At 41.9% G+C, this 131102-nt stretch overlaps 1 protein-coding gene across 4 annotated transcripts; it reads left to right on the forward strand.

Moving 5' to 3' along the window:
* Window positions 1-2808: 2808 nt before the first annotated feature.
* On the forward strand, window positions 2809-102897 carry LOC110977610 (DDB1- and CUL4-associated factor 6-like). 4 transcript variants are annotated; one of them, XM_087146884.1, is made up of 17 exons: window positions 2811-3147; window positions 12548-12609; window positions 13186-13356; window positions 14116-14220; window positions 14429-14542; window positions 16327-16462; window positions 16917-17173; window positions 17381-17468; window positions 17775-17953; window positions 39837-40949; window positions 41559-41746; window positions 75161-75268; window positions 79239-79422; window positions 92543-92699; window positions 93537-93622; window positions 93846-93951; window positions 94945-102897. In XM_087146884.1, the coding sequence occupies exons 1-17, from the start codon at window positions 3060-3062 to the stop codon at window positions 95001-95003; spliced, it is 3201 nt and encodes a 1066-aa protein (XP_087003010.1). In that variant the 5' UTR covers window positions 2811-3059; the 3' UTR covers window positions 95004-102897. The 4 variants fall into 4 exon arrangements, 2 of the variants coding, with proteins under 2 accessions (XP_087003010.1, XP_087003011.1); XR_015427884.1 differs by lacking the exons at window positions 93537-93622; window positions 93846-93951; window positions 94945-102897 and adding exons at window positions 87826-88068; window positions 88422-90062 and having other exon boundaries at window positions 2809-3147; window positions 92543-92681; XM_087146885.1 differs by lacking the exon at window positions 39837-40949 and having other exon boundaries at window positions 2812-3147.
* The last annotated feature ends 28205 nt before the right edge of the window (window positions 102898-131102 follow it).

The following is a 131102-nucleotide window of genomic DNA, read 5'->3' on the forward strand; positions in this document are numbered from 1 at the left end:
ACGCTCACGTAGTCCCTCTGGGCCTCCGGCGACAAGTCGGTGAATGCCTCCTGGGCCAGTCCACGCAGATGGGAGGCCAAGTACTCCGCCTTCTCGGCCCTGCTCCATTTATTGACGGTGGCCACACTCTCGAAGTGTGTGAGGTAATCCGCCCAGGACGAGCTTCCGTCATACCGGTCCGGAAGTAGCACTGGTCTTCGGTCCTTCTGATCGGCTCCCCGGCCCCCCGCACGGGGATCGGCCTCGTAAGTCTGTGTGCGGATCCGGTGGGGATCCGCCTCATGTGCCTGTGTGTGGATCCGAGGGGATCCACCTCACACAGACACGTGTGAGGCAGATCCCTAAGTGGGGATCCGCCTCATGAGTTTGTACACGGATCCCAGGGGGATCCGCTTCATACAGATGTGTGTGGATCCCCGGGTGGAGATCCGCCTCATGTGTCTGTGCGTGGATCCGAGGAGGATCCGCCTCAAACAGACACGTGCAGATCCCCAAGTGGGGATCCGCCTCATGAGTTTGTACGCGAATCCTAGGGTGATCCGCTTCATGAAGATGCGAGTGGATCCCCGGGCGGGGATCCGCCTCATACAGATGCATGTGGATCCCTGCGCGGGGAGAGCCACCGCGGCGCCGCAAGACGGCGCCCCTAAACTATGGCTAGTATTACCAGCTTCAGCTACCTCGCACCGAGGCTCAAACCCCGCGGCAGCCGCCCGGCCGTGCTCCGAGAGGAGCATTCTCTCGGCTACGACGGTACCGCGAGGGGCGCCTCGACGCTACCACAAGACATGAATGAACTTCCGCCCGGCCCCCGCCAGGACCCCCCCAGCTGCGGACCCACCCTGAGGGCGCTCCGACTGGAACGCCTCTCCCAGTGCGTCCCCGCCGCCAGAGGGCGCCCCACGGACGTCGACGATGGGTGTACTAGTGAGGGTCCGGGAGGATGTCTCCTGGCGATGCCCCGCCCCCTCCCCAGCGACCGATGCGAAATGGTCGTGCTCCAAACGGAACAGCACCCCCTTCGCCCCATCGACCTTAGAAGGGGGGGAAGTCGCCCGGGGACTGCGCAGACTTGGCTGTATTCTCCAGGGGACCTAGCCCAGGACCCCCCCCCCCACGCCGTGCACTTGACGCACTCGATACCCTCGAATTTCCGCCTCCCACTCCTGGATAACTGTTCCAGATGCCCGCGAGGAACGACTCCAGCTCGCCCGCCAATCCAGGTGAGTTCCACGTCGCCTTTGCGGTCTGGGCCCCCGACCACGGGGCCCCGCGCTGGCCTGTGCTGCCGCTGTCTAGCGAGTCCGGCACCCGACCAAAATCATCCACCAATTCCATGACACAGAAAAGGCGAAGAGTTTACCTGTTTTTCTACAGCTATCCAGCGTCTCGCCGCTGCCACCAGTTGTAGCGTGTCCCGCTGCACAGGGTTCGACGCTGTGAAGAACGACACTCAAGTGCAACTCACTCTTCTGGTCACAAAAATCTCTGCTTTATTCTGTCGCATACACTACAATGTGCTCTTCCGACAAGGTCTTAACATGGCGCCTGAAGGCAGGGACTGCGCAGGCGCGAGGCGGGAAAACTGCGGGCCGTTCGCAACCAGCGCGGGAACCAGCCAGCCAATTCCATGCGGGTCCGAGCTGGCGCCCCCACCGGCCGGACCCGCCGGCGCTACAATATATTAAAATTCCGGTTGGGAGACTGTAAAAATGAACAGTTAGCGCCATTTGTTATTTATGCCGATTTTGATCGGAACCCATGCCCCCAGAAGAAGGCAATGCAATCTGAACGCATCGGCATATTGTTTCCGGTTATGCCTATTTTATAATTCGCAGTGATGCCATTTGCATAAAGCGGCAAACTTACAAAGGTCCCAATGCAGCGAAATCGTTTGTTAGATCTTTACTGCTAGACGAACAGGCAGTAAACAAAATATTTGAAAAACCAAAAATAATGCAATGGAACTTGGAATTATCCAAACAGCATCAAGAAAATAACAGCTGTTGGATCTGCGAAAGTTTATTTGGCCTTCCCAGTTTGACGAATGTAATTATCCCAAACCAACTGAACCAAAGACAAAAATGGATAAGTTCAAATTGTCAAATGCCGAAAACAGCAGCTATAGAGAATACATTTGCATGGTATGTCAAAAGCCAATTAACCAGTTCAGAAAAGTTCGAGATCATTGCCATGTTACGGCTTAATACCGCGGTCTAGCTCATAATAGATGTAATTTACAATTGCTGATTACACCGATTACATTCGGCCCACAGCCTGAGGCTGTCTCAGCCCATTTGATTTCAGGAGTTAACTCACCCGATTAGGAACATAAACGGGCAAAATCGGATTCTGGCCTCAATATCGTTTGAAAACAAACATTAGCCCAGAAAGCGACATTCCCGTTTTTGTTCGTAATCGGGTGCGTTGACTCCTGAAATCAATATTATAGAGCGGTATTGATTTTTGCGTTTTCGTGTTTCACACTTTCTAAATAGATTCCGGCACTGTTTTCATATTCGGTTCGCGACGGCATTACATATATTTTGGGGCCATCGTTGTCTGTACTAGCGCCCTCATCCATTTTGTATGAAGGCTTATTGTTTTTTCGTACACATTCCGGTCTGTGATTCCTGTTGGTGAAAAAAATCTTAGTTGTTCACGTTGTTTCATAGCTAAGATACATTTCAGTGAAAGATTTATTTAAACATGGCTTTTTTTCTTGTAATTTGTTTGTGGACGTTTATGGGCTCTTTCTGCCATGCCGTGATCGGCCTCCGTAGAATTTCTAGCTGGTTACGTGAACGATTGCTTGCAGCCGTAAAAATAGCGTCCAGCCGAAAATCAAGCTACATGTAGCTAGCTAGTCGAAAATCCGGCCCGAATTTCGTGCCAATTTCAGCCTGGTCAATTTCAGCCTGGTGTCAGACAGTACAGTGGAGACATGGACACTGTTTAATCACTAATGAAAATAATTTCGATGAAATAACAGTAGGCCTACTATCAAGACTAAAAGGCAACTCACATAGTTAAGGTAGCAACAGTAAAATGAAATTACCATGAATCGGAGGCAGAAATTCTACAGTATTGACAGGCAACGAGAATTAGGCTTCAGGAATGAACGAGCCACAAGAGACGCCATCGTTGGTAAGAAATCATGGCATTCATTACCATTATTAGCATTGCTAGTACCCTTTTCTTATAATAAGGAAAACGAAGCTCGCTTTTTCATACTAACTAAGATTCAGACCTTGAGGATCCATTCCTTAATCCTAGTAGCTCTAGTTTAGGTAAATTATGACAATATTTAAGCAAGAAAACCAGAATTTTTTACCCAACATGCCCGAGTTTGGCGAAAGACGACTGCATCACGCCACTTTGTTACCCAACCCAGCCATTGTGGATATACTGAATTTCATAAAAGAAACTTTATGGTTCTAGGTCAAGGAACCAGACTACATGCGAAGGTTTGTCTTCGTTCACACCTCTTCTTCGCATCATTTACGCTGCCATTTTACCCCATGATATCCCTCACATGGAAAATCAAGTGAAATCTGAAGGACCAAACAACACATTGTTTTTTGTTTGAGAGGCCTCAGGGACTTCAGTTGCCTGCCATGGGGCTCCAAACTTGGTTGATTTTACACTATTTTCAATGGAGCTTGAATTGGTTCAGTGCACCCCTATAAGCTGATTAACCCTTAACACGCTATTAAGTTTTCTAACAAGTATCCTCTGCTGCTGCATTTCCTGTGCCGGGGAACTGTTTTTAGACCCACAATAAGTCAAATGGCATTTACTTAGCGAAGGGAATGTTTTAGAGGGATATGCAAAATAAAAAAAAATGTTCCTGATGAAATTCCTCATCTACTGATACAAAAATATTTGTTCTCGGTACAGTAACATGCAAGTTATGGGTTTTCGAAAATCAATGAAAATATCACACACAAATCTGTCAAGGTCACTTTGCCCTCAGTGCACCCTCACACACAACGCACGTGTATGCTGTACAGTACTGTACAGCATATACTGTACAGTACATATACATGCATAGTGTGTTTGTGTATGTGTGTGAAAGTTTTTATTCAACTTTCTCTGGTTATTTGATAATGCTCAATAGAAAAAGGTTTTTGAGAATGATTATTCTTACTTGAAATAAAGTACTTTTGATTTCTTCAATTCTATGACACGAATGCAACCAGTATACCAGTGAAGCTACATGTACTTGCATGTAGACTTTGCACATAACGACATGTTCATATCAATTTTTGAGAGGCAAAAGCAGCAGATTTCACTAAAAAATGCAGAGAATAGAACAATCTTTACAGACAATACATTATTTGTTTCTCTGCATTTGGCACATCCTTTGACCCCCCCCAAAAAAGCTTGGAAATAAATCTGTTTTTACTGATTGAGTTGCAAGTGTTCAGTTTTTCCTTGAGTGATTGTGTCCAGTCATTGTTCTAGTGTTCATTTATCTGTGGAATCCTGGAACGCAGTCTGCCTTATAGTCCATAAGGGTGTGATATCTTCTGAAGCATGGTGCAGGACACATTGGCTTATTACATTCAATACAAATGTATTCAGTCTGATGCCGTCGGACTGCCCGATTGGAGCAGACTACACAGTCTGGTTTGGATGGACGTCCTGTTGGTGTGACACCATGATTGATGGCAAGGAAGTGTCTTTCTGTCAGTCGATTCGGTGCATCCTTGGATCTCCTTCCTGCTCTGCCACCTTGTCTGACATGTCCCTCAAGTAGTCCATTGATGATGGAAAACCGGAACTTCTCAGGCCGTTGTCGATTGCCAGGATGGAGGGCTTTCCATATGATCCAGTTATTGACATAGCTCACCTCTAGAAGGTAGACAAATACCTTCTTCCACCACTTCAATGTCTTGTGGATATTCAAGTAATACCACATACCCTGGTCTGCCCGATCTACTCCTCCCATGTACTTGGTGTAGCATTCGATAACTACAGGCTTATCCACTTGGCGCGGATTGTTCTGGCCTCGTGCACGAACATTTGTTTTAAATGTAGTCGCATTGTGCACAGTTGAGACGACATTTACCTGTCGTTTGTCAAACCATGACAAGTACAGGGCCTTTCCATCGCAAACAGCAAGAAGGGGGTCACTGGCTTTAAGCTTAGCTTTTTTTATTTCATCTGATGTTCCGACACGGTTGGTTCGGAGGATTCCACATGCCCCTGTCCCATGGTTGCTGAGGTCATGAAACAGAGTAGGAGACGTAAACAAATTGTCCATGTAAACATGGTGGCCCCTATTATACACAGGCTGACACAGAGTTGTGACAACATCGTGATACAAGCCCACCTCAGTTTGGTTATTCCGTTTGCCTTGATAAAGTTCTGATTTCCACACGTATCCTGTTTTGCCTCAGCCAAGTTCCAACAGTTCAATCCCCATTTGTGGGGCTTGTTTGGCTTGTACACCTTCATAGCAGTGCGCCTTTTGAAAGGGATTATTGTTTCATCTACGGATAGTTCTCGATCCGGGTAATAGGCTGTCTGCCATCGATCCACAAGCAAATCCATTATTTCCTTGATTTTTCCCCGCCTGTCATGATTTTCATCTGCAGGGTCTAGTGAGTTGGGCATTATCAGTGCAGTGAGGGAAGGTCAGTATCAGATAAAATCTATCACATGACATGATAGATCTGATGCCGGGGGCTTCCAATGTCCACTCAGTGGTCCAGTACAGTTCGTAGTTGGAACGGCGATCAATACCCATCAACAGCATGATGGCAAGAAAAGCCTTCATTTCACTGGCCCGAACTTCTTTCCATTTCCTGAATCTTGAATGTTGGCTGAGATTGTCCATGCCTCCTTGCTTTCTATGGTCGTGGCAGCATATCGGTTTGTTTCACGAACCAACAGATCAATGACATCCCCATCAAAAAAATGAGAAAAAATCCCATATTCAGTGGGTTCCGCATCGCCATCAAATCACAGCTGACCATTCTGATGGTTGAAATTTACCAGCCAGTCGTCTTGGTACGCCCTCCAAAAGGCCACTTCCCACGCGACATCATCACCGGCCCTGGCCGCGTGTTGCCGATTGTTGTTGATTTTCATGGGGGCCGTTCACAAAATCAGACCCACTGCTGCCGTCTCCTCCGGTCCCGTCCATGCCATTATTACTCGTACCCTCACTGACTTCATCGTCGTCAGAACCACTAAGAAAAGGCTCTTCAAAGTCCGAATCACCGGAGTCAGAGTCTCCAAAAATCTCCTGAAACGCTTTGTTAACATTCATTGTACACGACAGTGGTCGTCTGTGCAGGACTTTGATCGGTAAATTACAAAAACTTTTCTAAGAAAAGTCAGCTTTTTTACGATGAAATATTGTTGTCCACGTATACAGCTATCTAAGAGTACCTGGATGAGGGGTCAGGGGTCGATATATTTGCAGAATTCAATGACTGAACATGCATAATACATGCGGGCGACTGTAGTCGCCCGCAGCATGCAGGGAATTTGTGCGCTGGGCGACTGGAGTCGCAGATAGCGCGCAAAGGGTTAAGGGCATTGCGAGTCCAGATTTTATTATACACGTCCGTGCACATTACCTTCCTGAAGCACCGCCATTGTTCGGCTGTGCATTTTGTGTACAAACAATGCGCGATGTCCGATCCATAACCTGTGCATTTTGTAACCAGGAGGGAGCTCTGATCTCTATAATAAAATGTTATTATAGAGATCAGTGGGAGGGATTCCAGTAGACTGGTCCCCAGTCTGGGGCAAGCATTGATCTCCATTACATAATGGAGATCAATGGGGGCAAGCCTGCTATGCCTTGAGCAGCCTCCGTAGAATTTCTAGCTTATTTCGTGCCAATTTCAGCCTGGTCACGTGTAGCCCAGTCCAGTAGTGCACGTCGTCTAGTGCCAGCGTAATACTTTACATGTACATAATGTACATGTATGTACACTGTCATCATCTTTACTTCAGCTGTGGCCCTCCTGAGTAATATTTGAACTCCGGTAAGTAGGCCTAGCCTATTTATTTAAGTTTCAAAGAGAAACAACTGTTGGAATGTTGTGCACTGCCGGGGGGAGGGGGGTTGCTGTTATAGGGCCTAACCATGCTAACTAAACGTAAAAATAAGACTTTTATGCTTCTTTTGCTGCGCTCATACACGTACTGACGTAGTCCCTTACATGCATTAGGCCTACATGTACATCATGTACCTGTACATGAAAAGCAGTTTCGTTCTAATGGACAGCGCAAATACATGTACCAGTTAAAAGTGTCTTTAACAGTTACAGGAAATTATAAAATGGCAACCATCTTGAAAAAAATAAGATGTCCCTCGGGTTCTCCCCAGGATTTTCAATACTGTGGGGTATTTCCATTGTGGTTTACCAACATTTTGCGAAGCCAGGGCATGGAACTATCGTCTTCGTGGTAGATGCTATTAACCCTAACCTTCCCCAACCACACAGAATTAAACAGCAGTAAAGTGTTTAATTCTATGGGGATAGGTCTGGTAGGCCCATAACAGCTGGCTTTTGCATTGGGTTTGGCATACATGTACCTCAGAAAAACAAAGTCCAACAGCCTCTGTGCACAAAGTTCCATATGGGTGTTAAACTTTGTGTGAATGGGGAAGGTTAGAGCCAGCAACCCTTGGGGATTAGGGTTTATACTGTACTGTTACACAGGGCTATGGCTGCCGCCGTGAAAAAAAAAGTGTGTTGGGTCGATGTTGTAAGTTCTGCAAATGGTGTGGTATAAAATTTTAACCTTCGTAAATGCAGCCCCACTAGCATATTGAGCACACAGCACAAAGAAACACACATGCACGTGGGTGCATGTACGACGCCCATGACGGAAGTTCAGATTTCATGCGACACCGACCACGAGGAACGTTCAGCATGGTGTTGATGTACATGTACGGTGTGCAGTGTGGCTGCCGATGTGTGGTGCACAATGTATGTACTACAGGTATGTAGGCTACGTGTAGCTATAGTATGTACATGTACATGGGAAAATGCAGGACTATTAACTGCATTTTTGTCTAGATTTTCTTGACGGGAAATCTGCATTATGTAAGATAATTCTGAGCCATACTATCATAATTACATTGTACATCAGCATGTTTTGTGTGTATCGGGCAGAAATAACATTCCCTTTAATAAATGTGCTCCAAGGCTGCTCTGGTGGAATTGGCGGGCAGAGCTGTTAACTATTCTCCAAATAACCTGCAAGGAAAGCATTGTAGCAGGTGTTGTGGAGCGCTCAGACCGTAGGTACACATGTATGCAGATACCTCAGATCATCCACTGCAGCCAACTTCACCTTCAGCCGTCTAGACTGCGTCTTGCCACTGAATGTAGATGACCGAGGCAGAGAGAGTGATGATGGCTCTGCGCAAACCATCTTCACTATAATCTCCAAAATGCCCTGGTGTCTTTTACACTCACATGCTGACATCAGTACATAAGTCCTGCGGTGATGGGCGAGTGATGAAGGCAGCAGGTGAGGAATACGCTGGCAGTTGTTAGTCAAGGACCTACACACAGGTGGCCCAGGACACAGAAAAGGTGCACTAAACATTGTCTGCTTCAGGAACTGAGTACCAGAGCGTAGGACAGCCTTGCTTGGTCGGGAACTAAGCACAACATAGACATAACTGCCCTAAGTGAGACACGCTTTGCTAGTGAGGGTCAGCTTACTGAGATCGGCGCAGGCTACAGCTTTTTCTGGATTGGGAGAGCTGATAATGAGGAATGCCACGAAGCTGGAGTTGGCTTGGCCATCAAACGAGATATCACTGACAAACTGGTTAACCTGCTAAAGGGCATCAGTGACCACCTTATGACCCTGAGGATTCCTCTGGTTTGGCTATGTCATGCTACCCTCATTAGTGCGTACACACCTACAATGAGAAATTTAGATGAAGCAAAACAAAAGTTCTATGAGGATCCGTCAGAGACCATCAGTGCAGTGCCAAAGGGTGACAAACTTATATTACTTGGTGACTTCAATGCATCTGTTGGGCACCATGCTTGGAAAGGAGTGCTTGGTAGACAAGGCATAGGCAAGTTTAACAGCAATGGAACCTTACTCCTGAACCTACATGTACATGTATGTGCAGCCAACAGCCTCGTCATTAGCAACACCATGTTCAGGTGGCCAGATAAGTTAAAAACAACATAGATGCATCCTCGATCCAAACATTGGCACTTGATCGACTGTGTAATTGTTTGCCAGAAAGATCTGAAAGATGTAAAAATCACTAGAGTATTGAGAGGTGTAGAATGATAAACTGATGATAGTCTAGTGCGAGCAAAGCTATAGCTTGTGATTGCCAACAAGTGCCGGTCACAGTTAGCCAAGCTTCCTAGGAAGCTAAACACTGTGAAGCTAAATGACACAGCCATAAAGAGTCGGTTGACTGCTTCACTTGCGGATAAGCTTGGCTGCCTCAAACACACCGTTCCAGTCGATATAGAAAGAACCTGGTCTGACTTCAGAGACTGTGTGTATGAGACATCTGTTGAAGTTCTTGGCAAGCAGCAACGTCAGCACCAAGATTGGTTTGGCCAAAATGATACTGCGATAGAAAGGCTCCTTGCTGAAAAACATGCAGCTCATCAGAACTGTCTTAATGACCCAACCTCTGTATCTAAGCGTGATACCTGTAAGAAGCTGCAGAGGTCTGTGCAGTCAGAACTGAGGAACATGCAAGATACATGGTGGAAAGACAAGGCCAAAGATGTACAAGGTTACTCTGACTCACATAACATGAAGAACATTTATGCCTCTCTGAGGTCAGTGTATGGCCCTGTCTCCAATGGGCCCACCCCAATGTTGAGTGCTGATGGAGGGACACTCCTAACTGACACAGATCAAATACTGAAGCGATGGGTTGAACACTGACGGAGTCCTCAATCATATATCTCATATCACCCAATATATACGGATAATTCTACATCATGTATCTAGACTAGGCTGCCCACAAAGTTCCTGGAGATGCTCCAACAGTTCCACTCTGGTATGATGGCCAGGGTAGCTTACAACGACTCGATGTTGGACCCTTTTCCTGTCTTTAATGGTGTCAAGCAGGTTGGAAACTTGTACCAATCCTGTTTAGTATCCTGTTCACTGCAGTGTTGTACGAGGCTTCAACTTGTCTGAATACAGGTGTCCATTTACAATTTCGGGGACAAATGGGAAGTTATTTAATCTCAGAAGATTCAAAGCCCAAACTAAACTGTTCAACGTACTGGTCCGTGAGTTGCTGTATGCAGATGACTGTGCCCTTGTAGCCCATACTGAAGAGGACCTTCAGGTAATGGGCTTACCATCAGCCTTAAAAAGACCGAGGTGATGTTTCAACCACCTCCTGGCCATAACTACATGTATATCCCATCATCCATCACCCTTAGCAGCACAAAGCTCAATGCAGTAGAACAGTTCACTTCAGCAAATATCGATGCTGAAGTGAATTTGGTGGCCTTCGACAGAAAATGTGGAACAAAAGGGGTATAAAACTGGAAACAAAGCTCAATGTCAAGAGCTACCATTTTGACCTCCTTACTATATGGCATGTTCTTCATAAAATGGACCAAAATGCAACCTCGGCTATCATTTTTCAAAACTTCTAAAAGAGTGACTTTGATCATGTAAAATACAAATTACCACCTTCAGATTTTTTAAAATGATTATATGGGGATACTTACATGTAGGCATAATATGTACTTACATGTATGGTGGACATTTGGTTGGCAACCAGTGCAAATCAAATCAAGTTGAATTCATTTAAAGTTTTACGTCAAAGTGTTTACACCAGAGGACTTGATTTCAAAACTTCTCTCAACAAGAAGGAGAATTTGGTATATTTTTTGGCGGATGTATTTTAAAGCACGTAAGAAATAACTTTAAAAAAATATAAGCCACAAAAAAGAGCACAAAATTGATGGAAAATGATGAGAAAAGTTTGGCTCTCTTCATTCTCTTACTGTTGATAATCACTCTCACTTTACCAACATATTTGGCAGGTCTTGTATATTTTGACTGCCAAAAATTATCCTTAAGTTTGGCTGCATCAAAAATTTGTAATGAGTACAATATGTTCGCTGTGAACGTTATATTTGACAGAATTTTGATCACGTTCGATAATTTTGACAGAAACTGCATAATGTTCGAGAATGCCGAAAAGGCTGTCACATGTACATGTAGTGCTCGAAAATTCCATGCGCGATTTTCATTTTGCCAATTTTTTTGGAGATAACCCCGCTGAAAATAAAATTAAAATTAACATCCCTGAGCATTAGATTTTCATCCTGAACCGTATTTTATGTCTTGAACGTTTTTTTTTTGCGAACGTTATTCAGAATGATGGATTTTCTTTTGAGAAAAATTGTTCCGAAGAGAAAAATCGTGGAGTGTCTCCATTCCGTGGAGGGGTTCATGAATATCGAATAAAAAAGAGGGCGCACTATCTGGGTTGATGTCAAAGGTCAAAAAGGCCACGATGCAGCAAAATGTTTCTCTAACGTCACCTCAAGAGATTGATGGAAGCCTCAAAATTGCCACGATCGGTATTTTGGACTGCGTTTTGGGAACATACTTGAAGAAAATGTAATTGGTCCTGCCGTAAAAGGATGATGGTTTGGCGGTGCTTTTTTGCACTCTTTTTTAAAGCTTGTGTTGTACAATGTACAATGTACATCGATATATGGATTTACTCGCTTTTTTGCAGTCGATTTTTTTTACACTAATGACAGAATCGAATCGAATACATGTGTACCATACATGTACATGTATATAGCCCTGGCGTTCCATGTACTGTATGTACCGGTACTATCGGGTACGTGTGAACCACATGGACATGTACACTGCCATGTAAATGTACGTACATGTCAGTACATGTGTGTTTGTATGTGCATAACTGGCTGTAGGTCTTTGTGTAGTGTCATGCACAGTATGGTGAACATTGGATTTGGATTTGTGCACCTGAAATGTGTATGTACACATGTACATGTAGATAGCGCTGCATAGACTGGGTCGAAAATAACTCTATAACATAGCAGTGCAGAGCTACATGTAACTATATGTAGCAGTACAGTGTCTATCATGGCTCCAAAAAAAAAGCTAGAAACCAAGTTTGACCAAATCCACTTTTTTATCCTACCCATTCAGTAAAAGAACTCCATAAACACAGCATTCCTCAAACAATATACAGTATTCCTCAAAGAAAGTTAAGAAGGTACACATGTAAATGTACATGTACACTGTAATCCATGGTAGAGCTCCAACCCAGGGCCCTTTGGAATATGAGTTTTACGTTTAACAGAGGTGAAATGCCAGGCATGGGTTCTTGCAAATGTTAAAGTCAATTGTTACATGTACATACTGTATCACCACTTTCATGACCAGATAGATGTATCTGAAAAAACTGAAAGAGAAGTACTTGTACACTGTACCTCTAATTAGGTAGAAACACACAAAGAACATTTTTACATCGGTAAATATTAAGATATACACCGTACCTTTACATGTGCATTTGTTACAGGAAGCACAGATTTTATGCAGAGATTGAAACTGGAAGCCAAGCTGGATATTCACAGAGGATGTGTAAGTACATGTATTGAACCAGTTCACAAGCACTGAAAAGGCCCCATCAGCCTTGTGCACTAGTTTCGGAGAGTTCTCAATGAAAGTTGAATCACAAATAAAATCAAAGTATCCTGTGAGTTTTCCTTGAGCCATTGCTTAAAAAATCATCTGCAACATCCGCTGCATTTACATGTACACTGTTTTCCTTCGCTGAATCAGAATTGTAATACTTGTATGTGGGCCAAGAACCATTCTGTAGTGCTGGAGCCATAATGGTGCTTGTACATGTACATGTACTTTACCAAAGTTGGCAACGGTAAGATGGCAAACGTTGTTCAACACTAGCGAAATATTTACACAGATTTGTTCAGCATACTGGATTATTCAATGTAGCAGTGTTCATCATAGTGGCATTCTTCTGTTTTATAAAGGATGGCACTTTTTCTGCTCTGGTATTTGTTACAAACTTTTTTGTTTATCATTGTTTTGAAAATCTTACACTCTTGAATGAAATATATGTACATTACAACAAAATAGCAGCGTTGTGTAAAATTCTACATGTACACGTACGTAAACTCTGTTTTCTACCTGTAGGTGAATACTATCAGCTGGAATGATAGTGGTTACAGAATCCTGTCCGGTTCTGATGACAAACAACTTTGTATTTCTGATCCATACACACGCAAGAAACTTACCAACATAGCATCTGGACATCGAGCTAATATCTTCAGTGCTAAATTTATGCCAATGTGCAATGATAGTCAGGTAAAATATACATTATTAAAATTATTTTCTAAAAATCATTGTTAAAATAATTTCTCAAAGATCACAAAAAGACATACTAGTAACTTTGAGAGTTTTGTTAAAGTGCTTGCATTATCACTTGTCTTAAAGCTTTCATTACCCATAGTTACGTTACACATGTACATGTAAGTGTCTGAGTAAAATCAATGACAACAAAGTGACTTACATGGTAATTGGATCCCTTTGGTTTATACACATGTAGTTGTAACTGAACACACCTACACATGTAAGTCTTAGTGTATCAGAATATTTACATACATGTATATTTACATGTAAACAAGTTCCCTTTTTAACCCCTTGACGCCAGGACTTCTTTCTTAAAGCCGACTCCGAGAATTCCAGCTTCGCTCGGCCACAAAGGCCACCTGCCACCCGCAAATTCTCAGTTTGTGACCCTGCGTGCTCTGCACGCTTTGATTTACACAGTGAAAAGGCTCATTGTTCGGTGGCATACGGTTCTATTCACGCTTCCACACTCCCGTTGCCTCTTTTGAAAGTGGGGACTATTGTGATAACGATGCAAATACGGCCTTTTCATTTCTTGGCAACACACAAAGGCCAATCACCATATATACAATAGCCAGGGTGTGCTTTCTTTCACCGTGTTCGTTCGAGCGTGAGACGAGAATAATTTTTACGGCGTCTCTTACGGCTTCCTGGCGCGAAGAGGTTAAGAAAGAGTGGCCACCTCATTAAACACTTTATTTTGCTTTCGCACAGATTGTTTCATGCTCTGGGGATGGTCAAATAGCATTCAATGATGTGGAGAATTCTGCACACCATGGTGAACATATGTTCAACTGCCACTATGGGACTGCTTATGAGGTACTGTACACGTATATATACTTCAGACTTTTATTATAGCTTCAATGTGGATGTAGTTCATCTAACTTTAGTTTCTATTTTAAAGTTTCTATTTCAAATAATACAGAAATATGTCACTTTCCTGCTTTTCAATCCTTCTCTACAATGTAGTTCATGTTAACTGTTTTGTTCCCCCATCACTGATGTACAATTTGCTTTTTAAATGCAGGTGGTAACTGTGCCAAATGACCCATACACTTTCCTGTCTTGTGGTGAAGATGGCACTGTCCGATGGTTTGATCTTCGCATCAAGAATAAATGCACGAAGGAAGAATGTCGAGAGGCAAGTCCAAATTTCAAATACGTATCATTTCTCGGTGCTTCTTCATGTACCGGTAAAGTACACTTGATTATGTCTGATTTTTTTCAGAGTCAGAGCATAATCAGAATGCCATATAAGACAAAAGTGATGTTAGAAGCCTTAGTACACACAGACACAGACAGGACTATATTCCAAAACGTGAATTTTGGATAATTGTTCACTGTTTTAGTGTTAGTAAAATACAATACATGTATGGTGGTATTTAGAATGTTCTTAATATTCTTGTAATCATTTTTGTAACAGTGAAATACCGGTATTATTACAAACTTGATCGGCCAGTTACATGCATGTATGCCGTCTTGTGCTTCTAGTTCAACTTTGTAAATCATAAATTTATGAAGGATTAATTTTGTAATTCAACTAGTCTGTGAGCAATTTGATAATAGTATGCATATTTGATCTGCACAGCCTCTACTTGATGCAAAAGTGGTGGTAAACATTGTATATTTTGGTTCCTGGCCTCGAGCGTCACTTGATGACGGATTTGGCGCGTTATAAATTATCATTATTATTATTTAAGGACACCTTTTTACAATGGACTTACCAGCAAGAAGCATCTGTGTTCATGTAAATGAATAGGTCATGAATACTGGTACTTCCACTTATTTATATATTTGTGCCATGTTTTAAGACTGGTAGGAACTTAGGATGAAATAACTGAATGATCAAGCTCATACACATCGTGGATCCCATAGTCATAATTGTTGATTTACACGAAAATTGTAAACATTCTAAATATCGCCTCATTGTTTACTCTGTGAGTGGCGATTGACACTTTCTTGTAGCTTCAAGCTGTCTTTAATTTGATTTTAGTTTCATACATGGACTATGTCCAAATGTTTGACCATCTGAATTTATGAGCACTGTTGCTCACTTGAAAATATGAGCCTTTCTTTTTACTCTCTTTGTACTCGTACAGATTCATGCACATTTGCCATTGGATGCATGAGCATGTGGGACCAAATAGACTAATGGGCCATCGTGTTCTGACCAATCACTGCTGTGATTCATGTCAACATACATTGCACATTTACTGTATGTGCACAAAAGTTTGACATGGGTGTACGTGCGTATAATAAGCACAGCTGGAATATGTAGTGTTGCATTGGCAAAGAGAATTTGTTAAGTGCCCACGTGCACAGTGAGCAGAGCTTACTAGATCAGTATATTTTTAGAATGTATGGTCTTCACATGTACCCCAGGCACATGTACATTAGGGCAAAAAGTTTACCTACATCTGGTCAAACAAAACAGTTTTCTTCAAATTTAACAATTTCACTCAACAATTTCTCTTTTCATCAGGACAGACGATGTATGCATCAAATAAAAACACCCAAAGACATATGTATGATTCTTATTTATATTTACAAAAAAATCAAAATTGTACTTACTCCAACCCAAATATTTACACAGTGCATACATGTACATACATGTAGTGTCACTTTCAGTAATTTTTTGTCACATCTCATAGTTGCAGTGGACCACTTTCTGGAGTGTTTTTGAACGATATAAAGGGGGTAAATGTAAATTTTCACAAAAATTTTTTCAGAATTAATATTTTGAACCATAATAAATGTCTTTGAGTATTTTCAAGTGAAGTACTCGCTATGAGCATTGAGTTGTCTGACCTCATAAGGAAAAAGTTGACAAAACTACATGTATTTCAAACAACAGTACATATTGCTACTACACTTTGTACCTTGTACACTCAAACATTACTGTAGATGTTTCTTCACTTTCGGTAGGATGTGCTTATCAACTGCCGTCGTGCTGTGACATCACTAGCAATCAATCCCATCATGCCTTATCATCTAGGTGTTGGTTGCTCAGACAGCTCAGTACGTGTGTTTGATCGTAGGATGCTTGGAACTCGATCAACAGGTGATTTGCCAATTTTTTAATAATGGTTCAGAAATATTTGTACAATTGCATAGCACCCTCACCCACGTATTGAAGTGTTGGACCTGCCATTGTACGAATAGTTACAGTTTTTCTAATTCGGGAAGTGATTTATATTTGTGATTTACCTTGTGAAGGGCACTAACATTACATTGCTAACAGATCACAAAGCTGATGTCATACTTTGCCCTTCATAAGGAATATGAAGAAGGATAGTTTTGGTCATCATTGTGTTTTATTTTTTAAAAAACATGAGTGGTAGTCTTACAGTGTTTTAGAAGTATGGTATTTTCTTTATAATTTGTTGAATACCAAATGGCTTAATTCATTAGGTTTTATTGACTCCCAAAAATGGGAAAATTTGAATTTTGCTACAGTTGTGTTAAAACATAAAGCGTCTTTCTCAAAGAGCACGTGTGTTTCTTTTTTCAAATAGGTAACTACAGCGGTCGAGGTGTACAAGGTATGTTCTGCCGTTTCTGTCCTTCACATCTTCAAAATAAATACAGTCGGCCAACATCCCTCCAGTATTCCACTGCTGGTAATGAGATACTAGTTAGTTACTCTTCAGATTACATCTATTTGTTTGGTGCGGATAAATCCAAGAAGGAGACAGTATGGGAACAGCAAGAAGGGTTGTCTGAGATAAGTCTGGGGGCCTCAGGAGGATCGGCCATACCTGATGTTGATGAGGTAAGAACTAGGCAAACAGCTCAAGTGTTTTTTTGACTGCACAGAACAAACACATGTTGCTGTGTAACCTGGTTAAAAGAGCCAATGAAAGACATTTGAGTTGGAACATGTACAGCAGCCAACATACAAATGTTACTGATAAGATTCATGTCATTGAATTCTGTCACATGTACTTAATGTGTGATTGTTGGACTTGATTGTTTACAGAATCCTGTGGTCAATCCAATCAAGCGGCTACGTCTCCGTGGTGACTGGTCTGATACTGGACCCAAAGCAAGGCCAAGAGCTGAACAGGGTGAATCAGTTTCTTCTGTTTCTTAAATTAGAAAAGGATTATTAAAACACTGTATCTTATTTCTGTTCGGAAAAAAACACAAAGTTGATTTAACATTTTCCTTTTGAGACAAAACTGACAACATTAAGTTGGAATCATGTATGAAGAAAATGAATAGATTGGAATAAATAGAATAAATTGTAAATTGAATTCACTTTTACTCTTGGCTTTGGTTATTATTGTTCAACCCTTATGTCAACTCGGTTCATGGCTGTGTGTTCATTGCGTGATCAATAAATGTGGGATAATTTCTCTCTTAACTTGTAGCTGGGTCTCAACCCCGTCTTACTATCATCCAACGTATGTCTGAGATGCTAACTCGTTGGTTAGATGACACAACGTCCTCTCACGCTAGACGTGCAGCTGCAGCATCATCAGGTGAAGCTGGCCATTCCCAAGAACAACCATTGAGTGATACAGCAGGGCCATCCACATCACAGCAAACAGTAAGCAATTACCATTATGCCACACTTGAATGTAGCAAGTGTAGAATGTAGCACTTCGTGCTGGTGGCAGGTATCAATGTTGATGGTGCTGGGGCGGGATAATTATCAATTTTTTTTGTTTTCAAAATTCCATAAAAAATCCTATCTTCAATAACTGGACACTTACACCCACACGAAGGACTGTCTGGTTGCTACCCTAGTCTAACTGACAAAATCTATTGACGCCCGAGTATTTCAGCCAGGCCTGCAGCCTTGTAAAAAGTGCGGTGTTATGTAACTTTCTTTTGTTGACAAACCTGGCACAGTCCGCTACTGCCCTCTTTTCAATAGGGGCCAGATTAGCGTGCAGCAGTGCTGTGTGGCGCATCGCTGCGGTGGTGGAGGGCTTTTGTCCCCAGTGGTTATCTGCTTGCACAAAATGCCCCAAACTGTGGTATACTGTTTCAAAACAAGGCTGGATTATTTCCACTATTGAGAATGAAGAAAGTCTGTAATGCCCAGCAGCCTGGACTTTTGTTCCAAGTACGGTCTTTTGTTACAAGGCCCAGTTCCCTTTGTCTGATTTTGGAGACCTCGGCCAAGCATATAAAGCATATGTGTCCGGCAAGTGATTAATTGAATAAAGAATTGTAGCATCAATCCAAGTACTCAAATGGCTCAAATTCTGGATTTTATTGGTGAATGAGTTTCTGGAATTTTTTGTTAATCCTTTTCAAAATGACTGCATGCCAGAAGAAATAACTTTACAGGGAGTTGAATGTCATTACAATCTTGAAACCAAGTATGATTTCTTACAAAAGTTTAGTGGGTTGAGTTTGAAGAGCCACAGTACATATTGCCCACTCTGCCTTTAAAAAGTAATTTCATTAATTTGTCCTTAGTGATTAAGGCATAACTTCAAGAAATTTACATGTGGTTAGGTATTCAGTCCCTATTTTGTTTAACACTTGGGGAAGCAACGTTACTAATTCCATTTGCTCAGAAGTTCCATATCCACTCTAACAATATAATACATATACTGCACGTGCACCAGCTGTTTAACATATCCTTCAAACTATGCAGCCAGTCACACTACATGCTTAAGGCTTTACCGGAACACTATATGATGACTTCAAACTGTACAACCAGTTAGGTTTGTGTGATATGCTTTGTCATACCAATAAGGGAGTAAATATGTGTTTGGCAGTCTTAAACGTTAAAGTGGGGCACTTAAAATGGCTCTGTAAAGCACTTTTCCTGCTACCGGTATCCTGATTTATATGTTTTCAAAATAACACTTAAATTTTTCTCAAATATCGCAGTGGAAAAAAAAATTATTTGAAAGGGCTCCCAAACGCCCCGCGCCAAGTGAAGAAAATTAAAAAGAGTAATGACGTCATAATCATATGCAATGACCTCGTGACATCACCTTTGGGAGTCGCATTGGCCGTAGCGATCGACGCATCGCTATGCTAAATGCACATGTACATGTACATGCGATCTTGTGAATGGCATGGACACTTTGCAGTGGCCTTGCATCCATCTGTAATTAGTTGTTTCCCTGAAATAATAGCGAAAAAGTATTCTCCAACAGAAAGATTTAGCTAACAATACCACAGACCTGTGTGGTGGGTCGCTGCACGGCCAAAAATCCTGGCACGTTTCTGAAAAAGAAATCGACTTGGTGGAGATGGTTGAGATTCGTTGGAAACACATGATCAGACTTTGTATTGATGGAGTGGTCAAAAATATGTTCTCACCATTTTGACGAAGCTTCCATTGATCCTTCATGTCTGCTAAAAAAGCAACTTGGCCTAGTGGAAGGTGCTCTTCCGACACGAAAGGTACTGTCAGCTGCAGCTACAACGAGCAGCCGTCACTATTGCGAACATGGCGACGCATGGTCATAATCGTGACATGCCACGTCGGGCAGAGCATTTCAGAAACAAGAGAGGGCCCAGGTAGGTATTTCCTTTGTTGTTATGGGCCTAAACCCAGGTATGGGGACAGTTGTAAGTCCAAATAAAAAGCACAACTTGTGGAGATAATTTCACGGTATCCCATACATCCAAGGTGAACTACTGACCACATTCCTCCAGAATTTGTGGAGCACTTGAACTGCAACCAGCCTGAATTTCTTTAGTGATTCGGAACTAGGAAAACCACCATACTGTAGGCCGAGATATGTACATGTGAATCAAATTTAGCAGTCTGGCAGGGAAAATATTTAGGGATCGACATACCACACATTTCTTTTTTTTGGGGGGGGACCAGTCTCATTCCGCGGTTTGTGTGTATTATCTCAGGTGACTTGGGCCTTAAGTCCAAAATAATGGGAATAGGATAAGTTATGGGGAGCTGGAAATGGACTGATGGGATAGCATTTTAGGAGAATCTGAAACAAAAAATAAATAAATAAAACCTAGGGGAGGGGTGTCCGGGTGTGTCATTGCACTTCTGATTTTAGTCGTTTGTGTAGTCAACCGTATTTCTTGGGGGGGAAAAGTTCCATATAAGTACAACACTTGATGCTTCTGTGCACAGATCTAGACGTACTGTACACGTATTTGAAAAAAAAGCTGAGGGCTTAGGTCCCAATTGCTTTCTAAATAAATCTTTGGGAATTTTATTTGCTAATTTTTTTGGTTGGGACCGCTTAAAAAGTTCATATACAGACAACAGTTGATGCCACTAGATTTTACACTGCACAGACGTGTGAAAAACCAAGAGGCTTTTGCCCTAAGTGCTTTGCATATTCATTCTGTGATTCTTGCTAATAGGTGCTTGAAGAAATAAAGCAGGACCCCCCATCAGAAGTGTTGGAGGAGGGAGCACCAGAGGCAGAAACATCCACAGTAAGTCTGGTTTCATTTTGAAGATAATGTCATTACAAAACCTGTTACTTGAAATACATGTTATAGAAAGCCTTTCCAGCCCCCCTAACCATTTGTAAATTTAACTAATTTACAAAATAATCTTAGGTTAGAGCCTGATTGTTCCAGACAGGCTGAAAAAAAAACAAGAAGACCAAGAAGAGGAGCAAAAACAAGAGCACAGAGAAGAACAAGAAGAGGAGCAAGGACAAGAGCAGTAAGAAGAACAGGGAGAAGAGCAAGGAGAAGAGCCAGAGTGAGAATAAATGATCAATGCACAGTGACAGTGAACAACCTTCCAAGAAAAGAAAAAACACTCACTTAGAATAATCATTGAGAACTTAATCCCTTACAACTGCACAGAAAGCAAATAAATGTACCAGTGAAAGAATGTTTTTTTGGCCTGCCAGTTGGGGTTTTTATGCTTTTCACAAACCAGCTAGACATGACTTCCAGTTGACATTGTTTTGAAAAATAGTAACGAATTTATGATCACAGTGGTAATTGTTTTAGGCGATTAACAAGCCATTGAGAAATGCTCCCTTTTTGCAACCATGGTATAAAACCGTGTCTCTAAACTGACCTATGTAGGGGTATTTTGCCTTTTTCGAGAAATGCAAGTTCCCAATAAGGCCACTGACTTGGATTGATGTTTCACGTGGCATTCTCGGATGAGTGGTAAAAGTTGAATTAAAATAAAACATTTTTTCACATTTCTGAAATTTTGGTGAGGCAAATCGTCATGTTTGAATGCAGACAGAAGTAATTAAATGTGTTGGCCTATGAATGATTGTTACAGGTATGTACTTCAGTCAGTCCAGTTCCCTTGACATCTTTATTTTATCTCAAAATTTGAAATCCTTTCAGGATAATGTTTAAATCGAGATTTCATCAAGAGACAGAAGAAAAATATTTCACATGCATGAATGAAATTACATCGCACTGAACATTAACCCTAACCCTCCTCAATCCTTCACTTGTTGGAGGACTTAACTTAGTAATGTCAGTAACAATGATTTGTATGAACTAAAAATAAACCAGTAATGTGGGAATTTCACATCAATAACAACTTTGAATCTAAGTAGATTATTTCAGTGGTTTGCTCAAAGTTTACCCATCTACAGTACATGCAAATGGTTCGAAACTTGGATAACTTAGAGTCCAATGTGAAACGGGGGTAATACCCTAGTAAAGTGTATAAAAGAAATGATCACCTGAACTACATACCAAATTTATCAATCCCTTTTGCACTTCACATTAACATGTACTTTGAAGTGAGCATACTGAATCCAGTCATATCTGTTGAGGGCACAGACAAAAAGTTGGAAAAACTGCAGATGAGTTAGGTTAAATATAAGATGAGTTGGGTTAAATGTATACAGCCTGAGCAAATTAAACATCAAGTGGAGGATATTGGAAACCTTGATAATTTCTCGGTATCTGGATATACCTCGCGAATTTTTCTCATCACACAAGATGGCAGTGATACACAATTCTCTCATCCAAGGTGACCCCAACACCATCTCACGACCTGTCTGTATGCAGCATGGTGAAATTTCCTACATGGCGAGGACAATATGAAAATCGGTTTAATATATAAATTAATTTATCATGATGTACATGTGTACTATATTAAAGTGGAAAATATCAAAGCCTATGCATCAGGTTTACAAGCAAGATTCAACGTGTCCCTGTTAAACATGTACGTGTGCTGTACAATATGTCTACATGACTGTGCCATTGGAATGTCACAGGGAGTGGTACAACTTATAATTTCTGTAAATAGTTAATATTTAATTTCTGGCCCGAACTCCAAGATTTTTTTATCAATCAGATCCCTGCACTCTGCAGAGGGATGTTACCTCGTTCTGTCCCCTTCCATTGCGCATGCACCATATTGATGTCTATACTGGAGATAAGCTGTTTGGAGTGTGGCTGGGTTTAAACAGACTGCCTCAATCCAGGGATGTGTTGTGAAGCAGTCCCCAGATAAAGTGAGATCTGTCTCTTTGAGTTCATCTTCAAACTGCTGGAATTCTTTGCAACATTTATAGTTGTTCACATCTGGCATTGCGATGCAGTAATTGCACCTAAAGATTAAGACACAAAACAATGTCGTTAAAATTTCATAATTCATGTAATTAAAAATACACGTACATTCTGAAAATATCATTACCGATCCAAGAACAAAATATGACAATGTGTTCAAAAGTAAACAACTTTTCTTCAACTTGTCCATGTTATCAGTTGTCCCATGAATCTTGTGTATATGGGTCAAAGGGTCATATTAGTTCATTCATGACAGTAGACAGTGTTGCCACACCATTTACTTAAAAAAAAGAGCAGCCAACAGAATGTCAACAGTACATCCAAAATCAATCCTCATCACAAACAAGCATCAAAAAGAGGCAAAGACATGACAGAATACGACCAAGTAAATTACCAGTTTGTATTATGAAGACGGTGAAAATCGGCGTCAGTATAGTCTTCATCACCACGACCGACTGTGTCCGTATCGTGTTGATCGGCCAGCGGCTCGAATCTGTAGGGTTCTGCAACTCGAACAATATCAATATCATTGCTATTATTGCTTTCGGAACTGTCTGTGGATGATATACCACTGTCTGAAGTAAAACCTTCAGAATCCACGCTGAAATCTTCCCAGGAACCATCTGAAGAAACGTCCGAATTGGCCATGCTTTCTGCGTGGTCTTTCTGCTCATGCATTGCATGCACGCTCTGCACTAATAATGCATCACGCACGCACTGATCTCTACTATAGAGATCAGCGCATGCACATCTATGACATAAGGTACAAGACCGGTGGGTGAGATCGACTCCTAAAGATGATGTCACGCCAAACCGGTTTTGTGAAGAGTGTGACCTTTTGTTTCTGCAAATTGGTGAAAAAGGGGCTTGAAAAAAATCCTTTTTTCCTACTTACCGTGCATTCAGGAATTAGAAAGAAGGTCCTCATACTTTGAAATGTACATGGAGAAGTCAACAGACACAAAACACTAAACAAAAACAGAATCATGGATATTCCAGTTTAAAGACTGACCAAGCACATAATCATTCCCATTCATAAATGGGAATGTGCACTAGTTAATTAAATGTGAAGGCTGACGCAGGGGTTACATTAGACCTCCGTACTGATGACGGAGGGGTTACATTAGACCTCCGTACTGATGACGGAGGGGTTACATTAGACCTCCGTACTGATGACGGAGGGGTTACATTAGACCTCCGTACTGATGACGGAGGGGTTACATTAGACCTCCGTACTGATGACGGAGGGGTTACATTAGACCTCCGTACTGATCATGCAAAACTTTGTTTGCATGTACACATATGCTTGCCTATGGCACTCGGTGGACTTGGGCCCCACTGGCATCATAGAAAAGTTCACGTTAACAAAGTGTGACGTGGTCAGTGCATAGGCCTTTTTCCACAACTCATTTTGATTGCAATCAAACTGACAAAGTTGTGCAAGGTTGCTAACTACATGTAGATAAGGAAAAGCATATTCATTTGAAAATGACCTAGGATCCATGTCTGAGAACCCCTTTCCTTCCTTCCTTTGTTGGCAAGCCTATGAATGTGACTGTTTGCAAGTTGCATTTCTAGTTGTCACTCCTATCTACAGTTCATGCTTCAACATTTTTTCTTGATAAGAAAAAATAAGCGGGAATAGAAGGAACACCCCCACAAAGGAGCCTTCTGGGCAGAAAACATCTCTCTCACCTCACTTGTCTGAAACACAGTAAAGGCCATTCATCAATTCTACACTGCTCTCTGAAGTTGTGATAACAGAATTCCATTGGAGAGGATAGTGCAATCGCAGACCAGATTGTGGTGGTACTAGACTAACGTTTTCGAGTCCAGTCAAAAATTTTGACATTGGGCCATTTTTTCAGGTTTTTTACTTTGCCTTTTCTGAGCCAGATGGTCAAGAGTGGCGAAAATGACAAAGATAATCCGGGTGCCGATGGTGACCCGAAAAAGAAAGGGAAAGATGATGAAAATTCCCAAGTGAATGTTAGCTTATAGGTGAAAAAGAAACCAGTGCTCCTGCACATAAAGTTATTGCAATAAAAATCCAGACAAAGTCAACTGAAGGGTAGTAGTTAATAAACTAAACAAAAACATCAACCTGCTAACGTCTGATGTGCTGAAATTAACTGATGAAGTTGATAAGCTGAAGGCTGCCAAAGCTGCACTGCATGAGCACAGATTTCGGTGGGATTGGTCCTACTGTGACAAGGACTATTTTTCTTGGGCGCAATATGATACACGAGCTGCATACATGGTTGGTACCGTGAGGATGAATATGATTATGATGATTATGGTGAAGTTGCACATGCGTGGTGACCTCGAGGATTCTCAAAGTAACAGAGGCAACAATGACACAGCTGATAGTGGCCATGTTCTCGATTCTGATCATAGCAATGTTGCCGATTGTGCCGCAGTTTCATCGCCCGGAACTAGCGATGATCCAGAGATCGTATTCAAATTTGACATATATCTGAATGGCTGAGCAAGAAGATATCGGGCTGCCAATTGCTGAGGCATCGGCAAAAGGAGTGAACAAAATGTTCCCTATGGAATACGATTTGTTTAAGAAGACTACAGCTGCTATTCTACGCCAACAAATCTGTACAGTGTTGACCACAGTACAAGCTTTGTAATGTTTGATAAAAAACAAATAACATTATGTTGAACACAGTCTGTCGATCTGCACAATCACTTGATCTTTGTTCAATGCGTAGATCTTATTGCAAAGCATTTTAATGATTGTGTCATCAGCTGATCTCTTTTTCTTTGTACTTTGTAGTTGTAGAAGATTGATTCAGAACAAGGAATTGAGATGGAGATGTCAAATGAGATAACTGATAGCACGATGCAATTCAGTGATCATTGTAATTGACTGATTGTGCCGAACGTGTACTGTATTGAGGTGAAATATGGTCTGAGTATGTTTTATTTGTTTTTTTGTTCAACCCCTTCACAGTGGGACTGGTTTTACCACATCTTGCCTGCTGGGCAGGTTTAATTTCCCAATTTTGCTAACGGCAACCGCAGACATGTAGCAAGGTCACCACTCACCAGGTCTTATCTGCCAAGTTTGCTTGGTCACTTACTGCACAAAGCCTGGCTCTGTGTGGCCATGATTCATGTTGGGGTATTTGGATCCCATCTAACATAATAACCGGGCACCCAGCTCTTGCCTTACCCATGCAACAACACTAACTACCCAATGACGCTTGGCCACAGCGGAGCATGCAGCGCTCACTAAGTTCACAAGGTCTAAACTTCTAAGTTTTTTTTTTTTGGCAAGTTATGTTCGAATCCCTCTTCTGAATGTAATGATATATATAAAACAGCCCCTTTTTAACTAAACTAGGAACCATCCCATGAAGATTTCCCAAATAATCTTCCCCATAATTACAAAATAAATAGACACAAGAAAAACACAAGACAATTTCTCAGTTTTCTTCTTCTCTTGACGATTTGTCATAAGCTGTTTCAGCAACCGCCGGAACAGCTCTTTCTTTTCTGATTATTTTGAGCTGCTTCGGTGTACTGCCGAAGCAGTTATTGCTCTCTTCAAAGTTTTTTTAGCTGTTTCGGGCACCATCCAAACCAGCTATTGTTTTAGTTAATTTTTTTTCTTTTTTTTAATTTCTTCTTCCTCGTCAAATCCCATTCCATAACATGGGTTTTCGTTCTGAGCAGGACTTCTACCCTTTTGCAATTTTCGATTGACTTCAAACTTGGCAGATCTTCTAACCATCATCCAAAGATGGTCCTAGAAGCATGATGTCATCATGACGTCATCACGTGATTTTTAATTGAATTTTTGAATATTTAATTTTTCTCATAGACTTTGAATGCAGATTTAGGCTCTTATGTTGGTCACTTAGTGATGTTCAATGTCCATCACAGTTACAGTAAATCAAGACCTTGTAGTGAATAATTGATCAAATGAATGACGTCGTGATGATGTTATCACATGATTTTAAATTGAATTTTGAATATTTAATTTTCCCCATTGACTTTGTACACAGATTTAGGCCCTTATTTTCCCATCTGTTTTGTACATGATTTTTGAGCCTCGATTTTGTCACCTAGCAATGTTCTATGTCCAAAGTTGTACACCAAGTTACGAGCCTAGAGCATAAATTGTATCTAACGAGGAAAATTGTCATGACGTCATCACATGATTTTAAATTGAATTTTGTATATTTTATTTTTAACATACATGTAGACTTTGTACAAAGATTTAGGCCCTTATTGTAGTCACTTAGCGACATTCAGTGTCCATCGAAGTTACACCAAGTTAAGAGCCTCATACCTCATTAAAATCGAAACTTGTGCAAAATGACAAAAAAGGTGTTATAGACGAAATTAACATTGTCTTATTGTTGCAACATCAAAAGGCCAAGTCGCATAACATTACAAATTCACACTTATAAAACACCCTACTGTATCTTCTCAACTTCCATTATCATAAAAATAATTTATTACTACTAATAAAACGCAGCATTCCTCACAAAAACCATAAAACACTGTAGCTCACAAGCCTCAAAAAACCTATATAAAAAGATGATGAAAGGACATAGTTTTACAAGCAAGAAGAAAACCCCATAAATAATATTCTCAATAAACCCCACCCCATTGACAACATTCTTCAACATGTCGGTAATTACAAACAGAAATATGATAAACATATGATTCACACCATGTCATTATGACGTCATCAGATGTCCAATCACTTGGCATCCAAACTGCACACTTAAGAGCCCTGTACATCTATACCACAATCTGTCCAAATGTCAAATCCTGCAGATCTTTAACCCCTTCTCGGCGGGCATTTATTTCCGAAAGCCGACTCCAAGAATTCCAGCCTCGCTTGGCCACGAAGGCCACCTGCCAAGCCGCAAATTCTCAGTTTGTGGCCCAGCGTGCTCTGCTCGCTTTGAATTACATGGTGAAAAAGGCTGATTGTTCGGTGGTGTACTCAAGCTTCCACATTCTAGTTGCCTTTTTTCAAAATGGGGACTATTGTGAAGCTGGTGATTATGATGCAACTTCAGTCTTTTCATTTCTGGGCTACACACTTAAACTTTAACTTAGGGCAAAAAACATGGAACTCCTTAGTAACTTTGTACATGTATATGTACGTATTTAATATCATGCATTCATGTACATGTAACTTACGATTAGGATACTTGTACATGAAATGTACATGTATATGTTGTGTACATTGTATATACAATGTGCATACGTGCATGCATTAATGCAGCAAACATAAGAAAACCTGCGTGCCATTTAGGCCTACCATATTTACGCACATACGAGTACATGTAGGCGTACATGTACATGTCTGTACGTTACCGGTACATGTACATACATGCATACATGTACGTAATGTGTACATGTGTACATGTACAAATAATACCAAGCGAAGTTTGTGGATTTTTTGTTGTGGTCCGGTGTCACCCCTGCCAGGCGGATTCCGACTGAGTGCATCGGCGCATTTATTGCTCCGACAGGATCGGTACCTAATCTCCCGGTCAAAAGGTGCCAGCTGGGCTGCCCAACGCTGCTCAGTTGCACCAAGTTTGGCTGTCTGTAAGTGGGCAACGAGACTGTTATCGGTCAAGACCAGAGTATGCCTACCCCAGAGGTACTCCCTGAATTTTTCCGACACAGCCCACTTAAGGGCAAGCAACTCTATTTCTAGAAAGGTCAGAATAGTTTCTTTCTGACCCTCTCAGCCCTCTGCTGGCATACGGCATAGGTTGAAGAAAACCGGAATCATCGCGTTGGGACAAGCACGCCCCGAGTCCCTTGAGAGATGCGTCAACTTCAAGCACAAAGTCTCCATCAAACCAAGGATAAGCCAGAACCGACGCATTGCAAAGTGCACTTTTCAAGGTCTGAAAAGCTTTACCAGTTTCCTCCACCCAAACAGGGGCTCCCTTAGAGTTCCCTACTTTTGTTTGGTCTTATGGGTTAGTGTATGAAGGGGCGCTGCAATGTTCGCAAAGCCTTTTACATAGCGCCTGTAATAGGATGCCAGTCCCAGAAACGAGCGGAGCTGATCAAGGTTGGTTGGAGTCGGCCAGTCCCATACTCTCTCAATCTTACTTGGATCTACAGCAATACCTTGGTCACTTACAATGTGACCAAGATGTGTCACAGATGTATGGAACAGGTGACACTTAGTGCCCTTCAGCTTGAGGCCATGGGCCTCAAGCCTGCTGAACACCTTGTCCAACCTCTTCAAATGTTCCTCAAAAGTATCAGAGAAGACAAGCAAGTTGTCCAACTACAATACACACTCTAAAAGGTTCATGTCCCCAAAAATCAGTTTCAGGATCCGTTGGAAAGTACTTGGACTGTTGCAGAGCCCCAGGGGAAGATGAAGGAACTTGTACAAGCCCCAGGGCACCCTAAAGGCTGTCTTTGCTACGGAATCAGGTGGCATGGCTACTTGGAAGTAGCCATGCGCTACATCAAGGGAAGAGAATAGCTTTGCCCCTCCCGGTGACTCTAGGGTCTCATCAGTCCTAGGTAACAGAAAGGTGTCTCTATGTTTTTTAGCATTAAGACACCTGTAGTCGACACAGAGTTGTAACCGCCCATCTTTTTTCCTAATTAGTACTACAGGGCTAGCATACGGGCTTGCAGATTTCCTAATTTTGTTGCAGTCAAGGAGATCCTGCAATAATGTCTTAACCTCTGACATCTGACTAGGTATTATCCGATGATAAGGTAAGTTAATTGGCCTATCATCTGTGAGGTGAATCTCATGCGGGATCAAATCAGAGTAACTGAGATCAAACTGGCCTCTGATGCTTCCGTATCAATTTGGCTGCCACCAGTGCATCCATAACTCTAAGATCCTTTAAACTAATATCAGGAGGCAACAAGAATTCTGTCCCGTCAGGGAACAGAAACAATTCTCCTTGCTGATCACAAGAACCTTGCACGTCACCATGCCCATAACCCCGAAACAGTACTGCGGAAACAGTATTGCTTTTCTTATTTTCTTTCTTTTTTTTTTTAGTTCTTTTTCAGCTCAATTTCTTCTGGCAGTCGACTTTGCCAGTTTGCTAAATCTGATCGACTTCAAACTTGACAGACCTTTGAACAATCGCCCAAGGACAGTCCTAGAAGAAATTCACAATGATAACTTAATTAGTTTATTTATTATTGATTTTTAAATAATTAATTTTCCCGTAGACTTTGTACATGGATTGTACGCAGTTTTTGGACTGTCCTATATCAGACTATGAGGACGCTATTGCAGAATTACGGTTACACCTACCTGGAGTTTCAATTTTCAACACACTGCCCTATATTGAACCATAGATAGCATTGTTGGACAACAACGTTAGCACTGTACCTCAGCTTCGATTTTTTGCCATAGGGTTTGTACACGATTTTCTGCTATGCAATATTATCGATCTTAATGACAGTAGTCCTGAACTTCGGCTGAGATTTACTATATGAACGAAAGAAAAATCATATGTACTTCGTTCAAGTACATGTACATGTATACCCAAGAGTCTGAATATCAAATAATAATAGAGAATTTTCTTTCAGTTTAAATGCAAATCACATGACATCACTAAAGAGCAGCTTTTTGCATAGGAGTTTTAGGTCCAATGACTTTGGACACATTTTCAAGCTATTTTGAAACATTCCCGATGTCTGATCACTTTGAAAGTGACAGCCAACAGTGACCCTCATGCAAGAATTATTGTAAATAAATGACATCATGATGACTTCATCATGTGATTTAGTGTTGAATTTTCAATATTTATTTCAGCCCATTGATTTTGTACATGTTTTCAAGGCACAATTTTGGAACCTTTGCAATGTTTGATCGCTATCAAAATGACAGCCAACAAAGACCCTGATACAAGAATTATTGTAAGTAAATGACGTCATGAGGACGTCATCATGTGATTTGCTCTTGAGTTTTCAATATTTATGTCAGCCCATTGACTTTGTTCACATTTTCAAGCCAGCATTTGGGTTAGTTTTAGAGGTTTTATCAACTTCAAAGTTACAGACAACAAAGACCCTAATAAAAGAATTTTGCTAAATATATGACGTTATGATGACGTCATCACTTATTTTAAAATTGATTTTTGGATATTTCATCTTCCCCCATAGGTTTTGTACACATTTTTCAACAGCCTGTCCTCCTCACTTTGGTAAATCTGAATGATTTCCTTCAATGTACACTTGAAGTCCCTAATGGAGAGAGGCCCCAAAAAAGAATCATCAAAATTACTTTAGCAGGGGTCACGTGACATGAGTTTAAAGCTACATTTTTCCCGTAGGTTTTGTACACATTTTTCTGCTTTACAATATTATCAATCTTGAAGAGAGTAGTCCTGAACTTCGGCTGAGGATTACTATGAGAACGAAATAAAAATCATATTATAGTATTTTTGCATTGGGAGCCTAGGTAGTCCATCAACTCGTGGGGCTGTCAAAATAAAATTGTCATGGTGACGTCATCAGGAGTGACATGACATGAGATTAAAGTAGCAGTTTGATTTATAGGTTTTGTTCACATTTTTTCACTTCACACTTTTGATGATTTTACCAGTGCTTCCCCTGGGGATTGCTGTGAGAATTTCAAACACATTTTCCCTTACAGATAGTTTCAACGAGTTGATCTGTTTTTCTAAAAAGATAAAGATAAAAAAAAACATTCCGAAACAGCTCTGTGGTTGTTCGTAACCACGTCCCTCTAGTTTTTTTTTTCACTTCTCTTGTCATGCATTTATTTACAATAATTCCCACTGTGAATATTTTTAGAAAAAAAGAATGACTTTCTCAGTAAAAAACTTAGCCAAAAAAAGGAAAGAAAAAGAAGAGTAGTTGTGTTACATGATGTCTACCTCTAGATTGATACACTGGCAATTTTGGTGCACGCAACTCTAAAATTTCACTCACCAACATGTGTATTAAATGTCAAAAACTGTCAGTGCCACCAATTTCCTTATACACAAGATAAGAGTTTACAAGAGTAACATCAAGCAAAAAAAAAACACTTTCTTATACCATTTGATAGATTTTCTTACTGAACAGTGTGACGATGCCAGCTGGTCTGCAATGTCCACACCCTTCATCCCCTCATTGTAGTCAAGTACACACCTGGGTTTTCCAAAGCGATGCCGTCGCAGTTCCACTTTGCGGTGTCGGCCATATCGGCTGTATGCATCGTGGACAGCATACCAACATCTTTTTTGTCTCACCAGACCAAGGCGAGCAAGCCTTGGTTGCAGGAGCGGTGAACAACATCACCTCTCTCGAGTTTCAAGGAGCACAAGTCCTTGGGCATGTCTTGTCGATTTTTTCTCACCGTCCTGCCGACATTCGTCTTCTGGTCTTGTAGTTTCAGGTTCAGTTTGGGGCTGTTAAACCAGTTCTCCAGGAAAATGGTGTACCCTTTACCAAGAAGATACAATGTATGTGTTCAAGTCAAGTACAACTTCCGTACTTGCCAGTCTAAAGTCTGGTCTTGACTGGTGTAAATCAGGTGTATCCAGCGGCAACCCCCGTGCTCTGGCAGACTCGATACACCTTGATGCCAAATCTGACACGCTTCTTGGGTTTTTACTGCTTGAACTTCAGTCTCCCTTTGAATTTCCAAAGGGACTCGTTGGTAGTAATGTTGCTAGACGGAATGCAGATTGACTTGAACTTCTTGGTCAGTTCGTCTACCACCGGGCTGAGCTTGAAGAGTTGATCGGTTGTATCTGCATGGCTGTTATCAACGAAATGCAGATGGGTCAGCAGGTCAACAAATCTGTGGCAGGGCTTGGTTTTAGGGAAAAACTCAAGAAATTGAGTCTCTCGTCCACTAGGACTTTATGTCAGTCTCATGACTTTATCAGTCCCATGACGATGATCATGGAAAGGAACACTGACATCTCGACTGGTGTTGTGTCAAACCAGCTTCTCATGTGACTTGGACTTGCTGTTTGACTCTTTGGGTGTTCAGTGGCATAGCAGTTAGTCTCATTGGCAATGTGCAATGTCAGCTCTGGGGTGAAGAACTGCTCGAAGATTTCAACAGGAATGCTGTTCTCATCCAGTTCTTGCACTTGAACACCCGCTGTGCCTTGAAAGCCGTGTCCAATGAATGGACGAAGAAGTCTTGACCTTCTTCTTGGCAGGCCCCACTAACGGTGGTTGCCCATTAAAATCGCTGTCACTGGTTTCAATTTCTGAACTATGTTCAGATTCCAACGTGAAATCTGAACCACTACACCGTCAAAGTTTCCTCTTCACTTGAAAACATGGTGTAACGCAACTGAAAGGCCAGGAAGTGGCCTGGAAAATATATACCAAGCGCTACAGAAAACACTCCTTTTGGGACGAAACAAATGCCCAATTATGCTGAACAATGGACTGTCTATATCCCGAGTGTGGGTGCTGGTTTTCTTGTATGTGCACCCTGCAGGTGTTTACCGTTGGTACTACAAGGCTTATTCCAGCTACGCTGTGTCTACCCTACCAGTGAATTATAGGCCTTAGCTGGTTGAATTCAGGGGGTCACTGTCAGGATCTGTCATACTGCCCTGTCTTCTCCTGCTACCAGGACGAGGAAAAGGCCTTGCCATCGTCCAGGGGGTTCCAGCCAGGATCTGGCCAGGCCCCTGGTTTGTTTGGCCCCACAGAGCTGACAGGGAAGCTCCGTGGTCGACTGCGGAAGACCCGAGCAGGGACACTGCCAGGGTCTGGTAAGGACCCTGTCTCCTTGGTCAATTGCTAGGCTGGCGAGCCAGCTGGGACTCCTAGAGATCTAGAGTACCCCATCAGACGTCTCTGGGGCCCATCCTGCAATCATTGTGAGGTACGCCACGCCTTTTGCCCGACATGGCCCAGAGGAATCCACGCAGCATATCAGTCAGCGTTCTCCAGTGTCACTGAAGAGTACCACTAGAACACTACTAACCTAGAACACTACTTCTCCGGCGGCTCCCCGGGCGTACCCCCTTTCGCCGATATACCGAAGTCATGGGCCGGGCTCCCCACAAGTGCCGTGGCCCGTTCCACCTTAGGTGTCATAGCTAACCCTTCTTTCGGGTCCCGAGGAGCTTAACAGGGTTTTTACGCCTCTGGGTTTTCAAGCCGACCATACACGGCTCCAGCTTTCAACTGGATATCACCGGGTCATTGGACCTCATTTCTCCTGGTCCCTTTACTCAGAATTCTGCAGCCCCCATTGACCTCGACTGGGACTGCTCAGGTGGCCCTGGCTGCCACCTCTGCTGCTGGCCCGTCCGTCACTGGGTGCTTCAAGTACACCATGGCTCAGGCTTTTAATTATCATCACTAGTTCATTGGATCTCATTTCTCCTGGTCCTTCTGTCTGCAATTCTGTAGCTCCTGTTGACCTCAACCGGGAATGCACCCAAGGCATTTCACCTCCCGCAACCCCATCTGCTATCTTTGCCGTTGGGTCGCCCGCCACCTGAAAAGGCAGGTGCTTCATGTCTTCATCAACTTCCTCGACCACCACAAACATACCTCTACGGCTTGAATGTCGGCCTTCTATTTCATCATTGAAGTTCTGACTTCATCACTCACTGTTTTGCCGTTAGATTGCCATCAGCCTCCACTGCCCCAGACTCGTTTCTGGCGGACCAGGCCTTTCCGCTCTTTCCAGCTGTGAGCCATGTTTACATCAGGCAAGGTACCATACCAGAATCGCACCAGCCGGGCATACTCCCTCGGAGGCAGTCCCCTCCCCATGAGGCTGTCCTTAACCGGGCAACCAGCATTGTCTTCCGAAAAGAACGAAGTTGATCCCGTCAGCGACCTCACTCCGTCCAATTGCTGCCTCTGTCTTCTTCAGCGGGACAAGACTCAAGTGCTCGGCTTGTCGTTAGCTGTTTGGCTAGAGGAAGACATCCGCCACGACTTGTTTAAACGACATACCATGACTGGAATCTTCCGGGCCAATTTTTTCCAAAACTCCTGGTTGATTTTCATGCTTGGAGATATTCTAGTCTGTAGCCAGAACCTGGCACGCGTCCGAGTCCGCTCGGGCCTGACAGTCCTCCGCTCAACTACCCGTTAATCTATGGGTTCCTTCGACTCTTGACTATAACACGGCCTTACTTCAGTCGAAGCAAAGTCACCATCTCTTTGGTTGAAGATGACACCGATTTTATCGGTGTCCTCACCGCCCATGAAATATTCCAGATTTTGGATCCTTCATCTTCACTGACCACGCCCGTGCCAGTCAACCGGCTGCCCCACGTCTTGAGATACTCTTGCTACGAGGCTCCCATTCATGAAGTAGGCTCTTAGCCTTAGCGGACCGCTCCCACTTGTAAGGCTGGAGCGACCCTGGACAACATCTCCTTGTCTTCTTCCCTTTATCTAGGGCCTTCAAGCAGAACGTCTCAAAGACAACTATTCTGTTGTACAGAGTGGAACACTGTTATAACAGGGTCCTTGAAACCTTACAAATTCCTTATGTTATCAGTTATGGAAAATAAATGAATTTAAAAGAAAGGAAAGAAAAGAAATTCGTTGCCATAAATATGACCTTGTATTATAAATTATAAATATTATAAATGCTTTTCCTGTCTGTCTTTGATTATACATGTATTGTGAGAGTCCATCGGGTGCCCTCCTCAATAAACATGAGCCACTACCCCATTTTTCCTGGCTGCTGTTACATGCAAATACGACTAAGCTAGCCTCCGGCATGTGGGCATCCAGATGTAATCCACACAGTAGCACTTTCTGGGCCAAGTTCCCAGATTGTTGTCCCGGGTGATCGGATGCAGACCCAATCTCGCGTCTCCTTCTCAGCCTTCTGGAGCTACTCTGGCTACCATCGGTAGGCCCGCCCAAATAACGTTTTCCAGGCAGTCTTCCTATCTTTTTCAGTTCTGTCGCGATAAATTTATCATCGTGACGCAGACATACCACTGGGTATGTACATAATTTAGTGTTATAACTGCGCAGCCTAGCGTAGAACCGAGTTGAATAGACGCTCAACATATGTGCACATGTACAGATACGTATTTGTACATGTAAGTGTACATGTATCCACATGTCGTCATGTATGTGAATTACGTTTACATGTATTGGCAGATGTAGGTACCGTAATTTCGGAATAAATGTCTTGTATCCGGTTATTTCGGCGTTTTCGTAACATCGATCAAAAACATCACCAACTTAAGCTCTCCAAAAACCGCCACCTCATGCGTGCTGCATCACGGCACACAAACTGCATCTACACCCACCCATTCATGGATAGTCCAATCGCTGACTTTTTCCAATAACCACGTGACCACAGAAAGTGACATGTTATCAAGAAACCCAAGTGAAAACAGACCCGATGTGTCCCACCGAACACAATTGGCAGCGAAAAGATGAGATTTGATACATGAAGATACATTTACAATTTAAGCAGTTGATTTTATTTATCGGTCAGGTGTCGGTAGAAAGAAACCTTTCAGTAACAAAATACAACATGTAGTATCAGTGTTGATTATTTTGTTGGCCAAACTACACCACGAGAATAAATAAAATAAAAAGTGGGCAAATAACCCATGTCGCCACAGCAGAGTAAGTTAATGTTGTTTTAATACACACATTTCATGTGCTTTGTGACTTTATGACTTGGGGACTCCCGTTTCATTACTAAAAATCCAGACATCATTTTAAAATTATTCTCTGATGTTGACGAGTGTTTATTTATGGTAATCCAACAAAACAACTGCGCCAGGCAGGCACAGCCTGCCATGGTGAGCACGTGCTCGCCATTGGGCTGCATTGACCAGACGGCTCGGCCGAGGAGATCGCTGCTAAACTACAACAGGGCAGTTGGCCCCAAGCGGCTCCAAGCGCAGCACAGCCTGCGTAATGGACACTTCACTGCATAATAGTTGTGCGCGTGGGGCCAGTGTGGAGTATTTCACTGCACCATGATTCTCATTTTTGCAAGTTTCCGCATAATTTTTGGATTCTTTCGCACTCCTCTGTAAAATTTTCACACTGTTTTCACACACTGTTTTTTTCTCAATGTTTTCGCAAATGTTTCATGCTGTGTTCGCAAAAAAGTCGCACCGTTTTTGCATGATTTTTGCACTGTTTTTGCACATCGTTAGCCCCTTTTGCATCCGATTCGCTGCGACTTCGCAGGGGGAAAGTTGTGGTCAAAATGCGAAAATGAATGTGAATTCCTTTTGCATTTTTTCCCATTCCTTTTCACAGTGTTAACTTTCAAATGCAATGTACTGTAGTGACTGTTTGGGTAGGTATTCTCTAGTTAACCCGACCCACACTTAATGTAGGGAAGGAATTTCCTTGAAAATCGGTCACCATTAAATAACCACAGCATCAGCACCACGAACCATTTGGAAATTGTCTTTTAATATGACATGCCACAGAAATGTTTGGTTGGAATTTTTTATCTATCAAAGTTGGCAGGTATCGAATAATATGATTGTCACAATAAATGACCTTTTCAATTCTTAATTCAACCATAAGGTACATGCTAATCTTTTTATAAGGTTGAATTTTCAATTTATTGTTTTCAGTTTATTGGTTTTCTAGCAAAATAAATATCCATTGTTTGAATATCTGTACCAGATGCCAAAATGGAAGTAGAGGTTGTGTACGTATGCCACTGGAAGACACTGTATCACATAAGATCTAAAGCACTGGGGTCAAGGTGTTTGCATATTGTTCTGAAAAAAAAAACACTGGTTCTACACAGTTGTAGGACCATGGATGTGTAAATGAGGGCATTGGTGCAATTTTATTTCTGTTTTAATCGTGCACTGTCTATTCACATTTGGCTCGTTTAAATGCGTGGTGTCTAGTATTTTCGGAACACTTGTGAGCCGTAATTCAGATTCAATCCTAGGGTTCTACACCTTACATATTGGAGCAAAATGAGGTTAGTTTTACTCTGCTGATGGAAATCGGTAAAGTATTTGGGAAAACAAAACAAAGTGTCATTGATTCTTTATGAAAAACTAGGGTTGACAAAAAAAATCACCAATATCAACACAATATTGCTGATGTCAAGATATTCATTTTTTTTTTTTTTCAAAAAGTGTGTAGAGGATTCCAGTTGTTTGTAGACAGTGTCAGAGTGGTGATAAAATCTGGAGGTGTTGTAATCCATCAAACCTTCGAGACACTAAGCTCATGAGCTTTACACTTGAGGGAACTGGAGCTAGATTTCTAGCGTATACTTACTGCACATAAAAAACTCTGTTCGACAGACACAACCCTTTCTCTCATAGTCTAAATTGATAAATGGAGGTTCACTGGACATATGCAAGAAAACTGATGCACTCTGGAAATTGACATTGTTCAACACTAATATGCTAATAATAATACATGTCAAAATCTACCTCCCTTCCTTCCCCCAATTTCCCTATTCCCCCAACCATTCCTCCTACCACCACCAATCAGAACCACAGAAACCACACAGAATTCAAGTTGTAATACCTACTGGTACATGCACAAGTTGAAAAAGGACACGTAACGGCCGTAATAAAAAATTGCATCATCAAAGCGCTTTAAACAGGCACTTGACTTAAAGTTGTTCACAGACAGATCCACATTATCTAGTCTTTGCATAAGCCCCCCCCCTTCCATACTGAACTTACATGTACAGTGTACCTAGAAGATTTGGCTTGAAGGCCACACACAGTGTACACAAACTACCTGGTAGGAGGGAGGTGTAGGTTTGGTAGCAGGACTGTGATTTCCAAAGTTGGCGGGGGAGGGGGGAATGAGTGAGCTCAACATCAAAGACCTCCGTACAGTTTGAAAATGTGATCCCTGACTGAGTAATGCATGTACTTGGAAATTCATGTTAACCACTTCATGCCGGGGCATTCTTCAATGTTGATGATGCTGGGCCGCCATGACTATCAATTTTTCCGTTTTCAAAATCCTTCAAAAATTCATCATTTCATTTAACGGTCATTTATAGCCGCACCAAGTAATCTTTTAGGCGCTACTCTAAGTTGACAGGTGACCTTCATTGACGCCCGAGTATTTCAGCCACGCCAGCAGCCTTGTAAACAGAGCCCAGATTGTGTGGTGTTGTATAACTGTCTTTTGTTCACGAACCTGGCTCAGTGCACTGCTGACCTCTTTTCAATAGGGGCCAGATTAGCATGCAGCGGTACTGTGTGGCTCACCGCTGCGGTGGTGGAGCGCCTTTGTCCCCGGTGGTAATCCGCTCGCTCTCAATGCCCCAAACCCCGGTGTACGGTTTCAAAATAACCCTGGATTATCACCACTTTTGAGAATGAATAATGCCGGTAAAGCCCAGCAGCACGGTTTTTTTTCGGAGTACGGTCTTTTGTTACAGGGCCCTGTTTCCTTTGTCTGAGTTCGGAGACCCGGCCACGCATATAAACCGTACGGCTCCAATTTCGGAGTCCCCGGCAGGTAGTGGTTAATTGACCAAAGCAGTGTGAGGAAATTTGAAAAACCACTGAACACCACTTACTGTACATGTACATTTACTTTCTAGTATCTTCATTGCCCTGGGGGGCAACTAATCAGTATCACAAGAAGAGAAGTGTTAGTGTCCCAGAATAGGAGCTGCACCAATATGGGGATTAAAATGTGCTGCTTTGTGGGCACCAAGGGATAGGCCTTCTAGTTTTGTCAATGTGGCTGCATCCTGTGCATTGGTAAAATAATTTTTGGCATGTGATTAACAATCCACCAACCAGAAGATGGAGATACATGTGCATCCAAGCATTGTGTTTCAGTGATATACAGTGTGTAGGAACTTATGGCATTGAAAATGAGCACTTGACAAAATTAGGGTTTTTTGGGGGGGGTTCTTTTAAGTAGTAAAGGAAAAAGAGTCTGTTCATCCCTTGAAGCTTATTTAGCTTTTTTTTTTATTAATTTCACATTGGTGACAGTTGTTTTGTATACTATAGAAATTGAAAGCGTTTGATTTTAGAAATATTAATTTGACCTTTGCTTTGCAGACTTCCCACTTCAGCTCATTGCAGAGAACTTCAACTGAACATGCAGCAAGTGCTGCAATTCAGCGACGACTGAAAGATGCAATGACATCTCAAATCAAAGCAAAGAAACAAACCTCTACCGCTGATGAGGCATCAACAAGTAACACAAACCATACACTAGATGACATCCCCTCAATAAAGCCTCTATCCACTCTTGACACATTGTCCCTTGACACAAATCAGAGAAGCGATCGGGATAGGTCATCACAGGAACAAAGCAAAGACATTAATGTGAGTGAAAGTGAGAAATTGCAATGTGAAGATTGTGAAACACTTCCAACAGAATTCACAGCAGGCATCAGTGCAATATCGAGTAGTGTGCAATCATGCCTACAGATATCACCTAAAAACTCTAAAGCAGATGAAAAAAATGTAGCATCTGATTCAGAGGATCACTGTGAAGTTACCGAAGGCAAGGTTTGTGTTGAGATGCAGTCTGCTGACAATAACAAAACTGACTCTAAGAAAAGAAAAAGAAGTCCATATAGTTCAACATCTGGTAGTCTGACAGATGATCCAACCCTGGAGAAAGATCACCTTGACATGTCAGGCAAGCTACGCAGTAAAAGGAACAGCAAGAACCATCGAAAGGTGACAAGAGAAGAATCTTCAGCCAGCGACTCAAGCTCTAGTGATTCAGAGTTTAACAAGATTCCTAAGAAATATGTTGGTTGCAGGGATGATGGGTTTAGTCCAACACCATCAAGATCTGCTGATTCAAACAGATGTAGAACTGATAGCGAAGATGTTAGTCATAGTAGAGACCTAAAACTAAGAAGCTGTTCTGAAAACCTTTTTAAAGCAGATGCTAAAATGAATGAGAGTGAGAAACAACAGTTACAGGAAGCAGAAGTACAAATGGAATGTAAAGCCAGCCCACGGTCACCCAAGACTTCAAAAGATACTGGTCATGCATCGCTTCAAAAATTCCGTACCACTGACCAGAGTCATGCTATGGAAACCTGCAAGGAGGCTAAAGGAACAGTCAGTCAGAGGAATGAAGAATGTCATGCTGCAGAGAATCAATCGACAATATTTGCTTTTCATGACAGAATGGAAGATACTAATCCTCAGGTTAGCCACGTCTTATATAAGGTCACGAATCGCATGCTTACCAATCAGTTACTCTTTAAAAGGAATTGATAGATTTTCGAAATAAAGACTTACATGTACATGTAACAGTATTGTGATCATTCCTTGGCCACAGAGGAATACTTCAAAGGTTTCTGTATTAAATGAAAAACTCAGAATTTGCTGACAAGATGTTTAATTCATGTTGAGACTCCATCCCTTAAAGATAACATGTACGTATACTGTATGGTTGTTTTGCAAGTTTACCGTCATTTCTTGGTATCAAATTTATCATTCCTCAGGTTTTTACTTTGTTCAGTATTTTGACAAAATGAGGGTGTGTCATTTCCAAATATGAGCAATAAGTTATGGTACCTTTCTTTGTGAAGTAACTCTGTTCCACACAAAATGACCGTTGAGGTACCGGCTGAAATCGTTGTATGGCATAAATATGCACATGGACAAATCAGCTGAAAACCACTGATACATACTTTTGTTGCATTGATTTTTTGGTGGGAGGGTAAAACAGTATTTTTCTGTGCTTTGCAACATTTTGTGTTTAGCAGCTGCATGATTTTGACTCTTGTCGTACATCCATTTTTCTGTTAATAGGAACGAAAAACTGGACAGTACAGTGTATTTCATCAAAGGCAACGTCGTGTTAGTGTAAGTGGGCCTGCTGGTACCCCACCACCTATAAGTCATATTGAAGGGACATCGAGCCAGGATACTAAACTACTGTCTGTTGGAGACCTCACAGTAAGACCAGTAGGTGCAACAGGATCCAGTGTGACAACAGGGTATGTCATTCTGTATTTCCAAGTCTTGCTCTCCTTTATTTTTTGAGTTTGGACTATTCTTTCCATTCATATGTCATAAATGTTAAGAAATTCAATTTACATTAAATTCTTTTTATTGATTATATTTTTGGCGAGCTGCGAAGCAAGTGCGAGCCTATGGAATACCGATTTCCATCTTCTGTCCTTCGGGCCGGGCGTCCATCCGTCCATCGGGGCGTCCGACCATCCGCCCTCAAATGTTTTTCCTTGCAGGTCTATAGGTGTTAAAATGCGCCATTGAGTGCTTGTTTGCTTCTTGGAATTCCATCAGTATTTAAATAGTCTCATATGGCATTAATGCTTAGAAACTTATGAATTTAATGAAAAAAATTATAAAAGTTGAATGTTAAAGTTTTGAGTTGTAATGTGTACTTGCCCTGTAGTACATACATGTACATGTACATACAGTACATATGTGCTGAGCACTCCCGTAATGTACATGTATGTATAGACCGTGTTCTGACACATACAAATGTACATACATGTACAATATGTGGGGAAAATGTAAGGGATGGGGGAGGGACTCCAAGTGACAGATTAGTACATGTATGTTTGTTGGGGGGAGGGATATCTGGAGGAGGAGGATGGGGACAAAGTACATGTTTATAGAATGCAGATGAAATGCTGGATAAGGTTGGTGTAACAGTTGGGCTGGATTAGTGGGATAATAGGACAGCCAGAGTAAGAAGTGAAGGGAATGATGGGCAGGGGTGGAGTAGGAGATAGCTAGGATGATGGGGAGGGGGCAGAGTAGCAGATGGGTATGGTGATGAGATAGAGGCGGAGTAGGAAATGGATAGGATGATGGGGAGGGGCAGAGTAGGAGATGGATAGGATGATGGGGAGGAGTGGAGAAAGAGATGGATGGGATGATGGGGAGAGGGCAGATTAGGAAATGGATAGGATGAAGGGGTTCGATACAAAGTGCAGAACTGTACATAAACCCAGTACTTCAGAAGAATTTTAATTATGCACCATCTGTCAAACTCACAAATGCACTGCTTATGTAATCATCCAGGTCTAGTGTGACTGTACTAGCTGGACCCATTTTCTATGAGCATTCCTCTCTCCTGTAAAGAACTGTGAAGCCTTTGTACCTGTATCTGCCTTGGTGGTGGACTTTGTTGATTTACTATTAAATGACAGGCGCCCTTCAACACACAGTCTGCCCGCAGCACTGACTAGGTTTTTTTCTCCTAGAGTACAATGAATTGTATTGCTAAGGTCCATAAAATAGCTTGTACATGCACATCTATATTGCAGTCGTATGTCAACCAATCTTGTAAAAAAATTCGATGAAGCTTTGTTAGTATTTACTTGTTTGATTTAACTTGGATGCCTTTTTCCTGCTATTACAAGAAAGAAATTCAAATTCATAACAAGCAGCGAGCCATGGCGGCTTTACCATTCTAGTTCTTTTTTTGGGCTTTCTCCCAATTTTGCAAAAAAGTCATTCTTTTTGTTCTTGTATTTTTTCTTCCTTCTTTGTCGTCTTCCTCTTCTGACCAAAAGCCCATTTTTTGTGCACATTTCTTCCACCATCGACTTTGGTCCTTTTGCAACTTGGGATCTTCATCATACTGTATACATTAATGAAGGACCTTTCTTCAAAGATGTGCATAGAACTATGACCTCATGATGACATCATGAAGTGATTTTTTATTGAAATTTTCATATTTATTTCAGCCCATTTACTTTGTATACATTTTCAAGGCCCAATTTTGGTAACTTAGCGATCTTCAGTTATCCTCAAAGTTAAACAAAGGAAAGACCTGAAAACAAAGATACCTGTAATACTAAAATAATTACATTGTGATGACATTACTAAGTGATTTATTATTAAATTTTGACATTATGTTGATGTTCTAGAGTCCATCTAAAATCAACTGTGGCCTCAAGTGCCAGAGTAAAATTCAGTTTTCAATTCATCTCATGTTGGTCAAATCACGTGACCCTTCCAGTCGAAACCAGAAGTGGGCTTATTGCTTAAAAGTGGTGTTACATGTAGGTAGGCATCAAGCTGTTTTCAACGGTGTTAGTCTGTTGGGGTATAGTTTATATTCAAATCATCTACTCATTGTTGAGTGTCCTCTAGCGTCAGTTTAAATATTGTAAAAAATGAAGTTTGAATAGATGTCTGTGGCAAAGTTTGCCTGAATCGTCTGAAAATTGTTGTAGCTAATGATCTTCACCCAATTAACACGTGTGAAATTTGGGGCCAATGTCGTCATCAGATTGGAAGTTATGATAAAAATTTCTTTTATTCCTCAAAACCCAGTAAAAAATCAACCGTAACAGATTTAAGCGTAAATTGTTAATTAGATGATAGCTAAAACATTGAAGTCAACTGCATGAAGTGCATAAGTGGTGTCCTTCACACAGATGAAGCGCCGACGACGAAAACCCACAATATTTGTGAACTTGAAAATCCCTTTCGCATACTGTGCGTTAGCTACCGTACGTGTACGTAGATGTGCAATATTTGCCTGTAACGTGTGGCTAACAGCGCACAGTGTATAGGGAATATACATGTACAGTAAACACTGACTAAGTCGACATCGTGTAACCTGTCATACCGTCCAAGTCGACTGTTTCACAAAAGTCCCGATCATCTCTAATGCATTTCAATTGAAAATATCATTTCTAAGACGGTATTTACAAGTTGTCATTTCGTATATGTCGGCATGTTTTTCTTGGTCCCTTTTCCACAAAACCACAAAAATTCCTTTTGTGTTAGTCGGTTAAAAAAATCATGCTTCGGTATCAGTTTCATGATGAGTCCCACACTGCTTGACTGATGTCTGTTTATTAGCAGCACATACAGGCCGTGGTTGATAATCGGCCAGCATGAGTACACTAAAATCCCCTTGTTTCGTGCAGTCAATATACAGTTTGTATATTATAAGCATACACATGCTTGTTCATTCAGTAAAACAAAGAAATCATGGCCTCAAAATTAAGCTCAGTGAAATGCAAACTAGGGACAAAAACGTAGAAAGAAAAGTACGAGATCGTTAAGTTTTGCGAAGACAATCCTGGGATGCAAAAGGTGGATCTGGCTCAGAAGTTTGGCATTCCCTGAGGAACCTTGTTCAACATCCTGAAGAACAAGGACAAAGATCATTGAAGCTGTGGAAAATCTGGTGCCAGGAAGGGCGGTATAAAGCGCGTGAATTCTGCCCTCATCACATGGTTTGGGCAGAAATCCAGTTTGCCTGATATTTGAATTGTTACTTCAGGCACGGAAATTCGCAGCTGATTTTGGCGACGATGAACCAGACAATCTCACCCCAAGTTGGATTGAGTGTTTCAAGGCCCGATGGGGAATCAGCAGAGTTGAGAAAGGTGAATCCGGCAGTGTCGACAGGGCCCTATTCAACTATTGGAAAGAAAGGCATCTGCAACGACTACTAGAGAAGTACCAACCAGAGGACATTAATAATGCCGATGAAACTGGCCTCTTCTGGCAAATGCTCCCGGAAAACAGAGCACACGTAACTCTGCTCGTTTGTGCGAACATGGATGGCTTGGACAAGCTCCCCATGTATGTCATTGACAAGAGTAAAAAACCATGTACATTCAAAAATGTACGTCACGTTCGACAACATCGAACTGGTATTTCTACTGCCGAATACCACAAGCTGTACCCAACCGATGGATGGTGGTGTCATCGAGAACTTTCACCACCGAAGGACTCTGACAACCCATCACCTGGAGGCAGCTGAGGGAAATTCCCCCTTCAAATGGGATCTCCTTGACGCCCTTTTTGCTGTCAAGAATGCATGGCGTCAGGTCAGTCAAGCTACTGTTGCCTAACTGCTTCCGAGGAGTTGGATATGTTCGCCCTGATGAGACAGGTCCAGCAGAAACTCCATCTATCAATGATGCTCCGCTGCAAAATGAAGGAGAAGCACGTCAGTATCTAGGACAATCTAGTGGACATCCTCGGCCAGGACAGGATACCATCACTTGGAGGTAACACCCAGCAGCTCACGGATGAGGAGATCATTGACTCTGTGAGGTCCACAAATACCAACTCGGATACGGAGGTTGAAGATGTTGAACCCACTGGCAGTGTTGATGAGGTCCCCAGTGATCCTTGTATCCATGAGGCATTCAAAGCTCTTGATGTTGTTAGGCACTTTGCTTTGTCCACAGAAGTTTTCCCGGCAAGTCTGATTGATTTTGGAGATTGCGTGGAAACCTTTCTTTACCCATGAGAATGAAACAATCACAAATCACTGATTTCTTTTGAACTTGGACAGTAGGCCAGAATGATTTTTAATTTAATCGATGTTGTACCTTCCCTTTCACAGCGTGAATTTACAAATGTGTTGCGAAATTTGCCAGTGCTTCACACTTTGCCAAGCACAACTTGAAAAGAAGTAGACTGGGGCCTTAAGTTGTCTTTTTTTCCCCCCGAAGTTGTGTAGTAAGCTTAATAGAAGTACAGTGTATACCAAATAATTGAATGAAAAACGTGGGAAACTTGCAAGGTGAAGCATTGTTAGCCGTTTATTGTTGAAACATTCCTTTTCATAATGAAAAAATACCTGGAAAGGGGTTTGTGAATGTAGCCAAATTTACTAGTGTTGTCAAACATGCCTAAATGAATTTTAAGTTTTCCGAGTAATTTTTGAGGTTGGATCAATAACGAATGGCAAAAAATAAGTTCAGATACAGCATGAAAAGGAAATGTGCGAGGGAGCACATGTACATGTAATTCCTATTTTAAAACTTTTTTTACTTTTGTGAGACTGCATTTTATTTGCAACAAAATACACCACCACATGCGCGATAGAGAAGGGCTTTCCAGTATAAACAATAAACAATACCGGTAGACTGTGAGTACAGTATCGTTTTAAATTGTCTGGACTCCTGCGTGAATCATGCAGGCCCCCAAAATACCAATGGTTTAGTAGCTAGATTTTCAGGCTTGGGTGGCTTTGATTTTCACGTTATCCACCCTGGCTTGCGTGGACATTCTTTTCTTTGGAAAAATTTTCAAGGGCACCGAATACGGTATAGGACGCCTGCTCCAATTTCCTCAGCTTGCCTTTCCATGTAACCTACGTCAGTGCATGGAAAATGATTTTCAAGTGACAGTATTTACGGTTTAATAGTGTTCAGTTTCATGTTTAATTGTCACCATTTCGTCCTGACAATAAAAGCACAATTTAGTTTGTTTACCGCTAATCATCACTGTTCACACACCACCGCTATTTAAAGTTAATCACATTACACAATGGCGATCTTGACACTCCACTAGAAGTACTGTAAGCCTACACATACGTTCATGAAAAATGGACTGACTTGATCATGTACATGTATGTAACATGTGCAGGTGAATTATGGATATCTGTCTTTTGAATTCAGTTTGATTATCCCAAACTATCAATATTTTCTTGGAAGGATGATCAGATGAAGTACCGCCTGTTTTGTCTGGGCTATGTAAGGTCACTGAAGGTGCATAGCATACGATGTCAATACCGTCCGAACGGGCGTCAATACCATCCGAACGGGCATCAATATCATCCGAACAGGCTGTTTTGGCAAATGGTGTCATTAAACAGCATGAAATTTGCGCGGTAAAATCGAGCTACAGTCTATGTCTGTCAAATTTATATACTGATTTTCTGTAGATCCATATGATCGTTTCCATGTCTTCTAATATAGCCTACCTCGATGTTTTTACCTGTGATGTACAACGTGAATATTGTTTCATCATTTTCTTTCATAAAATATATGAATACTTTTCATTTCCTTCGATGATCATTGTTTCTGAATATTGTTGGTTTCCAGTGTGATTCTTCCATCAAGTTAGCTTCCACACAGCCATGATTGCCGACTATTTTATTTGACAGCTCCACGCACGGCAGGCGCGGTCTTGTTTTCCTTTAACTATCACGGCTTACACGTATTCTCACGTGTGGACTTCCACCGTTGTTCACTCTGCATGCAGGACGGGTGAGCTTCAGTTCGTTCATGTATAGTACGACGTCTGGGCTACCCTGAGTCTGATAGCAGATTGCTTTTTTGCAGCATTATTTCAAGTTCAAGCTGTGAAAGAGACAAGAATTTCTCCAGCAATACTGTGCTACTGCCATAGTAATTTTCATTGCAGGAAGACAATTTGTGATTAAAGCTATACAGTTGACTTAAACGAGCTGAAGTAAATCATTCAAGAATTTTGGCAGAAGTGTATTAGGATATGAAGTGCAGGATTGTAAATGGGAATTGAAAGTGGTCAACCTACAGTGTTATTTTTCCCAAATTAAGAAATTAATCTTCAGTTTTCATAATCGCGAATTTTCAGGAATATAAAAATTTGCCATTTTTAGCAGTTTCTGGCAATGCAAAGATTTTCTTGATTTACTTGTTCACTTCACAGCATGAGATCAATTCAACTGTTTGGTACTTCCTCACCAACAATGTTCAGCTAAAGCGGCATTAAATGTTTTCTTTCATTTTATTTGCATTAACATGACTAACATTGTAACTAACATTGTGACCTACCACTGCCATTACACATTTCCATTTCCCCCTTCCTGCCACGTTACATGACTTTTAAATAATTCATATTTTCTTCTGCTCATTTTTGTAATTGTAATTCCCAATTAACAAAAAAATCGGAGTATTGTAATAAAGGTTTACTAATTCTTTCTGTTGGTTAAAGTCCCACTTGACCACCTGATGAAAATTTGACATCTTCGTGGTTTTGGTAAGGATCAAAAACTAAACAAAGGTGTCAAAGGACCAGGAGACTTAACCCAACTAACATAAAGGTCCGAAACTATTAAAGCAGTGTACTCACTGAAAAAGTAAAAGAAAATCACATCTTAAAATTTGATGGCCATTTTTTGGAACATAAAAATGTGATTTGAACATTTATAAAAGCTTAGCCTGAATAGTTGTGGTCATGTTAAATGTTGGTTCAGCCCAAGTAACATGTTTCAAAAGTAGTTTCGTCATCGAGTAGTGAAAACAACATTTAAAGAGTGAAGCAATAAATCGAGACGAATGCCAGCCATACTGCACGACTGAACATGTACATACATGTACATGTACCACAAGGACATACTGCAACTTGGTTGTGTGCCCTGAAAAAGTCTGCACGTGTGTACATGCACAGTTCAATGAAGTTTTTTAACATTTCATGCGGCCCACGCGCCAGTATTGTGGACATTATTATCTTGATTTTTGCCACGTCTTTCTCCGAAATGTATAACATCTATGCCTCTAGTACCAAAAATAGCACACATAACAGCTATGCAAGTATGAATACGTGCAATGTGGAATCTGTGTTGCGGTGGATGGTGAATATAATTATTTTTGAAAAAATACGGAACATTCACACAGAAACCACAAAGAAAAATGTAAACTAAAGGAAAATATCACCAAAAGCAATGTCGGTCTGCAGTTTACTGAATAAATTGTAAGCGGATGCGGAGATAAAAGTTAAGTTGCTTCCAAAACATACATGTAGGGGCAAGATCTAATATGTCGGATGGAAATTGTTAGTGAACGTTTAAGCAGGAGTTACATGTAGTAGTGGAAAAGTCATTTTAGGATGTTTTGGGGAGTATTGCAGCAAAGATCAACACTCGAATAAAAATACTGTTCATCGGATATTGAAAGTCCAGAACACAACAGTGAAAAACGATTGATTGCAGTCTTTAAATAGAAAATTCTAAAGACCCCATAAAATTTGTAAAATAAAAATAGTTGGCTTTTATAAATAATCACATGAGTGTACGGGCGGGAGTGTTCAGAATTATCCAAGCCCTAAAGAGCCAGCAATGGAATCCACACTTCCACAGTATTGAATTGTACTATCTACAACATGCTTCATCAAATCACTATCTCTAAGCATTTGTTGTTGTTGTTTTTTTAAAGGTGCAACACATTACTGCTAAGTGATCAAAAAGTGAGGTGAATTGTACATTTCTTGAACTTACGCAAATGTTCAAATTATTTTAACAACACAACCAGAACAATGAAGTTTTCACGCACTGTAGGCCTAAGATCATAATGATACGTTTTGACTTTCATTTACATGTGTGAAATCAGATTGTCATAATTTATTTAAAAAGATGATTGCCATCAGCATGTACTTTTTTCTTAACATCCGTCTTCAATCTTAAATATGTGATTAAAATTTGACATCGTGATTGTGGCAAGAATCACTAAAAAGGTGTCAAAGAACCAGATTAAAATAAACTGAAAGCTGATGTCAACATCTGGAACTGTTCAAGCGGTAAATTCAACTTGTACATGTACATCTTTATGTAAGATGAGATTTGTAGCTTCTCATGGTGGAGGTAGCAAGCAAACTGGATAAATTTAGGGTAGCTCCAGGAATATACATGTACATGTATCTCTCTTTGCGTATGTGGTGCTCGAGGGTGTAGACCACTAATTCAAGTGAGAATTTCGGGCCAGCTCATTAGCATTAAAAGTGCCCCCACAGTATCTTTTGAAAAAGGAGATTATTTGGCCCCCCAAATGGTGAGTTGCCAGGATCAACTGCCGGGGTCTTTGAGCTTTCATATGCGAGCAGAATGCCTAAAAACTACGGTTAAAAATGGCCCTAATTGCTCGAGAAAGTTGAGGGTTGCCACTTGAAAAATGGCTGCAATCAGACTTCGGAAAAATCATTTTTTCGGGGGTGATTTTGTCTTGTGGGAATAATTAAAAATGTAATTGGTTAACCCACAAAAAACTGAAAAGAAATTGAAAGATTAGTGACCAGACAAGAATTTCATTTGTGTTTCAGAAATCTCAGGGATGTTGGCGTGCATTTATTGGGCCCTGAACAGTGCTGATTTTTATGCTGTTTTCAAAGGGACTTGAATTATTGGACTGTACCCTCAATGTTTTGGACAGTATGCTATGTCTGTAGGCGTCAGGAGACATGTACATGTACACAAACGGACGTGCAGGTACTGTACTGTACATGTATCTGCAGTGTGGCATGCGCGGCCCATCTACGGCGAGGGTTGGTCGAGCCATGGTCGAGCGTAGATGACTCAGCCGGGTTATGGTTAGTAATGCACACAACATATGAAAAGGCATGCATAATAATGATAATAATAATAATTGACATATAAAGCGCCCAATCCATCAAGCTGCTCCCAGGCGCTGTACATCAGTATAAGTATAAATAAAGAAATACATAACTGAATGAATGAATAAAGAAATACTGTAAATGAAACTTACATGTACAATAGTTAAAACCAATACTAAGAAACTAAAAATGCTTGTTTAAAAAGGTGCGTCTCCAGCCTGGTCTTAAAACACTCCACATTCCTAGAATCTCTAAGTTGAACTTCAAGCTGGTTCCAGAGACGGGGGCCAGCCACACAAAACATTCTCTCGCAAGCAGAAGACAGCCTAGTTTTTGGGAGAGTAAGCCTAGACGTGTCCAATGCGGAACTGGTGAATCGCCAGAATCCTAACATCAAGCAAATCACTTAAATAACTTGGAGCACTGTCGTGAAGACATTTGAATATCAGGTGACACACTTTAAAAATTACCCTGTATTTTACTGGCAACCAATGTAATTGCATCAGCGCAGGAGTAGCGTGGTCAAATTTCTTGCCATTAGTGAGTAGTCTTGCTGCAGCATTCTGGACTCTCTACAAAGGAGCAAGGGCTGACGCCAATAGACCAATTAAAACAGAGTTACAATGGTTAATGCAAGACGTAACAAGTGCATGAATAATCTGCACCGTGGCTGACTGACCCAAATAACACTTAATTTTGCTTATATTGTACAGGTGATACATTGCAGTGCGAGAGACATTCTTGATGTGGAATTGCATATTCATTTTGTAATCAAAAATCACTCCCAGAGAGTGCAGTAATATTGTGATTACCCATATCCACAACAGTCCTAGGAATTCTGCTCAACGACATATGCAATCCAATGATAATCAGATTTGTTTTATCATCATTTAGCTTCAAAAAATTAATCGCCATTCAACATCTGATGTCGTCACAGCATTTTTCTAAAACTGACACTTGTTGCTGTATGTCACTGGCAGTTGGCTGTGCTGACAAATACAACTGAGTGTCATCTGCATAAAAATGACAACTCAGTCCATGATGCCTAATAACATTCCCTAATGGCAACATATACACATTGAATAAAAGTGGTCTGAGTACAGAGCCCTGGGGGACACCATACTTAAGTGTATAGGTGTCACTCATGGTTCCAACATCCAATCTACTCCGATCATCAGGCGATAAAGACCGAGTCTGAACTCTTTGTAAACGGTCTCTAAGATAAGAAGAAAACCAGTCAAAGGTATTTTGTGAGACTCCAACATGTGTCCTTAATCGCTGAAGCAAAATGTCATGATCAAGCATATCAAAAGCAGCACTTAGATCAAGAAAAACCAGAGTGGAAAGTTTGCCCTCATCCATATTTTTCCAAATGTCATTTTGAATGCGGGCAAGAGCTGTTTCCGCCCCATGGTAGCGCTTATATGCTGATTGAAAAAGTTCATGTAACGTAAACCTAGTCATATGATTAGTCAGTTGTTGCGCAACCACCTTCTCAAGAACCTTAGAGACAAATGGTAAATTGGCAACTGGCTGATAATTCTTAAGCAGCTCGGCTTGATCAGCCTTGAGGTTGCGAGATTTTGGAACTCCGACAGTAGACATCTTTAAATCATTTGGGAAAACTGCACTGTTAATGGAAGAATTAACAAGAGATGTGATTGTCGGGGGAATTTCAGGCAGACAGCATTTTAAAAGTGCAATCAGTATCAGGTCAGCACCGCAAGTCTTTGGAGGACACTTGCGTATGATTTGCTGGATCTGTGCACAAGTGGTGGATCCTAAATTAAGCTTACATCCTTCAGGAAGGGTTGGATCTTGAATATCAAAATCTCCTTGACCCACACTACTCGTACATCGTAAGTTGCTGATCTTATCTTGAAAGAAATTAGCGAATCGATTTGCCAACTCGACCTCAGACTTATGAGTAGGAACTGACTTACGGCATAACAAATTATCAATCACACGAAAAATCTGGTGACAATTCCCCTTGCTCTCATGGATGAAGTTTTGATAATAATGAACTTTCGCATCCTCGATCATCTTCACAATGTGATTACGTTGCATTTTATATATCTCCCGGTCAACAGTGAGTCGAGTACATCGCCAGCGACGCTCAAGTTTTTACGATTAAATTTCTCCTTCCTAATGGTCTCAGTAAACCATGGTGTATTCGACCGTATAGTGAGAACTGTTGATTGAACAGGAGCATGCTTGTCAAGAACCAACCTTAATTCCGAATCGTGAAAAGCTGCAAACGCGTTGGGGTCGGGTAATGAAGTATCATCCAAATACATCCAGAAGAGCGGATGTCTTGACGAAAATGTTCACAGTCTATGTTTTTAATCCTCCTGAATGCTACAGATCTCTGCGATCTCAAAGGCTTACTGATTTCTAAAGAACACGTTATCAGTGAATGATCAGAAATAGCAGGATCAAAAACATCTACAGATTTGATAATGTCCATAGATGGACGAGTAATATCAAGATCTAAAACATGACCTTTAATATGGGTTTGGGATGATACACGTTGAATCAAATTGCAAGACTCAAGAAAATTAATAAAACAAATCGTATCATGTGCTTGAGGCTGATCCATGTGAATATTAAAGTCTCCGACTATCACAAAATCAGATGATTTTGACGTGAACTGTTCAATAACTTGAGAAAAATCAGATAAAAAGGTGTTGATTGCTACATTTGGAGCCCGATAAACAACCATCAACAAGAAATGTTCATCATGATAGTCGACATCGACTACAATGTGTTCAAAAGATGATCCAGCTGCAGTAGATGGAGTGGTACATGTACATGTATGTATTTTAATTCCGGACTTATACAATAATCCTACACCACCACCAGATCTACCTTGACGAGATTTATGGAGAAACTGGTAATCGCCAGATGTTAACTGTGATACCGTAGTAATGTCTCCTTCTTTAATCCATGTCTCAGTAAGAGCAAGCACATCAATGTCTTGATCAGCCATCAATTCAAGAATGCCAGTTGTTTTGTTAGATACAGATCTCGCATTCAAACTGCAAACCCGCAAATTTCTTCTGGGTGGAGTGCAGCTCAAAGCTGATGTCAGTTTAATGGAAATTAAATTACCTGTCTGAGGTGGTTAGCAATAGGACAAATGGCATGAATTGAATCTGTGCTTTCACTTTGATTCCTCCTTTCCTACCTCGTCATCATTTAAGAATTCCCAGATCCTTTATACTATTGTAAACTGGCCAGGGGAGATTCCGTCTACAATCCTTAAAACTAAAAAGCTCAACACGGGTGTAAACTTTACCAAATGGTAAATTAATACAGCATATTTGGCTTCCATTTGCACACCTAGCTAATTTACTGTCAGATTCTCCATAATGATTGGCTGCATGGTGGTATCTCACATAAGGCCTATATGTACTTGGACCAGGGTTTTTAGCGATGTCCATACATGTAGTAATATCCACCATGTGGTCCAAAAGAGGAGGAATGAATATACACATATGTCCCCGCTTTAGCCACTTTGTAACTGGATATTTAGAGCAAGAATTCTTTTGGTAGCGGTAACACATAAAGCCAACTCTGATACACTGATAATGTAGAAAAGAATATTGACTTGTAGTACATGTCGTATAATGGGGTGAAGGCACAGCGGATCCCCCAGATGCACAGCACCACGAACATAGTGGTCTGCAAAGCCAACCGTTTCCCAGCTGTTTAAGGACCTGGGTCCCACCGGTATGTTCACAGGTCTGCATACCTCCAGGTGACGAAAAACCATGGCATTGAGCATCTGGTGAATCCCCCAGCCCCTATCCCATTCAATCTCATGGCTTAATGTACCACAACATGTACTCACCAGCAGTAGCAGAAGTACACACAAGACAGTCACACACAGGCCTACTCCTCTGGTCGCCATGTTAGATTCATAACAAAACAACACAACACCCAAATATTTAAAAGCTAAAAATCATGAATTACTGATAACAAGGTAGCATCAAAAAACACATCCAACGAGATAAAAGATACGGGCATTTAATTACCAGTACAAAATGTAGACTGATGTAAACCGATTAAAATGATTTAAACGTATTAAAAAGACAAAAACACAGATCAAATCCAGAACAAACCAGGCAGCCGAGAAAATCACTATATAAATTTGACAGACATAGACTGTAATTGGATTATACCATGCAAATTTCATGCTGTTTAATGACACCATTTGCCCAAACAGCCTGTTCGGATGATATTGACGCCCGTTCGGACAGTATTGACATAGTACGATATGCACCTTCAGCGACCTTACATGGCCCAGACAAAACAGGCGGTACTTCATCTGATCATCCTTCCAAGAAAATATTGATAGTTTGGGATAATCAAACTGAATCCCAAAGATAGATATCCATAATTCACCTGCACATGTTACGTACATGATCATGTCAGTCCATTTTTCATGAACATATGGTCATCCCCTTACGCCGCCCACACGCCAGCCCAATTGAGCACCCCATGCCTCAACCACCGCACTCTGTCTCACTTCATCTGGGTGTCCAGGTGGGTAAATACTACATTCTACTGGGTTGTCCCCTGCCTTATCATCTGGTGCCGCCCCTGTGGATACAATGCAGGCCTCACAGGTACGATGCAGACCACGTGGGTGGCGGGTCTGCTTCGCCGCCCACCTTCCACTTACGCCCTGCCTTGAACCAACCATTATTATTGGGGTATTTAGGCATGCAGTCGACACTACACTCTACTGGGCCACCCTACATAGCCTTTTGGAGAGGCCTCCTGTAAAATACGAAACTGGGTCACACATACTCAATGCAGACAGCAGCTCAAACAACAGCTCCTATCATGACGCTAGGCATCAACCCGGTCGACACCCGAAACTCCCATACCGGGGGCACCTACATGTAGGTGTGAAACAGAGAAGTACATGTACGCTATCCGGTCCTACTCATTCTCTGGAGCTATCCCGGTGAATACAACACTAGACTACGTACGACCAGCCTACTGTGTATTATATTCCCTCCACCAGTGACTTTTTATGAAGGCCTACAGTAGATGAGTCCAAGCCTCTTCCGCAGACGTCCCCCCCTACATGCTTGAGCCCACCTTCATCTGAGACTAGTCCTGCCATGGTGATTACACAATTCGAATCAGTATCCACGCCTCGGCCAGCCAAATTCACTGAACATCGGTGTGAATTTCACACACTCTTTTCATCCTGTAATCCTGGTCTTTTTCAAGGGGTTCCTCAGACAGGAGTTACTCTCATAGGAGCGTGTCCAAAGTCTGTATACTGTGGGAATAGTCCCACAATGACCCATCACATGCAATCTCCGCAGATTTTTCCGCATGGCCTTGCCACGCCCTGCACACTGCCCGGACACAAGTTCCTCTGATGTGGGCGTGTCCAAAGTCTACATACTGTGACTGTTATGAGGTGGGTGTGCCATGGGTCACCTCTTCTCACTGCACCCTGTGTGATTGAAAGGAAGTGGCAAGGCTAGGCCAGGCTAGGCTCGGCTCTGCATATTTCTCCATTTATTGCTTCTGTTAATTTAGCCAAAGAATAAATTGGTAAAGTGGGATTCCCTTTTGTGTCTACAGAGGCTCCTGCCAAAGATCGTGTAGTGCCACATAGTAGTGCAAGATAGAGAATGTCACCATGAATATGCGTAAACGTTGTAATTGCATGGGAACCATTTGGGTTGGACTACGCCAGTGCAGTGTATGCTAATGCATGGGCGCAGGCTTCACGACAGACACACATACCTGGTATGCCTTTGCTAGTGCCTATGCATTAACGTTCACACATGAATGGCGCTCATGGTCATAAACACATTTTTGGCAGAGTTCTCCCTCTAGTAGCGCTATTCTTTCTTTGGTTCCTTCCCTAAATAGAGCCAGTGATTTCCCGTGATCGCAGAAAACGGCCAGAATTAGCGGAATCAACACTTTGAAACAGGATCCACTGCTTGAAATGGAACTTGCAGAATTTCTAACTAAGAATGGCTTAAAAAGTAAAGACTTTCTGCAAAGTACTACAAATAAATGTCTACCAAACCCTTTAAAATGCTTGCTTTTAAACCTCTTTCTTCCGGGGGACCCATTTTCGAGCACATAGGCTTTATACACGAAGCGAGGGAGCCCGAAACTGGGACAAAAGAGCTGGGCCTTGCAACAAAAACCGTGCTCGGCACAAAAGACTGAGCTGCTGGGCATTACTGACATTTTTTCACCCTCAGTAGTGGAGATAATCCAGCCTTGTTTTTAAACAGTATACCACAGTTTGGGGCATTTAGGGCAAGCGGATTACCACTGGGGGCAAAAGCGCTCCACCACTGCAGTGATGAGCCACGCAGCACCGCCACACGCTAATCTGGCCCCTGTTGAAAAGAGGTCAGCAGCACACTGTGCCAGGTTCGTAAACAAAAGAAAGTTATATAACTAGGCTCTTTTTACAAGTCTGCAGGCATGGCTGAAATATTCAGGAGCCAATGAAGGTTACCTGTCAGCTTGGAGTAGCCACCAAAGAGTTCTTTGTGTGGGTATAAACTTCCATTAAAAAATCTTGAAAATGTCCCGTTTGTGTGTTGTGCATTTTTCAAAGCACCCGGCAGCAAGTGGTCAATGATTGAATTATGCTGGAAAATTGCTAAATTGCACCACTCCACCACATGATTGGGTTGTCCGTGCCAGTATCGATACTTGCAAGCGCTTTGGCGTGTGTGAGCCCCATGCGTGTAGCGGCAGCCAGCACAGTGCAGCAACACTGTATGGCACACACTTTGGCTGTACACATGTGCACTGTACTAGCATTGAAATTAAGGCACAAACAAGTTCATGCTCACACGTATGCCTATTGCACACGTCAGGAATTCAGTGTGTGAATCCGCCTTGAGACAAGGCTAGTTTGCCGCCAATAACTCCTTGCACAATTAAGATGAGGTCAAACCATCTTTATCTGGGGTACATAGAATTTTTCTTTATGGTGTCCGATTAATTCGATCTCTGTCTCTAATCCACTTGCTGCTGGGTGCTTTTTTTAACTGTTATATGCGCTGCCTGGCCGTTTTTTCATATTTTTGTTTTTCAAAATCTTTAAAAATTCACATCTTTTTTTCTGAACGCGTTGTGAGTCTAGCCTCAAAAGCACTCTCAATTTCCCCTCAGTTCAGCAGCCACACCACCTGCTCTGTATAGAGTCTCCAATGTGTAGTGTGGCATAATGCTTCTTTTCTTCCGGGCCGTGGCCCAGCGCATTGCTATACTGCCCTGTTGCTAAGCAGAGCGATTGAACATCAAGACTCCAGCATGTAATATGCGGTGAGTGAATTCGAAGCTGTGCACGTGCACTAGGCTTGAGTGAATGGGAAGCTGTGCACGTGCACTGGGCTTTGTCAACTGTTCAGTGAGTGCGGGCAATGACGGACAAATGAATTCATGCTGTAAAAAAAGGGTCTAAAAGTGTGTCTTTTTCATGGCGCTGCTGCATGTAACTTTCGCTATTTTTTTTAAGCTATTGGGGTTTTTTTCTGCTATATATTTTCCCATCTACCAAACTTATATCCCACCAAACCACTCTCATATTTTATCTCCCAACTTGTTCATTTTCCCTCCCATAGTGTAAGATATTTCCCTTCCCAAACTTTATTTCCCAAACAATTTCAAGTAAAATTTAGAAACCAATAAAATAAAGTACACATAGAAATACAAACACAGACAAATATTTGGAGAGAACTTCTTTTTCTCTTATTTTCTTCTCGTCATTTCTCTTGTGTTTTCTTTTCTCATTGAAATAGTTGAACTCATAAAAGTAGTAAAATAAATTTCCACTCTTTCTAATCAAATAAAAAGCAAACACCGGTGCAAGGAATAAAAAGTACTTTCCAGAAACTTTGTCTTTTTTGTCATTTTTTTCAAAGGTTGAAAACATGACCTAGTAAAACCATTACAAGGAAATGTGCCACTTTCTCAAGAGATGAAAATACAACATCCTCAAAGCAGTACTTTCCAGAAACTTTGGGGTTTTTTTGTCATTTTTTTCTAAGGCTGAAAACATGACCACCTAGTAAAACCATTACAAGGAAATGCGCCACTTTTTCAAGAGATAAAAATACAACATCCTCAAAGCAGTACTTTTCAGAAACTTTGTCTTTTTTTGTCATTTTATCAAAGGTTGAAACTATGACCACCTAGTAAAACCACCAGTAAATGACATATTGCTTTACACTAGATAAGTGGGGCATCAAGTCAAAACACACATGAAAAACACAAAATATAATAATGTCAGTGAAAATAAATGTTCAAAGTGTCAATTAGTGGACAGTATGGTACTCCTTGAAGCAGGGGGCGACGCAGAGGGGCTGGTGGCACGTGTTGCACTCGAAGTGTGTCTTCTTTCACAGACCACGTGAAGCGCAGAGGACACACCGGTAGCGGAAGTCACCATAGCTGGTCCTCTCAAAGTCCACGGGGAAGTGTCGGCCGACAAAGCGGGAGTTGGTGAATGGTGGAGTATTGTGCTGAGGGCGGTACTCAGGCAAGGGCTCGTCGAACAGCAGCTCACGGACAAGACTCAAGCGGTAGTCGAGGAGGGAGAGGCGGTGACCAACGGCCAGGTACATGGCGTAGGTGTTCACCAGCGTCAAGTCGAGCAGGTAGAAGAAGAACTTCTTGTACCACTTCAGGGACTTACGAGTTGCTCGATGATTTGCCACTAGTTGGTCGCTCTTGTCAACGCCCCCCATCAGGGCGTTGTACTCGATGACACAGGTCGGTTTCTGCTTTTCCTGCCCTGTCCTGTCTTGCTTGCCGGTGCCACGGATGTCTGCCGTATGCACGGTGGAGAGCATACGGATGTTGTGCTTGTCTCGCCACACCATGGCCAGGAGAGAACTGCTGACACCCAGGTCGGCCGACCGGGACGCTGTTTCGCCCCGCTTCAGCTTGATGGACTGCAGGTCTTTTGGCATCCCTTTTCTGTTCCCCATGACGGTGCCGACGACGTTGAACTTCTGGTTGTGAAGTCATCGAAACAAATCGGGACTGCCGAAGGCCCAGTCGAGGGCAAGGTTGTAGCCCTTACCACTTAGGTCGTTCACCAGGTCCATCACCACTTGTGTAGTTGCTCGGAGGTCTCCTTTACTTTGGCCGGTGTAGATTTTGAAGTTGCAGCAGTACCCGGCGGAACTCCTGGTGCTCTGGTCCCTGGTGCAACTTGTACATCTTGATGCCGAAGCGGACCCTCTTTCTGGGGTTGTAGGTAGCGAAACGGAGATGCCCGTAAAACTTCAGCAGGGAGTCGTCGACGGAAATGTCCCGTTGAGGAACGTAGACAGTGGCAAACTTCTGAGCAAGATGGTCGACGACTGGGCGCACTTTGAAGAGGCGGTCGGTGCAGTCATCTGGCATGGCGGTGTTATCGTTGAAGTGCAGGGACTGCAGGATGGCAAGGAAGCGATCTCGGGGCATGACGGACGGGAATAGGCTCATCTTCAGTAGTGGGTCGGTGGACCAGAAGCTATGAAGGGTTGGGTGCTTTGCAATGCCTGTCATTATGCAAAGGCCCAGAAAGGCCTTCAGTTCTCTATTGTTCAGATCAGTCCATGATCGCATGTGCGCCGATGTCGTAGCGGGCCTCTGCACGGCATACCGGTTGCTCTCTTGCACTATCTTGTTGTAGAGAACATCGTCAAAAAAACAGTTCAAAATCTTCACTGCAGGTCGAGCTGCGATGCAGGTGGGGATCGACGGCACCACCATTACCGGTGAAGCCGTACCTCAGCAGTGTACTGTCTTCATCTGTCCACCGGAACGGTGCGGCACTGCTGCTGGTCGACGCGGCGGTCTGTGTACGGGACTGTCTCTTGCGCTTGGCATATACCGCCAAATGTACATCACTGTCAATTTCTGTACTTGACTGTACTTGAGCAGGTGACGGCGGTGATGAAAAAGACGAAGAAACTTCGTCTGAACTCAGATAAAACTCGCTTTCGCTGGAAGAACTGGACTCTCGGGATATAACTTCAGCCATGTTGTCTGTGCTCTAAATAACACGATACCCAATATGAACACATGTGAACACTGCACGGCGTTTTTATTCTCAACCAGCGAGGGCCGTGCCCTGTCAGTCAACGTGGCAAGGGCCAGCAGCGCCTAGGCCGGGTCTTTCATGGGGCGCAGGTGCATAATGAGCCCGCACAGCCCACGCTTTGTCTTCGGTGCAGTGCAGCGATAATCCCCTGCGAGCGCCCGGCAGCGCGAACAAATGCGCTCTGCAAAACAATACACGGATTACCTCCGCTAATTGCAGGCTCTGCGCTGAAAGAATACAGGGATTGATTGGCAGTGCCCAGCAGCTCTCAGGAGCTCGTACTTTTATTCAAGGCTTTGATAAGTTCCGTCACCCCGGCTATAAAATAAGTTCGGTCACCCCGGCTATAAAATAAGTTCGGTCACCCCGGCTATGAAATAAAGTTTTACCGGCCAATGATGGCCTAAACTTTTTAACTGACAGCCCCAAACTTTTTAAGAAATGCCAAGCAACTTTTTTCTTTTTTATAGTAAAGTTCCGATTTCGGAGTCCCTGGCCCCAAATATAAGGCCTATGGCTCCAGTACCGGAGCCCCTGGCTGGAAGTGGTTAATAAAACCCACAGTTATTGTCTAAAAGTGGTTACGGGTGTAACAGAGACACACATGACAGCATCAGTATTGAAATAACACTAATCCACAGGCCTAATCACTGGTATTTGTGTTCCTTGACTTAATTTGTGTGGTTTGATTTTCCAGATGTACAGAGCCAGTCAACTCCTTACCTATTTCTAAATCAAAGATTGTATAGCGCCAAAGGGGCAAGATGGATAACCCTGCCCAAAAGATGTAATTACCATGGGCGCCATTTGAGCAATTGATACATGTACGCCTGCGCAGTTTAAAGTAATGCTTGGGTGCTGGCTCACCAGGTGCACGTGGCTGCCGCGGCACCTTTGCCTGTGTATTAATGTGAATTGCGCAGGCGTATCGCTTGCTCAAATGCCGCCCATGTGATTACACTGTTTTACGCTTCGTGGAGCTATACGATCTTTGCTCTAAATCCTCAACCCATCCCATGTATCTTCACTACCATATGACAGTTCACAAACCTCCATATTTACAGCTGAATCATGCCGGAAGTTTTGATTACTGTGTTGCCCAATGGTATTAAAAGTATTGACCCCTCCCTTTCTCAAGTACCTGTACATGATATTATGGCTCTGAGTGGTGCGTGGTCATGAAAGTGTAACGAATTCTGGTGCTGCTAGCTGAAGAAACAATTGGTGGAGGGACCACAGCCATGACATCTTCAACTGGAAGACACCAAATGTCATCTACATCTGGCCATACAAATTGGTTGGGGCTACCTCCTTCACAGTCAAGGACTAGGCTTCTCTGGCAGAATAGAACCATTTGGAAATTAATGAAATTGAAAAATTAGTGAAATGGTGTGGTGTAAATACATTGTACTTATAGTCAGACCTGTGTATTCTATGGAATTATCTGTCTTGCCAAAAGCTGTCATTTGTAGCAGTCTACATGTATAATTCATTTCAGAATTACACATATGTTTTGGCAGTTCTAGATTTTACCCGTACATCATACTTTGAAGAGTTACCATTAGATGCATGTATTTTCAATGATCAAAGTTCAAGTATGAAATGTATGTATGTAATAATACACTACATGTATATTTTCCTGTGCCATATAGACTTTAAACTTCTTCCAAAGTGCTATTTTGCATATGACATAGTCCCCTGGCTTGATAACATCTGTGAAGAGTATGGATATTAACAAAGTATCAGTCATGACGTCCACATTACAGCTTTGACTCTCATTGTCAATCTTCTGGTAGACCATGCAGAAGATGTTAAGGATGGGATTCAATAATTCATGTAGTGCATACATTTGGATCACAAGGCCTCACACTCGGAGAATGTGCTTCATGACAGGAATAAAACTTATTCACGCATGCTATTCAGATAAATTGGCTTTTTCATTGTCACCATTTGTATGGTTGGTTTGTGGACTGACACATGTATTTCAGTAATCTGTGCAGGACAGACTTGTATGTTTGTTATGGCCAACTCCCTGATAACACCTTCCTGACAATGCATTGGCATGGTCCCAGGGGATCTAACCTAGATGATTGTTGAAACATGTCATCAATAAGTTGGGACCACGTAACAAGTTCAAAGATGTCAAGTTACCTATGTTGAAAGTGGCATTGCCATCACTTCCGGTCCTGTCTGCCTTGTCACCATCACTCCCGGTCTGGCCTTCCCAATCACCACCATTCCCAGTCTGGTCTTCCTCGTCACCACCACTCCTAGCCTGTGCTGCCTTGTCATCACCATTCCCAGTCCAGCCTTCCTTGTCACCACCACTCCTAGTCCTGTCTGCCTCATCACCATCACTCCCAGCCTGTTGTGCCTCGTCACCACCCGTACCAGTCCAGCCTCCCTTGTCACCACCACTCCCAGTCCTGTCTGCCTCATCACCATCACTCCCTACCCAGTCCTCTCCGTTGTCATCGCTCTCCATCTGTTTTCCACCTTCCTGGTCTTTCTCATAACAGCCCCTTCATCATTACCAGCTCTGTTTATTTGTTTGTCTTCACCATCTGCATGGGCCTGTTCTTCCCCTTCACTGTCTCTTTCATATTGTTCTTCGTCATTGTCATCAGTGTTGTCCTCTTCTCCCTCATACTCATCTACCTCATCTGTCTCCTTTTTCTGATGCTTAGAAACTTTTACTGACTTCTGCAACTATCGATCAGTGTACTCTTTGCTAGAACAGAAAACGCACTTTTCACATTCACAGCCATTGCAGGAGCAGGAGAGGGGTCTGATTTTAACTAATCCCAGTGACACACCTACGATGAAGTGAAACTTCCGAGTACCAGCGAGGGTCTTCCCTATCCATTTGGGCCTGCGTCTATTTATCCTATCCCCCACAAAGTCGAAGACCCTCCTTGAGTGATTGCATGTGCCATCATGATTTATGGTGTACAGGCTTGGACAAGTTGTCTCGGCAGAACTCAAAAAAGATCCTTCATCGTGGATGCTGCATTGCTGACTTTTTACTGCTCGCTCTGCTGCTGCTTTAATAACATCTCCATCCCCATCTCAAGGCCCCTTTCTGTGCCTTGAACCAAAAAAATGCCGTTGTGTTGGGAACCCATAGTCATACTGACTGTATGAAATATCAAGAAAGGGTGTGTTGGACTTGTATTGTCTTGAACAAGCATCTGTAAACTGCACTGCTCTCACCAGAGGTAACTTCCGGACCTTTGTCAGATGATCACATGCCTCACGTGTAAATGCTGACACTGCATGGCTGTCGTGCTTCAAATCTGATGACACAATGTTGAACTTTCTCGAACTGACCCTCCATCGGCTGGGCAAGTATAGTGGGCAACTATGAGATGCAGCGTTACCTGGGTCTTTCCCCAATGAGCAGACTGGACTTCGGTTTGTGTTGCACGTGAGTAATTGTTGGAGAACTCCATGACACAGGCAACTGCATTTGCGGGCAGATTGTCAGTGATGTGTCTGAACCGGAGATGCTTCCACTGAGAAACAAAAAGATGTTGCAAGAAAGGTTCCATTTCTTTCAGCAACTGCTTCACCGTGTCGCTCAGTGTGGTGCTTTCCGATGAAAGAGCCATGCGTTTGTTTTTCCCCGATGCTTTCCACCATCTTCCATTTCATCCATGAAACATCTTCCTCACCATGCTTCTCAACTAACTTCCCAAGGTAGTTGGACAACCCTTTCACTTCACAGTGCTGGCATTTATACATTATGTAGGTCTTCTTGTGGAAAGATTTTTCGTCCTTTGCACAGTATGTCAATAATGGCATGGTATTTATCAATGACTCTCACTTCAGGTAGCTTGTGATTCAGGGCTTGCTGATTTACAACTTTCAGTTTAAGTTCAATGTTCGTACAGTATTCGCAGAGACACTGAGTGAGTTTTGTATGCTTCTGTGTCAGAACATTACTTGGAGTGACGAAAATTTTCGAAAACCAAGTTTTTTTGTTGGATTGTCTTGCTTCCACTTTCAGTATGCAGAAGAGAGACTAGATTGAATGACATACTTTGGCACCATCCTTTTCGTCACATCTTTTTTGTTGGGCAAGAAACAGCTCACATCTGGCCGGACATAGAAATCCTTCACATTTTGTTCTGTCTGCACTGATGTTACATCACTTCTTTTTCTTTTGTTGAAAGGGCAGTGGCTAAATGACGAGTAATTGAGAAGAGTTTTGTATCGGACACCAAGGTTCTTGCTGATAGCATGTGCCATACGATACTGCTTGCAAATTTTGAAGGAAAATTCCAGAGGAAGAACTTTTGTGTGTTGACAGTTTGTGTGCTTCGTCTTGTTCTGCTGAGTTTCTTGTAAGGACTCAAAAACTGCAGCAGCACATGTACCCTGTTACGGTCCCATGTCAACTTAGACCCGATACTATATGAGGCTAGTAATATAAGTGAGTCAGTACAGTCCCTTTTAAAAAATAACTTTTTTTAACTTCCAAAAACTTTGGGAGAAAAAATGGAAATTTAAAAACACTGAAAATTTTGAGTGGCTCGTATTGCTGCATATGTCAGACACAAAATGAATGAGGTCTTACACCAACGCAAGTTTTAGAGCAGTTTGAATTATAGATCGATAACCATTAGCATTTCATGCAAGTGATCGTTTAGCACACTCCCAGTCGAACCGTAAACTGCAAGACAACATTATAAATAAGCTAAACTGAGCAAGTCCTGGTCAAAGCATAATCCGGGGACTGTAATTAGCTCACTTATCAAGTCCCCAGTCAAAGCATGAGCCGCGAGACAACTGTACAAGACAATTAAACATGGCAAGTCTCGGTTGAAGCGTAATCCACGGGGCAACAGTATAAGACAATTAAGCATGACCAGTCTCCGGTCGAAGCATAAGCCACAAGACAACAGAATACATTGTAAGTCAATCCAGCAACTAGTCCCCATTCGAAGCGTAAGCCGTGTGACATAATATCGATTAATAAAGCAAGTCCCGTCGAACATAGCATCGGGTCTAGCAGTAAGTACTAGCATATTCCCGGTTGAAGCATAATCCACGCAATGGGCATTATTCATGTCACACCTGTACGTACACGTATATAGGCTACCCATTCCATCTGGGTTATAAACTGCAAAGTAAACCATAAACAATATATAGACTTCATATTAATTCCATGTATGTAAAAATTCATTGATTGCTTAGGTTTTAGATTGCTATATTGATGCATAATCCTAAGGCCCATGATGGTGATAAGAATGAAATTCCACCACACGGTCGTTCATTACCACCACCAAATGGGCCGCGTGGTAGGTAAGTGACCTCATGTGTGTTGGGGGGGGGTGTTTGCATAGGCATTGTATCAGGAAATCAAGCCACTTCGCAAGACTGAAGTAATGCCGTATGGTAGTTACAAATAAGGAACTCTGAAGCGGCATCCACAAGGTGCACCCCATCTGATAAATATGAATCCTGCCGCCACCACTCAATTTGGGGGTGAGCAATCAACCCGCCCAGCGCCCTGTGGAAAAGATTGCCCACTGAACGGTTAAGAGCTCGCCTGGTGTGCTCTACCGAATTTTGCTTGTTAGCCGAGGGATAGGAAACCCTTAGCAAAATCTCCGACCAGTAAATGATTGAGTGAGGTAATAATGCTCGGGTGATGGCCAGAATTTGTTTAATCCCCTCAAGCATTGATTTCTTGGGGACATAACCCAGATATTGGAGCCAACGTGTATGATGATCTATGTTGGCAGTGCTTGCTCCACCATCCAGCAGCTGTGAAGGAAGTCTTTGATTTGGTCCAGCTGCAGACCCTGCCAACCCATCCAACAAACAGTTGTCAGTCCGTCAAGTGCCTCCCCCAAGAGAGGATAATGCCACACAGGAGGTCCAATGGATGAATGAGTTGCCAACCACCCAGACAAGGGGCTTGTTGTGGATTTACTCATGGAAGTAAAACAGAAATTAAATAGCTATCAATACTTAATGAAAAGTTAGTGTATGGGTTTGAATCATGGTTGTTTTTGGCGTGGGCTAACATGACCCCAATGTATGAAGCAGCCACAAATTTGAAAGCAGCATCATGGGAGAAGCTCACTGCTAATACGAATGTAGCGGCTGGTAAACCCCTGAATTCCAACAACCCATCTGTGGCCCCACCAATGTGGAAGGAATGAGAAGTACGTGTATATCAGGTATCATGTATGCCAACGAAGCCAAGGGCCCGCCTTAAAACAGCAGTGAATTGAGAACGTGTAATTGGAGAACCATCAAAATGGGACGGAAATTGCTGAAATGCTGAGGACACATGCTTAGGAACTGTGTAGTGGCCTGAACGGGACACAGGGAAAATTCACCCTCAGAAATAGCAGGTATTGAAATTACACAACCCTGACCGTACTGGTCGGTCTTGGAGAAACGAATGTTTAGATTAACCACACTGCCGGAAGAGGTATGATGAAGGGTAACATCAGAACGACGTAAAGGTGAAATTCCAGAACGGGTGGATGCGGTGAGTTTACTGACACGCAGAAACCCAAAAAATGCTAACAGGAAAGCCGCTCGAAACAGTAGGGCTTCATACTGATTGGTACAAACGAAGTGCAAAGCAGGAATAATATACTGGCGTTTGATCGCGCCGACCGTACCGGCGGCAAAAACCAGCTAACATTTGTTTCACAATGAAATGTTTAGTTATGTCATGGGAACCCTGCAAGCAGAGTATAGATGCAATCCCTGAGACATAATATGCAACAGTAGCCGGAGCGTACCCATTAATGGACAAAAATACAATAAAGTCTACAAGCTGCTGCAATGTGGGACTAGAAAATACGTTAAGAAAACCATGGCGGGAAATAAACCAGCAAAAAAATTGGCAAACACATTGGTAAACTGAATGGGTATGCGGGGCGGCTGAGTCTATCAAAAGACTGTGAACCTCTAACTTAAGTTGTAACAAAGGTCTGCAGGCAAGGATGTCATAACAGGGGCGGCTGTTAAAATTATTATTATTATTATATTATTAATTATATTATTATTAAAATGGAACAAAAATTCCTGCCAAGCCAGCATGTCGGCCCACGCACCAGATGAAATACGGATACGATGATGGGGTTTCTGAATGCCACTTGTGAGATGGAAAAAATGACGCAAAAGGCCCTGCCCGGCCGTATTGCCTTACAAATGAAATTTAAGCTACCCAGCAATGACTGAAGCTTACGGAGGGTGACTTGACATTTGGGCAAAGTGCAATCCAACTTCGCCAGAATTGCAAGGACCTTGGCCGAAAGAATCCTAATCTGCTGGGCAACTGTATCAATCATTAAGCCCAGGAAATCTAAGCTTGTCACTGGCCCAATGGTTTTGTCACTGGCCAAAGGAACATCAAAGTCCCGGCAAACTACTGTGAAAGAAGTAAGCACATGTGCACACTCGTTGGATTGCCCTCCACAACTTCTACACAAAAAGACTTTTTATTTCACTTGTTTTCTAGGGTACATGACAAATTTGTTTTACTTGTTATCAAATCAAGCATAAACAAACAGTTTTTCCATGAAGTAGTCTCATTTCCTTTATATATTAAGTTCATGTAAACCAAATAGCCATGCTTCTTATTTTGGCATCTCATTACATTTTACTCAGCAAGAAGAAATGCTAATACATCTTGATGTTGTCTCATATTGTAGCAAGAAGTTTTTCTCTAAAAATTTACATTTAAATATGTCAGTGTTTCAATAACCTGAATGACAGAGAAGGTATCGTAAAAATAGTTCTCTGGAAAACAGAACCTCTTAAATCCCTATTTCATCGATTTTCATAAATTTTCTGTCAATTTCAACTTCTTTTGTGTGGACTATCAATAATGAAACACAGGCAAAAATTTTACAATATGTGTGAATTTCAGGAACAGTAATTCAATCCTTCATATACTTTGCAACATTGTTGGTAACACTGTACGGGGAGTATCACAAGGCACATGTTTATGCACCAACACTAAAAATTAAAGTTTATTTTTCACACCAAAAAAATGTACATGTAGATTTTCTGACAGCCTCAAGTCGTCCTTCCAATAAATAATGCTCAATCTTCCAATTCATTATCAGTGTGTGTATACATGTATGTCGGTTTCCATGTACATGTACATCGCACAATGCACAGCCTACTTATCTTTAACGAAACATTTAGATGATACATCATCAAATGTTGCCGAAGCCAAATGAAATAAAATCACTAATAGAATTTCTGATAATCGGAAGATGAAACAGTCTTTTTCCAAATTAGCCTCCCCATCTGGTCACCTGTAAAACGTTTTGTACTATTTAAAATTAAATCTTCAACACTGAACAGTTGCCCGCGACTATTTCATCCTTTGAAGGATATTCGTACTGGCTTGCAAGACTGGGAGCTTTCTTCAGTCTCTTTGCAGTCTTCTTGGCCCTCATTTTTTTCTCCCTCTGTCCATGCAGCCCAACCTTGCCACTTCAGCTATCAAGTCCTCCACATAGCTTTGTTGAAAAGAGAGAAAAATTATATATCAGAATGTAACGCATTCTTATATTTTCCCTGCGCTTACAACATGTTATATCCGATCAAACCACACATCACCCCCCCCAAGGAAAATGTATATATGGGCACTGAATTTTTGTGTGTTTACTTCAAATCCAGAGAAAAACTTCCATTACCGCTAATATCTTCAAACTATGAATCATTAAGTTACTGTGATATATGTATTACCGGCCCATACCCTGTTTAATTCAGATAAAGGTATATGTCCAAAGCCCTAACATATTCCACTGTATAAGAGAGACAGTGAATTTGCTTCCATATTCTCGCCTGAAAACGAAAATTATTTGCAGTGTATGGTGGCTGCCATCTTTCTTCTCTCTGCCGTTCACGCGAAAAGAAGATGGAGGCCAGTCCAACTGGACGAGCAGGCCCGAGTTAATCGCTAACATTTTGACACTCACACACCATTTCAGATAGTGTGAAACACAGAGTGTGACATATGGGAGCCTAATTAATACTATAATTACAAAATACTGTATATGCATGAATATGCTTTACTAGCTGATGCTTTGTGTACACACTTCACTTGTTGCATGGCCTCTGTGCACACGTTAGGCCTACGTTGGAAATGGTACACAACCTACCCTCCTCCTTTCTCACTTTACAAATGCATTGCTTCAGTTTCTTCAGTTCCCCTGGGTCGCAGTCAGAATCTTTCCTAATTCTACTTGGGATTGCTGTATTTTTCGGCCGAGGTGCATTTGGTATTCCAGACTCTTCGTGGAGCATTTTCTCGTAGTCATCGGCTGTAAAATGGTTACTGCAGATGACACTCATCAAGGATGGCCCATCCCAGAGTGCCCTGGTCAAGCACACTTTTGCTGTCCAGATTTCCCGTAATACTGGGTCTTTTGGGAACTGGGCAGGCGTACACCGGCCTTTGGTGTATTGCTGCATCCTGCAATGACACATCTGACAGAGACTGGATGACTGGGCGCCCCAACGGCAGCCAGTTGTGAGTTTTGGCTCTCATTTTAGAGTTGATTTTTCTGTTTAGCCTTTGCTCAACCCATGTTTTATGTACTGTACTTTAGTAGTTTGTAAGTGAAGCCTAGATGCTTTGGAAGTGATAAAGCTAAAAAATTGGTGCGAGTTTCTGCCGTAATTCTTGCTCTCTGCAATATTCCGCAAGGTTAAGAAGCCCTACCTCGTGTGAAGGACCAATGCCTCTGTGATATTTCACATCAGTCCGACGATGATGTGGAATGCCGGGGCAAGGGTGTGTCTGGTACTGTTTGTCATATTGCTGATGCATGGCCACAGCCTTTGCAGGAACTTCCAAGGAACCCAGTATGCAGTCAGTATGAAATCCACCATTATTCCCAGCTACAAACACCAATCATTTGGACCACAACTGTTGTGCTACAGTAACACAAGTGCTACATTTCGCCAAGAAATACTGAAATGTGGCGATATTAACCCTAACCCTGGTCCTGAATATGTGAAAGCACCCTGTCATGACCAGGAAAGATGTATGATGATTACGACTAGAACTCGGAATTCAAGAAAGGAACTACTGGAGCTTTGCAACGTCAGTTACCGGATCCCGAAGTTTGGGTGGTCAGTTTTCATGGCCTTGTATATATGCAAGCAGTGACCCACTCTTCGGAGATGCCGTGCTGGAGTTAAAATTAAAGACCAACGAATCCCAGCGTTAATCCACCCAAGAACACATATCTCGAATCAAGATTCTTTTGGGAGAGACACATCAAATCTGGTTAACATTTCGGCTGGAGTGTGAATCCAAGACCATACATCCTCCGTCGATCCTGTTATTGAATGCTCAATCGCTTGTCCAACACATAGATGAACTTCAGGTAATATTAAATGCAAATGATATCGATGTTGCTGCCATTACTGAAACATGGTTTCTGCCTGCTGTCGAAAACATTGCATTTTTCATCCCTAATTATAGATTTTATAGCAAACCCAGAGGCAACAAACGAGGGGGAGGTGTGGCATTATGTTTACATGATCATATCTACATGTAATCGTGACCTCTGTCAGAAATTCAGGTCCCGAATGAGCTTGAGGCACTGTGGGTGTGGACCCAACCTACTCGCTTACCCTGCTCCATCCCGGGCTTGATTTTTTGCATCGTCTACCACCCACCTGCATCACGGTACAAAACGGAATTGATAGAACATCTAATAACATCCCTCAACATCTTCCAGAACAACTGTCCTGGTGTAGGCGTTGTTCTGCTGAGAGACCTTAATCAGTGTAATACAAGAAATCTTTTTCCGGTGTGTGGTCTTGTGCAAATTGTAAACAAACCAACCAGAGGGGAGGCCATCTTGGACAAAATTATATCTAATATTGACCATCATTACAATTAACTGGAAACACTGACACCTATTGGTATGAGTGACCACAACTCGGTGATCTTGATGCCTAAAAAACACAAGAGGCATCACAACTGCATAAATCGCAGAGTTGTGCGACCTATCAGGAACTCTGACAAACTGGCATTCGGGCGATGGATAGAACTGGAGCGAAGTCAAAGCAGCTGATTCTACAAACCAGAAGGTTGACAAATTTTATGAAACTCTCCATGCTTCAACTGATCATTTCTTCCCCACTAAAACTGTTGCCACCCATAACGAGGATAAACCATGGATGAATCTTGAACTTAAGGCACTCATAATGAAAAGGCAGAAAACTTTCTGGGAAGGAAAATTTCTCTTTGGTGACTTCTGCGCTACAAAGTTTCTCGTGAAATAAAAAATGCCAAATGTAAGTTTTATAAAGGAAGTGTAGACCACCCCAAAAACAGTATTTCCCGGGGTTGGCATAAACAAATCAAGAAAATGTCTGGTCTGTATAACAAACAGAAAACTTATCTAGCGGAGGAGGCTGCTAAATATACTGCATTGGAGACAGCCTTGCTTATAAATGAACATTTTTTGTCAGTAGCATGTGATATCTCCTGCCTAGATCTCAGTAAGCAGCCTGCATATTTACCAGCTTTGGCACAAGTGCCAACTATTACTGTGAGGAAACGATTAACATATTATGATTTTGCTTGATTATTCACTAATTGGACCAATAGAGGGCACTCGTCTACTTACTGTTAAAGTCAATTGCCAAAAGGTAGCCCGCTGTGTATTCAAATTTGTGTAAAAATAGAACTGCATCCATGCAGCAGAGTCTGCAATGACTTAGATTTTTGGCAGGTACAGACAAGTTGAAAAAGAAAAAGGAGTTGGCTTTGCAAGGGGAGGAAGACGGTGGGTCTTCGTAATGGCGTCTTGTAAACCCTAAGCCATGCCGGTTGGTGCAGATTGTTTGCCTCCTCCCCTGCGATTGTGGGAATGATTATCAATGTGATTCCAATCAAATCTGAACTACAATAAATCAGCACATTTGAAGCTACTGGATGCCTGCCTCTCTTCAGTATTACTCAGGTGTTTTTATTCGTCACAAGTGAGACCAGACCCGGTTGTTAAGTCTGACATGTTGACTACTTGCATGTCAAGCTGATCACCCAGCAGCGCAACCCCGCACATACTACATGTACATTACCACACAGGAAGTATACCATGAATTGAAAAAGATGAAAGTACATAAAACTGGAGGCCTCGATTTAATTCCATCAAGGTTGATTAAAGAGTTTGCCTATGAACTGTGTTTTCCCTTATCAGATATTTGTAACTGCTCTTTGAAAGAACGTATTGTTCCAAAAATATGGAAGTCTGCATATATGGTGCCGGTAGCAAAGTGCCAACCTTACACAGTTAAAAATCTTCGTCCAATATCACTGACTTGCATTTTTGCTAAAGTCTTAGAAGGCTTTGTAACTAGTTGGATCAAAAATTATATCAAATGTAATTTAGACAAACAACAGTTTGGTTCTCTTAAAGACAACTCAGCTGCTCACTATTTGATTAAAATGTTGGATCAAATTCATCGCGACACTGATTCGGCCAAAAACTCTGCTGTTATTGTTGCCACAGACTTTCCCACGGCCTTCGATCATGTGGACCACAATATTCTTTTTCCTAAATTCATTGATTCCAGTGTTCGTAGATCTATCATTCCTTGGATATGTACATGTAGCTTTCTTTCTGAGCGCACCCAGGCAGTCTGTTATCAAAATGAGATTTCTGAATGGCAGTCTATTCATGCAGGTATTCCGCAGGACACCTAACTGTGACCTGTTGCCTTTTTTGTCATGATCAGTGACTCCGGATGTAACATTCCTGAAGTCATTCGCTATAAATATGTAGATGATTTAACACTATGCCAGACATTTAGCGATGTTGTTCAAACTAGCTGGATTCAAAATCAACTTGATCGACTGAACTAATGTGCTAATGACAGTAACATGATATTAAATGCTGATAAATGCCAGGCACTGACTGTTTGTTTTAAAAAGAATGCTTTATCCTGATTCCAGACTTGAATTTAGGTGCTTCGACTCTTGATCAACTGAACTGTCTTAAAATCATTGGCATTAATATCCAAAATAATCTCAGATGGGATATCCAGGTAACTGTGATGAGTAATTCCTTTAATAGAAGGCTTTATTTGTTACATCAGCTTAAACATTGTGGCATATCAGTCAAAGATCTTGTAACTGTGTACATGCAATATATCAGACCTACCGTTGAATATGTATGTCCTTTTTGGCATTCGGGATTGACAAATGAATAACAGGGATCCCTCGAAAAACTACAAAAAAGAGCATTTCAGACTATTTTATCCATTGATACTTCAAGTCATACGTCATATGATCATATGTGCAGTGAGCTGCATTTACCCTACCAAAGGAAAGAGGTGATCAGTTGTGTTTGAAATTTGGCAAGAAACTTCTTATTTCTCATCGTGACTGGCTTCCACCGACGAAGTCCAATAATTTACGTAATGCCAACACTTTGTCAATCCCGAGATGCCGAACTGATACATGTACATACAAATACACTTCAATCCCTTCTCTGGTTAACTACTGAATGAGAAGTACTTGTAATTTTCTTATTGTAGATTTTGTGTCCTATTTTAATTGTTTATAATTGTAATAGTGACATTTTTAAGAACTTGGTTTTGTTTAAAACTTTAAGTTTTTTCTAACTAGCAGTTTTATCTGAGTAAATTCTTTCTTTAAGATTTTGTTTTTTAGCAATTATTGGTATTTTTTTAATGAGTGTACACTGGCCCACAATTTAGCCTCTGGGCTGCGACGGGAGAGTTAAAATAAACCATAATAATAAACCATAATAATAATCTAGTCAGTATTGTTGCTTGTTGTGGCCAAATTTCAAGGATTTTTTTGGCAAGGTACCTCAGTAATAGTTATACGCATCACACCGGTCACCGGGTCAGTGGCCCACGATCAGGTTCTTTACGTGACGTCATCGCATCACGTGATGCATTACGGTACATCATTCAGAGTTTTCGGTGGAGAAAGTGGGGGCCACGAAAAATACATGTACTGTAGCTAGAAAATCGTCGAAATCAGCCAAACCGAAGGAAATACACAACGGACGAAGTTCTTGTTTTTGTATGCAATTCTGATATATTTAATACATTAATGGATTTGAATCGCTGAGAACCTTTAATTTGCCTATATTTGAACTTTTTGGATTGTTTGTCTGGTGGTTGTAACATATGTAACATTGTAACTTTGCTGGATCCAATGTACATATAGGGATGCTTCTCCTGAGAGCCCATCTATTACATGCAGTGAGAGTGACAGTGATGATGATCTGATCCTGAGACCACCAAGACTGCGTAGAAGACATCGACGTCGTGAAAGGTACTTGACAAAGTTTCGTCTTCATCTTGGAGTGGGCACTTCCATGCAAAAATTGCAGTTTGTCATGCCATTAGATCATTTATTTGGTTGGTATTAGTCTATCTTTCCCCTCCTTTTTTGTTTGGATGATGATGTCTTAAGTAAAAAGTAGCAAAAAAGTCAAAACATGCATTGTTCTCCAAACCTGATTCAGTGAATGCTGCTTGAAACTGAAAGTATGTTGGTGTTTGTTTTTGAGCATAAATTTTCTTAGTTCAAAGTTCAGATTACGCTCAAAATAGCTGGTTGGAAAATTTAACATTTAGCTTTGAAGTTTAAAGTTCATACATATATACATTCATGGCCAACTGCCATTTTCACAGTGATGTGTCTTACATGTACATGTACTAACCATTTGACAAAATTTACAATTTCAAGTTCTTTGACTGTAGTATGATACCATTTGAAGTTGCTACCTCCTCTGTGTCATCATAAGAAATGCCCTCTTGAAAAACCCATTCTGTAACAATGAGAACAACTCACTGCACACCCTACTGAAAATGTTCAATTCATTTACCTATTGAGACCAATTTACTTACCCATTAGATCTTTTTCACTTACCCATTGGATCCAATTCACATAATCAATTGGAATCCAATTGGGGTTCTATGGGTTTGAATTTTAGATTCAGACCTTTTCTCAGTTGGACCATTCAAACCAATTGACACCATTTGAGTGTCAATTCACAATCCAATTGTAAAGAACCAATTGAAACCATTTCAATACTAATTGAAACCAATTAAATTCCATTTAAAAAATCCATTTGATGGGGAAAACAAGCTGAAAGCAAACCAATTGGAACCAGTTGCATCCCATTTGAAATTTCCAAATGATCGAGGAAAACAAACAGAGAAAGTATACCAATTGAAACCAATTGCATCCCATTTGAAATCTCCAATTGATGGGGGAAATAAGTGGGAGAGAAAACGTTTCAACTGAAACCAATTGAGCACCAATTGATTGCCAATTGGACCAAATTCATTCCAATTAAATCCAATTGAAAAATCAATTGGTTTGAATAGGCCATTTTTAGTAGGGCAATGTGCCTCAATGAGGTCACCATACAATGGCCAGTTTGTGTAGCACATCATTGAAGTGTGCCTCAGCATTCCCAGGCACTAGTCTTTTTACACAAGAATTTGTCAGTTTTGAGAATGCAGACAAGTTTGTATACAGTACCAGGCAAGATATGAGACGGAGGGGTACCCCTCTTACCTGTAAATCCCTATACACACACTAGACTATTGTTACCTAACACATCCTCCCAAAAGTCTGTGAAGAATTCCTGAGATTCTGATCAAACAATGACCAATACAAAGGCGGGGGTTCTCTCGGTCCCATATCTTGCTTCAAATGTTAGTTTAACTTTCTCGTGCAAGAGTAAGGATGGGTTCAATTACAAGACTTCCAAGTGCCGTTGTGCAGTAATAGGAAAGAATGGAAGATTAAAAACAGTACATGTGCAAGATGTCAATAATGGAGTTGAATGTTGCCTCTCAGCTTGACAACACTGGGTAATGCACAAAATAGTAAATGGCATCTGTTGGAAATACAAAATCAAGAGACAATTTGAATAATTAAAATTTGTAGAGAGAAGACGCATGTACATTAACCCTAACCTTCCCCAACCACACAGAATTAAACAGTAGTAAAGTGTTTAATTCTGTGGGGATACACTGTAGGTCTGGTAGGCCCATAACAGCTGGCTTTTGCACTGGGTTTGGCATACCTCAGAAAAACAAAGTCCAACAGCCTCTGTGCACAAAGTCTCATGTGGGTGTTTAACTTTGTGTGAATGGGGAAGGTTAGTGCCAGCAACCCTTGGGGGGTTAGGGTTAAGACCCAGTGTCCACTCCTGACCAGTTTCTCTACTTACCAGCCCCTTTGTGGCTTGTAGCTTACCCCCTTACTGCTGAGGCACCAGCCCAGACTGTGGCCTGAATGGGCCCTTCCCTCTTTCAGAGTGTTTGTGTTGTTGCTTGATAGTAGGAGTCATAGCCAGTGGGCCATACAGTGGGGTTTTAATCTAATTCAATTCTTTAACTCCAAACAAGGAACCTCAAGTGACTGACAGCTGACAAAACCTTGCATCTCTTCCCATGGAGTGCATTGTTACAGCTGAGTGGTTGAGGCAAGAAAAGAATTCAAGAAAGGACTCCATACCATCATCTTTTACGGCTTTAACTATCACATTTTTGTCCAGTATCTTGCTATAAATCTTGGTCTAAAATACCAATGACAACTTTGTCTGTCAATCTTTATGGTGACATTTTGGAAACCATTTTGCTGCCTTAGGGACTGTTTAACCTTTGACATTAGCCCAGATAGTGCACCCGCTTCTTGTTTGATGTTCATGAGCATCTTCATGGAAGTACAACGCCCTGGGATTTTTTGTCTTTGTTCCAAAGTTTGTCAAAAGTATATCTGTTGAAGTAAGTACCGTGTAAATCAAAATGAAGTTCATGACGTAAAATATCATTTCTGGATAAAAATTAAATGCCCTCAGTTTTGAATTTTGATCCATTTTTATGCTGGGATATCTTCAAATCTAACACCACAATAAATATCACACCTGGAGAGTGCTAACTGCATAAAGGTCAGTATTCTCAATCATGTTGAATGTCATGCACATCTTCTGTCAAAATTCTCAACTTTCATCCGTGTTCCTTCAACTAAATGTTTGCAATGAACATGTATATTTCTGATGCAGCCAGACTTACAGATTATTTTTGATGGCTGTAAGGTATGAGATCAGGGAAGTATGCTGGTATAGTTGGAGTGATTTAAAACAACTGGCGAATGAAGAGAGCCAAATCTTCCTAATCATTTTGTCAATTTTGTACCATTTTCTTCATGGCTCATTTTTTTTAAAGGTCTTCAACACCTGTTAAAAATATTCTGAATGATATTTGTTGTTGAGACATTTGGTCTAAAGTCATCTGGTACAGACATTTTAAATTAAAACTTTAATGCATCCAACTCCTTCGGTTTGCACTGGTAGCCAGCTAAATGTAGCCAGCTACATGTAAATGTCCACAAAATGTACAAAATACTGCCAGCAATCAAGGAAGCCTTTATATGCAATTCATCCTATGTTTAAGACTGTGGTGGGCCAACATGGAAGTTATTTTTGTAGATCAATGGCAATTCAATGGTAATTTACATGCATTTGGAATTAGTCGTGCTTGGAGATAAGTCTTGAAGGTTTGCATGGTGAAGAGGTATAGCAGAAAGTAGGTTTGCGGTAGCACCATGGACGTATCTCTTTTGTGAGTATTTGCGGTTCTGAAAAAAACCAGTGGTACTCGACGTTTCGAGCAGTATGCTCTGCTCGTCATCGCAAACCTACTTTCTATTATAGTCATGCTTGGTATGGAAAGACCCATTTTCTCAAGAGGTTTATTATGAAACTGTGACAAAGACTAACTGTGACAAACTACATATTAATGATGTTGAGAATTGTTTTTTTTTTACAGAAATAAGCACTGTAAAAAGTTAGTACCAAGGACACCATGTGTCCCAGCTACCAGTGTATGACAAAAATATTGCTGGCAATCAAGGAAGCTTTTTTATGCAATAGACACTAATTTGCTAAGAACTTCTATTCAGCAGTGGAGTGAAGCACACCCTAAGCCATTCGCTTCAGTGACTTGAGGTGCTGACAACAGCCTCTGTGCCAGCCAAGAGTCCAGTAATACTGAACATCATACCTGGCAAAAAGCAGGCAGTTCATGCAGTAGATACACTGGCCAGCAGTGGATGACAGGCATAAGAAAGATGTGGTTTTACCTTGGAAAAAAATTGATTTTATGTAGAATTTTAAAAGTTAATTTCTGAGTTTATTTTTCCAGTCATATAAGGTAAAGTTGTGACCTTCATTCCGAAACCTGTGTCAATAATCATGTAGATCCTAATCTTTTGCACACTGCAGTGAAGAAACAAGAAGGCCTCGCCCACCCAGTGTGACAGAGTCCAGATTAAGGGAGTTGTTCCTAGCTCGTAGGGAAGCACGAGAGAAAGGAGAGATACGAGAAAAAGGAGAGATGCAACTCGATAATATAGATATGCCAGAAGTCAAGATGGTGTATAAAGGTCATCGCAATTCAAGAACAATGGTGAGTTGTATTGGAGTAATATTGGAGTAATATACATGTACATGTACCCTACCAATTGAAGATATCTTCATTATTCGCGGGGTGCTTTAAAAATTACTTTTGTGGGGAGTCCTTTTCCTTCGCGAAGATAGCTACCGATTCGCAAATATTCGGCTGCCATCGATGGGAAGTGTCTACAACCACAATTTCCAAAGCCCTGTTTGCGAAGATACATGAGCAATCTGCGAAGACTTTGCAAACTATGCGCAACGTGAACGGTAGGCATACAACTACAGAATGCAACAGAAATCACCAGCGATGATTGTGCAAACGTGATACTCACCGGGGCTTGAAATCCTACATAGTTTTGGATTTGATAGGTATGGTTGCAGATGTATGCCACAAACCAATAGGTCTACCATTTTACAGAAGGCAAATATTTTATATGCTGCTTTTCACTCGGGGCGGCAGATGATTCTGTTTTTGGTTTTTACCCCGACACTGTACCCGTGCCCCTCCGAAATTCTCCATTCTGGCGACTCCCGTCTACTTTTGTTTTGAAATTTCCCTCGCCCGAACTCCACTTCAACACATTTTATAAAGTATTTTCAATGACAATTCAAACTTTCCAAAAGAATGATTTATTTGTCTATAAATGATTAAACACCATTGAATTTTACAGGATGTAATTGGGCACGCACTGGCGATGGCCACATGTACATGTATATAACGGCTCCATGGTCTCCACACTGCACGTAACAATTTTTGCTATTGGATAAATCTGCGTTAAAATTTCTGAGACGTCCGCAAAGGAAGAGTGTAGCGAGTTGGGTCTTTGGCCCACTGCACTGCACAGGTGCTGGCTGCCCCAACTTACGTGTATGAATCCGATGCTTCAGATCCATGTATGTGGACGAGTGTTTCGCCAAAGTTTGGTAAAGCAGCTGCCCCTTGCTTAATTGCTTATTTGGGCAGTATTTTACCTTTATTCACAGCGGGCTAACTCGGTTGTCTTATCTGAGCAATGACCCAGAAGAGTTGGGTGACTTTTAGAAATTAATGAGTTATTGGTTATTTACCTCATGTACAAAATGTAAGGGGTGTAAGTTTTTACTAGTTAAGGACGAAGAAAACTCTTTTTCTGATCTTACATTCTCAAATGTGGCCTGCGAAACTATTTTACCTGTAAGGCCTAAACATTTTTTGTTCATTTTTTTTTTTGCCAAATAAAAATAGGTTTTTTTTCGCATACACTGAACCCCGCCAGGCTCCCTAAAATACAAGCGAGCTCTTTGAATATGCCTATTTACAATGTATATTACAAGCAAGCAAAATCAGTCAACCTCCATATTGATATAATAAATGATGGGAATAATCTTTTTGATTTTTGTTAAGTTGATTTCATTAATAGTGATCTTGACACCATGTTGATTTTTGTGTTACAATACCCTTTTTGTTGAAGTAGAGAATAAACACCACTGTTAGCATGGCAGATCGGCACTTATAAGAATTATTAAAATACATTGTATATGGACTGGCTTTTTAGTATAGATAGGCCGTGCTTCATCAAAGCCAAAAATGTCGGGCTGATGAACTCCATTTTTTCGGTCATTTTTCTGTCATGTTGCGTTTCCACTGCTATGCACAAAGCATGCACATTACATTCCGTACATGTACTGTACACACGTGGAGAGCAGGACAGAGATCCATAACTAATCTCATTAATCCATATTGTTCACAAGCTAACAAAGAATTTTATCAAGTGCAGTCTTGCATCATTGAACCAAGACCTGGACATGGTCGAACAAAAATTGTTTGGTGCTTTCTGAGGAGGATTTTTGTGCATAAACGTTTATATTACTTAAATTACGAACGGACCTTGCCTGTGTGCAAGACATATACTGTTGACCATGCTGAAGGTTTTTTTCAAAACAGTTACCAAAAGACCAGTGAAATAAAAAGCAACATGGATTATACAAATGTTATACGAAATACAATCAAATAAAATCAATACGAAAACGAACAGACTGACCACACAATTTGTGGTGTGAACAGAACTTACAGTGCACTAACAAATCTATTAAGTCTTTCTAGACCGGTTTCTTTCATTACAAGTGAGTTGAGCCAATGCAAACAGCAACCAACAAAAAAATGACTGCCTTGTCCCCGCGCCCAGAATGCTCGTTGCTTGTACACCTGGCTGGCTGGTCCAGCGGCTGCCGCGGCCCTGGCTAGGCTGAGCTGAGGCAAGGTGCGGCGTTTATTGACTGATTTTATTCTTCTTACGTTGCCGTATCAGCCACTCAGGGACATTTTCAGGGTGAGAATCAACATATAAACTGCAGTTTATATTCCAAATGTTACAGTGTATTGTTGCACCCTCTGGTGAGCAAATGAAACTTAACAAATTAATCCCCCCGTAAAACCTTAAAAGCATAAAAAGGGTTTATTCCTCACCCAAAGAGAGTGGTCCCCTTTTTAATTTTACATTTTGAATTTAACTTATTTTCACAAAACGGGAATCGGGTCATGAAAGCCACCCATGATTCCTTGTACCATACAGTGGACATCATAGGAAAAAAGACCACACAGTGAGACAGCAGAAGTGACAATTTATATATCGGCATCATTTTCAGAATTTCAGATTTCCTGTTAGCACTTGCACTGACATTGGGCACTGCGCAAAGTATGCATTGTCTTTGAAAACTTCAAACACATGGAACAATATAAAACTACATGTATAGTTGACACAAAAGAGGAATGTCAGGTTGTGACTTGGTATTCCTTTTACATGACCGAACACACAAATTTTCCATGTATAGTAGACAATTTTACACTTCTCGCACATTTCGCAGCATAAATCCCAATCACGTAGATCAACTACATCACGGCACAAAGTAACAGGAGTAGAGTCACTCAACCAGAGTTGTTTGGTGTATTATTTATCAGAAGGTAGTCATTGCCATATGCTCATTAAATCAGTAATTTGTACATGTAGGTATAGCCAACAATGTAGTAGAAACTGCACTTTGCATAAATTTTTTCATTAATGAACATTGAGGTCACATTTGATGATGTGCCTAGTACAGGATGTTCTGTTAAACAGCCATCTTTTTGGAACCAAACACCAATTAACTGCATAAATAAGGTACAAGAATGTGAGTTCATGTGTGCTTCGCGAAGAAAAGTAATACATTGTAAACACAAGCAGTTTGTGCACGTTATATGAATGTGTAACCTGGTTGGCGATGCCATGGCTGTGCATGGTTTTGCACATACTGTACATGTAAGTATGCTGTATGTTCGTGTATAAGGCTAGATGGGTCAGGTTTTCCAACCTTAAGCTGCCATGCCGAGCTGGCGTACACTATAGTGAGCTCATGCCTACATTTCAAAATAGCTCAGAGATTTAACTCTATGGATCAATTTCTCGGACAAGGTTGGCAAGAAAGTGTCATTTCTTTTTCTTGTCTGGTTGCTTTAACAGATTTTCAATGAGATTTATTGCAGCCGCCCTGCTCACAAGCCAACAAGGAAGCAATTACGCAGTCACAAACCACTGTACCAAGAAGTGATCTTGATTTTGCTAATAGTTTTCATTACTCTGATTCCATGTTGATTTTTGTTTTACTATACCGTTTTGAGTTGAAGTCAAGGAGAATGGACGAGGAACTGTAGATTCGTGCTAAGAATGGGCAAGGTGAAGCTGAGCCCATTCTTGCACAAATCTTTAGTTCCAAGTCTCTGACTTAAACTATTTCCCATTGTTATATGAACATGGAGTCTCCAGTCTATGACGCTCTTGCTGTTACCCTATGCCTGAGTGCACACCTGTTTCATTCATCAACATGCACAGGTTTGGGCTAAGTCAAACATCGACAGTATTGGTGCAGTCAATACCGTCAGTGCTGAATACATACTTGCTTCTCTTCCTTTTGCACCTTGGAGTCATTGTTACACGTGTGTCGTTGCAGCCAAACCTATCGGTCCAACTACCACAGGACTCTATGAAATTGAGGAATGCTATATCAACTTTGTGAGAGTATATCTGCAGTCGACACTCAGTGCTGGATATATACCTGTATTCTCTTCATCTTGCACCTTGGATTCATTATTATACATGTGTCATTGCAGTGAAACCTTCCGGACTAAAACCACTATAGGACTCTATTAAAAATTGCGGAATGCTATAACCTCGTGAAAGTATGGTTAGCACTTTTAGAACCACTTTACAAACCACTCAAAATGAGCTTCACTGATACTAATCCATGTTCTTATATATGAATCATTCCGAAATGCCCCCTCACTACAGATTGCTATTTCACTTGGAGAATGAGCAACTTTGGATTCAAATTACAATGACAATTTTGGAGTTAAATAATAACATTTAAGAATTTCTATAAATCGTACATTTCCTCCTAAAATAGTTTGTAGCGCTACAAAAATTAGCAATACAAGAAAATTTTCGGGCTAACTCTTCAAGAAAGATTATATATGTGCTCGGGGAGAAGCCATTCTGACAGATCTGTCAACTCAGTACCGCTATGATCTTGGGACAGCTAGAAGATGTGTCAATTCAATTAAGCTATAATCCAACACTATAAAAAAGAGAGTGGGCAAAGCCTAGACACAGAAATGCAGCCAAAATACATCAAGATAATTCCTTATTGAAAGGTGAAGAGAAAATTTAAATCCTTGTTGAAAATTTTGTTTTACAAAGCATCCATCTTGAAAACACGAGGGATAACAACCTTTGTCATTTTCTATAGAGAAAGGCTAACCTACACAATAAGGCTGGGGTTTGGGCATTTCCGGTATCTCTTAAATTTGTTAACTGTAGCTATTGCGAGGCCCAGTACAATCAGAGTCATGGCAGCACTCCATTGGTTACTTTTACCCAACCTGATCCTTCGGTCACACTTTGATGATAGAAACGAGGAGAGGAGTGGACGTGAGCCTACCCCCTTGTCAACACAAATCTACTGTAACTGTAGATTCGTCATGAATCTACAATTATTGTCTTACGAATCTACAGCTATTGTTAAGAAACAACAACTGTAGATTCGTAAAAATAACTACATTTTGAACAAAGTCGTGACGTCACAGAAATAGTTGAAGTAGAGAATAAACACTGCTGTTAGCATGGCAGATTGGCACCTCTGCATAAGAAGTTGTAAATACATTGTATACGGACTGGTTGTTTTTAATTAATGTAGGTAGGCAGTGCTTCAAGGCAGAAATGCAGGGCTTAAGAACTCCATTTTTTGGTCATTTTTCTGTCATGTTGCATTTCCCTTGCTACCGGTATATATGCACAAAGCACGCATATTACACATTCCAAACCTGCATCATGTGGGCATGTACATGTACATACGTGAAGAGCAGGAGAGATATACTTCATTCCTTCGCGAAGCATTCGCAAGATGGCATTTTGTTAAGTATGAAATTGGCAGAAACTCCATGTACCCTGGATTCTTCTAGTGTTTGGTTTAGTTGGATTTTCAATGAGATTTGTTTGAACTAGTCCATATTGTAAACAAGCTAGCAAAAATATAAAGTGCAGGAACTGGACATGGTTGAAACAAAATTGTTCAGTGCTTTCTGAAGAGGATTTTTGTTGGCATAGGCATAGCCCATGATGCAACATTTATGTTACATAAACGTGTACGGACCTTGCCCGTGCCTAAGATATGTACATGTACTGTCAGCCCATGTGTTAACGAGTTTGAAATGCTGTACTGTGCGCATGTTGTATGCACGCAGTACATACCTAGGTGCTGGTATTCTTTAACCCCTTCGCACAGGGACTCGGCTAGAAACGCTGTAAAAATTGAGATCCTCAGCCCATTTTTCAGTTTTATTCTCGGCCGACGCTGGAGCTAACACGGTGAAAGAAGACAGACCCTGGCTCTAGTATATATGGTAATTGGCCTTTGTGTGTAGCCCAGAAATGAAAAGACCGAATTTGCATCATAATCACCAGCTTCACAATAGTCCCCACTTTGAAAAGAGGCAACAGGAATGTGGAAGTGTGAGTAGAGCCGCGTGCCACCAAATAATCAGCCTTTTCACAGTGTAATTCAAAGCGTGCAGAGCACGCAGGGCCACAAACCGAGAATTCGCAGTTTGGCAGGTGGCCTTCGTGGCCAAGCAAGGCTGAAATTTTTGGAGGCGGCTTTTGGAAAGAAAATCCCTTAGTCAAGGGGTTAAAAGTCACAAAAAATTTGTAATCCGTTTATATATTTCTCCCAAATGTTCTGACGGAGCCTGCCTTTTGAGGTTTGATAAAAGTTGATCTATGTAATTGGGGTTTATGCTGCAAAACATGCGAGAAGTGTAAAGCTGTGTACTGTACACGGAAAATTTGTGTGTTCGGTCATGTAAAAGGAATACCAAGTCACTACCTGACATTCCTCTTTTGTGTCAACTATACATGTAGTTTTACATAGTTCCATGTGTTTGAAGTTTTCAAAGACACTGCGTACTTTGCGTAGTGCCTAATGCCAGTGCAAGTGCTAATGTCTTCGAAATTCTGAAAACGATACCGATATTTACATTGCCACTTTTGCTGTCTTACTTTGTGGTCTTTTTTCCTATGATGTACACTGTATGGTAAGTAGTTTTACAAGGAATCATGGGTGGCTTTCATGACCCAATTCCCGTTTTGTGAAAATTAGTCAAATTCAGAAATGTAAAACGATAAAGGGGACCACTCCCTTTGGGTAAGGAATAAACCCTTTTTATGCCTTTAAGGGATTTGGGGGGGGGTTGGATCAATGTACTTGTGTTTCATTTGCTCACCAGAGGCTGCAACAATACAGTGTAACTTTTGGAATAGAAACTGCAGTTTATACGTTGATTATCATGTTGAAATTATCCCTGGGCGGGTGATATGGCAACATAAGAAGAATAAAATCAGTCACTAAATGCTGGGCCATGCCTCCGCTCAGCCTCTCCCGGGCAGCCACCTTGGCTGCGCCGGTCAGCCAGGTGTGCAAGCGACGAGTGTTCTGGGTGCTGGGGCAAGGCAGTCATGTTTTTGTTGGTTGCCATTTGCATTGGCTCAACTCGCATGTAATGAAGGAAACCAGTCTAGAGAGACTGAATAGATTACTTTGTGCACCGTAAGTACTGTTCACACCACAAATCGTGTGGTGAGTCTGTTCGTTTTCGTAGTTAAGAGTTGTATAATCCATGTTGTTTATTATTTCACTAGTTTTTTGGTAACTGTTTTGAAAAAAAAACACTTCTGCATGGCCGACAGTATATGTCTTATGCATGGGCAAGGTCCATTTGAAATTTATGTAATATAAACATTTATGCACAAAAATCCTCAGAAAGCACCAAACAATTTTTGTTTTGACCATGTCCAGTTCTTTGTGCAATGTTGCAAGACTACGCTTTATAAATTTCTTTGTTAGCTTGTGAACAATATGGACTAGTTCAAACAAATCTTGTTAAAAATCCAACTAAACCAAACACCAGAAAAATCCAGGGTGTATGGGGTATCTGCCTATTTCATACTTTAAACAAAATGTCATTTCGCATATGCTTTGCTAAGGCTTCGCGAAGTATCTCACCTTGCTCTCCACGTGTGTACACGTACATGTAATGTGTGTGCTTTGTGCATAGCAGTGGAAATGCAACATGACAGAAAAATGACCGAAAAATGGAGTTCATATGCTCGTTTTTTTGCTTTGATGAAGCATGACCCCTCTATATTAAAAACGATCAGTCCGTATGCAGTGCATTTTCTGAATTCTTATAAGTGCCGATCTGCCGTGCTAACAGTGGTGTTTATTCTCTACTTCAACAAAGAGGATATTGTAACACGAAAATCAACATGGTGTCAAGATTACTATTAATGAAATCAACTTAACAAAATGAAAAAGATTATTACCATCATTTATTACATAAATATGGAGGTTGACCAATTTTGCTTTCTTGTAATATACATTGTAAATCGGCATATTCAAAGAGCTTGCTTGTGTTTTAGGGAACCTGGCGGGGTTCGCTGTTTATGAAAATATATATAAAAACAACTTTTCTATGGCGCTCTACCTACCCAAACAGTCATTACATGTGCAAATTTCCCATGCACGCATTGCTATTTGCTGAAAAGACTATCATCCAAGATGCCCTATGACCTCCCACTAAGCATCGTGGTCTCGCCGCCATGTTCGTCCTTTTCTCAGTGCCGTATCACAACGGACGTGTCTTTTAAGACATCTTCAAGTTTTTCGAGTTCCATTTTCGCTATATGGTTGTGTGTTGACTTTAATCATCCATTCATCGTTTCTGAATAAACCTTTACCTTGTGTGATTTTATTCTTGTTAGTAAGAGTGTTTTTTCATTGCTTTTTGGTGCCCTTTTCTCTCTTTTTGTTGCCCTTTTCTCTCTTTTTGTTTGTGTGCATTCTGCAGGTGTTTATCGTCAGTGTTACAAGGAACGGTCAACCCTACACTCCCCACAGGCCAGGCCGCTTGAGTGGGCGCATTCACACTTTAATAGCAGCCCATATAATCCACACAATCCTAGCTGCATGAGAGGGCGGATTGTAATTTCAGCAGTTCTTCCCTTGTAACTGCTTGAGTGGGTGTTCCCTTATTTAAGCAGCCATTGTGGATTATGGCCTAACCACTTCAGTGGACGACTCTTGATAAGAGGTAGGACGGGGACAAGGCCTAGCTGCATGGGTGCTTCACCCATGTATGTGGCTCTCATGAGGATATAGGCCTTAGCCGCGAGCAGAGGGGTCCCTAACGGGATGTGCCTCCTGCTCAACACTCATGCACAGGAGCCTACTGATACGGCTAGATCGAGCCCACATTGTTTGCATGAGCTCTGATCTCTTATGGAATGAGGGCAAGGCCAAGCCGCACGAGTTGGTGCTCCGTTTCCTAAGCGGCTCAGACGAGGACTCCAGCCTTAACCACAATGCTAAATTCCGCAGTAGTCAGATTCCCAATCCCCCGGTGATTTCTGACTTATAAAAATTCTATTTCTCTGCCCTCCACAGACTGTCTAGTCAACTGAGCCAGCACCTCCACCAACCATCGAAGACCCAACGAGTCGGCTTATAGAAGGCCTATGGCTCACAAAAGCCAGTGGACCAACAGGGCTCCTCTTCCCACACCACCGCAACGGCTACCAGCCGCCATACCTCTGCTACACGCAAGGCCGAATCCTCGGTAGTGCCGACCGACCCGACACCTAGTCGGCCTCATACGACAACATCAGGACGGGATCCCCGTGCTCCACCATGTCAGGCCCACCTGATGACTCCTCAGCCCATGGTGCCGGGACACCCAACAAGAACCCACCGGGCACCGCGGAGCCTACCGGGCCATGGCTTCAGACCTCCACAACACTTCCGTGGCTCTGGTTCCCAGCTTGGTATCCCCGGAAATCCAGGACCTTCCTCGGCTGGCCCTTCGCTACAAGAAGACGGCGTCTGTACCAGCCAAGCTCCTGCCTGCCCCCCAGGGTATCAACCTCTGACCTTACCCACTGCGTCGGCTGCTGATTCACCCCTGTGTTCCAGACCAGAGGGCTAGCATTCTTCTTCTCCTTCAACGGTTGCCTTGAAGGCCAAGAAGAACAATGGATGACAGCGTTCCAGTCTATCATGGAATCTCTGTCCTCCCTAGTCCACTGCCTGAGCAACAAACCCGCACGCGGCTGTCACTGCCCTGGACCCGGACTTTTTGCTCTCAGCTCCTGCAGCCTCAACCCGCTCTGCAGTCACGGACGACTACTCGCAGCGTGCAACTTATTGAAGCTTGACCCAAGAGGGCTTGTCTTTCCCGGAACATTCTGTCATGTACGGGAGCACCCACGGGTCTGACCCTGGCATGACTGCACCTCACTACGAGTAGCAGACACCATCGTCAAGAGAAGACAACACCGACTCGGTGGGCGACCTCACCCCCTCTGAGGGCTGGCTTCGTCTCCTTCAACGTGATACGATCCAAGTCCTCGGCCTTCCAGCTCCCTCTCCCCCAAAAGGGACACCAGTAATGTCTCCTTGAAATGCCACGCGACCAGACTGGAATCTTTGAGTCCAACTTTCCTAGAGATTCCACTTGACTGCTCTTGCATCGAGATATTCGATTCAATCAGCAAGGCCGCATGCTGGCGCCCTTATCCTTGTAAGGCCCTGACTTACTACCACTTCCCAAGCGAGGACCACGATAACTTCCTATCAGTACCGGAAATTCCCAACGTAGCTAGGGACAAAATCACCACTGACTCGGGCAAGCCTCTCCTGAAGTTGATCTTCCATGATGGTGACAAGTCTCGCCTCGAGACAGCCCAGGTTAAACTGGATAAGGCTTCTCGCCTCAGTCTACGCTGTTCGGCCTTTGTCCTTTTCCTCTCAGAAAACATCGCATGCGGCTGCGAGAGGAACTTGCCAGTGTCCCAAAATTTTGCGGCCCTGGTGCTTTGGGGCCTTGGCGAGGGCCTGGCCCTCACCTTCGAGCTATTCACGCAGATTTCCTGCCTGGTTTCCTCTACCCGCAGAGCCAGTGCCTCAGAGGTGATGCATATTCCTCATGAAGGCGTAAAATCTAGACTCTAAGATCTCCCACTTTCGCTCCCACCTTCTGGCAAGGATCTCTTCACACGTGGGAAATTTGCATATGTACTGACTGTTTGGGTAGGTATTCTCTAGTAGACCCGACCCACACAGTTAATGTGGGGAGGATTTTATTTGGCAGAAAAAAATGAACTAAAAAGTCCTCCAACTCTTCTTGGTTATTGCTCAGATAAGGCAACCAAGTTGGCCCGCCATGAGTAAAGGTAAAATACTGCCCAAATAAGCAACTAAGCAAGGGGCAGCTGCTTAACCAAACTTCGGCGAAACACTCGTCCACATACATGTATCTGAAGCATCGGATTCATACACGTGAGTTGGGGTCGCCAGCTTTAACATCACGCTGCCAGCACCGGTGCAGTGGGCCGACAACTCAACTTGCTACACTCTTCCTTTGCGGACGTCTCAGAAATTTTAACGGAGATTCATCCAATAGCAAAATTGTTACGCGCAGTGTGGAGACCAATTGAAACAGTCATTATATACATGTGGCCATTACCAGTGCCAGCCCAATTGCTCCATGTAATTCAACCATGTTGACTCATTTATAGACAAACAAATAATCCTTTTGGAAAATTTGAATTGTCATTGAAAATACTTTATAAAATGTGTCGTAGTGGAATTTGGGGGAGGAGGGAACATTTCAAAACAAAAGTAGACGGGGGTTGCCAGAATGGAAAATTTCGGAGGGGTATGGAAACGGTATTGGGATAAAAAACAGAATCGTCTGCTGCCCCAAGCGAAAAGCAGCATAAAATATTTGCCTTCTGTAAAACGGTAGACCTGTTGGTTTGTTGCATACATCTGTAATCATACTTATCCGATTCAAAACTGTGCAGGAATTCAAGACCCGGTGAGTATCACGTTCGCACAATCATTGTTCGTGATTTCTGTTGTGTTCCTTAGTTGTGTGCCTGCCGTTCGCGTTGTGCATGTTTCGCAAAGTCTTCGCAGATCGTTCACGTATCTTCGCAAACGGAGCTTCGGAAACTGTGGTTGTAGACTCTTCCCATTGATGGCTGCCGAATATTTGCGAGTCGGTAGCTATTTTAGCGGAGGAAAGAGACTTCCCACGAAAGTAATTTTTAAAGAAAAGCGCCCCCGTTCCCAAATAATCATTCATGTTAAATTCTTTGCGCATAGCGAAAATATTTTTGATCAGTAGGGTAGGTATGCTAGAGGTCAAGGGGGTTGTGTATAAAGGTCACTGGCATTGAAGAACAATGTAACACTCTCTTACTGTTTTTACATACCGTATCATAATCCCAAAAAAGCAGACTACATAACCACACAACACATCATTCGAAGTTTCGTTAGGTACAGTAGATCAACACACATTGAAGATGTGTTAGCCCGCCACAGCGTGTAGCACTCTACGTGTAATGCAAGTAATATGGACTCATTTACCCCTTAACGCTGGGATTCTTTTGACCGCAACTGCGGGGCTGCAGTATGCCCAGTATGCAAAGCCCTGTCCAGCAGCAGGTCCACATTGAAACCACAGGTGAATGATGAATAGAATGTATGTGTGGTATGCTCGAATCCTCACACAAAGCTGTAACCGTCTACTGGCGTTAACCCCTTCATACCTGGGTTGTGTGGGGATTAGTGCATACCACACAAACAGTCTTTCACCATGCACCTGCGGTTTCAATGTGGGACTGCTGCTGGACAAAGCTTTGCATACTGGGCATACCACAGCCCAGCAGTCACGGTCAAAAGAATCCCGGCTTGAAGGGGTTAAGGGTATTCAAAGGGCGTGCTTCATGTTGCATGATGGTGTTTCATATCGAACAGCCCCACACATCCTTGGTAGGAGTCTATATTTTGACATGAACTTAGCTGGTTCCTAACGAAATACAAATTCCTGCACTACTGTCATGTTACCAGTGAGGCTGATGTCACAGTTATAATGCGTATAACATACATGTACATGTACTCGCATGCAGGCATTTGGCTAGTGATCGCTTTACGCTGATACCAGTACATTATGGACATGTATGTTTGGTGAGAACAAATAAAGATGACTCCACAAAAGTATTTACTATGATCCCTGTACACAGGTATAAAAATATTTGTTAACAGAAAATGTCAACAAATGCTTCTCTATTGGGAATTAATATAGAACTCCTAATTTACGTATGTTTTCTGTATACAGAGGACAAAAGAATTTAGTGTATTTACAGACATTAGTTTGTTTCCAAGTGCTTTTCCATGCCCATTACCATTTTATTAAGATTTAAGACATAACCTTCCCAACTCAAAAGAAAATACTTGAAGTTTTAACAAAAAATACCTCCCTATTGTAATCCAAATCTTGTCATGCCAATTCAATCTCTTTTGGGGTGGTGCTCTGGATAGAAATCCTTACTAATAATTACCAAATAAATTGTATTCACATTTCTATTAAAGGTGGCACAAGTCAGAAACAAAAGTTTAAAATCATTACTGTTTGTGTTTAATTCCAAGCACTGGTTGAGAGGTTTTTCACAGGCCATGAAAGTTCAAAGAATTGTCCTGATTTACCATACCACATATCATAGATAAAACAAGCCAATTTCTGGGGTAGTAACTTTGTGCTGAGTGGTTCGGATTGTGGCCACATCTTCATTTGGGATCAACACACTGCTGAGCTTGTCATGCTACTAGAAGGTGACAGACATGTAGTCAATTGTGTCCAGCCACACCCTTTTGATCACTGTGAGTAGACTACAGTTAGGTGTACTGATATATTTTCTTTTCTATTAACCACTACCTGCCGGGGACTCCGAAATTCCAGCCGTATGGTTTATATGTGTGGCCGGGGTCTCCGAACTCGTACAAAGTAAACAGGGCCCTGTAACAAAAGACCGTACTGCGAACAAAAGACCAGGCTGCTGGGCATTACCAGCATTTTTCATTCTCAAAAGTGGTGATAATCCAGCGTTGTTTTGAAACCGTATGCCAGGGTTTGGGGCATTGAGAGCAAGCGGACTACCACCGGGGACAAAAGCTCTCCACCACCGCAGCGATGAGCCACACAGCACCACTGCATGCTAATCTGGCCCCTATTGAAAAGAGGTCAGCAGTGCACTATTAAAGCCAGGTTCGTGAACAAAAGACAGTTGTATAACACCGCACAATCTGGGCTCTGTTTACAAGGCTGCAGGCCTGGCTGAAATATTCGGGCGTCAATGAAGGTCACCTGTCAACTTAGAGTAGTGCCTAAAGATTACTCTGTGCGGCTATAAACGACTGTTAAATGGAATGATGAATTATTGAAGGATTTGAAAACGGAAAAAATGATAGTCATGCCGGCCCAAAATCATCAACGTTGAAAAATGCCCCGGCACGAAGTGGTTAAAGATGTGACTGTTCTCATGAGCTTTGATTCAAAGAATCAAAAGACTTTAAGTTAGCTATATCTATAACCTTTGCAGCATTTATTATGGCTTCAGACACCATTGTTATCACACTTCGGCATAGATTACCGTTCTAGTCAGAATATTAAACTTCCTTGGCAAGCTATTTGAAATGTTGCCTTTATAATTTTGTCAGGGTTGGCTACTAGTGGTATTGACTATGATGTTAAGCTATGGTCTCCAACAGCAGAGATGGCCAGCGTACCTGATGATGCAGCAGAGGTGAGGAAACAGTCATGAGTAATCGTCATCAGGGAAAGTCTTGAACCCAAGAATGTAGCAAGTAAAATCAGACAGATCCCTCTACTAAGTTGGTTACTTGCCAGCGATATCTTCAGTCTGACATCTCTTTTTTGTCTCATGTTGTGCATACGAGCACGCCATTGTACACCAACAGAATAATCAGATGGGCTTACATGTTTGTTTTTTAATTGTTTAATTTCAGGTGATGAGAATTAATGAACTAATGCTTGATGAGACTCGGGATACAATAACAGTGCCACCATCGTTCATGCTACGCATGCTTGCCTCCCTCAATCATCTCAGAGAAGGTATATCTACCTAGATATGTGGTCATAGCAATTACTTTTTTGAGCAAAAGTTTACATATACTTGGACTGAAGGTATTTAATTACAGTTTTTAAGACCGCCAATAAAGACTGTTAAGACCCCCAATAAAGACTCTGGCAACACATCCATTTTATTTACAGGAACTGAAAATAAATTTGTAACTACATAAGCTGATTGATTTGCCATTGAAGAGGAATGTTTACCAAGAATAAATAGTCTTAAAACTTCTAATTAAATGCTTATATTCTAACTGTGTGTAAACTTCTGAACATAAATGTATTGGATGTCCCCAAAAAGGTTGGTCACAAAGTGGAAAGGGGCTAAGATATGTACATAATGGGTCATTGCAAACGAATTCAACATGATTTTTTCACCCAAGCCTCACAGGTTGGAAGGGTACTTGTGTCATGATAAGCCTGTATGAGAAACCTTCATGACTGCTTTCTTTAATTTCACTTAAAATTTTTTTAAATTTGGGTCCTCAAACTTCTGAATTACCTCTGAACTCTACACACTTCCATTTCATGAATTATTGGACCCACAAAACCAAGTTTAGTATCGTTTTCAAGCTCTTTGATTGACCTTCATTTCATAAATAAGACCTAAATCATAACATGAAGGGCAGAGAAAGTGCATAACAAAATGACCCTTGACTTTAAATTACAAATAAGTGTAGTTCAAATTTCGTTAACTTTTTCCAAAAGTTGGTTTTTACCATTAGTATTTATGTTGGGAAATTTCTTCATTGGGCCTCCGTAAGTTTTCAAGTTGAGATTTGTTGAAGATGTCTTTTGCATGGAAAAACACACACATTATGGTTATAGTATAAATTACGACTATTGAGCTTCAGTATCTTGGATGCATTTCCCTGGTCAAGCTTCACTGAAATGCATGTATGTAATTAATGACAGAATCCAAAAAAGTCATGTTGTCAAAGCCGGAGTGTAAAAGCAGTTTTGTTTCATTTAACATAGAACGTAGACGGTCCCGAGAATCACCATCTAGCAGTGACAGTACAGAAGATGAAAGCTGAAATCACCATTTAGCAGTGACAGTGCAGATGACGATAGCTGAATCACCATCTAGAAGTAACAGCACAGATGATGATAGCAGAATCGCCATCTTGCAGCGACAGTACCAATGATGATAGCTGAAATCACCATCTTGCAGTGACAGTACTGATGATGATAGCAGAATCGCTATCTTGCAGTGATAGTACCAATGAAGATAGCTGAAGTCACCATCTTGCATTGACAGTACTGATGATGATAGCTGAAATCACCATCTTGCAGTGACAGTACAGATGATGATAGCTGAAATCACCATCTAGAAGTAACAGCATAGATGATGATAGCAGAATCACCATCTTGCAGTGACAATACTGATGATGATAGCTGAAATAACCATCTTGCAGTGACAGTACAGATGATGATAGCAGAATCACCATCTTGCAGTGTGATCCTTTCATTTGTGCCCTTTCCTGTGAGTGCTCACTTTAGTGCTGGTGCTTACCACGTGGCCCAGAGTTTGCATATGGACTCTTATCGTTACTTGAAATGGAGACATCTTGGGACAAGAAAAGTATGAGAGGACATACCACAGAGATTTTAGAGTCAAGGGGAAAACCAGGTATCTTCCATTATGGGCTACAAGTGAGGAAAAGAGCAACAGTATGTTAAGTGCATGATTTCAAAGGCCCCAAACAGAAAAAAAATCATTCATAATAGTTATATGCATACTTGTACATTGGTGTTAGGAAACCTGGATCACCTGTGACTGTTTATTATTGGTACTAAAACAAGTTCAAACCTTTCTTAGGAATGTTCATAATCTTTATGCGAATTTCACTAAACACATTCAAATGATATCCTGTTTTTAAAATGTGTACAGCTCATGCAGTGTAATTAACATTAGAACTAATGTTTGTCTGGAAATGAGCAAATTTACATTTTTTCACAGCTTTCTGAAACAGGTGCGTTGTGCAATATAAAGTGGGCATTGTGAGTACTGGTGCATTGAAGAAAGGTTTGCTTAAGCAACCTTGCTGTTGCTGCCATACATGTATGTGTAAACTTCTAAAAGCACTTTCTTAGGTGTTTTGCAGTGTTGAAGTAGTTACATGTATTTAAAAATAATGTAAAGCAGGATAAGTTGTGGTGTGCAAAATATGTAGTGAGTTTCACAGTGTTGTGCTCAACAAGAGTCAAGATTATACACAAGATTTTCTGTGCCACTGACAAGTTGGACTCATGTCTTACCCACACGTACATGGAGCAACTTGGGTGAAGTTTAAATTTATCAGTGGTTCTTGCTAGGTATGTTATGCATTCATCCTGTCACTATTGTTATTATCACTAGTATTTTAACGTGAAGGAATGGTTTGACTTCTTGTAAATTTTGTTAGGTCTGTTGATATATTGTAACTTGATTATTCGATATTACATGTACTTTGATTTATCGATACCAAATTTTTAATGGTAGTAATGGATAAAAAATATTTATTGGAAATGATACCAGGCATTCAAAAGGGGATTCTGTCGAGAAAATTAATCTCCAGTTTGTGTTTTTACATGTACATGCATGTGGTTGTTGCATTGAATGGCAAGCAGGTGACACCTCGCGCAATCCTCGAAAGAAACTGGCCGAACAGTTTATTCAGGAAGCATAAACCCTTTTGCTCTTTTTGGTAGAATAAAAGTTTTAGTAGAATAAAAGTTTTTGCTCCAGAGAAATCCTTGCAAATAATTGGGAAAAGATATGGAGAAAGCACTGGCAACATTTATAAGTGTTATGGCATTTATGTGTACTTCTACATGTATTTTTGTATTTTCCCGTGGCCTTTTTAAGGAGAATTTTCAGTATAGTTACGGATACTGAAGGTCATCACCTTCATTTCATGGGATATGCTCCCAAAGGTCAACATCAAAGCCACCCATTTATTCCTACCTACCAGCACTGCTTATTGCAGCCACTTACAAAGGATTTGGCAGTGCCGTTTGCTTATCATCAGTCTAGTTAACCGCATCAACAGTAACGACCAGTATTAAGATTGGACAGCCAAGCGCCATGTGTTGTTTAGGGGTATGCGTCTCAGTTTACACTTAATCCATGCCACCGTTATCAGTGTCCAGTTTTCTAGTAACGATATGCCTGTCTTGTGAGGGCACAAGCTCATGATCCCCTCTTTTTGAACTGCCTGCAACCTATGCAGATTACCAATACCTATACATTATTTCCTAGTCCATTACTTCCATTCGCTAAATTATCGATCCCCAATAGTGTGCCCCCACTCACTCGCCCCCACGAAGGCATCGGCCATGTTCATCTTCTTTTTCGTAGCACCATTAGGTTATGAAAGGTGTTGTTCCGGCTCTGAACTTTTGGGAGTTTTTCCTTTGCCAACGCGTGTTTCGGTGTTATTCCTTGGTCACCTCATTTATTTGTTCTGACTCTTGAACGGTAAGATTGTTCCTTTTTCATTTTATTTCTGGATATTTTACCATTTTCTTTTCATTCTTGCACAGGTGGCAGACCGACATTGTATTGACTTTTTTTCAGAGTCTCCTGCGTTCACATACCCCTGTCCAGCCTACATATGCAAATTTCCCATGTGCCTATTACAATTCGCTGAAAAGACTTGATTATGCATGCTACCCCCGACCCACCACAATGCAATGCGGTCCCGGCGCCATGTTCGTCCCTCATTTCTCAGCGCCTACAGTGTACTAATGTGTCTTTTATGACTCCTGGAATTTTCGAGTTCCGTATCTTTCGTGCTTTTAAATTAACTTGATTCCTTTTACGAAATGGAGAGTGTTTTCTTCTCCATTGGTAAGAGTGCTTATTTTCTTATTTCGTTTCTTGCATGCTGTGTTTTGTGGTGGTTCTTTTCTGCCCCTTTTTGTTCTGTGCATTATATATAGGTCGGGACCTACCGTGATATGTCATGTGTTATGTGGGTATGGCCGTTAAAGGGTTAGAGGGCCCTTTGCTTACTATGCGGTGCGGTCCCCTGTGGTGCGGTTTTGTATTTTCCAATTAGCAGCCTCGACGAGGACAGGCTGGGCTGAGGCACCCCGGGCCTGGATTGTCGCGATCAGGCGGACCGGAGTACCACGAAACCTGATTGATACCCTCCTTGACTGGAGAGAACCGGAGGACTAGAGAGAACCGGAGTACCGCGAAGCCTTTGATCTCTGATGACCACTACCAGCATTGATTGGGCTGAGGGTGCAGTTCCGTAATAAAGCCCTTGAACACTACCCCCCACCTACCCACCACCGATCCAAGCCTGCTGGTCTTCTGCCGTCATCTTCTATGCCCACTCCCGGCACCTTGACCAGCGGCCATGACTGGCTGCCAAGCAGTCCGGGAGTCTGAGGTGGCGGGCCCAGTAGCTACACCTATTCATCGGGTTGAGCGGATTTTCCGCATCAATGCCTTTTATCACTCTCGTTGGGAGTAATGAGCTGTCCCTTCCTTTTAGGCTGCAGGTTCCGGACATTCCTACCGCATCCCCGGACGGCCCTATCGACCGATGGCTCAGCGGGGCGACAGTCCGCTAATTGCCCCAGGCCCTGTTCGCCGGGCGGCATCCGGTTGGAAGTCGGGCCAGTCATCTCCCTCCAAGCAGACAGCGGGCTCCACAATAGGATCGCCACGCTCCACCGCGTCAGTCAACCCTGCATTCTCTCCAGCCTATAGCTGCCTCGGATGAGGGTGCCCCTTCTGGACTGTTAAGTCGCTGGGGTTTCCTTCCGCCACAGCTCATCCGCAGCTCCAACCCGCTGGTGGATTCCTGTCATGAGCCTACTGATCTTGATCTCGGACATTCTTCGCAAGAAACGACCGACCTTTCGGGGATCCTTGCCCGGCCCTTCCTCTGCCCATGCCGGCCTCCAGTCCCCCTGCTTCGACGAAGTCCAAGAAGTGCAAGGCCAAGTCATCCTCCCAGGCTTCTTCCTTGTCCAAGGCCAAGAATAGACGCCATTCCCACCCAGAGCTTCATCTTATTACCGGTTTCCTCGGGAGGATGTCTCTCGCTTCCTGTCAACCCCAGTTATTCCTGACGCTGCCAGAGACAACATCTTGTTTGAGTTCAGCAAGGCAAAAACCTTCCGGGATAAGGACAAAGCTACCCTTCGCCTGTCCCTCCGTAGTGTTGATACGACATCCCGCTTTGGCCTCCGCTGTTCGGCCTTTCTCCGCCTTCTATCAGAGTATATTGCCCGGGCCTGTGAAGAAGACTCTCCGGTCTCTCCAGACTTTTGAACAGTTTACTTGCATTTCCATTTTGGCCACTTCTACCCGCAGATCCAACGCAGTGGACGCCATGGATATCCCCTATGGGTCCATCAAGAATAGGCCTATGGGCCTCCCCCCTCTTGGGGACTATCTCTTTGCTGGGAAGTTCACCAAAGTCCTTTAGTCGGAGGTAAAACGTACGGAGACTGCTAAGAAATCTCACTCCGTGAACCTGCACCTCCACATCGTCAGCCTTCACCACGGCCGAGAAGACGAGCGAAGCAGGCACCACCGGCTGCTCGCCCCTTCAGCCGTCCACTCCGGATGGCTACTCGATCATCGACCCCACAGCGAGCTCCTCCTACATCACCTCCCAGAAGTTTCCAGCCGCGCCCGCCCGGCCTTGGTTCTTCACTCAAGACCGGGGGCACGGCGTCTACTTCCATTTGCCTTTGGCGGCCTCCGCTCCCGAACCTGTCGGCGGCCGCCTGGGTAACTTCATCGGGTACTGGCGGGAAATCACTGCGGACAGCTGGGTTCTCTCCACCATTGCTCATGGCTACTACCTCGAGTTCACGAGCTCCCCGCCGTCTGGGATGGTCTTCCGCTCTACTCCTCCATGCGACAAACTCAAGCGCTTGGCTCTGGTGGAGGAGATTGCAGCGTTGTTATGCAAACGAGCCATCACACCGGTGCATCCAAACCAGCTATCCACCGGCTTCCTTTTGTCCTTTTTCCTCACAACCAAAAAGACCCGGGAAAATGGCGACCAATAATCAACCTGAAACCGCTCAACAAGTTCTTCAGGCCAAGGTGGTTTCGAATGAAGACTCTGAACGTGGTCCTATCCTCTCTGCCTGTTCCGTGTTGGCCACCGTGATAGATCTAGGGAATGCATATCCTCATATCCCTATACACAAGCAACACTGCAAGTACCTCCGCTTCGAGTACTGCGACAGGACCTTTCAGTTTCAGGCCCTTCCTTTCGGTCTCTCAACATCACCAAGGGTTTTCACCATGATCGTCAAGACTATGCCACCTACTTACGACAGTGCGATGTCCATATTTTTCAATATCTAGACGACGGGTTGATCGTCCGCCACCGCACCGACGAAGCAAGTTCTGCCACTTCTCTCTTACTCGATGTCACGACACGCCTAGGGTTCCTCGTCAATTACAACAAGTTGGCCCTTGATCCATCACAACAGCTGACCTACCTGGGGGCAGCTCTCCATCTCCTCAAAGGTGTTGCGACTCCATCACCGGAACACATTCTCAATCTGCAACAATGCGCCCTTTTGTTCCTTCGCTCTAAGGCTCTTCCAGCGCTGGCCTGGCTCCGCTTTCTCGAATTTATGGCCAGCCTCGTCGACCTCGTTCCTTGGTGTCGACTGCGGACGTGACCATTTCAACTACATCTCCTGTCTCGGTATTGCCCCAAGAGCGATCCGATTTCTACCTTGGTTCCTCTTCTACCACGTGTTCACAACCACCTCTGATGGTTGACCATTAGCGAGCACCCGTCGGCGAGTATCTGTCATTCCTCCGAAGCCAAATATCATGATGACAACGGATGCGTCGCTATTTGGATGGGGGCCTCCCTTCCTCCGCTTCATGCATCCAGAGTTTGGGACTCTTCCTTCCGTAACAAACACATCAACCTGCTGGAACTTCAGGCAGCGCCCCCACGTTGACTTCTTCACATCGGCCGACAATACCCATCTTCCGACGAGCTTGGGCTACGGATACTCTTAAGGTGAATTGGTTCGGCCTTCTGGTGTATATCCTTCATTCCCCGAGTCTTATCCAAGATAGAACAAGAACCATGCCGGATTCTCCTCATCACCCCTTTCTGGCCTCGACAATCGTGGTTCCCAAGACTCTCAAGGCTCCTGGTTCGTCGACCACTGATCCTTCCACACTGGGAAGATATTTTTCCTCAACCCAGGTCAGGAATCCTCCATCCATCCTCCATCTACACTTGACGCGTTGGACATTGTCCATCGTTAGAGTATCAGGCCTTTCTGCGGACGCTGCGTTTATGGCGGCACGGGGCCGACGACTCTCCACACATCAAATTTACAACAGTGGAATACAACATTTTACTAGGTGTGACAACCACGATGTTTCTCTAACCGAAACTTCTGTAAGCTCAGTTGCGGATTTTTTCATGTATCTCTTTCATTTGGGCCTCCAGATTGCTACTATCTGCAACTACCGGTCAGCCCTGGCAACTGTTCGTTCAGGGTTCAATGATGGATCAATAATTTCTGATAACACTGTCATCCACCATCTACTTCGGGGAATGTATGTCGAGCGTCCTTACGTCAAACGCCCTGTACTTTCTTGGGACCTTGGCAACGCCTTGCGCGCTCTTGCCAGTCCCCCCTTCGATCCGCTGTCCGATGCATCTGATCATGGAGATGATCTACAGCCAGGAAGAACGCCAGCTTGATGCTAAGATGGACTTAGCATCAAGCTGGCGTTCTTCCTGGCTGTAGTTACCTCCAGACTGTCAACTGCTGGAGGTCACATACGCTGGGAGCCGCACGAAGTTATCCCAGCCATCGAATTCCTAACAAAGACCCAGACGCCTGTCTTCCGGCCTCTTAACGTTTTTGTCCCTGACATAAACTCCGGTTCGTACCCTCAAATGGTATCTCGCGAGGACCATGCGTCGTCGTTAGACTGGTTTTAGACTTTTCATCACAACCAAAAAACCCTTTCATCCAGTGGCGAAGGACACCATAGCTCGTTGGACGGTCTCGGCCCTCATCTTTGCAAATCAAGACTGGCCGACTCGACATGACGAGACGACTCGATATCACATCAGAGCCCATGATGTTCGAGCCGCCTTTGCGTCCTGGTCGTTCTTCAGATGTGTCTCCTCGGCGGACATTTGCCAGGCGGCTTGTTGGAAATCTCCTTCCACCTTCACTGAGTGCTACCTGAATGATGTCCTGCAGAGTGAGACGACTCACGGCGCAGCAACCTTACGCTCAGCGATTGGGACATCATCCAGCGCTGTCCCTCACCGAACAAAGAATTCCTCATCGTAGATGCTATTCCTTTGTTCTAGAATAGTGAGCGTTCGCTTGAGTAGCGCCCGCCTATGCTCTCCTGTAATTACTCTCCCGTCGCCAACCCTCCTCCAGGGTACGGTGTTACTCCGCATATGTAGGCTGGACAGGGGTATGTGAACGAAGGAGACTCCTCCCCCACATTAGTGTGTCAGGTTTTCTAAGTGATACTTACCCCTGTCCAGCCGCTCCCGTACTCTCCCGTCGCCAACCCTCCTCCAGGGTACGGTGTTACTCCGCATATGTAGGCTGGACAGGGGTATGTGAACGAAGGAGACTCCTCCCCCACATTAGTGTGTCAGGTCTCCTAGTGATACTTACCCCTGTCCAGCCGCTCCCGTCCGTCCTTCACCACTTTGGCCTGGGGACTTCTCCGCTTCGAAAAGGACAAACATGGCGGCAGGACCGCATGGCATTGTGGTGAGTCGGGGCAGCATGCATAATCAAGTCTATTCAGCGAATTGTAATAGACACATGGGAAATTTGCATATGTAGGCTGGACAAGGGTATCACTAGGATACCCGACCCACACTAATGTGGGGAAGGAGTTTGCCAGGTGGCGCTATTGCTTTTGGATAAATATATGTTCGTTGTTTCAGACTAGATATTGAGTACGTGTGTTTATTTATTCTGCTTGCTTATTTATATTCTATGATTCGCCCCAGTTGTGGTATTCTTGCTTATAATTTGATTAGTTTTCACACTGCTGTCTGAGATTCTGTTATCGGGGAACCTAGGCGTGCACTCGTCAACATCGGGCCACGGGCGGACTGTCCTCCATTTTCTGACCCTGCCCTGGTGGTTTAATACGCCGTTCGTGTTTGGTCCTACTACTGCTTTCTCCAATCAGCATCTGCGTTTTAGGCCTCGGAATTCACTTTACACCGTAGTGAATTCCAAGTGCTTGTTGTTATCCAGACGCGAGATCCTCTGATGTGGGCGCGGCCGTGTTCATATGCTGTCACTGTTCGAGGTCCGACAAGAGTTTGTCTACCGTCAGCCAGATTTTTTGTTGTGATTGCCCTTCGGGTTGCCTCTTCTGATTATGATTGCGTGTTCGATACATAGACCTTAACTCGGCAGGGTTTTTCGGATTTTCAAATTTATACTTGAGTTCTTCAGAAAATAGTTTGAAATTTAGTAGTAGGTTTACATGTCCACTGTTCCGCTAGTCCTGATCACGGGAAGAATGGGGTTAAATTTGTCCCCGGCAGGCAGGACGGTTAAATTTGTCCCCGTCAGGCAGGATTGGTTACTAATACTTTTATTTCTCACGGACGCTCCAGTTGAAATTAATTTTTTTCTCTCTTTAGCCGGATGCATGCGCTCACATTTTAATTCCCCATACATGCGGTAAACAGCTGGAATCTTTCAATAAAGGAACGTCTACGGCTATTCTATGTTTAAGACAAGACCCATATTTTTTCATTCTCCAGAAATGCTACACCGACATTTACATATGCTGGAGCTGTTCGTTGTCACTAGGCGCAACTTCCACCCGACTTAACTGGTTTCCAGCAATGACTCCTTGCTAGATAAAGATAATCAAACCTTCTTCACATCATTATCTGGGCCACATGGAGTTTTCTCAAGTCTCCGACCTTTTCATTGTTCATAGCTTATCGGAGGATAAACCACTACAGAGGTACATGTTACTGCTGTACGCCTCAGCCTCCTGAAAGTTGGATGTTCTGATGAGCCCTAGGCTTTGGGATTAAGCTAAAGGTAAGTCACGCCTCAAAGCCAATAACTCCTTTACAGTCGTCTGCCCCGATGGAAGGATTCACGCAATATATCGCAGTGCGACTGAGCCAGTCCCTTGGTACCTGTCCGTCTGCAAGTTGCCGGCTCAGCCTTGCCATGGAACATCTAGTTGCTGTTATTCTGCACCAGACTCCCAGCGATTCTGTCAAAATTTGCAAGAGAAAACATCTGCTATTCAGACCATGCACTAAACCTTTCTAACCCTGAGAATTAATTTACCCAGATTCCTACGGTAACATTTATACTGGAGTACATGTACACAGTTCTCCGTTTTCATGTCATGACGAACAGTGTGAACTCCAACCTAATCAGTAACTGATTCCCTCCAACGCGACTAAGCACTGTAATCGCCAGTTACTTGAAGCTACTGTTTGTTGTCTCAGCTACCCATGTGCTTCCCAAATTAGCTTCTATTCCTTAAACAACACTGATGCCAGGTATCCTCTTCTTAGCAAACATTTAAGTACAGCCGCCCTTTATTGCTCCCAATAGCTGCTTCATTCCTGGATTGTGGTCTGTTGATATCCTCTACACATACTCTTGTTGGGTGACAGTCGTACTACACTCCTTTCACTTTCATCGTAGGCTAATTTAAGGCCCTGTTCATTCTCCACGTACAAAAAGCGGGCCAGGAACAAAAGCTGAGAGGTATTGTGCTTCTTCTGTCATTACCCTTAAGGTGTGAGTTTCGCCTTCGCTATTTGGATTTCCTTGACCATATTAAAGAATGATCTGTTCCAAAATAACTGATTTTCACAGACGTCAAAATTTGCCCCTCTATTATGATCCACGACGCCAGGCCTATTTACATCCACAATTTCGACGTCTTCCGTTAGTGTATGTTGGCAGTTATGTACATGGCTATATGTTAGATAATGCTGCGACGAATGACGTCAGGCTACCTCTAGCATGGGCTGCAATGAGTTCTGCCAAGACGTGCCAATATTACCCTCTTCACCAAGACCACAAGCACAGGTACTTGGTCTACTTTCAGCTTTACTTCACTTCTTTGGGTGTCTTTTTTTCACGGTGCTACACACTATTAAATTTGGCATGTTGACTGGCCTTCTGGCCCAGATGACCAATGTAGATGACGCGTATGTGACCTTGATGTCCAGGCCGTTTCCATCAGTTGGGGGCTTATTTCAAAGGATCTCCTGTAGTAGAGATTTGTTGAGAGCCTTGTTCGGAAACTCGTACCACATTCACCTCCTGTTACCTCGATGATGTCTGCAGGGGCTCTATACACATCGACTGACTGTACGCTGGACGGCATTGCAGTTGTTTCATTGCGAACCATCCTCTACCCTTGGAGGAGGAGGCACTCAAGCAGTCACAGTAATTTGGCTAGATTCTAGTCGTGCGTCTTCACCTTCACCTCATATCATGAGTAACATTTAATTCCGTTGTCAGAACTTCAAAAGAGCTTGTAAAGGTATAAAAACATCTTTTGGGGGCATGGAAAACAAATATCAATATCAGGATGAAAACTAGAGGTCCAATCCAAAATGTCATACATATTTCTTACGATCCTCATGAATTAGATATAGTATTCACAAATCATTTGATCAAGATCAGACAGCTTCATCACCAAGCCCTCATGAAAAACCACTTGTGGAAATCTCTTGCTGCCTGTAGGCCTACCTGTCTGTCTCCACGACTCAAGGAGGTTGCTTCAAAAAGCATTTGGTAATTTTTTTAAAAAGTGATGGATGTTGTGCTCAGTTTGATATGTTGACAAAGAATTGAATCTTTGCATGCGTTCACCTAAAAGAGTAAGCCTGTGCTCTGAACCAGCAACAAACTGTTGAGCAGTGTCAACTTCTTTAAGTTGACTAGTGAGGCCTATGCAACATTTAACAGTATCAAGTGGTTTGTTATGTCAGGCCTGTGACATGGTGGATGGCTTGAACCATCTCATTGCACTAAACGTTCCACATAGAAAGGTACATAACATGTACAATGTTTGGTCACCAACCAAACTGCCTGTTGCGATGCAGTGTATTAAAATACTCACTGGCCTGCACTGGGATGTGCACTGTACGTAAGGGGCAGTCGTATGTTGAACAGCATTCATGGCCAAGTAAGTAGGATGAAAGCTTTTGTTATTTCAGAATACTAGTGTTGGCCTATAAACGTGCGCATGTGGCTCCAGCCCCTGGTTAGTGGTGCGTGTACATGTGCATTTCACAATCGTACTTTCATGTACAGTGTACATGTAGTTTTCAGAAAATTACACTGGTGCCGAAAAATGGCATGGCCATGGCTGCACCAGTGTACCGTCTCCTTGAGCCCTATTTAGGTGAACGGTGCCAGCAAGTTTTCAGTTGAACTGTTTTTATTCAGTCCCCCAAAATAGTGTGCTTATGGAGTGATTTAATCACCCCCCCAAAAAAAAGATTTTTTAGTGCTGTCATATTGAATTGTTGAATGTTCTTGTATAATATTCTCATTTTAGGGCTCAGAAAGTATCTTAGGAATAATTTTTCAACAATTCTGCAATTCCGTACAGGAAACAGCCCAAGAATATCCCTAAGAAACAAAAGAGGAGATTGCATCTAACCAGTTCTTCTACATAAACTCACTTATTAAAGAAGAAAGATATGCAGCATATTAGGCTCACCAGCAAAAGCGAGTAGGTAACACCTAATATATATCGCTGACTGGAAGTGTAAGTTTATTCAGTATTTTGAGTTCGATAAATTATCTTCAGGAATCCAGTTTCTGTCTGGGTGTAGAAGTGACCGTAAATACTACATATACATGTACATGAATATAACTCAAGTCTCCTGCGTTCACATACCCCTGTCCAGCCTACATTATTCAAATTTCCCAAGTGCCCATCATAGTTCGCTGAAAAGACTTGGTTATGCATACTGCCCCTTTACCCTTAGCATTGCACTGCGGTCCCGCCGCCACAGCGCCTATCGTTTACAGACTTATCTTCGGGGGATTTTCGGAGTTTCGAGTTAGGTAACCTTTCGGGTTTGTGAATTGACTTGATTCCTGCTTACGAATAAAGAGTGTTTCTTGTCTACTTGTAAGAGTGCTCATTTTGTATTTTGCATTTTTGCTGTTCTTTTCTGCCCTTTTTTGTGCATTATCTACAGGTTTGGCTCACGGGCAGCCCACGTATGTTCAACCCTTCCACTTAGTTTGTGCACATGCACTAAAATTCGGCAAAGTCAAGGTCACTTTCTGTTGCTTAAAATGTCGACGCCAGCCAGAAAATGACTACACCAAAATCTATCTTGCGGAGAGAGATATATAATCAGGCTGCAAATTTTGTTTTGTGACGTGTTTCTTATTAATTAAAAATGACATATGGGACAAATGGGGTGAAAGATGTATGTGTATATTACATTTCCGAACGTAAACTCGTAAATTTGAAATTTTTTCCGGTTTGTCACACATGCTGCATATCCTGATAACTGAAAGAGTGCTTGCAAAAAGTTACCATGCCTTGTTTAAGCTATTTGTAATTTGTCCTTCGTTATTTTGAAAAATTTCAATTTTGGCTTTCTGTCGACCGGTCGGCTACGCTTTACGTGTGCACATGTGCACGTTCATGTACAGTACATGTACTCCATCAACGCACGTAACTACTACGGACAAATGATTCTTGTGCAAGATATTCAATTCACAATATTTTGAAAATATTACCAATGTTTTTATTACACCTTTATACACACGGCATTTTATTTCGTTTGGATAAAGTGGAGAAGTTGTTTTAAAATGGAAAAGACCGTGGATGTACAAAATGTATTTTCTTTCCAATCCGATCGTGTTTACTTTTTGTAAAATCACCTTGTAAGAATTTGTTTCAAATTTTGTGCAACTGGGTTCATATAATATGGTAGTTTAATGTTGTGTAATCCGTTTTAGTTATTAGGGTTAGCTTCGTGAACTTTATTTGTTTGTGTTTTGTTTAAAATAAATTATGGTCTTTATCCGCGGAAAGAAGTGTCGGAACGATGTTCGACGTCGAAATCCACAGTAAAGTGATTGAGTGCGCATGCACTAGCTATCAACTAAGTGTACAAGGCCATGGGAGCAAACATACGTGAGCCCTTTGTTCTCAATGTGGTGGATGCGTTCGATTAATAACAGCTAAACGCTGTATGGGTCTGGCCGTGGAGCGGGGCTTGGCGGCTGCCCCGCTCCTTTGTGATGCGTTTTGCGTTATCCGAGATTAACGGCCGTAACTGGGAGAGACCCAGTGGAGTGAATACGCCGGAGTTGAGCATGCTGTGCCGCAATAGTACCCTTGGTCATCGATGCCCACTCCACATATCTACTGATCGGGTTGAGCGTGCTGGGCCGCAACGCTACCCTTTATCAGGGTTGACTAGAGCATAGCGAGCTGTTCTTCTTTCGTTATACTACAGATGCCGAGTGTTGCTACCTACTACATCCCCAGGCGACCCTGCCTACCAATGGCCCAGCGGGGCTCGCGGGGCGATGGCCCGCCACCTGCAGGGCCCCTTATGGGTTTCTGCTCGCCGTGCTTCTTTCGCTCGGAAATTGGGCCAGTCTACCCCCTCTAAGTAGGCAACAGGCTCTACAGCGGGTACAAGAGAGTCTACAGCACGGCACGGTGCACAGCCTCGCGTTGCATAGTCAAGACTGTTTCCTAGTCTGTTCAGTTTAAAGGTTAAATACGCCACACTTCAGGCAACGCTGGGATCCCCTGTCACTACCATGTCGCATCGCTGTCAGCGTCAGTGCAGAGTGGATTCGAGGCAAGTAAGCCTACTTTCCCGCTAGCTGACTGAGTGACATTCATCCCCAGTTCCCGTTCTCTTAAGTCCTTTGGCGGTCTCCCTACTACCAGCACCTGCCGTGGAAGACGTCTATTCATCGGTATGGTTCACCAGGCTACACACCGGGACGGCCCTACGCCTCCTTGGCCATCTACAACGACAGCCACACGCCATGAACTACAACCATCAGACGAACTTCACAGCGGTTCACTCAGATGCGACTTGGACGTTACAGTGCCTCGGGCTGACGCCCCATTGTCGCAAGAGGAGGCCCATTCAGAGGTGTCTCCGAACTATGCGGGCTCAACGACCGCATTTCAGGCTACTTAACCTCCACCCGTGACGTCACCGTATTGTTTTGGTGCTACATTATTTTGTACGAATGGAGCGATGGAGGCATCACCTCTCCATTATTTTGAAGGGCAACGTCTTCACCACTCCATTCCTACAAAAAATGGAGGTTTGGTGACTAATTTTTGAAGGAATGTTCAATAGAAATCATTCTTAAAACATTACAAAATTCCTTTTGGTACCATTAATAATAATAATATTTATTTTATGTAAACGTACCATTTGTTCCAAGGTGCATTATACCAAACTATAAACAAGCTTGACAAGTCTGATGATTTTATGTTTCAAAGCTCCAGCTGATTTATAAACAGGTGTGTGGATTACGCGAGAAAGATTTAGTAAAATCCTATTTTCCTTAAAGTCATTTATTTTATGTTGTACGGTTTATCAATACATGCAGTTTACGTATTTTGTAAAAAAATACATGATATGAACAGCAGATGTTAAATGTTTAAATTCAGGGTCAGTGTACTTCTTTTGCGCTCATTATGATGCATTGCAGTAGTCCCAGTTGAGGAGGCGGGCCTTTTCTTGCATGCATTCTCCTCTGTTGGAATACCCTGAACCACACAATTTACCTTGCGTTGGAGTGCGTCGCTGGTGCGTTTGTATCCTCTCACTGCGTTGGACCTTTGTCCTGAAACTTCGCAGATAAGTTGCTCATCTACCTCGTTGTCGTACATTCGAGTTGCTGCACTTGCACGGAGGGAGTGATTTGTGCGAAGTCCCAGAATACCTGCACTTTTGCACAAATTTGACACGACACAGGAAAGTTTATGACGCCCCAGTTGCTGTGCAATGTACCACATATCGCCAATAGGATTAGCCAGAGGTCTAAGGTAGAAGCGTCTGTTGCTCGGTCAGCTGGACAATGCTGAAGATACTTTTCATACTGTCTCACAATGCAGCGGGACAGATTGGCTTTTTTCATGAGATTCAACAACTTTGGAATTGATTTTGCCGTGTTTAAGCCCTCCTTGGTTTGTCTTGGATACATCTTCAACGCATCGAAGAAATTTCCCACCGTCCCCGTCTGTGTCAACAGAAAACTGCAAATTGTGGTGTCGTAGATTCCTGTGTTCTTGACCCCCACGTAGTGCGAAGTTTAATCCAGTGAGATAAATCAGTGTGTTCAACAAGTTGGTCGGGTTAGGCCTATCGCTTTCGAGAACGCCAGCTGACCAATTAGTTCCTCCTCCCCCAAGGTTATAACCTCAGCTTGCTTACGTTGAATCTGCAAACCCTCCTTGGCGTGATCCTTCATTAGTCCGTCCAGTGTATTCTTGATCTCTAAGAAGTCAGGATCTTGCAGGCCTTTTTAGGCCTTATTCATGGTGTCAAAATAAAGCTGAAGACAAATCACGAGTTCGTGAATTGTTGCTCCTGGAAATTACTCTTCGTTTTGTTTGTTCCGGCACAGAAATCTTGCCATCGAATAATTAAGCTCATCTTTGGTCCTATCCTCAAGACGAACATTGATAGAACTTATGTTCAGTGCTAGGTAGTTGATGGCTCGCTAGTTGCGCTGACCTTACCATTGACGATAGAGTCCTAACACCCATTTAATTTTCTTCACATTGTTATCAGAAAATCTGGAAAAAAATTAGAAAGTAAATTTTGGGTCCAAATATTAGATATGTTCAGCGCAATCTTGACCTTTGCGCAAATTCTGTATTCTGGAGTAGTTTGCCAAATGTGAAACTAGAAATCGTACGGAAGAAACCTTTATATGCGAAGCACAAATTAATTAACGTTTCTGGCAAAAGCAAAATAAGTGGTCTTGGAAGATTTTACTATTGTACCCAACCAAAAATGGTCATAAACCGAATAATCCTAGAAGAGAGCCAACTTCCCTCGATAAAATTTCAAAATACATGGCACAACCTGTTAGTTCAAAGTAGCATGCATTTTGCACACCGAGTGACCCTGCACTGTGCAGTGACAATCTACCCTACATAGCACCAAAACGTTTTGACAACCTGGCAGGCTTTTGAATGTGTTTTTACAATTCTAAAAAAACAATGTTGTTATTTTCTTAAATTGTTGAGTTTGTAACCATTTTTGGCGAGGTACAATTTTTAAATCTGTCCGCGATTTAATTTACAGCTGTTTTCCATTATAAAAACTGAAGGTTAAGATTAAGCTGGAAATATGATATTAAAGAAATGGTCCACTTTGATTATTTCTCACTTATAATACTTTCTTCCAAAGCTTTCTTAACCTCTTTTGTGCAGGAGTTTAATAAACAAGAAACAGATTACAAAAAAACCCAAAGTTTTAAAGAAACAACTTCATGTTTTTTATTTTTCTGAGGAATGCTTACCTTCTTGTACTCATTTGTGCTACCTCTTCGTTTCCTTTCAGCGTCTGAAAACGGTTCGTTTGGATTACTGTTTCCTCTAATGCTAGGGACGCTGCAAGCAGCTCATCGTCACATGTATCAGATACTACCGGCTGGTAGCTACAGTTTTCTAATTTTACTGCGGTATGATTTTGTAAGGCTACCGCATCATCAGTGTGATACTCGTCACTGTCTTGTGACTGAAATACACTCTGTGTTAGGAATAGACCGCCATCACTGTCACTTTCACTCCACGCCATGTTGATACAGAATGAACCAAGCTTAATCGTACAATACTTAAATACTGCGATACCTGCATTTAAAAGTTACGTAACACAAATCCTTCGGGTTTATTTTCTTGCAAACAAAGTCGCTCCATTCGTACAAAACGATGGAGAGGCAAAACAATAGGGGGAACGTCACGGGTAGAGTTTGAGTCGCATAATACCCTCGGTAACGCAACATTCGTGGGTAAATTAAATCACAGAACAACTTGGCTATTAATTTGTATGGGTTACGACAGAAGGTAAGGCACATATCCAACTTTATATTTATCTAAAATATTTCAAAATATAGACACGTTGACCTATTATTATTTGACAATGGGTACATACCACATTATTGCTGGATTAGAAACAAATCGAAACTACTTATGACAGTAAGACGCCTAAAAAGTTAATTGATAGAAACGTTGGCGAGTTGACCTTTTCTTTAAAAGACAAGCGAGGAGAACTAGTAAACAAAGGCGCTGGAATTTTAATCGAGTGAGACTTTTTAAAAACGCGTATATAATAAAAAGATGACGACTAACTTGTATCCGGATTTTAAATTAAACACCCAGATTTGACAAAACACCTAGAATTAAACTCGGCCGAACCAACAGAAACTACATTTTACAGGCTCAGAAAGATGGAAGAAATCAAATCTCAAATCCAAAGAGAACATGACGCGCCCCAAACTAGCTACAAAAAGATTAAACGGATACTGCACTCGGTTACGTGGAATACGGCGTAGAAGCATCGGGCGCTTTTTCGGCAGCCGTCGGGGTTCCCGCTCCTTTGGGCAGCATGTCGGCACTCGTGGGACTAGTGATGGAAGGCATTGCTATCGGCGCATTTGGTGCCTACGCTCGCAAGCTGTCCCACAAAACTAAAAAAACACGACCAAATCAGAATGCTGGCAGACTGCAAGCTAAACACCATCGAGGAATACGTGTCTCACACGATTGAAGACAGTGACATTTCGCAAGAGGAATTTGTACTGATTTTATCCGAACTGAAAAAATTTAACGAAATGAAAGAAAAAATTAGGTCAAGTACGTCTACCAAATTACAAGAAAGTAAATCGACGAGCAAAGAAGAATTTGAAAGACGTTTCAACGAAAGAGCAGAAACGCTAGCCAGCGAAAGGGAAGCCGTTTAAAAAAAAAGACCTTAAGAAACAATTTGGGGAGTAAGTTTTACAAATTCGGTTAAATACGAAGATCATTCACCCTCTTACCACGACAGAAAACCCACTGCCTCTCCTTGTTAAACGCGTAGCGCAGTAAATAAAGCGTAGTAGAAACGCGTATAAAATAATCGGGAGCCAATTTTAGTCGAATGTCAATCGTAGTCAGCAAGGACAACTGGTTTTTAGCCAAGTTTCCAAATTTAACGCGCGCGTATAAATCACCAAAAGTGAAAACAGACGAACCGACTTGCGGGGTGGGTTTGGATTTGCTGACCGATCCCGATCCAAATGTGTCGGCTTTGTTCAGCTTTCACGTATATTACACCGTACCAAAAATATTCTACGACTGTATCATGCCCATTCTGAGTGACGACGTATTTGACACTTTACACAATAATTACGACCATTGGAAAATTGCAGACATTTGTCAAGGTACAACGTTGACCCAAATAAGTCCTACAAACAAACTTGCGACAAATTATCAACGGATTGGGGGCTGCTTTTTATACACCGGGCAAAGCTGGTGGTTATGCTGGGCTGAGTACAAACGAAATTGCAGCCTTTAGAAAATGCGCAGGTACAGGAACCGAGTTAGTCCTGGGTAAAAATTATAACAAATGTGACATGAACGTAGTCAGCGGGAGAAACGCAGGCCTGACATACACAACGCATACAAGGTATCTTTTTTACAACAGTCAAACGCAGTTACCTTAGCTTGGTGGGATTTTATTCCTAAGAAATCTAAATTAACAGACGTGGGGTTCACAAGAGTAAACGAGTCTTTTAAGACAAGCATTTTAGCCTATGGCACCGGCTAGACGCGCAACGACAGTTTAATACGATCGTGGAATCTTTAATAATTCAGAGCCCGATCTTGAACAATCGATTAACCAATTCCAAGATGCGCTACAATACGCAAAAACTTCTCTAAATTTTGTAATCGCACCGGGGTTGTATTTAATACCCTCGGCATGGACTTACGCATCGGCATTTTGGAGGGTTACAACAACAAATTACAAGTCGCGACCGAAGACATGCAGACTGGTTACATACCGTGTTTAAATTTGGAGCCTGAGAGGGAAGACGACTTTGCGGATCTTGACCAAGCACCCAAACCAAAGCAACCAGAACTTTACCCGAACCAAAGCAACCTGAACCCGCTCAACCAAAGGAGAAAAACCGTTAGACACGAATAACGAATGTTGTATAAAGCATTAATTGAAAGGGAATAACTTAAGGCGTAAAAAAACCCTTCTCACATTTGAGAAGGGGTTTAATTTTTTTGCTTATTATAAATCCGTTTACATCCTCTGCACGTACGTCAAAATTAGAACACCAGCGCCTACAAACAAAGTCCACACGTGCTCCGCGATCCATCCGACTGCTTTACTTGCCAAGTTAAAATCCAGCGTAAAATACTGCCGATAATCCCGGCCAAAGCGCACAAAGCAGACAAACAGTTTCTTCAACACGTTTGCCAATTGATGTTTGATCCAATCAGTTACGCCCCCTTTACTCGGTGGTTCAGGTGTCGGAGTCGGTTCAGGCGTAGGTTTTGACGTTGGACTTGTCGTGCTGGCAGCTCTGACGCTGGCTACCATAGCACTTACGATGGTACTTACGGCCAAACTTAAAGCCGTCAAAATACGATCGTGACACCCTGTTCTCTAAACAACGTTTGTATCTTCTTGCGTAAAGTTGTGTTGTAGTTCATGAACTTTTCAATTGTTTCCTTAGTGCGATTGATTTGGCTCCTTAATTGGCCCGTGTTCCTATTAATGACTTCTAACCTACCTCGCCTTTCAACTTCTAAATCACCCAACTGTCGTTGAAGTTCCGCAAGTTCTCCTTCAGATAGCGCTCCTTCTAATTCGGTTTTGATTTGTTCAATCTTGGCGTCTAACTGATCTAACTTGCCCTGGTTTAAAATTAATTCACCTTTGACCGTCTGTAACGATTTATCTAAAGCGACGACTTCCCCGTAATTTAGCCCGTCTGTATTTTGGGTAAGCTCTTCTTCGATATCGCTGACTCGATCTGATGCTTGTGGGAGTTCTTTCATTTCGAGGTTTTCGGGTTGAAGCTCTGAAAGTACGCGGGTTATCTCCTGTACTTATTTTTTCGTTTTACCAGAAACGCAGTCGCGTAAGCCTAGGACACGTCCTTTAAAATCTGTATTTTTTGGCCTGATTCTGTTTAGGCTAAGAAATACGTTACTATTGTTTTCTCGGTTTTTGAGAACTTATTTACCTTCGAACTTTACGTACTGGTGGTCTTTGCTATCTAAATTAAATACGTATGGATCTCTAATTAACGTTTCGTACCAGTTCCTTTTCGAACCGCGTCGTTAAAGTCGTGTACTTTCCCTTCAATTAACGCCCACCTTAAATCTGGCAAGTCTAGCCCCTGCCCTTCTACAACAGTCGTTTCTTCTTGCGTCGTATCAAGGTTATTAATGATGCCGTCCCAGTCCGAGTCTTCTTGATCGACTTGTTCTTCTTGTTCGGCCAGATCTTCCAAACCGCCCATTTCAAATCCGTCATCAAATCCGCCTGCTGCCATTTTATACTTTTACTTGAACTTTAAAATAAACGGTTTTAAACTTTACTTTAACTACGGGGCAAACTTGCGGGTAATACACCTTGCGCCACGACCCAACCCTGGGTTGTCAACGCACCACTAGCGAGCGCAGTCATTTCTGCTATGTCTTCTATATACAACCGACCCAAATCTGGTGGTTTAATTTTTAACAGCTTTTTGCCCAACATGGCATAATCCATGGCAATTGCAGAAACTACGGCACCGTGGTAAATTGTATTGACAATGCCGTTTACGTCGATTGATTTTGCGTTACTCATTTTTATACATATGGTTTTTAAATTTACCTTACGCGTAAACGTTACTTTTGCTAGGTTCACTCGGTTCACTCGCCGCCATCTTTGCAAGCTGTTGTTTCATCTTTTTGTTATGTTCTGCCAATTTTTTACCCTGCTCTACGCGTTTCGGGTTCTTAGTCTTGGCTACCATCTGTATCTGCTTCCTTGCTGGGCTGTTCGCTGTTACTTCTTCTGTCGTCATCTTCTTTTAATATAAAAGGACTTTTGTTGAATTCTAAGTGTTTTGTGGTAATTAACGTTGCCACCAGGGGCGACAGGTACACACCGCATTTGTAGCAAATCTCGCTTAAAAAGTGCCTCATTGTTTAACTTATTATCGGGTCGTCTAGGTCCTTGGTTAATGCCTTTTCAGATTTCAAGTTGACGTTGAAGTTGAAGTACAAACTGCAAATCGAGTGACCTAGTTTCAACGATTTCTTTGCCAAATTTTCACTTCGTACAGATGTGCTCTGATCTTGCTCTGCCGGGGTAAGTGACTCGATGTCTTAACGGTAAATTCTTTGCCTTGGTACTTCTTACTTTCACCCGATGCTACGATTGAGCAGAGTCTGACTTTTACGTTGGCCTTGGATTCTGTGGATTTGTTTTCACTTTTTGCGTCGCTAAGGATGTTTTTAATGTCGTCCATTTTAATATATACGTTTTAAATTTGTTGAACGTTAATTTAAGTCGTAGGTATTCATAGGTGTAATACGTCAAGTTAGCTGCTATAACTAGTTTGATAACTAACTGGAATAATTGTAGCATTGCTTATGTTTAATTATAACTAAACTAAAAAATTGGTGTAACTAGACTGCATTAGCTAGTTTATTCTAGTTCATCAGGTAGCTTATTTGAGCATATGATTCACTGGCGGTTCAGTTTTTTAAATTAACTTACTGAATTTTATGTCACGCAGGTGTTTTTTAATTTCTTCTCTTTTTTCGTCTGGCACAACATCATTCTCGTCAAAACACTGATCAAATGAGTTCTTATCCTTGCAAAAAAGCAAAGCAATCCACGCCGTATTCTCCCTATAACCTCTTAATACCGAATTGTACTTTGTGACAATAACCAACAGGAATGCAAATAATGCCGACCACTAAACGCCATCTTACTCAGCGCACACGTATTGCTTCCTTTAGATTTCTCGCAATATTTAATAATCTGATCCGAGGCGCAGTATTCTATAATAAACAAAGTGTCTATACCATCAAACACCTTTTGATATAATTCTTTCGCCTCGTTTATTTCAAGTCTTTCACGATCTCAGTCGCATAAATAAACGTCGACGTCGGTATAGACCCACATACGATTTAAATACGTTTTAATTCTTAAATAACGTGGGGCAAATTATTACTATCGCTTCAAACGAACGCGAACCTATATTCAGTTTCCAAAAGATCCAATATCCACTGAGTTTTACCCGACCCAGTTTTACCCACTATTAAGGCGCAATGTGGTGATTTAAACATGTTCCCATTCATTTCAATTTAAACTCCACTTGTTTAACTCTCTACCTATTTAACCCCGACTTAATACACTAGACTCTTAAAATTCTCGTCTTCCACCGTCAACTGCGCGTCCATTACCAAAAATACATACATTGTCAACGCCCCCGCCGTCTCTGCCCGTCTTACCATTTGTATCGATATATCACCGCCTCCGCCGAGAGGCCTACCCGATGCATGCGCTGAGTTATCATCTGAACTTCTCAAATCTAACCAGAGTCCTTACTTGTCTTTCAGATAATCAGCCATGTCTACCCTGGTTAAATTTAGGTCTTTTTCAACCGCTCGAGCCGATTCAGTGTCCGAGTCACCGAAGTACTTTTTGATTTCGTCCCAATGCTGATGTTCAAATTGCCCTTGTGAATACAATTGGTTCGGTTTTCCCTTGACCGTTACTACTGTTTTACTTATATGTGGGTTGTAAAATCTGTGGGGGTTCTTTACATTTGGATCTTTGAACAGAATCAAAACGTCTTTCAGACTTTTAATCGTCTGGTCGATGCTGATGTTCCATAACGTGTCTGATTTGTTTACCACTTGTTTCTTCCAAGAGTGTATCCTGTCAAATAAGTAAAACACGAGCCCTTTATGTTTCTGCCGGATACTTTGCGTCAGGTTGCGATTGATGACAACTTCGTATTCTAAAGTTATATCTGAAATTGCATATTCTGCGGCCGTGTCAGACGAGTTAACTACTTTACCATGCGAGTTAAAAAATAAATGATAAGTCAAAGGCTCTCTAAAACCTGAAGGATAAAAATGGACCGTGATCTGTCAATAGTGGCGTGTCTGAAGGAATCGCATTCCTATTTTTAAACGCGTCTGCAATTGCTTTATCTTTGCCGTTGTTGGCCGAGACTGATGCGTCGCCCGCCCCGATCTTAACTTGGCCACGTTTTCTCGTTCTAGGCCAAAGTAAGCCATAATTTTATAGTAAAATAAAATAAAGTGAATTAACTGTACTGGTAAACCAAAAAAACCTACTAAAGCAGTTCCGCCTAAAATCCGTACTAATTCTCTAACCTTTTGATCTTCGGAAGGCAGATAGAAACCAGATAACTTCGGCTTAGGGGGCAACGGCAACACCTGTTTATCCGTCAGTTCCGAGTACTCCCTTAACGCCTCGTCTATGTCTGTAAACATCTGTTGGCTAATTCGCTCTTGTTTCATTCGTTCGTTTAGAAAGTCTAACATATGCACGCAATTTTGCTCCCTCGCTTGTTTTGACTGCGCCAGTTGTTTTAACTCGAGGTCGTGGCGTTTACGTTCTTCGTCTACTTTACTTTTTGCCAAACTACTGAATAAAAAATTTGAACCCGTAAATTCCAAAGCGTTTACTATAGCTCCTCCTACCATCATTAAAGCGCTAGCCATTTTTTAAAATATACCGTTTTTAAAGTAAGTTTATTTTAAAAGCTTGAACTTTAGAAAATGGAAAGAAAGGAAGAAACTTTTAAAAAACTTTTTTTCAGTCCGTAAGGCTATTGGAAAGGAGAAAGCGCTGTGGACCATTTACACGAAAAGACCGGTGCAGACAAGTTAAGTATTAAAAACTGGTTTAAAAAGCAGGCTATTTGTCAAATCTATTTACCCGCACCCGATTACATACCGAGTTACAATCAGAATCGGTCGAACCCAATTACACGCATCGATTAGATATTTTATACTTGCCTCTGGATCGAGTAAATCGTAAACCGTTTAAATATGCCTTAACCGTATTAGACGTAGGTTCTAGGTATAAAGAAGCAGAACCGTTGACCAGTAAAACGGAAGATTAGGCGCTAGAAGCCGTGAAACAAATTTATAAAAGATCGCCACCGACTTGGCCAAAGGTTACAATGGTGGACTCGGAATCACAATTTAAAGGCGAGTTTAAAAAGACGTTTGTTAAGAAAGGCTTGTACATACAAGTGGGCGAACCGGGCCTACATCGGTCACAGGTGATCGTAGAAAGGTTTAACCGTACTTTAGCTGAAAGGTTATTTGGTAATCAGTAGGCGCAGGAAATGTTAAACGTAGGTGTCGTAACGGGTTTGTAATGGGTTCAGCGTTTGCCTCAAGTAATAAAATTGCTTTAACCGATAAAGAGCCCCCAGAAGCTGCCAAATTAGACCGAGTGAAACAAACACCAGCAGCGCCTAATAAAAGCAAATCACGTGAACTCCCTCCAAACGTGGTCGTTCGGTACCTTTATTTCCCCGGTGGGCAAGAGGGTGGCCCGTCAGAAGAGCGACAGATCCAGTCTGGTCCGTAGACGTTTATCAAATTGACAAACGCACCAGCTAATTCAAACGAGTCAATCGCTAAAGGGTAAAACTGGGTCCCGCTTTATATTACTTGTTAAACGGGCCAAATAGAAGTTTCGTCAAAGAAGAGCTTCAAGTAGTACCCGAGGAAACCGAATTACCGCCCGAGAAAGCTTAGTTTTTTATCGGTGATGTTTTTAAACTTAGCTGTGCAAAAACCGAATTAGGGGCCTTTTCTTTCTCTTTAAAATCTAAATTGTACACCAAGTGATAGATGAATGAAACGCTCTAGGTCAGTCGCCTTAAATCCGCAAATTGACGATTGACAATGCCCGTAAGCTAACGTATCTTTTCCGTTTGGTAATATATAGCGCTTTGCTTATTACTTGCTTTACTCAGCTTATTTTGTGTGATGGTGTATACTTGGTTTTTATCTGATCTAAATAACTGCTGTTTATTAAAATGTTGCACCCGTTCAAATAGGCAGCTTTTATACGCCTCGTGGGTTAGCCGTTTCTCGGTTACGACTTTAGTACCGCCTTTTGCCTTCTTTAAGTTTTGATCTTTCGTTAAAATCGAGTACATTTTAGGCCTAATACAAACGACTTCTGAAATGACCTTACCCCTGAATTTGTCTTTCATTTTGCCTATGGTTTTTGTTTTTGGGGTCGTTGTGTAATTACTGAGGTCGAATAAGTTACTCTTTTGATGCAGATAACAGTTTAAATCGTCAGTTTGAATTTCGACCAACAAAGAGTCGGTGTCCGTGTACAATAGGCAAACGTCTGAACGAAATTCCACTTTCAGATCGTTGTAGTAAAAGTTCAACATTAAGGTTTTAGACAAGTCGAGAACGCTCACGCCGCAGTAAATGGGCTTGTTTAATTTTGTCTTTACGCGGCACATTTCCACAATCGAGAGCTCACATTTTTTAAAAGGTGTAGTCGATTTGTAATTCCGTTTAAAGGTTAATTTTTTGTACCTGGTAGCATCCTGCACGTCCCTCAATAAATGGCTGTTGATTCGGGATCTTACATTTTCCATAGTTTGCCAAAGACCGAGTTAATCATCAATATAAAGAATTCTTTTACGAAATCGGATTTGGCCATTTTGAGTAATTCGGTGTTTTTATCTCCTCATCCAGGGCGCCTGTTTAAACGACATTGCGCGGTGAACCTCTTTTTAACTGGAAGCCGAGTTCCGGGTACTTTTCCAACGTACCATAGTGAACTACGTATTTATCTTTAGTGCCTAAAGTGGCTACGAGTTTATCTACCGAGGTTACTTGCTCACCGTTGTCAATCAGGTTATTTTGGAAGTCTGAAAACCATTCATTGGGCACTACTAAGTTTTCAGGTGCCAGCAGGAAGTTGTTGTGTGATGAATGAATGTCTTGCGGATAGTCTAAAGTGACTTCAAACATGTATCCCCGCGAATCATTCGGCGAAAGTTTAAGAACGAAATCAGGAGTAAACCTGTCTAAGTCTTTGGCCCACTGAAACTCACCCGCGGGTAACGATTGACTCATGGCCCAGCCGTACATACAGGAACACCACAGTGGAAGACCGGAAACGCCTCAATCGGGTTGTTAAAACTGCTAGCACTATAATTGGCTGTAAACTATCTGCAATGGAAGAACTTTATGAGGCAAGGGTCTTTAAGAAGTGCATGGCAATCATTTCAGAATGATTCCATCCTGAGAATGACTTATTTCAGCTGATGAGATCAGATCAACGTTACAGATCAATTTGCGCAGATTCGCCTCGAACCTTGAACAGTTTTATCCAGGTGCAGTTCGCTTATTGAATGTACATGTATAGGTGCAATCAAAGTCGTAATCAGTGATCCATCAGATTTTATTGTTATCTTAATCCAATTTTATCTAATAATCAATTGTTATTTTACCTGATATGCTGTCTGAAATTATTTGTTGTAATTCTAGTGTGAATTTTTGTAGTGTCGTTTATTATTGTTTTGTACATATATTTTGATTATCGAGTTTTTAACGCTCGCAAAACCACAACGAATTTCAATGTATTTCAATAAACTATGTTGGATACAAATGATATTAAATAAATGGAATGAAATGAAATGAATGCAGAAGATGATCTGGCAACACAACTTCAAATTGGGTATCTGAGTGCAGATCACTGATGCAAAATAACATTTAGTTTTTGCCCTGTACAACATGTTCACCTACCGTTTCCACACATTTATTGATCATATTGATGTCTATTTAATGATTACAATATGGCAATGTCAAGAGTTAGCCATGACTAACATACTAGTAGACAGTGGCGTGACTTGCATTAACTACCGGTATTGACTGACTCGCATGACCTGGCATACATGTAGGCCTACAAGAAACATTAATAAAGCCTAGGTATGGGCAAATAGAAAGGGAAAGCAGTAAGAGTTCAACTGACCAGCATCAGCCATAACAAAACGCAAACCTGATTTGTCATGTTTGTTATCTCCAGTTTTGTACTGTAATGTTGTGACTTTTGTGAGTGCATGGTCAGACGGTTCATTTGTTGACGTTTATTAGGCCTAGCATTCTCAATAGTGCAATAGGCTAGAACCAGTATCCACCACAGACCAATTTTCGAGGGAATAAGGCTTTTTCTCAGTCCTTTCTTTTGAATATTCTTTAAAGACATGTGCGCATGATATACGGTGTTTACTGGCACAATAACTAAAATTCTACTTTACTGATGAACTGCTGCACTCACTATAGGGAATTTCAGCACAATTATTTATTTTAACCATCAAAAATCACATTTCGATCTCGCTTACTTCATGCAAGCTTTCCAGAGAGTGGTGAAATATGACCACAAAACATGTTACACGTATTTGTCAATTTGGTGTGATCTACTCAGTACAGTGCATACGATACAGCTCTGGCCTGGGCTGGCTGGTTGTTTCCATCGCAACTTCAGATCAAGGTTAAGATGACCGCCGAAGTGTAAACCCCGTGTATATGAGCTGTCCGTCTAGGTGTTTTATGTCTGAGCCACATTGCTATTTAGGTAAGTTATCGACCTGATGCGGCTGCAACGCTTCTCATTGGCTGAAAGTTTCTACCCATTCGACATTCCCATACCCGCCCCTATTCTTTGCATAATTAAACCACATGTGGCAATGCACACTTTGTGACCTCCCTTCGTTCGATACGAACGTAAAGACAGGTTTTAGGCCAGAGTCTCAGGGAAGTGCTGGGTCCAGCGAAAATCGAAACCGTCGTGTACCTACCCGCCGTTTTTCAATTCCCAAAACTCGAAATTGGCAAAATTGAAAAACCCTCCTATACCTACCTAACACTTTTTTTCAAATTTTTAAAACCCACTACATTTTCACCTTAAAAACAACGGAAATCGCCCAGTTTTAAGATAAACTTTCAATTTTGCCAACCCCGATTTTTTCCGGATTTTGAAAACCCGACCGGTAGGTATACGACGGTTTTCGATTTTCACTAAAACCTGGCACCTCCCTACTACTGTGACTTCTCAAAAAATCTTGATTCTCCGAGACTCGCCGGCGCTAAACGTCAAATTTCCCGCATGGGAATAGACGATGTCGTCGTACCAGGAACTGCAAAATGGGTGTTTAAACTCAAGCTAGACGGAGCATCTGATGACAATCGAACAGTTTACAACAACCTCACAAGGAACCTAGTGTAAGAACTAAACATTAGTCTAAAGGGCAATAAAATTGTCAGTTACCGCGATGGTGACATATTTTACAACTTTAAGGACAATTGACTACCCCTGACACAGAGTAAAAACATGGCTTACTTTGGCTTGGAACGCAAAACGTGGCAAAGTTGCGACTAGACTCAGCAGATGTGGTGTTATCAGCAAACGACAGTAAAGATAAATCCATCGCCGACACGTAAAAGAACATATACGCCATTCCGTTGGACGTACCAATTTTTAACAGAACATGGGCCTTTTTACCCCCCGGGTTTTAAAAGAGCCGTTTACTTATCAGTTGACGTTTAACCCTAACAGTCCCAAATCCTCCAATTTCAATACGATTTTACATACATCCTTGAGGGTTAGGATTAATAATCACGATAAAGTGGTCAAGTCGACAGACACAGCAGCAGAGCACAGCAAATTCCGATTTAACGTTAAAGTACAAAGTCGTGACCAATCGTGATTTGGCAAAAACATAAGGGAAACGTGTACTACCTATTCGACCGGATTCACTCGTGGAAAAAGCAGCTCGTTAACAAGTCGGCCACGTTGTGGAACATTAGCATCGACCAAACGATTACAAACTTGAAAGGAATTTTGATTTTATTCCAAGACCTGTCGTAAAAAATCCTCATCCATTTTACAACCCGCATATCTTGAAAACAAGCGTAACCATCGAGGGTAAGCCCAATCAGTTGTATTCGCAAAGTTTACTTGAGTATCAACACTTTTCCGAAATTATCAAATTTTTCTGAGACTCGGAAACAGAGTCTGGCTGAACGGTTGTGAAAGATTTAAATTTATCCAGCGTTGATATGGGCAGTTACCTGAAAGATACGGTTTGTGGCTCGATTTCCAAAGTTCGGATGACAATTCTGCGCATAGGTCGGGTAGACCACTTGGTGGTGGAGGAGACATACCGATAAAGATGGAACAGGAAGCAAAAACCGCTGGGCCACTGATGATGTACGTGTTTTTATTAATGGACCCGCAATTGACGGTTAGGGACGGTAATTTTAAAAGTTTAGTTTATTAAATCCAGTTTAGGATAAAACGACTAAATGTATAAACAACCACACTGCGCCTTAATTATCGGCAAAACGGGTAGCGGCAAGACTCGGTGGGTGCTATATCTTTTAGAAACGGAATATAGATTCGCATATGAGGCGATCGTAATTATTTGTCCGACGCTAAGTAAGAATAAAACGTATCTTAAACGACTGTGGATTTATACCGATGAGAATGTATATCTGTGTGAATTAGATCGAGAGAAGCTTTTGATGGGATACATACGTTGTTCATCGTGGATGATTGTGCCTCAGATCAATTCGTCAAATATTGCCAGAGATCAAAGTAGTAATACATGCGCATCAAGTCAAATGGCTTTCAACGGTAGGCATTACTTGCATAGTTGTTGGTTATTAACTCAAAATTATAATTTTGTGCTAAAAGACAACAGACTGCCTCGACCGCAGTGTTTCACTGTAAGGATAGAAATTCGTTTAAGCAATGTTTGGACGAAAACGACGTTGGCCGAGTTTTTTGCTTCTATAAAAATTACAAAAATATTTCATTAATTCCCAATTAACCATGAGTAGAAAATGCAACATCTGTAAGAGATCAAAAGATATTTCTAACTTTAGAATTAGATTAAATGGTGATATTAATCTCGGTTGAAATAAATGTGTCGATTAAAAGAGAGAGTATATGGATAAGAATAGGTGTCCGCATATAATAAGTTACCGCTGCAAACTGTGCACCAATTCCATAAAAGTTACAATTCGTCACTGGATTAATGATTGCTGCAAAAAGACAAGAAATACAATAGATTCGATCCAGACCGGTTTATCGATACAGATTTTTGCCGCAGATTAATTTAAGATTACAAACACTGTTATTATGACGACTGCAAAGTTAAGATGCAATTATTGAAACGTAAGCAGACATATGTACCATTGAAGGGTTAGATAATTCAATGGGACATATGAAATCAAATTGCGTTTTGAGCTATTTAAGTTGCACTTGCAAGACAAAAGTTAAATAAACGTAAATTAACTGATGAGCTAGAATGGACGTAGTTACCTTTTTGTTTAAGTTTTTTAAATTGCTTGAATCGGACTAACGCAGCTCGGTTCAAGCAAAATCTTATTTTGCTTAATTAAATGATACCAATGCTAGAGTATGTTCAACTAGTTCAATTAGTTATTTTAATTAACTTAACGTATTACACGTTTGATTACCTATTCGCAAAGCACGCCGCCAGCAACTGTAAAAATCATATATTAAAATGGATGACTTGACAAGTAGTCTCACCTCCAATGCAAATCACAATCTATCGAACCTAACCGCAACATTAAAGACAGATTATGCGCCGTAGTTCCCTCAGACAAGTTAAGAAAATATTTGGGCAATGAGTACACCGTAGAAGAGATAGAATCACTTACCCCGGCCGAACAAAAAAACTTATTCAACCCGTACGAGGTCAGATTCAGCAAAGAAATCGTGAACATTGAGGGTAATTCGATTCTAAGCTTGTACGTACGACTATAAGGAATAGCTACCCCAGTCGAGTTCCTTGGTTCAACGTCGATCTGAAATATGAAGATTTAACGAAAGGTTTAAACGACGACCCAATAATCAGTCAGACCATTGGACGTTTTCTCAGTTAAATTTGATACAAGTACGGTGAATATTTGTCGCCTTTGGTAACCACGTTATTTACGACGAAGGAATAGCTTTAGTTTTACGTTTAAAAAAGAAAATGCCAACAGTAAAAACGTTCACGCAGGCACCAGTTCAAACACTATCCGTTCAAAGCACAGCACCTGCACCGGAAATTTAGACATGGAATAATTTTAAAAACTCTATATATTAAAACATCAGTAACGATAAATCGATCGACGTAAACGGGATTACCAATATGGTGTATCACGGTATTGTTATTAGCCTCATTTCAATGGGATACGCCATGCTTAGTAATAAATTTTTGAAAATTAAAGCGCCAGATCTAAACCATGTAACTATCGAAGACGCCGCCAAATTAATCGCGGTGTCGACAGGCACATTGGCTACACAGGGCTGGCTAGTGTCGCATGGTATTCTACCGGCAAGCTTACCCACAGCTTAAAAAGTAGGTTTAAAAACGGTTTATTATCAGTTTACCTACCTGTTAAAAACGGTTTATTTTTCAAGTAAGTAAAGTAACATGGTACCAGGTGGTTTCGACCCAGAGGAAATGCTCTTGTTAGATCGAGGGCAAGAAGAAGATTTAACGGCCTTAAATATGATACGTTATAACGAAGTAGAACGACATTCTCAGCGAATCCCATGGTAGATGATTTCCATAATTTTTTCAGACATGCCGTCGAAGCGATGTACCAAATTTTCCCCAGTATGAAATGTTTCAATATCGCAAAGGTCGAGGTTTATTTTTCAAAGCAATTGGCGGTAAATTTAATAAGGAAGTACTTTTAACCGACACAAAATCCCGATTGTTATGGTAAGCTGGGACACTATAGCCAAAAACGCCCCAGCAGCTGAATACTCAGGAAAAAGCTTAGTTGGAAACGTATTGGGTTTTAAGGATTACGGGAGAAAATAGCACAATCCAAAAAGGCGTTAAAATTCATTAATCCTGAAATAGTTCAAATGGCGGAACTGCCTGGCAGAGTCGACCAAGCAAGGGAGATGGTAGAGCATCTCACAGAAAAGCGCAAACGGAGGGATTAAACTACAGAGAACTTCTCGCTTTACACGAATCTCTACAAACTGTAAAAGGCGATTAGTATTAAACCAGGGTAAATTGGATCAGTTGGACGAAAAGATTCAAGAGGTTAAAAATGAATTAAAAGAAGCAGCGTCATCAGCCACAGCGGAAGAACGAGTAGAACTTCAAGAACAGTTGGACGATTTACAAGTGGAAAGTACGCTGTACCGAGCCCATTTGATACGGAGTCCCTCGTTTTTTCAAACGGTTCATTTTGATCGCCGTTAAACAGTCGGCACGTATCAATAAATTTCCGACGGTCGTAATTATTATGCAACTCGTTGAAGATATCGTCGCTCGGTACAGGCATCACGCAGTCGTAAAAAAAATTTCTCACAGTGTGATATACGTGAAAATTAAACAGCGGAGACACGCATGGGTTTGAATCAGACAGTAAAACGAATTCCACCCCACATGCCGTTAAATTGATTTTGATAAAATGATATTGGGTCAGTTGTCCAACAGTAAACGGCTTTGTCTGTTTTCACTCTTGGTAATTTATACGCCGCGGTTAAATTGGGAGACACGGCAGAAAAGTAATAATTAATAATTGACTAAAGTAGGCTCCCATCTGTTTTATAATAAACCAGTTATAAAAAGGAGGTGCCGAAGAGTAGGCAGGCGGTTGTTGATATTTAATGGACTTGGTTAAAGTTAATCGCCAAGTTTTTTCATAAGGTCTTTTTAAAAACTGCTTACCTTTTGTTGGCTAACGTTTTGGCTTTGGCCTGCCCTTGACGGTCGAATTCTTTTTTGCTCGTAGTTTTATTTTCTTGTAAATTGGTCGTTGTGTTTGCGCAAATCTTTTCCTTTAACTCTTTAAATTTCCTAAGTTCGGACAAAATTAGTACGAATTCTTCCTTTTGGTTTTTTGCCGTCAACCTGTGACTGGCGTACTTTAACATCGCGTAAGCACCAAATGCACCGATGGCTATGCCTTCCATCACTAGTCCTCCGTATTCCATGTAATCTAGCGCGGTTAATAGCCGTTTGATTGTTTTGCAAGAAGTTATTCTGGGGTCGCGTTCTCGTAAGATTTGTCCGCGGATGTTTTTCGATTGTTTGAAGGCGGTAAAATTTGATAGCGTTTGCCTCGGAACTGTTTGGATACCAACTCAAGTCTGGATACATATTCGACTCTACGTTTGTTGTCATCTCTTTTTTTATTACATACCGTTTCAAAAAAAGTCTAGCTCGAATAAAATTGTGCTGTCTTTATTGTTGATAACTTCTCCTCGCTCTTTTCCTCACGAAAATTCAAAATTCGCTATTTGCCTGTTTACAAATAGTTTAGCAGTAGTTTTACTATGGTCTAATGCACAACACAATACGTATGAAAGTTGCCCAGTAAAATAATTAAAATGGTCTTTCTCGAGTGTATCCAAAGCTGCTTGAAAGGGTTTGTGGTTATTTTTCCCTTGTAAATAACATTTGGAACGAGCCTACCTCTTGGTAAATTTAATAGCCTACCGACTTCTTGGCCTAACTGGAATTTGAGATTTAAATCTCTTATCACAGTTTGAGTCACGATGTACTTTAAAACTCACACCGGGTATAGCGTTTAAATAAAATCGAACCAATCCACGTTATAAAACCCCGGTGGAATAGTTACACTGCCATGTTCGCCACCTTGCAAAAAATCACGGGGCGATTCTCTCTTGTGTAACCGATGCATCACCGGGGCGTTAGAACTAGAACCCATAACAAGCAGACCGTCTCTGGGTTCAGTTTGTGCGGCTGTAATAGTTCTCGTTCTTTCTTCATTGTCGTCGCCTAAAAACCCTTCTTGAATAAACTCCAAAGCGATGCGGCGGACTTCTATATAAATATCAGCCTTTTCTCGAGACAAAAGCGCTACATATATAAATTCGTTATAAATGACACTCACACTTTTAAAAAAGTTTTCTTGTTCGTTGAGATAAGTTATTTTTTGGTCAATTGAGGCGCTGTATTCATCTAGATTTCCTGCCTCGTTAGCTTGAAGATAATCTCTTGCAACGTCATAAAACAAAACCGAGCTGTCTGCCTCTAATTCTGACAACGGTATTGTGAATTTAATTCTTTGACTGTCTAAAATACGCGTATCCAAATATGCGTCCTTCAGCAGGACTTGCTTCGACTAGAGTTTGCCATTCAATTTTAGTGGATTTTGTAATGTTGAAATATCCGGAGTGAAAGCTTACTTTTTGACTTCACCTTTTGTGCCATCGATGACATTTTCTAATTTAAACGTCTGCTCACTTTTGGTTAAATAAAAAGAATGCGTTTCTATATGATTCGGCATATTTGTCTTAAAGTCGTAATGCCCTCGTCACCCCAACTCGTTTGCAACTGTTGATAATACACGCTATTGTTTTTACACACTTGACATTTTTGCAATTGCGTCGTATCGCGTACATTTCATTTATTTCGAGGGCAAATGGCCAAGCCCAATTTTTCGTAATTTCTTTTTACAGTGTCGATGGAATTAGAAATATATTCAACGCCATTTTTTTGGCAATACTTTCACATTTTAATTGTACACTCATTTATAACTTAATTAGCGTTTTCTGAAAAGTTTCTCAATAAAACTTTGACAAGTCATCGGTAAAGTGTTTCTCTGAGACTTGAAATAGGTCTTTTACATTTTCTGCAGTTTTTTTCGTTACGTCTTGATAAAAGACGGCAATTAAAACCCCGAGTGGTTTGCCTCTGGAAATCTTGCCTGCTAAAACTTGGTTTAATCTGTTTTCTATGAGACCTGCTTGTTCTGTAGTTAATTTGACGTCTAATTCTTTAAATATTTTGCTCGTTTAGATTTAGGCTTTTTATAGATAAAACAATGGTTGTATTTGCCACTTACGTTTTCTGCTTCAAAGTCTGAATAAGGGGACAATTTTCTAAAACAATCGAGCCAGTCTACAAATTCGTTTGCTTTTCTTTTATTGACGTGCGGACATGAGTCCTCGGTTTTTACATGGACTGGTTTTTGACCAAACAAAACAAACAAATCTCGTTCATCTGATGGTAAATAATCATTCAATAAAATTAGCCCTAGTTTTCGTCAATGTCGTTAAGTTAATTCATCAGTTATTCATCAGTTAGTTCATCAGTTAATTCATAAGTTTAATCTTGAATTTCACAGGTGTATCCGATTCTGATGCAGAATCTACTTCTTTATCGTCAAATCCTCTAAATGCTTGCAATGCCGATTTATTCGAAATATTACCGTCATTTCTAATTTTCAACATAGCAGTTGATACCGTCTACCTAACACATGAACCACAAGACAGCAAACCGTGAGTTCCGTAATATACGTCTTTGGGATAAATAAATGATTGCACATCCCATCGTTTGTTTGTAAATTTCTCAACATTTGACGATGTAACGGGTCTCTTCGCGTGGTTCTCTTCCGGTGGTCAAATAGCGACGCATAAGAATCTATTTTAACGTATATGCAGTTCTTGTCTGTGTACCCTGGTTTAACCACATATGCAACTTTGCGCGATTTGTCTAAGTAGTTTAAATCGCGACTGGTTTTGTGAGAGTTGGTGGTAATCGACGGTACTTTCGACTTTACAGCAGCTTGCGTTTCGATAAACTCGTTAGCCGCCAAATTAATATAGAGTATACGCATCATCTGCTCTTGTAGTTAATAACAGATTTGGCGACCGACGATGTTATCGGCAGTTTTATAGACGGGCTTTATGCCATAACAAGTCGTGTCTGTAATCGTAATCAGCAGACGTTTTTCTTGGCCACCGTAATTAAAATAAATGGAAGAAAAGCATAGGGATACATTGGTACCTTCTTTTATCACGGGGTTTGAAATATTCAGTCTGCTGGCATCAAAAGGTCCGTAAACAACAAGGGGATCGCTGTTGCTAGCGTTGATCGATTGTCGTCGGTTCCAATGTAAATTTGGGTTGAAATGTTTCTGATATCTGTATTTTGGGTGGGCTTTTTTTTATTTTTTTAAGCGACGTTAATCGGCCGCGTCTATTAAATTTTAATGTTGAATATCTACTCTATTTAAATCTTCTATATCAACCTCATATTCA

This window comes from Acanthaster planci, linkage group LG15, assembly GCF_054643075.1.
Source record: "Acanthaster planci isolate LZ-2023a linkage group LG15, COTS_SCS, whole genome shotgun sequence".
NCBI lineage: Eukaryota > Metazoa > Echinodermata > Asteroidea > Valvatida > Acanthasteridae > Acanthaster > Acanthaster planci.

What these genes read in the sequence shown, in the direction of transcription:
- LOC110977610 (XM_087146884.1), top strand. Translation starts at nt 3,060, where the DNA reads ATGAATCGGAGGCAGAAATTCTACAGTATTGACAGGCAACGAGAATTA. An exon ending in AAGGCCAAGAGCTGAACAGG is followed by an intron (nt 17,469 to 17,774) that starts GTGAATCAGTTT and finishes CTTAACTTGTAG; the next exon opens with CTGGGTCTCAACCCCGTCTT. An exon ending in ATCGCAATTCAAGAACAATG is followed by an intron (nt 79,423 to 92,542) that starts GTGAGTTGTATT and finishes CACATATCATAG; the next exon opens with ATAAAACAAGCCAATTTCTG.